Below are 143,367 nucleotides of genomic sequence, written 5' to 3' on the forward strand. Positions count from 1 at the left end.
AATATAACATCTAGGCATCATATAGCAGTTAGAGAATTCATAGAAACTTTTTTCCTCCCAATTTATTTACCATAGAAATCAAATAAAAATTGAATTAAATATATATTTATTCTTAAGCCACAGTGCTTCGTAAGGGGCCGCTTATAAAATATGTGACATACAGAGATTAAATGTCAATTCCTTATTTTCACGTGATGCCAAATTGACTTTTTTCAGAATTTACTTTTACCATAATGCTGAAGTCAACCCATATAAAAAAGAAAGCTCTCTGTAGCTTGTAGTTCACATATTATTTTTTCTTTGGACAGCCATTGTTCTTTCTGGAATGCTGGGTCTTTTGGGAATGCAAGGATATTAACAATTTGATGAAAGTGACCTTGACAAGTATACCAAGTTGCATACTTAGGTTCCTTGCCCCTTGAGTGATTTTCCTGGTACCTGGCAGTCCAATGATAGGTTTTCATTACTGTACCTTCATGGCTCCATTATCCTTTACTGTCACAGGGCAATGGCAGGAGCACATTGGAATCAGATGGTACCCTGCATGTGGCAATGTTTTGGTATTTGAAGGTGGGGCCTTTGGGAGGTGATTAGGTCATGAGGGTGGAGCCCTCATGAGTAGGATTAGTGCCCTTGTAAAAGATCCTAGAGAGCTCCCTTGCCCTTTCTGCCACATGAAGACACAGCGAGAAGACGGCTGCCTATGAACCAGGAAGTGGGCCCTCACCAGACACTGAATCTTCCTGGCACCTTGATCTTCAACTTCCCAGCCTCCAGAATTATGTGAAATAAATTTCTACTGTTTATAAGCCACCTGGTCTATGGTATTTTTGTTATAGCAGTGTGAATGGACTAAGGCAGTGGTCTTGGGCTGATCAGGCTAGGACCATTTGGAGATTCTACTGAGGCTTGACCTAGACCCTCATTGCAGTGAATTAAGACCTTCAGTCTGGTAATAATGTACATATCTGAGGCCTCTTGAGGCCCCTGTGTTCCTGATTACATGGATTTTGCAGTAAATTTGCATTCTGACGATCTCTTTGACCCCAATGTCATGCTTGTGATTGTCGCCTGGGGTTTGGGGAATCTGATCAGACTTTGGTGTCCTCTGGTGAATTTGGTGTAAACCCCACCTTTTGTCTTTGCCTGCTTGCTCACCATCTTATATCGTCTGTGAAAAATTTCCTCAGTCTTTGTGTATGAGAAATTGGCTTTGGGAGAGACCCTGTGTCCACCCATGTTGTGGTCTAACCACATGTTTCTCAGGTTAGTAGTCAGGCAGTTTAACATTAGGGTTAAAGCCTGAGACAGACATAGCAGTGTTTTACATGTGATAGAACATCAGGCATTTTTCATGGGGTTCTCAGCTAACAGACTTGTACTGCCTCCTGGCGTACCTTTAGCAGGGAATTGTAGTGACCACTTTGGGGAACTTTGAAATGAACAAGACTTTCACTTGAGAGGCACGTTAGAAGAACAACACCCAAGACAAACAACACACAAAACCTGGAGAGGAGAGCCTCTATGTTATTTGTCTAAAAGAGACCACTTTGCTTAGGTAGAAGTCCACCCACCTTTCATTTCATACTTCAGGGCTCTTTCACTGTATGGCTAATATTTAAACTTTGTCCTCTCTCCTTGAAGAGAGAAGGCAATTAGGCTTTTACAGGGATACTTTGAAATTTGTATTATTAAATTAATTAAACAAGGAGTTCCCTTAGACTGAGGGGGCTTTAATGCCTTAGTAGCCTCTGTAAGGAAACGAAAACCTAAGCCTGCAAGGCCTTGGGGTTAAGAAATTGAAACCTAAAGATGCTCAATCACAAACAGCTGACTAGGCTTTCCCGAAGGAGGTAACCACTTAAGCTACAGCCAACCAAATAACTTCCTTGCTTCGCTTCTGCCTCTTCTCCACAAAAGTCTTTCCGCCGACTCCCGTTGGTGGAGTGCTCCTAACCACCTCCCGTTTGGTGCTGCCAGATTTTAATCGATTTTTGTTCAAACTCAAAATTTTTAATATGTCTCAATTTATCTTTTAATGGTATAAAGCTGGCTCTAGCTCATCTTTTTTCCTGTTCCTCTCCTTTTCCTCTCACTTGAAAATTTTTAAAGATGAATTCAGAAAAGAATAATTTTGTCATATGTGCAATCTAGGAATAGCTAGTCCAAATAGTGCAAAATGGCTAAGAGAAAAAAGTCAGTAAACTATTTGTGCTGCTTTTGCATAAAATATGGACAAGTGAATTTAAATAATGGCCGTTGCTATTATAGTTATAAGAAGAAAAGTTTTAAGATAGAAGAGGAGATTTTAAATACGATTTAATGACTATAAAGGTTTGATATGACTATAAGATTTATAAAGTACTTTTTTAAAAGGTTCATGAAATATTTCTGATAAGTGGATGAATTTGGCCAAACTATAATGAATGAATATTTGAATAAAATATGTCTTCTTACAGGTTTTATTATTTAAAATTAATGCTAATAAAATATTCTAGTTATTTTTGTGTGTGTGTGTGAGGAAGATAAGCCCTGAGCTAACATCCATCCCAATCCTCCTCTTTGCTGAGGAAGACTGGCCCTGGGCTAACATCTGTGCCTATCTTCCTCTACTTTATATGGGATGCTGCCACAGCATGGCCTGACAAGCGGTGCATTGGTGTGCGCCCGGGATCTGAACCCCGGCCGCCAGCAGCAGAGCGTGCACACTTAACCGATACGCCACGGGGCTGGCCCCAAAATATTCTGGTTTATATAAAACTAAGGTTGAACTTCTCATGATTTAAACTTTCTAAATTTCCTGTATGATCTTATGGGTCAAATAAGTTATCACTGACTCACCAGTTATGTAAGGTTACAAAATACAAAATGGTGTTTATCTAAATGAAATTGTAATACAGATGTCTTTTAAAGGGGTTTTGATCTTACAAAATTATAATTCTATTAATTATAAGGACCAAATGTGTTAGCTAAAATTGTAATTTTTCAGATCCTCAGTTAACTTTTCAAGACCTTAGAAAATGTTAAATTAGTCCTTGGATACTTGCACAATTTCTAAGAAAAAAATGGTACAAAGCTTTGGTCACTAAAGATAGTTTCAATTTATCTTTATTCTTATACACTATAAAATGACTAGGAATTGACAGAATATGCAAATGCTTTGGATGATATATCTGTGTATTTTGCCGTTTTAAAAATTAAAAGAGGTACACTGAAATGTGTACACACAAAAATTTAGCTGGACAGTTCTTGGTTTTCTGTCTTTTAGTTTTCTCTGTAGGGAAAACAAAATTTGATTACTTTGGTTAAAAGTGGTGATTAATAAAAATAATTAAGAATATACCTGGTATAATAATTACAGAAAAATATGACTACACACACAGAAGATGAGTATGAATTTTTACTTAAGGAAACTTAGTTTGTTAAAGTGGTAATTTCAGTGTAATACACTGTTTTATTTAACAATTATATCTTAAAATTAAAGTAAAAACCTTAATTTTATTATTCATTTACATAACGACAGGGTTCAGGGCAGGCCACCCCAAGATGCACCACTTTGGTATGTGGATTATTTCGAGCTGAAGACAGTGAAGGCTCAGAAGACTCAGGAAGGACCTTCCCCCAAACTGCCTAAAAGAATTGAACAGGGGGCTGGCCCGGTGGTGCAAGCGATTAAGTGCACGTGCTCTGCTGCGGCAGCCCCGGGTTCGCCGGTTCAGATCCCAGGCGTGCACTGACACACTCCTTGGCAAGCCATGCTGTGGCAGCATTCCATACAAAGTGGAGGAAGATGGGCACGGATGTTAGCCCAGGGCCAGTCTTCCTCAGGAAAAAAAGAGGAGGATTGGCAGATGTTAGCACAGGGCTGATCTCCTCACAAAAAAAGAATTGAACATAGAAAGCCTGTTCCAGGAAGGAGCTAATACCATAAGATAGCTAAAGTGTCATGTAAAATAGGTGTGATAGAAAGGCACCAACAAGCCCATTTTTAGCCCTGCAAAACTTGTTTAACAAACATTTGCTTTTCGATCTCAGGTAAATTGTCTTCCTCCCTTCTGAAGCCACAAACCACTACCCGCTACATCCTCCTTTGCCTTTAGCTGAAGATGATATTTAAGGTAGCAGCTTTTGCCAGGTGGCCAAGTTGCTCAGTTTTCTTGGATTTCGCCCATGTACATGTGTTATTAAACTTTGTTTGATTTTCTCCTGCTAACCTGCCTTTTTAATTATTTGACCAGCCATAAGAACCTTAGGGAAAAGGGGTGGGGATTCTCCCTCTTCTCCTACAATAATTATGTATTTAATTTATATATTTTAAACAAATACATATAAAGGCTTATAACACTAAATTTTTTGAAAGTCTATAAATGAAAAAGTTTATTTAAAGGTATTGTTACTGCACAAAGGGCACGATCTGCTCCCTGGTGAGACAAAAGCCAATCGTCAAGAGGCAAGATGGTGGAAAAGAAAGGGCAGTTTACTACAGCTTGCTAGCAAGGGGGAAGATGGCTGACTAACCTCTCAAAGAACCATCTTATCGCAGCTGGGAGGTACACGCACAAGCAGGGGTCGTAAAATCTACAGAGCAGTTAGATCTCCTGGAGGGTGCAGATCCAGCTGGGTTAGTTTGTCAGTTACAATAGGGTTTCTTTTCTACAATGGCTTCCCTCATATCAACTTTGTCTTGAGCCAGTATCAGTATATTCATTAATGGATTTATTCATCAAAGCAGCTTACAAGTCCTTTTTTGCAAATTGATACATGGATGATATACAAAAAGTAAATTCCAAATTCATCACTGAGTCTCTGGTTTTTCTTGTCCGTTGTAATTTACTCTGCTTTCTATTTATCTGATCTCATTCATTCACTCAATTAACAAATATTTGTTGAGCACCTAGCACATGCAAGGGGATACAGCAATTAACAAAACCAAATCACTGTTCTTACGGAATTTACATTCTCACCGGGAAAGTCAGACAATAAACAGGTATGTAAAACGTCTGGATAAAGCTAAGAAGTGCTCTGAGGGAAAACGAAGCAGCAGAAGATAGAAAGGGAGGAGCTCGCCCCTGCAGAAGAGTTGGTCAGGGAACCGCTCATCGACCGGGGCTGTGTGAACAGAGAGAAGTAAGGGAAAGAGCCAGGCACTGTCGGGGAAAGAGCAAAGGCTCTGGTGACGTGAAGGTCAGCAAGAGGCCAGTGTGGCTGGAGCAAAACGAGCAAGGCACGTGGGCAGCCGCCGCGTGGCCGCTCAAGCAGGGCCTGGCAGGCGGAACTCGGGGGGAGCGGAAGCCGTTTCAGATTTTTTAAAAAAATTTAGTTATTATGAAAAATTTCAAACCTACACAAATATAGAGATAACAGCAACAACGAATTCACTAGATGGAGTGTTTTCGGCAGAGAAATGACGTGCCTGGCTTCCAAGGCCCCGCCAGTCACTGATTGAGAGCCGACTGACCCGCAGCAGGGCCGCGGCGGGCGCTGGCCGGGAGGGGGCGGGTTCCGGATCCAGTTTTGAAGGTAGTGCTTGTAGCATATGCTGACAGATTAGATGAGGGGTGTCAAAGCGACTAACATTTTTGGTATTGACGACTCAAAGAACAGAATTTCCATTTATGAGATGAAGAAGACTGCAGAAGAAGATTTTGGGAGGAAGATCAGAAGCTCCGTTTCGGACATACTAAGTTCGAGACGCCTCTAAGAGATCTAAGTGGAATCGTCGAGGATGCTGTCTTCCATATGGGCCGGACTTAAAAGACTTAACATCGAACAATGACGGAACGTTTTCAAATGAGAAAAAGCACTTGTAATTGACAGTTCATTCATTATTTTTCCACCTTCTTTTCAGGTCGTGTTCTATAGATAATTATTTTTTCATATTTGTAATAGTAGCATAGATAACAATTTTTGCACTTTTTTCACTTAAATTCTGTTATAAACATTTCTCCACGTTGCTATAATTGGCAAAACTTCCACATGTAAAGGCTGCATCTTTCTGGGAACATGCAAAAGCTTGATTAGCTCGGCAAAGCGACTGCACTTTCTCTTCCTAGTCGGCAGAGGGCGCTACAGCAGCGGAGGACGCTGCTCTGCCCTGAGATCCGGAAGCTCCTCCCCCTCTGCCTTCCTCTCACCTCCCTCGTGTCCTTCGCCCCGGAAGTGCTCTTCGGGCGCTGCTCGCCGGCGTGACTTCGAACGCTTCTCGCTGTGGCGCCGGTGGCTGTGCAGTGCTGCAGCTGGGTCCCCTTCGCGCCTGTTCTGCGCCGGCCATGAGGCTGCTGGGAGCCGTCGCGGCCGCGGCTCTGGGGCGCGGGCTCCCGCGGGGCCCTGCCGTCCTGGGCCGGCAGGGGAGGCAGGTATAGTGCCCAGCGAGGCGGGACCGTGCGGTCCCTCGGGACCGGGGGCCGGGGACATACCTCCCTCCCGGGACCTCCCGACCGGCAGCTCCGAGGACGCGCCGCCGGGCCTCTGCTGAGAAGCCCCTGGCAGCCGCCCGTCCGCGCGTCGGTGCCGAGCTCCTGCACCGCTGAGTGTCGTTGGCCGGCCCTGCGGGCTGCGATGTGGCGCTCGAACCTCGGGACTTTCTTTGGTCCCGTCTCTGCCCTTTGCGGGGAGTGCGGAGTCGAGTGGGAGTAGGTCGGAGTCGAGCCCCTCCTGTCCTGCAGGCCTCGCTTGCTTTGCTCGCTGGCATCCCTGGGATTTACTCAACTAAGCGCCTGTCACCCAGATGCCGGTTAACGTTTTACTCACCCTTTCCAAGTTCTGCTTCCCTCTTCCCAGAGTGTCTGCAGTGCATTTGGGATGTGCAGTCGTGTAGGGCGTGGTTTAAGTTGTGTCTTGATTCCATAAAATGCAGGAATCCCCCCCGCCCTCCCTCAGAGTAAAATAAAGTTAAAAAAAATTTCAGTTGTTTTTGTGTAGAAGGAATTGGTAAACTTTTGTGGGCTATCCTGGAACTATTGGTATCACTGCATAGAGCATGTAAGTCCTCAAACAACCTTGCTAGCTGTGAGCTATAGTAAGGGGGAAGGGAAAAAAAAATCAAAGTAGAATTTAAAAACTCTATTTCCTATTAAAGTAGTTGTTGGGAGCTCTTTCTGATTTTGTCATCCCCGTGTATATTTTCAAACCTATAACATTTGATAAAAGTATCTGTCCCCTTTTAATTAATTAGTTAGAGTATGCTTTCTTGATTTATTTATCTATTTTTCAGGATATGTCTTTTCTGTTCTCTCTTGTAGCCCTCCCTTTGGTTACAGGAGTTGCAGGTTGAGACATTCCCTCTTTTGCCTTTCCAAGCTGTCTTGTATGATGTTTTGTGTCCATTGCAATTCCTTGAGGAAAGATGTCCACTAAACCCATGCTCTCTCTTAGAAAGTGTGTTAAATTGAGCTCTCTTATTTTTTCAGGTTAATTGGAAGGTCTGCCGATGGTGTTCAGCAGGGGTGATTCCTAATGAAAAAATACGAAATATTGGAATCTCAGCTCACATTGATTCTGGGAAAACCACATTAACAGAACGAGTGCTTTACTACACAGGCAGGATTGCAAAGATGCATGAGGTGTGTGGTTCATGGTTGACTCCAGATTGGTTAGAGCTTGGTTTTAATTGTTTTGTAGTTAAGGTTTAAGAAACTTCACAAAACTTGAAAGATGAAAAGAATGGTAACAGTGGATCTTTAATCAAAGTCATATCACACAGAGGATTGCTCAAATTGGCTTGAAATGTTGCTCTGAGGAATCTGTCTAGACCATCACTGTGGGTATCCTGAGTAGATTGTCTTTTTTTTTTTTTTTTTTTTGGTGAGGAACATCAGCCCTGAGCTAACATCTTTGCTAATCCTCCTCTCTTTGCTGAGGAAGACCGGCCCTGAGCTAACAACTATTGCCAGTCTTCCTCCTTTTTCTCCCCAAAGCCACAGTAGATAGTTGTATGTCATAGTTGCACATCCTTCTAGTTGCTGTATGTGGGACGCGGCCCCAGCATGGCTGTAGAAGCGGTGCATTGGTGCGCGCCCGGGATCCGAACCAGGGCCGCGAGTAGTGGAGCGCGTGCACTTAACCACTAAGCCATAGGGCTGGCCCCTGAGTACAGTGTCTTTTAAGAATGCTAAGTCAGCATGATGTACCCTTAAGCAGCCATTAGAATAGTATATACGTAATTTTTAATGTTATCGAGAGATGTTTATAATGTTAAGTGGAAAAAAAGGTTTAAAATGATATATAGGGGCCGGCCCCGTGGCTTAGCTGTTAAGTGCGCGCGCTCCGCTACTGGCAGCCCAGGTTTGGATCCCCGGCGCGCACAGACACACCACTTCTCCGGCCATCCTGAGGCCGCGTCCCACATACGGCAACTAGAAGGATGTGCAACTGTGACATACAGCTATCTACTGGGGCTTTAGGGGGAAAGAAAAAAAAGGAGGATTGGCAATAGATGTTAGCTCAGAGCCGGTCTTCCTCAGCAAAAAGAGGAGGATTAGCACAGATGTTAGCTCAGGGCTGATCTTCCTCACACAAAAAAAATAAAGTGATATATAGTGTGAGCTTAAGAGTTAAAAAATACATATAGTAGAAAAATATTTTAAAAACCTTCAAACTCTCCTGAAGAAATTATATCATTGAGTAACTTAACTTTCCATTTAAAAATATTTCTTCAGATGAAGGTCGTCTTGTTAAATCATGTACTTTAAAAGCTGAATCCTTCCCACCTAGGCCTCAGACTCCACATGCAGCAGAGCAGGGGAAAATCTGTTCTCTGAACATCTGCTCCTGGACTAACATGAGGGTGGTGGGCAGGAACAGTGCAGAGAGATAAAGGATGGCTCTAAGACCAGGTGATTACTCTATGGTAGCAGTTGCTGTGAACAGCAGTGAAAAAAGTGTTAGGCAGTTCGTAGAGGGTAAAACCTGTTATCAGTTTTCTATTTCATGAGATGATATAGTTTGATGATTAGGCTTCTTTGAAAATTGCATCAGTTAACTATCTGTGTTCTAATTCCATCTCAGTAAAGATTTCTTTCCTTCTTGGAATACAGGGACAGGGAAATCTGAATTGCTGTGCTTGTGTTTAGGTGAAAGGTAAAGATGGAGTTGGTGCTGTCATGGATTCCATGGAGCTAGAGAGACAAAGAGGAATCACTATTCAGTCAGCGGCCACCTATACCATGTGGAAAGACGTCAATATTAACATTATAGATACTCCTGGTAAGTTGAGTTCTTGGTTTTATTGCAGCTTTTTTTGGCAAAAGCACATTTAGTTCTTTTCTCTACTATGACCCAGCTCATTGTTGAGTATCAAATAATACTCAAAAGTGTGACTGTGACTTCCTGTTAGGGAAATCTGACTTGGAACCTAGAGCACTTCATCCTTATGCAGTCTCCTTGAAAAATAGTGCAAATAAATTGTGAGTAGGAAGGTTTTTGCCTTTTATGTGTTGCAGCTGATCCCAAAGGTGCCCATGTCCTGGTAGCTTTCTGAAGTGATCTTGTGGGGTTCCTGGACCTTATGCTGGGTGAATGGTATGGGTGGTTTAAGAAATCCACATTCTGATTAGAAGACTTATGTCATGAACAGAGATACAAAAACTTTTATTTGTGCATGTTATAAAAAATCAGACTGCTCTTGAAGATTCTGCCACAATTCTTTGTCTCATTTAGGGCATGTGGACTTCACAATAGAAGTTGAAAGGGCCCTGAGAGTGTTGGATGGTGCCATCCTTGTTCTCTGTGCTGTCGGAGGGGTGCAGTGCCAGACCATGACTGTTAATCGTCAAATGAAGCGCTACAACGTTCCATTTCTAACTTTCATTAACAAACTGGACCGCACGGGCTCCAACCCAGCCAGGGCCCTACAGCAAATGAGGTACTGAGCCTCAGAAAGGACAGAGGGGGTGTGGCAATCTGGATAACAAACCTTACATCTGAAAGGGCAGTTGATTCAGTGTCATTGAGCTTTATCCTTAAATTTTTTTTCCTTTTAAAAATTTATTTATGTGAGTGACTTATCTTAGTAAATGGAACACCAAGGTCAGTAGTTTGGTTTATGGTGTCATCTCATCAGCTACCTTCTCTGCAAAATGGTGAAAATATGACTTAAATAGTAGAGTTGTTGAAGGTGAATTCAGAAGACTGTCTGGCAATTACTGTTTTGCTATAATTAGAGAAGTTATAATCTAGAGTAGATTTTAAAAGTTTGTTAGTGCTGTCGACTTGATTCCGACTCCTAGGGACCCTGAGTATGGCAGACCAGTGTCTTTTTGCGCCATCCTCTCACCTTCCAGCGCTACATGAGACAGTGCTCCGCTGCTATTCATAGGGTTTTCATGTCCAGTTTTCGCGGAGGTGGGTGGCCAGGTCCTTTTTCCTAGTCTTATTCTGGAACCTCCAGTGAAACCTGTCCACCGTGGGTGACCCTGCTGGTATTTGAAATACTTGTGGCAGAGCTTTCCGCATCACAGCAACACACAGCTGCCACAGTATGACACCCGACAGATGTGTGGTGTGGTTTCCTGACCAGAAATGAACCTGGGCTGCACAGTGAGAGTGCTGAATCTTAACCTCTAGACCACCAGGGCTGGCTAGGTTCTAAAAGTAATTGCATTTATTTAAACAAACCTAAAAGATCATCTTCAGTTTTAACCTTTATTTGAGTAATTTTAATTAATGCCCTTAAATAGTATGCTCTGTTCCCTTGCTTTCATGTGGTAACATATTTGCTAAGATAGCAGTAGCACTTCCTTTCTGTACCAGGTATAACCCAGTGGTGGTTGTAGCATCTTACATTTTGCACAATACTGTATGTTTCACGTAGCCTTGAAAACAGTCGAAGTTGCACTCTTCACCTTTTATAGATGTGCAAGTGGAGCTGTAGAGTTCCCACTCAAGTTTCACGTGGCGGAGCTGGTGGATATAGGCAGTCAGGTTTGTGGTAGTGGAGAGACTATGAGTGATGTGTCCAGTGACAGATGATACGGTGTTGTTTTACTTCTTTGGTTCTTTGCTTCACTCTCTTTTATCTGTTTTCTCATTTTGTAACTCACAGTAAACTGATTTTGAAACTCCTGAATGTGGCCTCCACGTCTTAACTTTTCTACCATACTTTCTGTCTCATTTTGCGCTGGGTTACGAGAGAATTCTTGAGGTCAGTCTTCCACCTCACTACTTTGATGTTCATCTGCATCCCTTCTGTTATTCTTCCTGTTTTTTATCTTTTTAATTTCAGCAATTGTATAGTTAATTTCCATAAACTTTCTCTTTTACTGCAACATCTTTATTATTATTTATTATTTCTCAGATCTTTACACTTTATTTTCTTCTAGTAGCTCTCTCCTTGGAGGTTAGTTCTATTTCTTGAGCTCACACTTCTCTTTCAAGCTATTGGTTTCCTTGGAATATTGGTGATTCTTAGTTATCTATCCATAGTTACAAATGGGGGCCTAGAGTCTAGACTGAACATTGGTAGCTGGAGCACTTCTTTTCAAAGGAGACTCTCTGCTGGTGAGTATGATTTCCACCATCCTTAAATTTCCTGGCCAACCACCCATTGACCTGTTCTTCCCCCTTCTAGTTCAGATCCAGGCTATGCTGGGGATATGATGGGAAAACGCTTTTTTTAAAGTTCTTTTTGTTGCCTAAATAGTGTTGTAGCTTCCTGAGCACAATGAGTTTGGTTGTCAGTCTGTTCCTGACTGCTTTATGTCTTCTGTTCTGACCTGCTGGTGACCCTTCCCAGTTCTACCTCATCTGCCATTGATTTCTTCTTATATTTATTTTGTCATTTCAAAGAGATTTAGGGAGAAAAAAGAGGTAAACATATGTTATTTTATTTTATTTTTCAGGTCTAAACTAAGTCATAATGCAGCATTTGTGCAGATACCCATTGGTTTGGAGGGTGATTTTAAAGGTATTATAGATCTTATTGAGGAACGAGCCATCTATTTTGATGGAGACTTTGGGTAAGTGTTAAAAATATAGTATTAAAATCTTACATTTTAAAAAATCTCAAAGAGAAAGAAAAGAATGAGTTCTTTAAACATAGAGTAAACATCTTTTTGAAATGTGGCTGGAAGAATATCCTCTAAGATGATTCTGTTCTAATGCCTTTACTCCTAATTTCTTCCTGTTTTGCTTAGTATTCATCCCAAGGGAGAGTATGTTACTTTTTCGGTAATACTTTTATATCACATTATGACATGCCTGGTGTGGTGGAAGGACGCCTTCAGCTTGAGCTAGTAACGTAATATTTCTTTTTGCACTTATTCATTCATTCATTCATTCATTTCATTTCATTCACTCTGCAGACTTTTATGGAGCAGCTGCTATGTCCTGGGTCTTGTGATAAAAACCGTGAAGAAAATAGGGATCATAAATATTTTCTCTACCTACTTCATGAGATTACAAAGATAAAAAGATTAATATGTAAAAGCAGTTAAAAATTGTACAGATGTGGTTTGGGCAGTCAAGAAGCAAATTGGTAACTTGGACATGACATTTGTTCTATCGGTCAACTTTTGAGTGACCTTTGCATACGAAGCACTGTAATTGCCTGGTGGTTGTCAAACCACAGCATTCAGAAAAATCACCTGGAGAGCTTGTTAAAACACATATTCCTGGATCCACCTTCGGAGAGTCTGATTCAGTAGATCTAGGGTGGGGCTTGGAATTTGCATTTCTGGAAAGCTTCCTGGTGATGCTGATGTTGCAAGTCTGCAGACCACACTTTGAGTGGCAGTAATCTAGACAGTGTGGGGAGTCATAAATGACCATTTGTTCTGAAGAGTGGCCCCAACAGCCTGGGCAGGGTCTCCAAAGGTACTTCTTGAGGGATTTCCTTTCTCTGCTGTGGAGCTGGATAGCTGGTCTGGCAGATGGGTGGAGGGCCTTGTGATCAGCTAACTGTAGAGTTTATCTCATCAGCCGTCCAGTGGGCAGGGAAAAGATGGAGGCTGTCCAGTACATGAGGCATTCCTCTTACTTTTTGTGTGACAACAACAAAGTTTGTGTCATTCCTTAGAACGTTAAGGCTCAAGAGGACAGGGATGTTTGTCTGATTTATTCTCTGCATGTCCCTAGCCCTAGAACAGTCTGGGACATAATAGGGACTCAAAAAATATTTGTAAGTAAACGAATAAATCCACTTCCCCAGAATTACCGAGGCACACATTTCTGTCTTCTAAAGTAAAGGCTTGTAAACTTTGTTGTACATCAGACCCACAGATGGAACTTCTTAATATGCCTGCCCCTTTTCCTAGCCCTAGACCACTGGGTATGTATATTTTGAAAGGACTCCACAGATGATTCTCACGTGAAAGCCTAAGAACAGGGAGCTTGAAGGAAGGAAGAAATTGAGCCTGGAAGGCTGTGAAGAGCATTCTTTAGGATAATAAGAATTATTTTCTGATCATTTGCAATTGGCTTTTACTTTTTTTATTTAGAAATGTGTTTTCTGAAAAGGTTATTATTTCACATTAGTTTCCATTTTTAAAGAAATACTTTGAAAGCTTTCAGTCTGATGTTTCTAAATGTCAAGTATATCCATTTGTCGGTTGTATATATTTTATTTGTGACTGTTACATATTCTGCCCCTGGAGGAATGAAGAACTAGGATCAAGGTTGAAGAGTCTGCATATTTAGTAACCTTTTTTGTTTTTTTACTAAAAAATGGGTTATTCGGAGTTAAAAATTATGTGATTGGGTTTGTTATTAATGGGAAGGAATAGAGTCAGGTCTCTAATTCTGCTTGTTAGAGACTGTGATGTTCTGACTCATTTGGTTAATAAAATCTTCATGTGCCCATATGGGCCTTGGGGTCAGACTGGCTTGGATCTTGGCTCTTCCGTTTACTAGTAGTACAACCTTGAGCAATTTGCTTTGCCTGTTTGAAGTATTTTGCCCACTATTCTGTCTGAATTTTAAAGATATACATTAGTCTTATTTGCTGGTTTATTGCAAATATGTCAGAGCTCTTTCTCTTCTGAAAAACATTTTAGCCGTTGATTTGTCTTTTTCATTGGTGCTTTATATGTTTAATTGAGTATCCTTAAAGTACCAAAGTAAAGCGTTTCTTTTCTCAGTCAAGTTGTTCGGTATGGAGACATCCCAGCAGAGTTCCGCACAGCAGCCGCTGACCACCGGCGGGAGCTGATCGAATGTGTTGCTAATTCAGATGAGCAGCTTGGTGAGATGTTCCTGGAAGAAAAAATCCCCTCAATTTCTGATATAAAGGCAAGTGCTCTCAAAATAAGTCTTATATTAACAAAAAAAAGATGGTTGTTTTTTGTTTTTTTGCAGGAACGAGACATGATGCTTTTATGCATGGGTTTTATTCATGAAATCTGAGTAAATTACTTAAAATAATTGGTTTCTTCAAAAAATACTTGACATGGCATATTACTCTTTTTTTTTTTTTTTTCGCTGAGGAAGACCAGCTCTGAGCTAACATCCATGCCCATCTTCCTCTATTTGGTGTATGGGATGCCACCACAGCATGGCTTGATGCTGCTCTTTTTTTTTTTTAAGTAGTAAGTTATGTAATATTTTAAGATGGAAAAAGAGTCATAGTTTGTTGTAGAAAAAAAGATACTTAAATAGCTAACCTCTTGAGTATATCTTTATTAAAAAGAAAGAAGATAAATATAGAAATGTTACAGTGATAAGACAGGTTAAGAAACAAGGCTGCTAAATGTTTGCTGACTAAATGTTGGTACTTACACTGTTGTACTGTTTGGAAGGCTGTATAGTTTCCTTTACTTGATCAACTCTTTAAAAATAAAGAGACGATGCCTCCTAAGACCGGTATTCAGTTTTTGAATAGACATTTCTCCATAGAAGATAACAAATGGCCAATAAGCACATGAAAAGATGCTCAACGTTGCTAACCATTAGGGAAAGCAAATCAAAACCACGATGAGATACTACTTCATCCATTAGGATGGCTATTATTTAAAAAAAAAAAGCAGATAGTAAGTGTTGGCAAGGATGTGGAGAAATTGGAACCCTTGTGCATTGCTGGTGGGAATGTAAAATGATTATATAACTGCTATGGAAAACAGTATGGCGGTTCCTCAAAAAATTAAACAGAACTATATGATCCAGCAATTCCACTTCTGTACACCCAAAAGAATTGAAAACAGGGCCTCAAACAAATACTTGTACACCAGTGTTGATAGCAGCGCTATTCACAATAGCCAAGAGGTGGAAACAACCCGAATGTCCAGCAGTGGATGAATGGGTAAACAAAATTGGTATATACATACAATGGAATATTATTGAGCCTTAAAGGAAGGAGATTTTGATGCATGCTACAATGTGAATGAACCTTGAAGACATGCTAAGTGAAAGAAGCTAGACAAAAGGACAAATATTGTTTGATCCCATGTATATGAGGTACACAGAATAATCAAATTCCTAGAGACAGAAAGTAGAATAGTGGTTATCAGGGGCTGGGGAGGGGCAGAATGGGGAGTTTAGTGGGTATCGAGTTCCAATTTGGGATGATGAAGAAGTTCTGGAGATGGATAGTGGTAATAATAGCATAGCAGTGTGAATGTACTTAATGCCACTGGATTGTAAACTTAAAAATGGTTAAAATGGTAAATTTTATGTACATTTTATCATTATAAAAAAAGATTGATATTCATTTTGTCTAACCACTTCATGCGCGTGGGAGAGATCAGATATGTGATTATTGTGTGTAAAGCATTGCACTTGTGGAGTTTATAGATAGATGCACAAGGAGAGAACCCTGTTGAAGCTGAGGATGTTTCCTAGTGTATCTCGTCAGTTTAGTCCTTGACCACTCACAGAGGCCTTGCCACTGCCGTTCTCTGATGAGTAAGGGACACCATATAGGAAGGTATAAGTCTGGCCTTAAATAAAGTCAAGTGTTGTGTCCTGGGAACCACAATAGAGAGTTAGGTTTTTATCCATTAAACAGAATGTTTAAAGAGGTCCCCATGACCACCCCCAGGTTCAGTGATTGACCAGGAGGACTCACAGAACTCAGGAAATAGTCACCCTTAGGGCTGTGATTTATTACAGAGAAAGGACACAGCAGAATCAGCAGAGGGTGAAGCCACATGAGGTGAAGTCCAGAAGAAACCACGTGTAAGCGTCCAAGAGTTCTCTCCCAGTGGAGTCATGTAGGCATGCCTGATTCCTCCAGTGGCAGGTTGTGACGCAGTCGTCTACCTGATGAGGGAAGCTCATCAGAAACTCAGTGCCCAAGGTTTTATTGTGGGCTGGTCACATGACACCCTCTGCCTGGCATGCTCCAAATTCCGGACTCCCAGAAAGAAAGCAGGTGTTTAGCATACACCACACTGTATAAATAGTATAGGCACAGTGAGCCAGTCTTACCAGTTTTGGGAATGCTGGGAGGGTTCCCAGACACCAGCCAGGGGCCAGCCTTGAAGCAGGCCTTTCTAAGGATAGCACTTTCAGTCCTGCTGTGTTTACTGTTTTCTGCACAGGATACATGGGTGTACTTTAGTGTCTGTTTGTTGGATATATTATTATTAGGGACAGTGGAAAGGCAGCAACTTTCAAGTGTGAAAGTGATTCTTATGAAAACAAGGGAAAATTTTGGGAAAATGATAGCTTTTTTTAGGCTGGTATAGGAATAGTTTTTCTATTTGTCTGTCACTCTCATGTGTTTCTCTATCCAATGGATATAAAGTAAGTGTGGTAACATTCTTATATGCCCCTACTTGCTTATAAGGGAGGGTTGGAAGGTCAAAGATGTGACTGTGTGGCTTGGGTAGCCTCAGTAGTTACTGACCTAGCCATTTCTGGTTCCTAGCAATAGCAAGAGCTAATTTTTAGGATAGTTTCAAATAGTAATTGCTTTCTTGCCATGCATATTTTTCCCCATTATACCCTCTTTTATCATGCTAGCTGTATCCTACTTTTCATCGTGGTGACGTTTAGAAATTTTGGTTATAAATGTTTTGCTTTAAGCTTTTTGGGGGTAACGTTTTTTTGGTTTTTTTTTTGTGAGGAGATCAACCCTATGTTAACATCTGCCAATCCTCCTGTTTTTTTGCAGAGGAAGACTGGCCCTGGGCTAACCTCCATGCCCATCTTCCTCCACTTTATGTGGGACGCCGCCACAGCATGGCTTGCCAAGCAGTGCATCGGCGTGCGCCTGGCATCTGAACCAGCGAACCCCGGGCTGCCGCAGTGGAGCGCTTAACTGCTTGCGCCACCGGGCTGGCCCCAAGGGGGTAACTAGTTTTTTATTTTTTCATGAGGACTGAGAAATAATTGTATGCTGGCTCCATATTTTTGCAGTGGCAGGTTGTAGCCACAGTGCTGCCCTTGGCCTCTTTCAGCTGCGAGAGTTAAAGCTCCACTGCTTACTCTCAGAGGCCTGCTGACCAGTTGGGCACCTGAGGATGCAGCTGGGGCTCACTGGTAGGATTGCACTAAAGCTTGGAGGTCATGATTGTAGAGCCTGTTATTCTCATTGCCGTTTATGATGAGTGGTCTGTACTGTTGGACTTCCTGTATGTATGTTTTTTAAAAAAAAATATTAAATAATAGTGTTTTGTTTCCCACCCCCCCCCCCAAAGCCCCAGTAGATAGTTGTATGTTATAGCTGCACATCCTTCTAGTTGCTGTATGTGGGACGCGGCCTCATCACGGCCAGAGAAGCAGTGCGTTGGTGCGCACCCGGGATCCGAACCCGGGCCGCCAGGAGCGGAGCGCGCGCACTTAACTGCTAAGCCACGGGGCCGGCCCAAATAATAGTGTTTTTTTAATAGAGAGTACTTTTATATGGTTTAAAATTTAAAAAGTATGCAAGATACACAGTAAAAAAAAATCTCCCACCTGTCTCCCATCTGCCCAGTTCTCTGCCCCCTCCCTGAAACAGGTTACTAGTTAGTGGTTTCTGTTGTGTCTTTCCAGAGATTTTTTATTTGCGTATATATTACTTTTCCCTCTATTTTGCACAGTTGTTAGCATACTGTTCACACTGTTCTGTGTATGTATCTATTTTCTATATGTGTATATATATATATATATATATATATATATTTTGCCAAATTTAAAATTAGTGACATTCCAAGAATGTTGAAAGCAGTTGTACAGTAAATAGCTTCCTAGCCCTGAAAAAGGAATTGATTTTTTGTTTGTTTGTTTGTTTATATTTTGACCTTAAGTTATAGAAAACCTGATTCTAATCTCCACTAGAGCCACTACTCCAAAGAATATCAATTGACTTCATTCCTTTGTTGGTTTATATGCTCTGAAACAAAAAATGTGATTTTTAAGATTAATCATTAAATTTTTTTCTTTTGTAGCTTGCAATCCGAAGAGCTACTCTAAATAGGTCATTTACTCCTGTCTTTTTGGGAAGTGCTTTGAAGAACAAAGGCGTCCAGCCTCTTTTAGATGCTGTTTTAGACTATCTACCAAATCCATCTGAAGTCCAGAATTATGCTATTCTCAATCAGGAGGAGTAAGTCTTGCCAATTGATTCTTAGTTTATACAGAAATACTTTAACACTTATGCAATATGAAAGAAATCGTTCCTTTAAGAAACAAACTTTATTAAGCACTCGTTGATTATTTTTCTTTCCTTTCTCTACCAGATAATTTCTGTGTTTTTTAGTCTACTCTGGTCCTGTCACAGTGTAGTAACTAAGCCCAAAGAAGTTATTCTTATTGATCTCTTTCAATGAAATTTCACCTATGTGTGAGGTCAGAAATGTTTAGCAGGTGTGCTTTTTCTCAGATAATACTCTTTGATGAAACAAATTGATGTAAAAGAAATATCAAATATTGCTTCTCATAGGTTTATATTTCTTTTCTTTTAAGTGACTCAGAAGAAAAAACCAAAATCTTAATGAACTCCAAAAGAGACAATTCCCACCCATTTGTAGGCCTGGCTTTTAAACTGGAGGTAGGTTGCTTTCTAATGTATTTAATTGCTGTACGTAGAGATTTTCTTTTCTTTTAGGCTTTTATTCCTATTACAAAATGACCCTTACAAAAGATTTGGTTACAGGTTTCTCTGCTGTAAAGTTACTCTTTTTTCCCCCCTTTTCATACTGACTCTTGAGAAGGAAGTTACTATGCACAGCCCACAGTTAAGGGGTGGGGAATTATGCTCCACCTTCTTGAAGGAGCAGCATCTACATAAGTTATTTGGGATTCTTCTCTATGGGAGAGTTGTCTTTTCTCCTCCATTTATTTATTTATTCAGTCATTTATTTGTATCAGTATGGACTCATGGATATTTATTTGTGCTTTGAGTTATAATCCAGTAGTATGTTACTTATTTTGTTGCCCAGATTGGCCAGGTTTGGCCAGTGGAGTTCTTTCACTTGGCTCCTGTGTCTCTTTGACATTCCCCAATGTTTTGCTTTTTTGAATATTTCCTTACTTTGTGGCACTACAGGATGCCCCAGGCTTATCTTCTATATTCCCTACTCCAGCCCTAGAATCAGCCATGTCTCTAGGAGCCCTGGTTCCTTTTAATCGAGCATAGTATTAAAACCAAGATTTGGGCACTGGGTGCGCTTTTTGTTGGTGTTGTTGCTTCTGTTCATAATATTTTAAGTGGGGAAAAAAGGTGGGTAAGTTGAAAGTGTGAAGAGTGGTTATTTCTGGGATGGAATTTTATTTTGGGGGATTTTTCCTTGTTTTTATTTTTTAATTTTTACAATATACTTCTCATTACTTCTAAAATGAGAAAAAAGTAATTTTAAACTAAAAAGTAGAAATAACTTTTAAAAATATGTATTTAGGAATATTTTCTTTGGATCCGCAGAATAGTGATTATTCAGTTAAAGGTATAGAATATTTTAATATTTAATGGTTTATATTGCCAGATTGCTTTCATACTCTCAGAATTAATGTATTAGATTATTTCAATGAGTCTTATTCAAATTGAGTATTATTTCTTAAAAATCATTACTGATTTCATAAATGAAAAATGGCAAGATAAAATATTACATCTTGCCTTAATTCCTAATGATAGAGAACATTTTTTCATATACTTATTATGCAGTTGTACTTCCTTTTTTGTAGTTGTCTCTTTATTTCTTTTGTCTTTCCTTTTTTAAAATTAGAGTCAAAGTGTTTTACTTATTTGTATGAGCTTTCTCTAATAAAGTTATTTTTTAAAACAATTAGCAGTTTGAGATTTATGTAGTTAAACATATCAGTCTTTATGTGGAGTCATTCTCTCATTTTTAACCTTAGAAACCCTCCTCTTTGAATATAGTTCGTAAATATTTCTTTTGTTTCTTCTACTTTTTTGTGGTGGGTTTTTTTATTCATTGTTAATCCAACTGGAATTTGTTTTGCTGTGTGCTGTGAGGTAGCATTTAAGTGTATCTCCTCTGCCTTCAAATAGAAGACCAATTGTCCGGTTACTAGTTTTTGAACAATGTTAGACATTTCCATTGATTGCCACATCTTTTTTATCATCTGTTGACAAATGAATTAAACGTTTTAGATATTTAACTATACTCTATGGGCTGTTCAGTCTAATTTGTGCTAGTTCTATACTTTTTAAGTTTTGGAATATTTAATATGTTTTTATATTAGGGTTAGTTTCTTCTCATTGCCATAGTTCAAAAATTTCTATCTTTAACCATTCTTCTAAGTGGATTTTTAAATCACTAATCAAATGTTTAAATATTGCTCTTGGGATTTTTATGGCTATTGTGCTAAACCTATAAATTAATGTGGGAAGAATTGGCAACTTTTAAATGTATATCTAATTGGTTAGTGTTACCATTCAGAAGGAATTGATCCTTGAATACTCATTTTATATTCAGTCACTTTACAGAACTCTTATTTAGATAGCTTTCCAGGTCATTATCAAAGGTTTTTTTAGATGTATAGTACAGTCTTACCATTTCTAATGATATTTTTGTTGTCTTTCCAATAATTATACCTTATTTTTATGTCTTATTGTATTAAACTGAACTTATGAAATAATATTAGAAGGCAAAAGGATACTTCCTAATTATATAAATAATTAAAATTTTCTTCTAATAACTTTTATTTCAGAAGAAGCAGAAGTAGTATCTTGGATTGTGATACCAAAAAGAACAACTATTTAACTTATCTATATTCAAAGCTAGTATTAAAGGTGTTTATGACAATAAACCAAAGCATGTATATAAGGTGTACTACTAAAATTGATAGGAAATATTTGGAGGTAACTGTGAAGTTCTCCTAGTTTTGATTCTTTTTTTAATTATTATTTATTTTCTTGAGATCACTTCAGTTTATAACTTGTAAATTTCAGGTGTATGTCATTATATTTTGACTTCTGTACAGACTGCATTGTGTTCACTGCCAAAAGTCTAGTTTCCATCTGTCACCATACACATGTGCCCTTTACCCCTTTTGCCCCCCACCCCTACCTCCTGCCCCTCTGGTAACCACCAGTCTATTCTCCCTATATATGTGTGTGTGTGTTTGCTTATCTTCCACATAGGAATTCATATGGTAATTGTCTTTCTCTGTCTGACTTATTTCACTTAGCATAATACCCTCAAGCTCCATCAGTGTTGTTGCAAATGGCACTATTTCGTCCTTTTTTATGGCTGAGCAGTATTCTGTTGTGTCTATATATACCACATCTTTATCCATTCATCCATTGATGGGCACTTAGGTTGCTTCCAAATCTTCGCTGTTGTGAATAATGCTATAGTGAACGTAGGGGTGCATATATCTTTTCAAATTAGTGTTTTTCTGTTCTTTGGATAAATAGCCAGAAGTAGAATACCTGGATCATATGGTATTTTATATTTTTAATTTTCGGGGGAATCTCCATACTGTTTTGCATAGTGGCTGCACCAATTTACATTCCCACCAGCCGTGTATGAGCATTCCTTTTCTTATACATCCTCCTCAACACTTATTTCTTTTCTTTTTAATAACAGCCATTCTGACAGGTGTAAGGTGGTATCTCATTGTGGTTTTGATTTGTATTTCCCTAATAATTAGTGATGTTGAACATCTTTTCATGTGCCTGTTGGCCATCTGTATATCTTCTTTGGAAAAATGTCTGTTCATATCCTCTGCCTATTTTTTGATCCAGTTGTTCATTTTTTTGTTGTTGAGTTATATGAGTTTTTTAATATATTTTGGATATTCACCCCTTATCAGATAATATGATTTGCAAATATTTTCTTCCAGTTGGTGGGTTGTCTTTTCATTTTCTTCATGGTTTCCTTACCATTCAGAAGCTTTTTAGTTTTATGTAGTCCCATTTGTTTATTTTTTTCATTTGTTTCCCTTGACTGAGGAGACATGATATTCAAAAAGATACTGCTAAGACCAACGTCACAGAGTGTCCTGTCTATATTTTCTTCTAGGAGTGTATGGTTTCAGGTCTTACATTCAAGTCTTTAATCCATTTTGAGTTAATTTTTATGTATGTATAAGATAATGGTCTACTTTCATTCTTTTGCATGTGGCTGTCCAGTTTTCCCACCACCATTTATTGAAGAGACTTTCCTTTTCCATTTTATGTTCCTGACTCCTTTGTTGAAAATTAGTTCTCCGTAGGTGTGTGGGTTTGTTTCTGGGCTCTGAATTCTGTTTCATTGATCTGTTTGTCTATTTTTCTGCCAATACCATGCTGTTTTGATTACTCTAGCTTTGTAGTATATTTTGAAATCAGGGAATGTGATACCTCCAGCTTTGTTCTTTTTTTTCAGGATTGCTTTGGCTGTTCAGGGTCTTTTGTTCTTCCATATAAATTTTAGGATTCCTTGTTCTATTTCAGTGAAAAATGTGCTTGGGATTTTGATTGGGATTGCATTGAATCTGTAGATTGCTTTAGGTAATATGGACATTTTAACTCTATTTATTCTTCCAATCCATGAACACAGAATATCTTTCCATTTCTGTATATCTTCTTCAGTTTCTTTCAGTAATGTCTTATATTTTCAGTGTGTAGGTCTTTTGCCTCCTTGGTTAAATTTATTCCTAGGTATTTTGTTCTTTTTGTTGCAGTTGTAAATGGGATTGTATTCTTGACTTCTCTCTCTGCTAGTTCACTGTTAGTGTATAGAAGTGCCACTGATTTTTGTATGTTGAATTTGTACCCTGCAACTTTGCTGTACTTGTTATTTATTTCTAATAGTTTTCTGGTAGATTCTTTAGGGTTTTCTGTATATAGAATCATGTCATCTGCAAATAGTGACAGTTTTACTTCTTCCTTTCCAGTGTTTCCAATATTTCTTTTTCTTGCCTAATTGCTCTGGCTGCGTCTTATAATACTGTGTTGAATAAGAGTGGTGAGAGTGGGCACCCATGTCTTCTTCCTGTTCTTAGAGGAATAGCTTTCAGTTTTTCACCATTGAATATGATGTTGGCTGTGTGTTATATATGGGCTTTATTATGTTGAAGTACTTTCCTTCTGTACGCATTTTATTGAGAGCTTTTATCATAAAGGGATGTTGAATCTTGTCAGAGGTTTTCTGTTTCGAGATGATCATGTGATTTTTATTCTTCATTTTGTTAATGTGGTGAATCACCTTGATTGACTTGTAGATGGTGAGCCATCCTTGGGCCTGGAATAAATCCCACTTGATTGTGGTGTATGAGCCTTTTAATGTATTGTTGTAATTGATTTGCTAATATTTTGTTGAGGATTTTTGCATCTAAGTGCATCAGCGATATGGGCCTGTAGTTTTCCTTTTTTGTGTTGTCCTTGTCTGGTTTTGGTATCAGGGTAATATTGGCGTAAAATGAATTAGGAATCGTCCCGTCCTCTTCAATTTTTTGGAAGACTTTGAGAGGATAGGTATTAAATCGTCTTTGAATCTTTGGTAGAATTCACCAGAGGGCCAGCCCCGTCCGTGGCTTAGCAGTTAAGTGCACGTGCTCCGCTACTGGCAGCCCGGGTTCGGATCCTGGGCGTGCACCAACGCACCGCTTCTCCGGCCATGCTGAGGCTGCGTCCCACATACAGCAACTAGAAGGATGTGCAATTGTGACATACAACTATCTACTGGGGCTTTGGGGGGGGGGGAAAGGAGGAGGATTGGCAATAGATGTTAGCTCAGAGCTGGTCTTCCTCAGCAAAAAGAGGAGAATTAGCATGGATGTTAGCTCAGGGCTGATCTTCCTCACACACACACACAAAATAAATAAATAAATAAAACTGTTAAAAAAAAAAAAAAAAGAATTCATCAGAGAAGCTATCGGGTCCTGGACTTTTGTTTTTTGGGAGGTTTATGATTACTGTTTCAATCTCTTTACTTGTGATTGGTCTATTCAGATTCTCTATTTCTTCTTGATTCAGTTTTGGGAGGTTGTATGAGTCTAAGAATTTATCCATTTCTTCTGGTTTATCCAGTTTTTTGGTGCATAGCTTTTCATGGTATTCTCTTATAATCCTTTTTATTTCTGTGGTATATGCTGTAATTTCTCCTCTTTCATTTCTGATTTTATTTATTTGAGCCTTCTCTCCTTTTTTCTTAGTGAGTCTGTCTAAGGGTTTGTCAATTTTGTTTATCTTTTCAAATAACCAGCTCTTAGTTTCATTGATTTTTTTTTTCCTATTGTCTTTTTATTCTCTATTTCATTTATTTCCGCTCTGAATTTTATTATTTCCTTCCTTCTACTGACTTTGGCCTTTGTTTGTTCTTCTTTTTCTAGTTCTTTTAGGATTAGTGTTAGATTGTTTATTTGACATTTTTCTTGTTGCTTGAGGTAGGCCTGTATTGCTATTTAGTTCCCTCCTAGTACCACTTTTGCTGCATCCCTTAAGCCTTGGTTTGTTGTATTTTCACTTTCATTTGTCTCCAGGTGTTTGATTTCTCCTTTTATTTCTTCATTGATCCAATAGTTGTTCAGTACATGTGGTTTAGTCTCCACATATTTGTGGCTTTTCCAGCTTTCTTCTTGTAGTTGATTTCTAGTTTCATAGCAATTGTGGGCAGAAAAAAATGCTTGATATGATTTCAATCTTAAATTTATTGAGGCTTGTTTTGTTTCCCAACATATGGTCTGTCTTTGAGAATGTTCCATGTGCACTTGAGAAGAATGTGTATTCTGCTGCTTTGGGGTGGAATGTTCTATATATATCTATTAAAGTCCATCTGGTCTAGTGTTTCTTTGAAGGCCACTGTTTCCTTGTTGACTTTCTGTCTGGGTGATTTATCCATTGGTGTAAGTGGGGTGTTCATGTCCTCTACTATTATTGTGTTGCTGTCAGTTTCTCCCTTTAGGTCTGTTAATAGTTGCTTATATACTTTGGTGCTCCTATGTTAGGTGCATATATATTAATAAATGTTATGTCTTCTTGGTGGAATGTCCCTTTTATCATTATATAATGTCCATCTTTGTCTCTTGATATCTTTTTTGGCTCGAAGTCTATTTTGTCTGATATAAATATGGCTACACTTTTCTTTTGCTTGCCATTTGTTTGGAGTATCATTTTCCATCCCTTCTCTTTGAATCTCTGTTTGTCTTTAGAGCTGAGATGTGTCTCTTGGAGGCAGCATATTGTTAAGTCTGGTTTTTTAATCCATCCAACTACTCTGTGTTTTTTGATTGGTGAGTTCAATTCATTTACATTTACATTGATTATTGATATATGAGGACTTAATACTTCCATTTTATGTTTTGTTTTATGGTTGTTCTATATTCCCATTGTTTCATTTTCCTTTTATTTCTGAGTGCCGTTTCAGTTTGATGGTTTTCTGTGATGTATTTCCCAGTTTCCTCTTTTTTTTATGATTTGTGACTCTGCTCTGATTTTTTGTTTAATGGTTACCATGAGGTTTGTATAAAAGATCTCATAGATGAGATAGTCCTTTTTCTACTGATGGCATCTTATCTCGATTAGCCTAAGCAGGTTCCATCCTTTTCCTTCTATTATTTTGTTGTCACAAATTATCTTTTTTTGTGTTGTGAGTTTGTTACCAAATTGAAGTGGTTGTAGTTATATTTGATGCTTTCTTTCCCTTTTACCTTTATGTTATAATTAAGTTTACTAACCTCTTCTGTTAGAGAGGTGCAATTTTCTGATTCTCTCTGTTTATCTCCTTGCTCAAAGCTTTGTAAACCTTTGTTTTTTTGTTTCAGGTAGGTGGGCTCCTGTCAACGTTTCTTATAAGGCAGGTCTGGTGGCAATGAATTCCCTCTGCTTTTGTTTGTCTGGGAAAGCCTTTATTTCTCCTTCACATCTGAAGGATAATTTTGCTGGATAGAGTATTCTTGGCTGACAGTTTTTGTCTTTCAATGTTTTGAATATATCATTCCACTCTCTCCTAGCCTGTGGAGTTTCTGATGAGATACCTGCTCATAGCCTGATGGGGGTTTCTTTCTAAGTTATTTTCTCTGGCTGCGCTTAATATTCTGTCTTTGTCATTGACTAGGCAGTGTTAATAAAAAGTGCCTTGAAGAAGGTCTTTTTGTGTTGAGATAATTGAGTTCTTTTAGCTTTATGGACTTGTATATCCAGTTCCTCCCCCAGGTTTGAGAAGTTCTCAGCTATTATTTCTTTGAATAAGCTATCTGCTCCTTTCTCCTGCTCTTCTCCTTCTGAGATACCCATTATCCTTATGTTTCTTTTCCTACTTGAGTAGGATATTTCTCCATTTTTTTTTCTTTTTTTAAAAATCTTAGTTCTCTCTCCTCTACCACCTGAATCATTTTTAGATTTGTGTCTTTGAGCTTGCTAATTCTCTCTTCCATATGGTCTGCTCTATTTCCAATGCTTTCTACTTTATTTTTCATCTCATTAATTGTGTTCTTGATCTCCAGAATTTGTTTTTGTTTTTAGAGTTTCAATCTCTGGTGAAGCACTCCCTTCTGTTCATTAATTTTATTCCCGAGGTCATTGAACTGTCTCGCTGAGTTTTCTTGTAACTCACTGAGTTTCTTCATGTCAGCTATTTTGAATTCTCTGTCAGTTAGATCGCAATCTTCTGTGGCTTCAAGTTTGGTCTTGGGAGAGTGGTCATTTTTTTTGTGTTCTACCATGTTACTATAGTTCTTCGTGGTGTTTGATGAGTTGATCCTCTGCTGGTGCATTTGTGGTAGTAATCCCCTTTCTTATTTGGGTAAGGCTTTGTTTACTTTGATTCTGAGCTGCTTCTGGTAGTATTTGAGAGCCTGCACTTTCCACCCTCCACGGCCTCTGCCAGAGGCATCTCAGTGCCCTCTTGTGCTGCTTGTGCCTCCAAGGTTGCTGCTGCCTTGCTGCTTACGATGTCACTGCAGTCGTAGGTGTTGCCACCAGGGTCACCACATTGGGAGCACTTCTGCTGCTTCCGGGGTTGCCTCGGTCTCATGTTCTCCCACTGCTCTCTGTGGGCTCAGGTGCTGCTGCCACCTGCACCACCTTCACTGCTGCTCCCGGGTTATCTGAGGGGTGCTGGCAGTACTGCTGCCAGGGGTTCTGGGTTTATGGGTGTTGCTGCCACTGACAGGGTCCCAGGGTCTTCTATGCAGCTCCCACTGCTGGTAGGGCCGGTGTTGGGAGTGCCACCACTGGAGGCCGGGTTACAGGTACTGCTGTGGCTCCTGAAGCCTCAGGTCACAGGTGCCACCTACCACTGCTGGGGGAGGGGTGGGGGTTAAGCCACGAGTGTGGCTGCTCCTGCAGCGTCTGGTCTCCGGTACCAGTGTGCTTTTTGAAACCTCAGGTCAGGGTACCACCGCCAGGGGTATCTGCGTTTTGGATGCAGCCCTTGCTGCTGGGGAGGGCCGGTATTGGAGTCGCCACCACTGGGGGAGGGGACGGGGACTGCTCCCCTAGTTCCACTGCCTCCCAGAGGTTCAGTTCATCACCTTCAGATGTATAGATGTATGGATCTCTCAGGCATTCTGGTGTGCTGTGCAGAGAGTCCTTTGTTTGTCCTTCGATGTCCTACGGGTTGTAACTTAGAGGGGAGAGATAGAAGTCATTCTGCCATGATGCTGACATCACTCCTAATTTTGATTTTTATGTTTCTTTTTGATTTTTTCTCCCCTTACCCAATCTTGATTTCTAGGCAGGTCGATTTGGACAGTTAACTTACGTTCGCAATTATCAAGGAGAGTTGAAGAAGGGTGACACCATCTATAACACCAGGACAAGGAAGAAAGTGCGAGTGCAGCGGCTCGTTCGCATGCATGCTGACATGATGGAGGCAAGTATGGTCATTGCTGTGAGGTCAGAAATTTCTCTAATCCATGTGAAATAGATCTACCTTCTTGGTGTCCTGAACCCCATGAGAAAATCACTTCTAGTTGAACATGTTTTCCTGGCTTCCTCCTTTTTAATTAGCTGTGCTACAATTATGATAGAGCACTTTGGTATAGGCTAAATCAGCAGATGTTAAGAACACATTCTAAAACACTATTTATGAGTTAGCTGTATTTCTTCAATAACCAAGGTTAAGGAGAAGGGACAATTAGTTCCCTGAGACTCAGAACACAAAATTCAGCCCTTTTCTCAAGAGCTATTATTACAAAGAGTATAATAGGTTTTTAGGACAGTGGAACTGTGGTTCTCAAAGGTAAGTGAGAGTAATAAATTCACACATAATTTCCCACATTATTTAGTGGATTTACATTCTGAAATATGGCAGATGTGAAAGCTCTTTTGTACCCTAGGGCTTTGTATTCATAAGACCAGCCCCTAGAAGGGCCCTATTGATGTTGGAATCTATCTGAAGATTGAAAACCTCTCAAGGTCTGGTCTGGAAAATAATCTTTGGCTTATGGCTTGAATTGGCTCTGAATCTGTCCTGGCGTTCTGTGGTCCTTAGGGTTAGGCCTTGTCAAGAATACCGAGTAGGTGAGGTTGTCTTATACTCTCAGCTTTTCCCAGTTCAGCTCTATATTCCTGGAGCAATTTAGTAGTCTAAGCAAAATCTTGACATTCAGAAATTTAGGGTGGCAGCATTGCTATTTTCTGAGATAGGCAACAGGGCGCAGGCTTGAGTGATTAGTGATGTCACAGCTGTTTCATGGCCCAGAAGCTGGGAGAGCTGTACAGTTGTGTAACCATTAAAGAAAGACACACACACTTGCTCATTCATAGCCACAGCTGTTATGAATGAACTGTTAATATAAAAGGACAAAAAGTAGGAAGCTTAGGGGCACCAATGCTTTGTTCTTAGAGTTCCTGTGTTTTCTTAACTGCTTACATCTGTGCGAAATTAAGATTAAGTACAATGGGCTCTGTTCACCTTGTTTTCAAAACTTCCTTTGCAGATTTTCCTTCTATGCCTTTGTTATTCACATCTCATTGTTGGACTGTGGCAGCGCATACAGTACATGCTTTTTTAATTCCATAGAAATAACTTTAGAACTGTGAAGCTCTGTGTTCTGTCAATATTGCAGATCCTCCAAGTAATGAGGCCGGATCTCTGAGTTTCCATTTAAAGTAAAATCTTGTCGATTGAGATGTGGTTTAGATAAGGGCCCTGTTAAAGGTATGCCTTGCCATGGTTGATTGTTGGTGTTGCATTGGTTCTGGCTAATTCATTCTTTGTAGAATTCATGGTGAGACTCTGCCCTGTTTATTTATGGACAATGTTTATTGTGCAGTTATTTTCTAGTTACTGTGTCCTGATTTGTATTGCTTGCAAGTGTCACTTTGTGTTATTTCTTTATTTAGGATGTTGAGGAAGTGTTTGCTGGAGACATCTGTGCATTATTTGGCATTGACTGTGCTAGTGGAGACACATTCACAAACAAAGACAATAGTGCTCTTTCTATGGTAAGTCATTTAATTTCAAAGCTATTTATCACTTGAGTTGCAGAAGTCTGTTTTTATGTAGTACATTTAAGACTTCAGAAAAACAACCACTGAAGTTTTCATCGAGTGCCACAGGCATCAAGTATAGATGGGCTGTGGCTCTTTAAATGTCAATTAGACAAGTGTTCTGTATAAACAAACTTATCTGGTTTTCCTTAGTAAAATCATTGCACGATCCTCCAAGGTTTAGCTTGGAGGGAAACTCTCCAGTAGATACACCTGGGCTGTGTAGCTCTGACTCCTCTGCCCTGAGATCTGCCTCCCCGTTTTGGGTGCCTCTCTAATAGCTGTCTCCATCATCAGGCTAGTCCCAACGGAGTGCTCTTTCCTTGTTAACTCAGCAGCCAGAGAGCAGACCCTCAATACCCTAGAGAACTGCTAGACCAGACTCTAACGTTTAGGCTAGACTTGGGGATAACAGAACAGAACGGAACCATGCTCTGAAGGCAAGATGCAGCTAGACATGCAGCCTGCCCTGTGGAACTCGCAGGTCCCTTTTCATCAGTCACCGACCTTGAAGGGAAGAGCATGCTCGGGCAGTTGCTACGTCGAATCCTCTTCATTCACTTCCCTTTTTTGCCCCTATAGGAGAGCAGGCTCTCCTACAGTGTAACCATTTGTTCATGAGGGTGGTCCCTCCCCTGAATTCAGTAAAGAAAGCATATGAGTACTTAGGGGATAGGTAATTTGCAGTGAAGGAATTTACAATGGGTCGTTTGTGTAAGAACTGGTCCAACCCTACCAGATGAACACTATAATAGCTCCTGTATCCGATGATGAACTCACAATTTTGTAATTTAGTTTTTGTGTATAAGATATTCTCTAATGTCTGTGGTTTAAGAAATGATTTAAGACACTATAAAAATAAATAAATCTATACAAGTTTTTGGGGATCTAGAAAAAGGGAAAGTTTTATAAGTATTATTGATAAGCCCTTCTCTAAATACCCATCACTGGCAATATGAAGGGACTGGAGGTGTGAAGCACTCAGGCTTTGAAGCAAATCGACCTTGGTTAGAGTCTCTCCTCTGCCCTATACTCCCTACTGGCCCTTGGCCAAATTATTTTATCTTCTTTCCAAGCCTTTAATGATTTTATTTGCAAAATGGGAAAAATAATATCTGCCTCTCAGAGTTGTGATTGATTAAGTGAGGTATCCTATGTATAAAAAACTCTAATGGCTTTTCTCTGTTTCTCTTATCAGTGATTATAGTATATTTTGATTAAATAAAGTAACTTATCAGAAGATAGCAACAGCAAATGTAGCCACCAACCCATAAGAATTCCACATCTCATCATTTGGATTCATTATAATGGTTATGTTGAACAAAGGGTCAGTAAAATTTAAGGGTCTTCAACAGTTAAGTTAATAAACAGAGTCTTTATTTTTGTTATTTTGAGAGGGAAGAGATCATATAAGTGGACACTGTTATTTATTTATTAATTAATATATTTATTTAGTGCAAAACAGACTCAAGATATATGTTGTCTGGCCTAAAGATGTTGCCCAGCGTTTGTCCTTTGTTCTGTTGTAAAGTAGAACATTAAAATTAATTCATCCCTGACCCATACGTTGCTATATTTGAATTCTTCTCTGTTTTTTTAAACAATATTTTAGGAGTCAATTCATGTTCCTGATCCTGTCATTTCAATAGCAATGAAGCCTTCTAACAAGGTAGGAGTTTGATTTAATGCTCATTATATTACAATAAAAACTTGAGCTCTTTTTTATCTGTCTACATAATGCACAGTATCTTGTGATAACCAGCAGTCTTATGGTCTCTATTTCCTCTTTTGGTATTGAGATCACCTTTCAAAATTTCCCAGTCTGTCGGTAGTAATTACTCCTCAGTACATTTGAAGAAATTGATAGTATTAAAAGTATTCATGAGACTGTGCTTTATAACTTTTTACTGTGTCATTGGCCCCAGAGTGGTAAGTGTGACTTGCTAGCTTCAGACTGTACAGGGATGGAAAAGGGGAAGCAGGGGCATTTGTCCCAAGTTGTAGGAAAACCTCACTGTGAAGTACTCTAGAATATCGCACAGATTAATTGCCTCATGAATTAGAATACACCTTCAGATTCAGGTAGTTATTAAGTAAATGTCTGATTATAACATAGAAAGCCTACAAGCTGTTTTTCTCACTTTCAAATATAACAGTTTTATGATTGGATTTGATGTCATTTAGCTTTGTACAAAGCCAAAATTGCTTGAAGAGGTTCTGTGTTCATATTGCTTGCCACTGGAAATAGTCCTCATCTTGAACCATAATTTGTTTATTTCTTAAGTTGCCTGGACATTCATAACAATCATATTCATATGGTATATTGAAATGAACTCATTCATGCATTGAGTGAACGTTCTCTGACCTCTTGTCGTCTGGGAACTGTCAGTTAAGAACATATTCTGATTTATTGTCTTGTGGATACATTAACAGCTACTACTTCATCTATTTTGAGGAATTTGAGATTTTCCAGACATTTCTCATTATAGAAAAGAGAATGTTGAGGTGACAAGAAACGTTGAATGACTCCATCTCAGAAATTTGAGGAAAGATGAACCTTACACCTTACCACACAGATGCCACAGTTTGTTCCAAGTGCTTTGCTAAATTGTTTGCTTGTCCCTTCAGAATATGCAGGGCTAGAAGTTAAAGATAGTGTTTCTTCATTCCTAAATGCAAAGTTTAAGTAAGACATTTAACTGTGGATAGTTCACAATAATGGAGGGAAATCAAATGCAATATCCAGAAGATTTTTTGATGTCTCAGGATTGTCTGCTTGCTGGAGTAAATGAATTTAAATCAAATAATGAAGTCATTGCATAAAGCTGTGAATCTCAGTAGTGGAGGGAGGGAGTTCCTGGCTAGCCAGGGAAAAGGGAAAAGACTTTGGAGAGAGACTAACCCAGGATTCAATCCCAACTTTGCCACACACTAGCAGTGTGGCCTTGAGCAAGTCATTTGACTTCTCTGTACCTAGTTTCCTTACCTGCAAATTTGGATAATTCTATCTTGCAGTATTATTGTTAGAGTCTGAGATAACGTGTACAAAACACATAGCACAGCTCCAGCCACAGGTGATAGCTGTTAATACTGATGATTCAGGGTGTGTTAGTTTCCTATTGCTACTATAAGAAATTACCACAAACTAAGTGGTTTCAAACAGCACAAATGTATTATTTTACAATTGTGTAGGTCAGAAATCGGACACAGTTCTTAATGGGCTAAGATCAAGATACTGGCAGAGCTATGTTCCTTTCTGGAGGCTCTAGAGGACTATTTCCTTACTTAGATTGTTGGCAGAGTTCAGCTCCTTGTGGTTGTAGGACTGGGGTCCCCTTTTCCTTGCTGATTGTCACCTGAGGGCCATTCCCAGCTTCTAGAGGCTGCTCACCTTCCCAAGCTTGTCGCCCCCTTCCTCTTTAATGCCAGCAACAGCAAAATGAGTCCCTCTCATGCTTCAGATGTCTCCTGCCTCTTCTTCCCTCTTTGCATCTCTCCGACCTACCCTTCTGCATTCTTCTTCCAATTTTTAAAAATGGCCCATGTGATTACATTAGGCCCACCCAGATTATTCATGACAATCTCCCCATCTTAAAGTCTGTAACCTCGATCAAATCTGCAGAGTCCCTTTGCCATGTAAGGTAATATTCAGAGGTTTAGGGGGATATGGGCATATTCTTAGAGGGCCATTATTCTGCTTACCCTGTAGGGAATTACATGTGAGGAGAATACAGGTGCATCACACCACATCCAAGCAGATTGCTTTGAAAAGGAGAAGTCTCGGGGGGGGCATTTGCCTTACAGTTGGTCTTACCTGTCCTCTTGAATCTACAATAGCATCTGGGTAAACATGCTGATTCCTTCAATTATATATAGGATTTCTGAAATATAACACAGTAACACAGATGCTACTTTCTGCTTTATGGGCAATTTTCCACAGATGGACAGTTTTTGTCAATATAATAGGAAAGGGCATAGAGTTAAGTCTTGGACTCTTGGTTTGTATCTTGATATGGAAAGACAATTCTATCAGCTATTCCCTGCTCTCTTGGCTGTGTGGTATCCACGCTCACATATTAAAAATGTGTGGCCTAGGAACTAGATGGTGGATCATTTTTAATTCTTAACTGCTTATGTATTTGATTTCATTCAGTAAAGTTTGTTCAGCAGTCTCATTGCTTATCAATGCTTATTAAAATGTGTAATGACTTTCTTTTTTTAAAGAATGATCTGGAAAAATTTTCAAAAGGTATTGGCAGGTTTACAAGAGAAGATCCCACATTTAAAGTCCACTTTGACACGGAAAGCAAAGAGACAATTGTATCTGGAATGGGAGAATTACACCTGGAAATCTATGCTCAGGTAATGAATAACAAGGAAGTTAATTTACACTCTGTTTATGTCTGTGTTTTGTTAAGAGTAAGTCAGTAATTCTCAGTCTAATGACCATAAACTAATATTGGTTCTCCAACCTTCACTCTGGTTTGTATTCAGATACAGTATACTGCTTCCTCTTCTATGTGTTACAAATTATTTTTGATCTCTAAATCTTTTTATTTGTAAAACATTGCAGGCTTCTAGAATCAAGGCTCAGGGGATTTGCAGGAATACCATCCATCCATCCCCAGGTCATGGTTAGCTGGGTCACTTATATCCTGGCCCCAGCCTCAGGGAGACAACCTGCTGAGAAAGTCAGCCCACCAGTACCCACTCTCCAGGCCACTTCTTGCCTGTTTTCTTCTCAAGTCAGTACTTGAAGATCATTATTATTATAGATAAAAGAGTGGCTAGATGGGGCCTGTACTTCCCTAGGAAAGGTCTTGTGTTTATATGAATGAAAACAAAAGATTTTTGTTTTCAACCAAAATAAAAATTCTGGTTGTGATTGTATCTTTGAAGTTGAGATAATAGAAAATTCTGACAACAGATTCATATGCTATTCCAGTGAATATGTAGTAAGATGGAATAAAAGTGAAGTTTCAGTGGATAGATTAATTGGAGGTAAGTGTAAATTAATCAGAATAAATTAAAATTCATTTATATAAAATCCATAAAAACAGTTTGTATTGTTTAATATCATGTATCTAATCCTTGTAAGATACTTACATGATTTAAGACATCAATTGCTTACCTGTTGTATTTAAATGAATGCTTCTAAAGTAGTTAAGATTCTTAGGATTTTTCTTCTTTCAGTTTATTTTTTTAATTTAAATATACCAAAACATTATCTTCCCTGCTCTTTTTAGAGGATGGAAAGAGAATATGGGTGTCCTTGTATCACAGGAAAACCAAAAGTTGCTTTCAGGGAGACCATTACTGCTCCTGTACCGTAAGTATGCAACACGAACACCCTGTGAGGCTGGAATTGAAGCTTTTTATTATGGGATATACATAGCACTGTTACTGTTAAAAGACACTTGTACATTGTGACACTTTATTATGGAAGCTGTATAGTACTGTAATCGAGACACTTACACTAAGTGATACATTGGGATTTGTTTGGCTCCTTAAGCTAGATATCAATGAAGACTGGAATACACATCATGAATAAGCTTGTTTACACTTCATCCAGAGTTAGGGTCTTCATTTATTCCAGTTGTGCTTCCTTTGGCAGACGGCTGTTATGTTTTACTTTAGTACCATATTGTGGGTGCCAGAGAACTTGCATTTGCCAGGGAATAATCTCCTGCAAGCAAGGAAACTAATACTATGATAAAATCCAGAAAACATTTAAGAAAACAGAGTTGGATTTATATTTTATTAGAGACAAAACAGTCCTAATAAAGAATAGCACAAAACACGTTAAACTGCTACCAGTATAATATACTCAACCTGGTGCCTATTTGCATTTACATGAATTCTGATTTAAAGTCAAAATTAATAAGGCATACTGTGAGTACAAAACAAGTCTCAATTTTCAAATAAAGATACATGATACTTCACCTGAGATGTAATGTCATGAAGTAGAATGGTATAGTCTAACTCAATGAAGTCATCATTTCTTTGCTATAATAAAAAATAAAAACCTGGTGTTTAAAACTTAATATCATTGGCAAAAATGATACTTTAATTTTAAAAATCAGTTTCATTAGTAGATGATTATAATACTTCCACTTCAGTAGAAATAAAAATTGAATGTCATAATTTATTTAGCCTGACAGAAAAGCTGTTCTCTTAGAAATAAGTTTTTTTTCAAACTACATTTTAAAATCATGATTTTTCATTTGTTACTCCAAAAGTCATTTACCCTTTCTGTTTTGGTTTCTCGGTTGTGGTAGCTACTTAAGAGCATTACAATCTATATTTTGTCATTTAAGATTCCTTAGTGTTTCCATTGTTCAGAAAAGCATCACCTAAGGGATAAACTAGTGAAATGAGTGTTTACATTAAAGGAAACCAATTTTATAATAGAAATTCTTTTAAAAAAAATGAAAATAGTAAAATGTAATGAATGTAGTTATCTGATTTTGTAATTAAAGCTTCGATCTCTGCTGCTTATTGCTTTGGGCATATAAAGTATTTATGCTACATCAGCTCCACAGAAATACTGCATCCATGTAGTTTAAAACCACGCTCATCAGAGGTTTGCTGTACTTACACAAGGCTCTTTAAGGCTTAGAATTGGTGTATTGAAACAAGCCCTAGACTCCCAGGGGTGGCACAAGCTCCTATGGCTTCTTAGGTTAACTGTGATTATAAATGTGGCCCCAGGGCCAAATAAAAGTATCCTATTCTCTCCTTATAGTATCTTGAAGTAATCCTTTCTTTGAATACATCAACAAAGAATGTCCTTTAAAGATAAGGTAAAAATCAGTAAGGTTCCTTACATGTTGGATCTTAATAGGTAAAGATATATAATATATATAGCCTGAAGCAGTGGTTAAACCTTTTTGTTGAGATTTTCAGTAATGCTTTAAAACTACAATTTGGTGAAGGGTTACAGGAGTTTTTCTTTCATGAAACTACTGGCACTGTCCTCTGCATATTTTACTATAAAAACATGGTTTGAAAATCATAATTATGATTATATAGGCTCTGTAACCTGGACCAGTTACTCAATTATTTGAGGCCTCAGTACCCCTATAGGAATCTTGTAACCAAGGTTGATGCCTACAAAAATGCATTAGAAAAAGGCTCTGTTTCTTAAAATGTTGTTTGTAATATTTATGCTGGGTATTTGGCCTCACACTCTGAGTATTGTAATTGGGCATCCTGCCCTCCAGTGCCCATAGGCATCTAGTAAGTGGGTGCAGAAGCCTGTGGAGTAAAGGTGCTCCAGCTGCCTGGCAATTTGTTACCAACAAGCTGAAACCAGTCGGCTGGAAAGTCCTTTTCTCTTAACAGAGCTGACTAGAACTGTTTGTTGTGGTTTGTTTACATTCTCTTTTTCTTGTTTTCCATTAGATACTAGTTGACGTATTATTTTCTTTTTAACCTCTTAATAAAGCTAAAATCAAAGATTTGATTTTTATCTCTTTAACGTCCAGAAAGAGGCAGTTCAGAATAGTCATATCAGACTTAAGAAAACCAAGGCTAGCAACAAGTAACATATGAGGTTGTAAATTATGACTAAATGGATTATAAAAGAAAATCATATACAGCAAGCTTCACAAATCCTGAGATGCCAATAGTTTTGTTCCCTGGGGCTGATCCCTGGGGAAAAATTGCCAGCCATGTCTCAGACTACTTCTGGCACCACCTTTTCAGTAGAGGAAACAAGCAGAGGCAAGTGTCACTCTTGTATGGCTATAGCAATTTGAAGAAATTTAGGTTGCCAAGGGGAATAATCTATATTAAGCTGAGCACAAAAACTGAATGCAGAATTATTTATAACTCACAACTTCACTTTCTTGAACCTGCAGCTTCACCTTCTCCAGCCTTTGCTATCACTGACTCCTTCACATTACTGGGCTCACTATTTTAAATACAAAATGACTAAAGGGGCATTATTTATCCAATCATGAATTATAACACTTTCAGTAAATATTAACCCTGTCAGTAGTATATTTTATAGAAATTACTTACCACTTGCTTGACAGTTTGAATTTTTACCATTTTATACCATGTGTTTTCAGTAGAATTCTGCCATATTATATAACCACCGGCAACCCAGGCTAAATGTCGAACCGGCTTCATTTCTGGAGATACGTTTCCAAAACTGTCTAGTGAGGGAAACATTTATATAATAAATGGAATTATTTTATATATAAAGTATTAACCTTTTAAAAAATCTAAATTCTAAGTCTTGTCTTAGTTTCCTTCATACATGTGCAGAAAATAATTAAGCCATGGATCTATAAAGTTTCCAAGGCCTTTTTTTGTTGAATTAGATTGGTAATGAATGTTTTTGCAAAAGCCAGTATATTTCCAACATAGTGTTAACATAAATTTTGAGCATAGATAATTGATACTGATCTTAAAATTGAAAAGATATATTTTTCCATGCCATATTTATATACCTGGAATATTTTGTGCTTCTAGTGGTTCCTTCATGGACTTGAGTCTTTGATAAAATGTGTTATCCTCTTCATCTGGGTTCTTTCCAATTTCTCCTTCAAATGTGAAGTTGACTTCTGGTGCAGTATGTTGTCCCATTGGAGGGTAAAGTACTTCTGCTGTGCAGTTCACTGTAACTTGCTGTTTGAAACATTTGGCAAATGATCTTTACATGTAGATGGCCATTGATTACTAATTATTGTGCTCTGAGATATAACATTTAAGGCGTTGGCCCCCTAATGGTGTTCTTTCAGACCTGACTTCAGAGTAATATTCCAGCGGTATCCAATGGGGATGGCCTAGTAATTTTCTTAGAGGTATCTAAAATAGATAACTTATTTTATAACTTATAAGGTCTCATAATCCTATAAATTCATCTTAAAACTTTGAATATATTTCAGTATTAATGGGGTGTCCATTTGCAAGGCCAGATTTTAGTCTGACTTTATATACCAACTCCAGACTCTGATTACTTTTTAAGTCTTTCTGTTACTCTTCTCTGCTCCTGAAATAACAGAAATTTTCTCAAGCTCAAATATAGCAAACTGTACCCAGATGTAAAATGAGAAGACTGTAGCATTGGTTCTGCTTGGTAAAGATGGCTGTCTGGCAGCTCAAATGCCTTTTAATGAATCTCCTTATGTTAGCCTGTATCTCTTCTGAATTATGCCCAACAAAAGGGCAAGCCATTTTTAATTTCAAGATGGTTATGGTACAAATTGCAGTTCCTTTTAAGTTTGTCTCGTTAATAATTTGATAGGTGTGTCATTTTAAAAAATTTCCCTGCCCCATTACTGCTCTGAACACGGTGCTATCAGTTGGCCATTCTATTGCTCATAAATATCTAAAAGCATTTGCTTTCTTTAAATAAAAGAAAATCAAAAACAGAATGAGAAAGGCCGACATAAAAATGTGATGATGATTGGAGAGTAAATTATTTCACTTGTTCATATTAGGCATGAGTTCAGACTGCCCTAGGAGTATATAACATTTTTAAAGGGAATTTATTTGAACTGAAGTATATGAAGTCTGTTTTCTAAATAGCTCAATAGAAATACTTCATGTATCTCAGAATATACAAAAAGAGTAAAACTGACCCTTGTATGGTCATCATTTTTTTCAAGGCAGGGATTTCACAACAGCTTTAAAAGAAAAAAATTAATCCTATGATTTGATTAGCAAAGGTGCTCGGGAATATTTAGAATCAAATTTTATTTAATAATAAAGGATGTTTCACTTACTTTTTGGATAATTTCTTCCACAGAAAATTTAAGGTGATACTTATGTCCTCTTCCTGGAATATCCTAAAATTAAGAAAATGTGGTGAGTTATTATAACAATAACTCAATTCTTTGCATTGTTAGAAGAACCCATTCTCATTTGGTTGGGGGGCTTACTGGGAGGGGTAAATGATTAGAGTCTTAGGCTTTGAGAAATGCATGTCACCATGTCTGTAACATCTAATTTAGTAGGTTGTCTATCAGGTTTATTTTGGATGAGAACAAAAGGGTGGGATAAAAGCATATATAAGTAAAGTGAGTTACAATTAATTTTCACTCGTCAAAGGACTTCAACCTCTGGGTCTGTGATCCTGAATCTCTACATAAGAAAGCTTGAAACAACTTTGAATTCTAAAGATGACAAATAGGATACACCGTTGAAAAGATTTTTCATAAAGCCCTATGAAGCTGAATTCCATTTTGAGGCAGATTAGTACAAAGTGGTTAGAGATGTTTTTACTTGTATATTAGTGGACCTGCAAAATGATACTTTAACAAATTTTATAACAGTAAGACAAACATTTAGGTATTTCACTTTTCAATCAAGATACAATTGAGAGTTTATGCCTAATTGTTATCTGGTGCAGTTTTGAAATAACATCTGCTTCCTGTCAGCTCTTAAAGACTGTTAGCAGTTAAAGTTATGTCAGAAAAATAAGGGGCAATGTCAAATCCATTAGATTTTAGGAAAATGGAAACAAACTTAGTGATTGCTGAGGCCTTAAGCATTTAATTCAATCCTTTAGCCAGAGGGAGCACATCATTTATGGCAGTCAGTGGCAGGAGTGTTTTGGTGGGTAAAGCGAAGCTTCAGTCCACAATGCTTTTATTCTCGGACTTTGGTTGTCAGTCTCTCACTGTTTCCCCCTCCATTTTGGTCAAAGGATTGTTCTTAAAATTTAGGCAACGAAGAATGGTTTGTAAGACAGGAGTTTTTGTTGGTCCAGATTGGAGTAGTCAGTAGGAAACGTAGTAGCTAGCAGATCCTACAGGTTTCACTCGGGGAAAGGGGAGAACGCCGCCCCCAGTGAGAACATTCTCCCCTTTCCTCGTACTAGTGCCCGTGAAAACTGTCGATGCGTCTGCCTTCCCGTGAGACCACCGTGGCCGCGCTGTCCCCAGAGAGCGGCCCCCGCCCGCCGCCGACTCACCTCCATGCTGGCCTGTTGGACGGTCTGCACTAGAAACACCTTGTGCGGGGTCCCCTGCTGGTAGTTGATGCAGCTCTCCGCCACCGAGGCCGCCCTGGAGGCGGGGTAGTGGGTCGGCGGGATTTCCATTCTCGGTGAGCGGCGGGGCAGCGGGAGCCTAACGGGACGGTGCGCCGCCCGTGCAGCCGCTCCGGTGCCAGGGCGGGAAGGTCGGCGGTCAGCAGCGTGGCGCCGGCGGGGCGGGGCGGGGCTGGGCGGGCGGGCGGGGCCGGCCTTCCTCCTCCCCTCCCTCTTTAGGGTTCAGGACGCTGCGCCGGCGCCGGCTGCTCGACGGGCTGTCCTGGGGCCCCGCCCTGTCCCGCCCTCATTTACTGCCAGGTTTCTGCGAGCGGAGCCGTTCCTTTCAGGCGCGAGGGGTGCCGTGTGGGCAGGGGCTTCATCCTTCCTTTTAGTAACCTTCCTGGAAGTGCGGGGAGGGGCTTTCTGGCCTTGGCATTTATGGAGCGTTTCCTCTGGGGCCTCCGGTTTCCTCTCCCTGGAAGGAGTCTGGTTGCTTCACTTGCGGAGCGGAGCACGGCTTCCTTATACACCACCCCCGGTGTCAGGCACGGGGCAAAGTGCAGGGGAGCGCCAGGTCCTGCGGGATTCCCGTCCCTTCCTTTCCCTTCCCATCGTGAGAGTCCGGGAACAGGCTTGTTCATCCCCAAGTTTTGGTAGGGTTGGACAAGTTCTGCCCGAGTCTATGAGACTGCAAACTAGCATTAATTTGGAGGATTATGTAATTTGGATCAGGAGAGATTAAAAAAATGCATCTACACCCCTCTCGCTTTACTCATCTTAGAAAGATGAAGTTTTGGTATAACACCATGCTTCCACTTTTCTGAATCACTTAGAAATTTTTACTTCAAGGATTAATACATACTTAAAAACTTATACATGGGCCGGCCCCGTGGCTTAGCGGTTAAGTGCGCGCGCGCTCCGCTGCTGGCGGCCCGGGTTCAGATCCCGGGTGCCCACAGAGCACCGCTTCTCCGGCCATGCTGAGGCCGCGTCCCACATACAGCAACTAGAAGGATGTGCAGCTATGACATGCAACTATCTACTGGGACTTTGGGAGAAAAAATAAATAAATAAAATTATTAAAAAAAAAAAACTTATACAAAGTCCTACGTTGAGATAGCTTCTAACAAATCAGGAGTTTTTAAAGGTGCTTAAGCAGGCGCAGAGGTTTAGCAGGCAGTGCATTTCCACTCTCTAGATTTCTTAATTACTTTCTTGTGTCACCTTTAAAGGAACTATTTGCTCTAGATCAGGAAGATAAGGTTTCTTTTCATTAGATGTATGACCAAACTGCCCCTTTATTTAGCTTGTTGGCTTGGAAATAAAGATTCTTTGTTCTTTTTCTCAAAATGGATTTTTGAAGGTTCTCCGAGTAGACATATATGTTGTGGTGGTGCTTTTTTAAAAAAAAGTTAACAAAAATGTATTTGTAATGTGTTGTTCTCCTCAAATACCCTTTTCAATTTATTTGTAAATAAAGTTTTTCTGTGAAGTAAGTAGCTTTTTAAAAATAGTAAGCAGTAAGGCATTTCCCATCCTTTCTAGTTATATTAGCCAACAACTGAAGTAACTGGAGGATGAAAGGGTTAGTTTCTCTTCTGAAGGCTTTTTCTAAAACATTGAAGGTTTTTTCTGCAGGGGGAGGGGTGAGTCCTTCATCCATCAGCCAGCCTTTTGGGTTGTCATTGTATGTGTGTGCATGAATTGTTTGAATTATGTACTCCTTTGATAGTGTCCAGGAAAGAGTGGGTGAGTACCTTCTGGTGACGCAGAAAGAGCTTTTTGCTGATAATGAAATTTTAAAGTTTCCCAATTAGCTAGTTAACATCTCCTGTGTTATTACCAGTTAGAGTTGTGAGAAGTACAATATGAGCTTCCTGGATGAAGTCACCATTTTGAAGCTTTAGGAATACAATTACCATCTCTGTAGGTCAAGGCTAGAAACAAAGGTTGTGACCTATCAGGCATTTACTAAAAGGATACATACTAGTTTAGGTTCTTTTTAAAATATAATTATTACATTAAAAAAATGTAACTGCCTATTTAGATGTTAAATAAACAACATTTAGAGACTCTCATTCCTATATTTGAGTGCTTGAAATCTTAGGAAAGCTTCGAAAGCTTCACAAACGCTTACTCAAGAGATCATTATCCTTAAACTTGAATAACGTGTGGGTTACCCTGAAAGTAACAAAATTATTATGGGTCTCTGGCATCGGGTAAATTAAATTATTATAATTTTATGTAACTATATGAACATAGAACTAAGTAAAAATGCCGCTGGCTTGCAACTTCGGCACGACTATAAAGTCAAAATAAATCTACAAAATAGAGATAAACAATAAAACCATCACAGTTCTAATTAACATTAATTTTAATGTGAGTGATGATGTTTTGCCAAAACTAAATTGCCTTTCACAGCATGCGAGTGGTCTGACACAGGGGCACTGGTTCTTTTACTTTTCCGCTTGGCTATTAGCTGCCTACCACGTGGTATCCTCGTTCTCCCACCTCTTCTCTCTTGAAGCTACTGTAAAATCTATCTGCGTGCAATGCCCCCTAACGGCTTTTGAAGTGAACGCGTTATATGCAGGTTAAGTTAGTTTATATTCTTTTTATTAGCTTTCTAGAAAAATGTTTGATGAAGAGCATTGGTTTTGGTGCAGATCCTGGCTTTGCCACTTAATAGCTGTATCACATTTGGCAAGTCACTTAGCTTCTCTGACACTCAGGTTTCTCATCTGTAAAATGGTGATAAAAATAGTACCTACTTCTTGGGTTTGTGGTAAAGAACAAGTAAGACAATCCATAAAAAGTGTTTAGCACAAGCCTGGCACATAAGTGTTCTGTAATTTGGCATCCACTTGACTATAGATTCAGACATGCTCCCTGAAACTGAGTGGATGACTTGTTTGTGAGTTGGTCCTCCAGAGCAGTGCTGTCCAGTAGAACTTTGTGCAGTGTCCCTTACAGTAGCTACTCTCCACATTTGGCTGTTGACCACTTGAAATATCACTAGTGCAACTAAGGAACTGAATTTTTAAGTTTTGTTTAATTTAAATATCCATGGTTAGTGATTACCATATAGACAGCATTTCTCGAGTATGCTGTATAGATGTTATATTATTGTCAAATTGAAAACAAAACTTAAAATGTCTCAGAGAACTTGTGTGTCCCTGAGGATATGTCCCGTGGACCACAATTTTGGAATTCTGTCAGTATCCTGTGGGGATTTGGCAGTTGTTTCTCTTCTGCTTTCCTTCTCTCAGTTCTGATAGCTGTTTTTTCCCTCCTGGGAAAATTAACCCTCCAGCACTTGTTTTCCCAGCCCATCCTGAGGCTCTTGACCACTGGAAGATGATTGAAAGACAGTTCATCCGGCATATTCACACTTAGGCTCTTTCAAGTGCTCTTCAAATCTGCTTATTTCAAGCTGGCATCTCCTACCAAAATTGATATTTACTTTTTAAAAACCATTCACAGATTTGTATGCAGGATCACACACTCATTAATGTCTATTTACCTGCAGTTATCTGCAGACAGTTTGAAAGCAGCTGGCCTGTTCCATCTTACAGTCTTGAGGAAGGTTTCAGTTTCAAGGAAGAAATGCTTTGCAAACAGTAGATACTCGTGAAATGTTTTATCAATGAAATAGTAGCCTGTGTTTAAATATGTTTAATATGTATGTAAAATGCTTATTCTATCCTATTTATGTTGCCATTAGTGGTTTGATGTAAACACCTGTGCCTATGTAGCTGTCTGAATGACTGACTTAGTCATTCCATTTTGCCATTAATCATTTTCAGGTGCTCGTTATTCCACTTGAAGCTCCCTTGTCTTGAATTGCCTCAGTCTATAATGTCCAAGTAGTAAAATCAAATAGGCACTATCGGAATAAATGACCTGCAGAGCTCCTGTTTTCAGCTGACTCTCCTTGGTTGTAGAGATTTAAGGAGAGAACACTGTTGCAGGCAAGGGAGGCATTCCAGAAGAAATGGGCAAGCTCTTTAGAATGTAGGTCACCAGAACAGGAACCGTAGGCTGTTTATTTTAATTACTTAGCTTTCATTTTTCTACTTGTGAGATTCAGAATTGGCAGAATTAAAACCATGGATTACTTTGGTGGTGTACCACATCCTCACCTCCAAGTAAGAACAGAAAGGAGAGGATTCCTTTTTAAATAAATTGTACAGTAAGTTTGATAGCAGGGCTATCTTCAAAGGAAAAAGTAAAAATGATGAAATGTGGATTTTCATTTAAATTAGTAGGAGTTATTTCATTATGGTAACTGCATATTACTTTGTTGATTTTTTTTCTTCCTAAATCACTTTCAGGTTTGAGTTTACACATAAAAAACAGTCAGGTGGTGCGGGCCAGTTTGGAAGAGTGATGGGTGTTCTGGAGCCCCTGGACCCAGAGAACTACACTAAGTTGGAGTTTTCAGATGAAACATTCGGGGCAAATATTCCAAAGCAATTTGTGCCTGCTGTAGAAAAGGTAAAAAACAAAAAAACTTTCTTACATTTTTTTAAATCAAAAACAGTTTATAAGATGTCAAATCATATTTCTATCACATTGTCTTCCATGATTCATTTTAATTATGATCAGGCTTCTTTATCTGATTGTCAAGCTTTCCATCTGATTTAGACTCTTTAATTCATTCAGTTCAAGAGCTATAAATATATCCTATGACAGTGAGGGGAAATGATTCTGTTTCTTAACCAGAGTTGTTATATTTCTCTTGATAAATTGAAGCTACTTCATTGATTGTAATCAGCAATTAAAATTTGTAGTAGTTGTGAGGGGTTTATGAAAGTTTTAGGTGTACTATTGTTAATGGAGTGGTCATTTGTTAAGATTCCTGACTCTTGGGTGCTGCAATCCTCCCTGCTCCTGATTAATGTGCTCTTTGGTAAGTCATGGTGCTCAAAGCCAGTGTCTTCATTTGTAAACCAAGAATGAAATACTTAAACCTGAACCCATCACAAAATTGAGGATCAGGTAAGGTTCTGTGACATTTCTTTGGGAATTGTGAAGTGCTTTGTACATTTAAGGGGCTACCGTTTTGTTTGCTTTCTAGGTCACTGGTTTTAAGAATGTTGTAAATCTTTAGCAACTGTCTATTTTTTTTTTTTTCCCCCTGAGGAAGATCAGCCCTGAGCTAACATCCATGCTAATCCTCCTCTTTTTGCTGAGGAAGACCGGCTCTGAGCTAACATATATTGCCAGTCCTCCTCCTTTTTTTACCCCAAAGCCCCAGTAGATAGTTGTATGTCATAGTTGCACATCCTTCTAGTTGCTGTATGTGGGACGCGGCCTCAGCATGGGCGGAGAAGCGGTGCGTCTGTGCATGCCCGGGATCCGAACCCAGGCCGCCAGTAGCAGAGCGTGCGCACTTAACCACTAAGCCACGGGGCTGGCCCCTGTCTATTCTTATAGATTGAAGTTTTTAATGTTTTTCTTTAAGCTTTTAACTTAGAAATCTTTATTAACATTGTAATTTTGGTTTCAGTTGTGGTAGCATTTTTTGTGATTAGCATATTTCATTCATTATATTTTATTTGAAGACAGTATTTTGTCATTTACACACTTTTAAATTATCTTCTGCTCTCCAAAATTAGTGTAGGTAAAGGAGAGCTTGGCTGTTCAGCATGCAGAGTTTACAGTTTTGAAATCTCAGAAATATATTGTACTGTATGTGTAGCCATATGATTCTTTTTTTTTTGGTGAGGAAGATTCACCGTCAGCTAACATCCATTGCCAGTCTTCCTCTTTTTTGGCTTGAGGAAGACTAGCCTTGAGCTAACATCCATACCAGTCACCCTTGGTTTTTTGTATGTGGGATGCCTCCACAGCATGGCTGATGAGTGGAGTTGGTCCGAGCCTGGGATCCAAATCCGCGAACCTGGGCCCCCAAAGCAGAGTGCACGGAACTTCAACCACTCAGCCACGGGGCGGCCCCCATGTGATTGTCTTGCCAAGAAAGACTAACTTGAATTGTAGGAGCTCTACAAATATTTAAGTGACTGAATGAAAAAGAATTGCAAACTGATCAAATTATACTCTTTAAATATGTATAGTTTATTGTATATCAGTTATACTTCAATGAAGCTATTTTTTTAAAAAAAGAATTGCATTTGGACAAATGAAATTACCTTTTAATTCTAGTTCTTACTGACACTTGTGTAACACTAAAGCTGTAATGTAGTAATCTGCCAATGAGGCAGAGCAGTGATAGGTGTATAGCGGGAGCTTAAGACACAGCTGTTGAATAAACACCAATTTCGATGGAAGTTTTCTTGTAGGGAGTTCCTTAGACCTGCCTTTCCTCTGTTTCCTCCTTGTAAAATTAAGATCATGCTGTCTCTAGAAAGGTTATGAGAGTTAAGTCAGTCCTGAAGATGAGGTTATGAGAAAGTGATCGTTAGCATTCCCAGCATCACTTTCAGACCAGCTCACACTTTTAAGTAATATGCTTTTCCAAGGGATTGCTCATCTTGATGCCACATAGTAAAGCTGTTCAACTTTTTTAAACTTTTTTTTCGAGGAGTGAAGTATAGCATTCATAAAAATGTTAAACTTCTGAACACTAAAATGTGTGTGAGTTCTTGGTAATTCACCTGCAAGTGAAATCCACTCACTCCAGAAGTTGTGTTCATTCACTGACAGGGGTTTTTGGATGCCTGCGAGAAGGGCCCTCTTTCTGGTCACAAGCTCTCTGGGCTCCGGTTTGTCCTGCAAGATGGAGCGCATCACATGGTTGATTCCAATGAAATCTCTTTCATCCGCGCAGGGGAAGGTGCTCTTAAACAAGGTACTGTCTGTCCTGGTCCCTGCTGCATCACTCTGTATGTTTTCCCTGGTAGACCATCAGAGCCTCAGAAGGCGGCACTGTGTTTTAGTCCTCTTCCCGCAGAGCACTAGGGAGCACACCAGGGAACATAGAAGGTTCTGGGCAAATATTTATAGAATCACAGTGAGGATAGATTACTGTGTTCTCTCTCTTAAAAAATTAAAAACCTACCTTGTTCTCCTAAATTATGTGGTATTTTTCATATGTTTAAATTAATAGATTATCTGTAAGTTCGGTTTTTAATAGAGAAGATAGAAATGCTCAGAATTCTAAGAAATAGTTTAAAGAGACATTTACTACAGTCGTGCTATTTTTGGTGACTTATTCAGACGTCAGGAAATCAATAAATTTGTAATTTTTTCATGTATGACATTATAGGCTTTTAAGCATTTTGAGAATGTCAGAGTATTTTGAAAGAATTCAGTAAGCCTTGTTCACAGTGCAGGCTTCTTGCTAAACTGCTAAAATTGTCAACCTTTTTCACACAGAATAATACGTGTATTAAAACTCTGATGAACCAGAACCCTGAGCAATTGCAAATACGTCTGATTCATTGCTTTTAAGAGAGAAAAGCAAATGACAACACAGTAGTTTGACATGAGGCTTATCAACAAAGGAACTTCAAAGTTGTGTCCTGAAGCCAGAAAGTTCATTCTCTTTATCATCTCTTCCGTCTCTGTCATATGGTAATTCATTAGTAATGCCCAGAAGCCTCTCTACACAGGAGAATGATAAGATGATTCACAAACATTTCAGAAATACTTTCGTCAAAGCGGGTCAAAATGGACAGTGGAAAGTTAGGTAAATCATAATAATTTCCTAAGCATTCTGTAAATCAGGATTTTATTGATTCTTTGTGGGTTTTGGAGTTTCTGTTGTTTCTGGTCTGTTTGTGTCTGTGATGAGATGTGGGACAGTGGTTGGAGGGGGTTTCTCATTCCTTGACCAGGTTGCTAATTCCTTATTTTACTTATTTACCTTATTTAAACTAATGGGAGCCATTAGTAATTTGTATTTTAGTTTCTCGATTGTAAAAAGGAGAGAGACTACTCCATTTTCTTTATGTCAGCTGTCTATTAAAAAAGCATTTGAGGGGCTGGCCTGATGGCGTAGCGGTTAAGTTCGGGCACTCTACTTTGGGGGCCAGGGGTTCACGGGATTTCAAAGCATTTGAAATCTGTGCTCTAAAAATCTTGTCACAATCTGAAGATTGTGTTAATAGGAAAAAGGGAAATAAAAAATAAGACTTTATTAGGCATCATTCGGATTGAAACACCTGCCTCTTGCCCTCTAAGTATTTACCACTTTAATAAATCTAAACTGACAAGTTAGTTGTAATCACTTCATATTCTTTTTTTCAGCTTTATTGAGGTACAATTGAAAAATAAAATTGTAAGATATTTAAAGCATACAACATGATGATTTGATAAATGTATACATTGTGATACTTTTTTTAAAACTACAGTTATAACAAATTAGTAATCACCAATTGTTTTAGGCTGGTTCTTGACTGGAAATTGGTAGCTTTCCTGGAGATAAAGTTTATATAAACCGAGATAATTGGTATGGTTATCAATTAACAAAGAGTCTCGTTCTTTTTAATTGCTCTTATATGAAATATAAATAAATATAGATGTATATGCCCATAATATACACACACATATCCATGAAAAAAGTCTGTGTATCTGTGAATATTAACTAAACAGATGAATATGTACCATTTAGTTTTTAGTTATTTAAGCATACAAATATTGAGTAGGATTAGTTGCCTGGCAGGTGTGCAGAGGAAAAGCACTAGCTGATGACTGAATTGAGAAGTGTTGAGGTTTTTTTTGCCAGATGAACAGGTGCAAATAAGCAGGGTGGTAGCATGAAAAATGGATTACTTTGCTGTTTCTTCATCTGATTCTTATTTCTCCGTGGTTGAATGACAAAAGTATAAAGGAGTGAAAGGAAATTTTTGCCAAGCTCACTAAGAAAATGAACTTTCTGTGCATATACCTCCCTTGAATACCATATGAGAGTTTTAGGATGAAAATGTTGGTGAATGAGCTTAGTATCAGAATAGCTTATACTTATGAGCTATTTTCTGTTATCAAAATTGGAAGGAAAATAGTTCAAATTCTCATGTATTTTTTGTTAAAAAAATGAAAACTGAAACTATGTTCAGTCACAATTTAAACTTTGTCCCTGAGATTAATCAGTGATGTAACTAAAACTGAATTGTGAAATTTAATGTTCTTTCTGGGCATGTTTCACCTTATGGATGTGACTGTTGCCATCATTTTTTATGGCCAGTTTTTAGAAAGAGCACTATGCTTGGTCTCCTCCGAAACGTCGAACTTGTAGCCACTCTACTAAAGGCCTGCCCAGAGTCATGGTTAGCTCATTTAACTTGACAGCGTCGCGTTTGCGATCTTCTGCCCCATTGCATGATGGGTTTTGAGTTCAGTTGGCTCTGCTCCGTGCTGACTCTGTAGAAATGGGCAAGTCACTGGAACTTTCTCCAGGCTGCTGGGGAAAGTTGGACATAATGGATGCTAATCCCTCTTCCCTTCATATTACCTTTGACCTAAGACTGTGCCATGCCACACATTCCCTGGCTTTATGTGTCAGAGTGGTCGTAATAACATTTATTGATCACTTATGTGCTATGTATTATGCTGAGTACATGAAATATATCTTCACAGTGACCTTATAGTTGAGAAAAGTTGCGACTCAGAGCAGTTAATTGAATGGCCCGTGGATATGGCTAATTAGTGTTGGAGCTGAGAGTTAAGCCCATAGGAGAGCCCTAGCCGTTGACCACCTCGTCACACAGCCTCTTCAGCACCTGGCCTGGTGTGATCCACGTTATTCCTACTGGGCTTAAACAGAAACATTACCACGTCTACCCAGCACTTTAGGCTTAAAAGGTCCTATGATGATGTTGGTACTTGTACTTTTTGTCTTGAGAAGCTACAGACTACATGGATCTGCTTGAGGAAAAATTGCTTTTAGGACTTGGCTGAGTGTGACTGTTGAAAAACAGCAGGGGGAATTAGCTCTGGAGTTTTGTCATGGAATGGGGTTAGAGGAAGGCGTGAATAAGGGCAGAGTTCTTTGGAAGTGAGTCCGGAGGTGGATTTAAGAAGGAAGAGAGCAAGGTGAGGGAATATGAAACTGAGAACTGAACAGGCTGTCCCCAACAACTGAGTGACAGGCACTGTACACTTGGCCCCTTCCTTCCCTTTAAAATATGACCCTTTCACAATCTAGCTCTTATATTACTGACCTATTGAGCACACTAAATAATGTGTAACTAAATCTTAATATGTCTGCTCACATCTCTTTCTGGGTGCCTTTGTCCATATTAATTGCATTTGTTTAGAGCCAAGGAAGTTCTGCAGTTGTGATAACCCAAGAAGTTACAAGAAAGAAAGCTGTTTCTAGAGCGTAGAATTGTTAGTCTACTGCTTTAGATGTCTGTGTAGGGTTCTACAGGGCTTAGCTAGTGAAGCTTAGGAGTCTGAAAAGTTCAGTTATTCCTCTTTTGGGAACAAAATTCACTAATTAGGACTAATTAGTCACAGGTAGGTCTGAGCTAGGATATGATTTGAATTAGAAAATATTTCAGAGAAATGCAAATATATTAAATTGCTGTTCTTATAATTATTATGCTTAAGCTAATAGTGTCTTTAGAAGAAGTACTTTAAGAATATACAACAATAGTTGCTAATTAGTTTATTATAAACAATGTCTTTATTTTGTAGGTGAGGAAACTTGAGATGTGGACAGATGGTGTTTTTCCAAAAACATGTAACTTGTTAGAGGCAGAGCAGAAACTAGAAACTTTTAATTCTCTATCAGGTGTTGAAATCGTTCAACCTAGAAAAGGAAAGACTGGTCTCGGGCATGACCTGATTATCGTCTCCAACTACATGATTGTGCCCTCAACACCCCTCCTTCCCGTGGTAAAAAGTTGTTCTCTTACAGTTAAAAATAACTGTCTGCCAGGAACCAACAAGAAAGAATGAGTTTACCCTGGTCAAAGGCTTAACTGTTTGTGTCTTTTCTCCTAAAGGTTTTCAGAAGAGATAAGTAACCCTCAACTGGATAATTTAGATGGTAAAGGACTTGATCGAATGTTGTTTTAAGACTCCTTTCGTATTATTCTCTGCAGCTTAATGATTTTAAGGATAAAAATATGGTAATGGAAGTACTCGTACTAGAATTAAGTGTTGTCTTATTGAGATTTCCATTTAGAAGAGTAACTGTTACTGCTGCTAGAAAAATGAGCCAGATCGAACATTTTAACCTCATCATTTGTGTGTGTACCTTTGGGAGAGCATCATCCATCTCCCTTTTGGATATCTGGATAAAAAAGAGTTGCAGTTTGTTTAAAGATTAATAAATGAATTTATTATTATTTTTTAAACCCAGCTTTGGCAAATGCAACATTATATATTCTTGAACCTATTATGTCTGTGGAAGTTGTAGCCCCACATGAATTTCAGGGACCAGTGATTGCGGGCATTAACCGGCGCCATGGGGTAATCACAGGACAAGATGGAATTGAGGACTATTTTACATTGTATGCAGACGTAAGTACCGTTGTCACTGACAATCTTGCTTTTATTAACCACAGGAGAAAATCAGAGTTACCTTTTGTTTTTGGAGATTGTAGAGCAAGTTGACACATTTCCCTGCCTATTTGAGTGTTGAATTTGTGGCTCATATATGTGTGGCAGTTTCTATAATTTGCTGTTAGAACAACTCTGAAGTGCAAAAGGTAAAAATAAGATTCATTTCATGTAGGCCTTTTGTAAGTGTGTCATTTTCTTGTGTTTATAGTTACCTTTCTTTCTCATTATAGCTTTATTTGCATAACTGCTTTATTATGTTATCTCTAATTTATTGGAAATATTTAATCCCTTTGCCTGTACGTTGCTTGACTTAAATCTTGGGAGAAGAGGTTTATCACGTTACAGAAGGCCTACTAGAAGATACGACTATCAGCATATCATTGAGGTGTCCAAAGGAAAGTCATATTAACATTTTCACAGAAGAAACACTTCTGAATGCCTGAGCTGCAGCCAGAGTGGAGTGGGGTGAGGAGGGAAGGCTGTCCGTGCTGTCCACTCTGTGAAACTGAAAGATGACTGTCAAATGAAATTATTTTCAAATAGGGTTTCAACTTTCAGTAAAATAAAAATATTTCTCTTTGGCTTTTAATTCTTTTAAGCCAACTGTAGTTAATAGAAACCTGAGTCTAAAGGAACTGAGTGGCTAGAGCTTTTCTGTATTTTTCTCAAATATTTTTCCATGAGCAATGCTAAGATGTCGCTGTGCCTGTTTTCAGGTCCCTCTTAATGATATGTTTGGTTACTCCACTGAGCTTCGGTCATGCACAGAGGTGAGCAAGTGTTTCAGCTTTGCTTCAGTGCTCCTCAAGAGATCACCCAACAAAATGGTCAGATTTGTGAAATCTTTGCATGACTTTACTTGATAGTTGTAAAAAAAAAAAAAATCTCTTCTGTTTTTTTAATCTCCTAGGGAAAGGGAGAATACACGATGGAGTACTGCAGATATCAGCCGTGTTCACCGTCCACACAGGAAGACCTCATTAATAAGTATTTGCAAGCTACAGGTCAACTTCCTGTAAAAAAAGGAAAAGCCAAGAACTAACCTCACTTTAAGTTGACTAACTGAATCTGCAAGGTTTAAATACTTTAATCAATTCAAGCTGAAATAAGAAATTTTAGAAGCCCTTCCTGTTTTGTTCAGGAGCTTCTATTATATTCAAAGATAATTCTATGTATATCTCAACTCTGTTGATTGGTTTTATAGTTCATTGAAAAACCTCAAATAAGATATGATTATTACTGAAATATATTTAATATTTATCTAAGGGGGAAGAGACTAATTTCACTTATACTTCTGAGCTTAGAATGTGTGTAAACTTCCTTTCCATAATTTTTATCATAAGAATTTTCAGCGTATTTCAGCATATTTCAGAAGAGCTGAAAAAACAGTGTAAAGAACAGCCATGTGTCTTCCATCTAGACTCAACAATGAACAATCTTGTTAACAATTTGTCGGATAATAATTTGTTTTGTCATATTTGCTTTACCTGTTTGTTGTCCACCTATCTCTCATACCTCTCTATTTAAAAATTTTTTTAAATTATTGTTTTGCTGAACACTTGAAAGTGAATTACATAAATTCATGTATTTATGTAATCATGACATTTTACATTGTCATGACATTTCTTGGAGTGTCATCTTTTAATAAGCAGGCTTTTTTGTTTGAGTGGATTCCATATGTTCCTAATAGAGGATGTTCTTGAGATTCTTCATTGGGGTATTTAAATGCCTGCTAAATTTCTAGCTGTTTTATGTATAACTGATTGCTTCAGTTTGAGGCTTCTGCAAATTTATAACTGCCTGTTTTTAGGAGTATAAATGTTCCTTTCTTGTGGACCTGTGAAATGAAAAACAGACCCTTGCATATGGTGTTCTTGTCTATGTTCTTCCTAATGTTTCTGCAGCTCTAAAAAATAAGATATAATTTACAGAGTTGCTGACTAGTCAGTTTCATTCACCTAGTAAATGCTAGTTGAATTTGAGTCTGTTGGAATTTATCATATATTGTAGTCATTGAGATTGTGGAAAAAACAAATGTTAAGCTTTTCTTTCTAGAATAAGGTGGACTTTCCCAAGCGGTTTTTATTATATTGTTCAGAATTGCTTCATCCAAAAATCATCTGATGTGGTATAGACACATGCTAGTCCTTTCTCTTGTGGATAATAGAAATAAAATAACTTTTAAATTCCTTTGTTTTTCTTGATTTATAGATTTGGCTTTATAACTTAAGGTTTCTAGAAAAAAAAGATTTTTAAAAAGTATTGAGCACATGTTTTCAAGTCATTTGCTAAATACAGTTGTCTCTCATATCCATGGGGGATCGGTTCCAGGACCCCCTCTGATACCAAAATCTGAGGATGCTCAAGTCCCTTATAGAAAATGATGTACTATGTGCATATAACCTATGCACATCCACCCTATACTTTAAATCATCTCTAGATTACTGATAACATCTAATACAATGTAAACGCTACATAAATAGTTGTTATACTGTATTGTTCAGGGAATAATGACGAGGAAAAAAAAGTCTGTACAGGTTCAGTACAGACACAACCATGTAGGCCTTTCCATCCGTGGTTGGCTAGTCCACAGATGTGGAACCCACGGATGTGGAGGGCCGACTATACTTTAAATGTGTTATCTAATTTAATGTTCACAACCCTATGAAAGTAGGTAGTATATGTCCCTTTTGTAATAGAGTAGGCAAAAGCACAGAAAAGGTAAATAACTTGTCCAAGACCACACAGCTCATTAAGTTTTGAAATTGATAATTTATTCATCAAACCAAGTGCATTTTTTCCATGAATGTCTTGCTACAATAGCATCAAGCCCGAAAAATGTTGTTGCTTTGGCATTTCATCAGCATCTCATGCTATTTACAATGACTCTGAATATTGTTCCTGATGAGGAAATACCTTCATAGAATTTAGCACAGTTCCTCTGGCTATTCCAACAGTCAGAAATATTGGAACTAAGAGGGATAAATTTGGATGTGTCTTTAACTTGTTAAACATTCTAGCCATCCAGATATGGTGTCAGAAAAGAGGCTAGCTAGCTAATCCAACGCCAGCATCTCACAGGTGACAACACAGGCCCAGCTGGTGCGAGTAAGTAGAACAGGATCACAGAGGGACAGCTCCAGGAGCAGAGCCCAGTCTCCTGCTAACGCAGGAGTCTGCTTATAGTTGGTGAAGACCACGTACTAGCCAAAGTTTGGAGCAAGAAAAAAATTAATGAGAGTATTCATAAGTGAGGATTTTTTTAATACTACTGTTGTGAGGAATAATTGTTGGCTAATTTAAAGAAAGATGGTATTACTTGTGTTGGAGAACAGTACCAGCAGTAGGCAGTGTTGCCCTGATTCCCAACCCTGGCCATGTGTTAAAAATCAGCTAGGGCACTTTCTAAACAGAAACACCCAGGCCAGCCCCTAGATACTCTGATTTTTTAGATGGAGATCAAAAGTCGTCCATGTGATTCTACTATACAGGTGTGGGTAAAGACCACTGCAGCATTGCCTGCACCTCCAAGACAGGAAATGGAAGATTTTTTATATTATTGAAATAAATTATTGTTCTTATTAATTTTAATTATTACTTATTAATTATATTAATAATTATAAATTATTATTCATTTTTTATTCTTTTGTGTGATGTTAGAGTTTGGGCTGTTCTTAGTTTGATAGATTTACCTTTACAGAAATACAATCAATTTTCTGTTATTCCTTTCCTCCTTGCTCACTCTTAATTGCTTAGTCGTAAAATCACTAAAATTTAATTGTAAAGTTTTAGGATTTTTCATATTTTAATGTTTTTGAAATCTGCGTTAGTCTTAAAATTGATGCCAAGGAATCTAGGCAGCCACCAGGTAGGAGTAAATTGTGACATGTAAGAATGTATCCTCTTGCAGAAGGCCGCTGTTTGCATTACTAAAACTATAAACGGTTGAATTAGAACCTTAATTGCTGCTGCAGGTCTGCAGATAACGCTGGAACGCGTCATTGAAATAGTTTCGTGTTTCACAGACAATTTATTGTGAGCATTCATTCATTTATCCATTCAAATAAGTGCCAGGCAGCGTGTTAGGTGATTGTAGCACTGTGAAAGCTAGGAAGGGTCATAGAACAGGTCACAGAAGTTCTAAGCTGAGAGAAATTGGTATAATAAACTCGTGTGTTGTGAAGGACTGTCATTGAAGGGCAAATACAGAAACTTCCAACTGACTTTCAAAAGAACTTGTTTAACTTCTAACAACTCATAATTCAGGCAGGAAAAATGAAACTATGAGTAGAATCAAATGGAATGCAGACAAAATCCGGGTATTATTTTGTATGTTCTTAAAATTACAGAAGTTCTAAAGAGATTAGGAAAATGAATGTGATGGTGTATATAACTGTCATTGGCTTAGAGTGATTCAGAAGAATTTAAACTCAATGAAAACAGGGCTTAGGGAATTGAGAGTTGTTCATTTTATGTCAAGGCAGATGATGTAATTTTTCTTTGCTATTACCTAGCAAAATCAGTAAAATCAAGTCAGCAATTTTAGAGTTTGTGCTAGAAAAGATGTTCTAATGGTGTTATTGTTGAGAAATTTTTTCTATTTTTTAATTTTTTTTTTTTTTTTTTGTGAGGAGATCAGCCCTGTGCTAACATCCGCCAATCCTCTTCTTTTTTTGCTGAGGAAGACGGCCCTGGGCTAACATCTGTGCCCTTCTTCCTCCACTTTATATGGGACGCCGCCACAGCATGGGTTGCCAAGCAGTGCGTCGGTGCGCGCCCGGGATCCGAACCAGCAAACCCCGGGCCGCCGCAGCGGAGCGCGCGCACTTAACCGCTTGCGCCACCGGGCCGGCCCCTATTTTTTAATTTTTTTATGAAGAAGATTAGCCCTGAGCTAACATCTGTTGCCAATCCTCCTCTTTTTTGCTGAGGAAGATTGGCCCTGGGCTAACAACTGTGCCCATCTTCCTCTACTTTAGGTGGAACGCTGCCACAGCATGGCTTGACAAGCGGTGCATCGGTGCGCGCCCTGGATCCGAACCTGTGAACCCTGGGCTGCCACAGCACAGTGCATGCACTTAACCATTAGGCCATCAGGCCGGCCCCAAGAAATTTTTAATTGGTTTAAGTTTTGTGGGTTTTGTAAATATCAATTAGGTAATTGTGTGTTGTCTGTATGTGTAGAATTCCTGTTAATAAATCTATTATTCTGAAATAAATCTGTCAAAGGATTACCTTAGAGGCCTCACCTGACTGAACAGTGGTCCCCTTTGCGAGCCTCGTCTCACTAATGAAGCCCGCCTTTCTGAGGATGAGGACTTAGGAAAGTGAGACTCCAGAAAGCTGAAACCTCTTTCTGACCCTTAATGTGACACTAAGAAACTAACAGTCACAGGACATTGAATACGCTATTATAAGGCTCTTGGCAGTTTTTTTGTTTTTTTTCTATGTTTTAATAGTTTTTAACATTGTGAAATTTTGGGTTGTACGTTTCTGTTTGTCCATCACCATATATATGTCTCCCTTCACCCCTTGTGCCCACCCCCCACCCCCATTGCCCCTGGTAACCACAATACAGTTTTCTCTGTCCATGTGTTGGTTTATATTCCACATATGGGTGAGATCATATGGTGTGTGTCTTTCTCTTTCTGGCCTACTTCACTTAACTTAATACCCTCCAGGCCCATCCATGTTGTTGCAAATGAGACGATTTTGTCTTTTTTTGTGGCTGAGTAATATTCCATTGTATATATACACCACATTTTCTTGATCCAGTCGTCAGTCGAGGGACACTTAGGTTGCTTCCACTTCTTGGCTATAGTGAATAATGCTGCGATGAACATAGGGGTGCATAAGCCTCTTTGGAGTGTTGATTTCAGGTTCGTTTGATAGATTCCCAGTAGTGGGATAGCTGGATCATAGGGTATTTCTATTTTTAATTCTGTGAGGAATCTCCATACCATTTTCCATAGAGTCTGCACCAGTTGGCATTCCCACCAGCTGTGTATGAGGGTTCCTGTTTCTCCACATCCTCTCCAGCATTTGTTGTTTTTTGTCTTGGTGATTATAGTCATTGTATCAGGCGTGAGGTGATATCTTAGTGTTGTTTTGATTTGCATTTCCCTGATGATTAGTGATGTTGAACATCTTTTCATATACCTATTGGCCATCTCTATATCTTCTTTGGAGAAGTGTCTGTTCATTTCCTGTGTGCATTTTTTGATCGGGTTGTTTGTTTTTTTGTTGTTCAGTTGTGTGAGTTCTTTATCTATTAGGGAGATCAACCACTTGTCAGATATATGTTTTGCAAATATTCTCTCCCAGCTGGTGGGTTGTCTGTTCATCTTAATTCTGGTTTCGTTTGTCTTGTAGAAGCTCTTTAATCTGATCAAGTCCCACTTCTTTATTTTTTCTTTAGTTTCTCTAGTCTGGGTAGGCATGTCATCCGAAAAGATTCCTTTATGACCAGTGTCAAATAGTGTGTTGCCTATATTTTCTTCTATGAGTTTTATAGTTTCAGGTCTCACCTTCAGGTCTTTGATCCATTTTGGGTTAATTTTTGTGAATGGCGACAGCAGATGGTCCACTTTCATTCTTTTGCATGTGGCTGTCCAGTTTTCCCAACACCATTTATTGAAGAGACTTTCCTTTCTCCATTGTATGTTCTTAGCTCCTTTGTTGAAAATTAGCTGTCCGTATATGTGTGGTTTTATTTCTGGGCTTTCAATTCTGTTCCATTGATCTGTGTGTCTGTTTTTGTACCAGTACCATGCTGTTTTGAGTACTATTGCTTTGTAGTATGTTTTGAAGTCAGGGATTGTGATGCCTCCAGCTTTGTTCTTTTTTCTTAGGATTGCTTTAGCTATTTGGGGTCTTTTGTTGCCCCATATGAATTTTAGTATTCTTTTTTCTATTTCTGTGAAGAATGTTGTTGGGATTCTGATTGGGATTGCATTGAATCTGTAGATTGCTTTAGGTAGTATAGACATTTTAACTATGTTTATTCTTCCAATCCACGTGCATGGGATATCTTTCCGTTTCTTTATATCATCATCGATTTCTGTCAATAATGTCTTGTAGTTCTCATTGTATAGGTCTTTCACCTCCTTGGTAAGATTTATTCCTAGGTGTTTTATTCTTTTTGATGCAATTGTAAATGGTATTATCTTTTTGAACTCTCCTTCTGTTAGTTCGTTATTAGCATACAGAAATGCAACTGATTTTTGTGGATTGATTTTGTACCCTGCAACTTTGCTGTAGTTGTTGATTATTTCTAATAGTTTTCCAACGGATTCTTTAGGGTTTTCTATATATAAAATCATGTTATCTGCAAATAGTGAGAATTTCACTTCTTCGTTACCTATTTGGATTCCTTTTATTCCTTTTTCTTGCCTAATTGCTCTGGCCAAAACCTCCAGTACTATGTTAAACAGGAGTGGTGAGAGTGGGCAGCCCTGCCTCGTTCCTGTTTTCAGAGGAATGGCTTTCAGTCTTTCCCCGTTGAGTATGATGTTGGCTGTGGGTTTGTCATAAATAGCCTTTATTATGTTGAGGTACTTTCCTTCTATTCCCATTTTGTTGAGAGTTTTTATCATAAATGAATGTTGTATCTTGTCAGAGGCCTTCTCTGTGTCTATTGAGATGACCATGTGGTTTTTATTCTTTGTTTTGTTGATGTGACGTATCACGTTGATTGATTTGTGGATGTTGAACCATCCCTGCGTCCCTGGTATAAATCCCACTTGATCATGGTGTATGATCTTTTTAATGTATTGCTGTATTCGGTTTGCCAATATTTTGTTGAGGGTTTTTGCATCTATGTTCATTAGTGATATTGGCCTGTGATTTTCTTTCATTGTATTGTCTTTGTCTGGCTTTGGGTATCAGGATGATGTTGGCCTCGTAGAATGATTTAGCAAGTGTTCCATCTTCCTCTATTTTTTGGAATAGTTTGAGAAGGATGGGTATTACATCTTCTTTGAATGTTTGGTAAAATTCACCGGAGAAGCCATCTGGTCCTGGACTTTTATTTTTTGGGAGGTTTTTGATTACTATTTCAATCTCTTTACTTGTGATTGGTCTATTCAGATTCTCCATTTCTTCTTGGTTCAGTTTTGGGAGGTTGTATGAGTCTAAGAATTTATCCATTTCTTCTAGATTGTCCAATTTGTTGGCATATAATTTCTCATAGTATTCTCTTATAATCCTCTGTATTTCCGTGGTATCTGTTGTAATTTCTCCTCTTTCATTTCTAATTTTATTTACTTGAGCCTTTTCTCTTTTTTTCTTAGTAAGCCTGGCTAAGGGTTTGTCGATTTTGTTTATCTTCTCGAAGAACCAACTCTTTGTTTCATTAATCCTTTCTACTGTTCTTTTGGTCTCAATTTCATTTATTTCTGCTCTGATTTTTATTATTTCTCTCCTTCTGCTGGCTTTGGGCTTTGTTTGTTCTTCTTTTTCTAGTTCTGTTAGGTGTAGTTTAAGGTTGCCTATTAGGGCTTTTTCTTGTTTGTTAAGGTGGGCTTGTATCGCTATGAGTTTCCCTCTCAGGACTGCTTTTGCTGCATCCCATATGGTTTGATATGGCATATTATCATTTTCGTTTGTTTCCAGATAGTTTTTGGTTTCTCCTTTAATTTCATCAATGATCCATTGGTTGTTCAGTAGCATGTTGTTTAATCTCCACATTTTTGTCACTTTGCCAGTTTTTTTTTCATGGTTCATTTCCAGTTTCATATCATTATGGTCTGAAAAGATGCTTGTTATGATTTCAATCTTCCTAAATTTATAGAGGCTTGTCTTGTTTCGCAACATATGGTCTATCCTTGAGAATGTTCCTTGCACGCTTGAGAAGAATGTGTAGTCAGCTGTTTTTGGATGGAGTGCTCTGTATATGTCTACTAGGTCCATCTCATCCAGTTTTTCATTTAAGTCTACTATTATTGTGTTGATGTTAATGTCTCCTTTTAGGTTTGTTAATAGTTGCTTTATCTACTTTGGTGCTCCTATGTTGGGTGCATATATATTTATAAGTGATATGTCTTCTTGGTGGAGTGTCCCTTTTATCATTATATATTTCCCTTCTTTGTCTTTCTTAACCTGTTTTATCTTGAAGTCTACTTTGTCTGATATGAGTATGGCAACACCTGCTTTCTTTTGTTTGCCATTAGCTTGGAGTATTGTCTTCCATCCTTTCACTCTGAGCCTGTGCTTGTCTTTAGAGCTGAGATGTGTTTCCTGGAGGCAGCATATTGTTGGGTCTTGCTTTTTAATCCATCCTGCCACTCTGTATCTTTTGATTGGAGAGTTCAATCCATTTACATTTAGGGTAATTATTGATATATGAGGGCTTAATGTTGCTGTTTTGTCACTTATTTTCTGGTTCTTTTGCATTTCCTTTGTTTCTTGTCTCATTTCTTTCTGACTACCAATTCAATTCGGTTGTTCTGTCTTATGACTCTTGTAGTTTTCTCTTTGTTTATCATATGTGATTTTGTTTTGATTATTTGTTTAGTGGTTACCTTGAGGTTTGTGTAAAAAATCTTGTGTATGAGATAGTCCATTATCTGATGGCCTCTTATTTCCTTATACTAAGTCAATTCAATCACTTCCCTCTTCCCCTTCTAAGTCATTCTTGTTATACCTTATTCTATCTTGTGTTGTGGCTGTGTGTTTACAGTGATGAGGTTAAATTTATTTTTGGTGAGTTCCTCCCTTTGATCTTTGATTTTGGTATTTTAGTGGTTGCTAACCTATTCCGGTAAAGATCTACTATTTTTCTGATTTTGTCCACCTATTTTTCTCCTTGCTCCAAGCTTTGTATTTCCTTTCTTTTCTTTTTTTCAGGCCTGAGGGCTTTCTTGAGTATTTCTTGTAGTGGGGGGGTCTCTTGGCCATGAACTCCCTTAGCTTTTGTTTATCTGGGAAAGTTACTATTTCTCCATCATATTTGAAGGATATTTTTGCTGGATAGAATATTCTTGGCTGAAAGTTTTTGTCTTTCAGTATTTTGAATATATCATTCCAGTCTCTCCTAGCCTGTAAAGTTTCTGTTGAGAAATCCGCTGAGAGCCTGATGGGAGTTCCTTTGTATATTATTTTTTGTTTTTGTCTAGTTGCCCTTAATATTGTTTCTTTGTCATTGACTTTGGCCAGCCTTACCACTAGATGTCATGGAGTGGGCCTTTGCCTGTTGACGTATTTAGGTGATCTGTTGGCTTTGCTTACTGGTATTTCCTGCTCCTTCCTCAGTTTTGGGAAGTTCTCAGCTATTATTTCCTTGAACAGGCTCTCTGTTCCTCTTTCCCTCTCTTCTCCCTCAGGAATACCTATAATTCTTATGTTACATTTCCTAATAGAGTCAGATATTTCTCAGAGACTTTCTTCATTTCTTTTTAGTTTTAGTTCTCTCTCCTCTTCCATCTGGAGCACATCTGTATTCCTATCCTCTATAATGCTATTTCTTTCCTCCATATTGTCAGCTCTGTTCTTTAAAGATTCCATATTCTCCTTTATCTCCTCCATTGTGTTCTTCATCTCCATCAGCACTGATTGGTTTTTCTTTATGATTTCAATCTCTTTTGTGAAGAAACTCCTAATCTCATTGAATTGTTTGTGTTGTCTTGTATTTTGTTGAGTGTTTTTATGATAGCTATTTTGAAATCTTTGTTGTTTAGATTATGGATTTCTGTGTCTTCAGGGTTGGTTTCTAGGTGTCTGTCATTTTTCTTCTGGTCTGGTGATTTCATGTACCTTTGCATTGTGGTTCCTGTATTGGCTTTATTTTTCCTCATCCTGGAAATCTCTGGTTGCAATTTCCACCCACCACCACTGTGTGGGGGCAAAGGGCTGTGTAATCTGAGCCCCCACACTCTGCCACGGCTGTTCGCTGCAATCCACTGGTCGCTTGATCTGGTCTGGTTGACTGAGTTGCAGGGTCTGGTTTGTGGGGGGGTGGAGGAGGGCTCTGTCTTTCGCCTGCAGTGTCCCTGGCGTGGGGGGCTTCTTATTTGCCCCTCATTATCTGCTCTCTCGGGTGCTCAGATGTTGATGGTACCCCGTAGCAGTTCTGTGCGGGAGTTTCCCACTGGCTTAGAGAGCTCGAAGTGCTATGGTTTCTTGGCAGAGGGCCGCCTCTCCCCTCTCTCTGGGAGCCTGGCAGACGAGGATCACTGATCTGATGGGGAGGGAGAGGAGTTCTCCTTACCTCTCCCCACTTCCTCCGGGGGCCCAGCGCGTTCCACTCTCAGATGTGCCGCAGTGTGAGTCTTTCCGATCTTGCTTTTCACTGTCTAGGATTCCATTGTTAGTCTGTGACTGTTCCTTTTGTTGTAGCTTATCGGCGGAAGAGTTTACGGGAAAGCTCACTCTGCCATGACGCTGATGTCACTTTCTTGGCAGTTTTTTTGAAGATTATGTAGGGAACTTCGGTTAGAGGAGTTTATCACTTGGTTTTTGGCATGATTTAATCATTGTAGATTGTTCGATATTTTAGAAAAAGCATTTTCTCTGCCTTACCACATAGGTGGGAGAGCCGATGCTTCCTTTATTTTTTTTTTAACTTTTATTTTTTGCTGAGGAAGATTCGCCCTGAGCTAACATCTGTGCCAGTCTTCCTCTACTTTATATGTGGGTCACCGCCACAGCATGGCTGACAAGTGGTGTAGGTCCACGCCCGGGATCCGAACCTGCGAACCTGGGCCGCTGAAGCAGAGCACGCCGAACTTAACCACTACGCCATGGGGCTGGCCCCTGATGTTTCCTTTAAATGATAGTTTCCAGTGCTTCAGAATACTTACAGCTCTTTAAATCAAGTGGATGTTGAGAAGATGATTGCAAAAGGCTGGGGTTTTAAATAGAAAAATACGTAAACTAGATACGCTAAAAAGTAACTATCATCCATGTTATTCCATGTTATTTTTATTTTGTAAGAGTCTGTGTCTTTCAAATTTTTCTCAAGTAGTGTAGACATAAAAGTAATATTTTGGTATATTTTAAGGCTGATGCTTCCTAACCAATTACTGGCCAAGGAATCTGGCTAAAGGTTTTTAGACACTGATACAACCATTCCATTAAATGATAGGAATTTGAGAGGACAATGATGGCCGTGTTTCCTGGATCAGTTCTTTCTGCCTTGGGGGTACTCCACCGAATTTTATTATGCTACGTACTGTGTTTGCTTTTATGGATTACTTAGGCCAACACTAGTTTACTAACTAACTTGGCAGCAATTACTTAGGCCAAGTTTTCCTTATAAGTGAAAATTGTAAATATTTGATATGCTTTCAGTTACATCACTGTTGCATTTAATACGTGTTTGCAGACACTTGGCTTTATCTGGGAGACACGAGAGTTTTATTTTTAAAATTTGAATTAAGCAATATTAAGAGTTCATTTAATTCCAGCTTAGCACAGATTTTGCCTATGTATACAAATCTACAAACACATTTAAAATATTTTATTTAGAAACATAAACATTTATTTAAAAGTAAATATCAAGTTGAAAAGAAACACTTGTGTGAAATCATAAAAAATAGTACAGTTCTTTTTAAACAGGTAATATTTTCCCTACAATTTGCTTTCTTTGAAATATATCATCTTTTTTACATACTAGGTAGAAGCAATTTAGCAACATAAAATAGTTGGCTACAATATGTTCAAAATAATGAGAAATGCAGATTTAGAGGTAAGACCATCAACTTTTGTTAAATCCTTCCTGATCCAGTTGCATCCTATACTAACTTGACTGGGTTTTACATTTTAGGACTGAAACTCTGAGGAACGCGGGGGTTACTGTTTAACACCGAACAGAATTCAGTGTGCATGTGCTCCCAGAGCTAAAAACAAAACCAAACCAATGGAAAAAGAAAAATTCCAACATCTTTTAATTTTTGAATATCTACTTGTAATCACAGTGTTTCCCAAATTATTAGAATGCCTTATACCTTAGCTATTTTACTAGAATAATAATTTAGGCTATTTAGTACAGTCATTTTGTTTAGACTTTGGATAAACAGATCTTTTTTTCTTTTCAGAAATTACTAAGCTCTGTTGGTGCCACAGCTGATCCTCCTTCAGTTCCAGAGGCTTCCTCTGGTGCCTGCAGCTCTTGACAGTGATACTTCACTTTAAGTGGTTTGCCAGGGGACCAGACCAAGTGAATACGACAGGGGATGATTTCCTAGAAAATAGGAGTTCAAAAATATTATAATCTGCAAAAGCTTCTGGTAAAAACAATTCTGTGTACAATTTTGTGTTTTACCTGTGTTGAGAATTCATGGAGTAGAACAGTATAATCAAAATCAATTGCACCATCATTTGTTTTCTAGAGGAAATAAAAAAGAGTTAGTGTAATAAGTAGGGTAGGTTTACATTAGCTCAGAATTTGGAAGGCTTATCTCATTTAAATTCTTATTTTGGATGGGTGCCTTGAATCTCCTGCTGCCCCTTGGCTACTGTTCTCATTTCCTTTGGTAGTATCCTGCTTCAAGATACGGAAGTCATGGATTCTTAGTGTTGTTTTGTCACCGAATTCTATGAAAATGTAGTTTAATGTCTTTCTCTCACTTTTTCTCTTTAGTATTTACATGGTGTTTTTTGGTTTTTTTTTTGAGGAAGATTAGTCCTGAGCTAACATCCGTTGCCAATCCTCCTCTTTTTGCTAAGGAAGAACAGCCGTGAGCTAACATCTGTGCCCATCTTCCTCTACTATGTATGGGACGCTGCCACAGAATGGCTTGATAAGTGGTGCACAGGCCCGCGCCTGGGATCCGAACCTGCGAACCCCGGGCTGCCAAAGTGGAGCGCATGAACTTAACCACTTCGCCATGGGGCTGGCCCCATATTTATGGTTTTTGATGGATGCTAATGTCTGTGGGGATAAGGAGAAGCTTTTTTTTGGCTGAGGAGGATTCACCCTGAGCTAACATCTGTGCCGACCTTCCTATACTTTATATGTGGGTCGCCACCATAGCATGGCTGATAAGTGGTGTAGGTCCACACCTGGGATCCGAACTCGAGAACCCAACCTGGCTTGCCAAAGTGGAGCGCACTGAACTTAACCACTAGCCCATGGGGCTAGCCCCAGGGAGAATCTTTTGACAGGCTTAGGAGTCTAGATGCTTATATGCCTCTCAAGCTGATCTGTTAGCTGTGATACATCAGCCCTTAGATAAGGGGCAGAGCAACCAGTACTTCTGGAATGCCTACCGTGGGCCAGGTTCTGTGCTAGGCTTCACACGTGTTCTCACATAATTAATTCTTCTGCCTGTCTTACAAGAGTGTGTTCTGGAGCCTGGTTTTACAGGGGAAGTAACTGGGGGTTACAGCTGGTAAGAGACCAGCGACAAATGGGGATTCAGACTCAGATCAGCTGACCCCACCATGCATGTTCTTCATGCTTTGCCACACTGCTCTAACCCAGTGCCCTGGATGCTGACAGGCAGGCAGTCCTCTTCCCCTTTACTCACTTGATCTCCCTGCATTTTACTAGTGACTAAACCAATTTCCTATTTTCTTTTCAACACTTCCTGGTTTGTTTGTTTTTTGGTGGTGGGGCGGGCAAGAGTGCTTATCCCTTTACTAGTAAAAATGGAAGAGAAGACATTAAAAAAACCCTCAATTTGTATTATAATCTTAATATAGTAGGTTTATATTGAGACTATTAAAGCATATGAAAAAGCAAAAACAAAAAGGACTTGATATTAAGTTTTATCTCCCTTTTGCTTACACTGATGGAGATTTTTACAAGCCCTGGCATTTCCAGTGGGGAGGGAGGTTGCTGGTGAAGAGAGAGGGCCTGGGTCATTCAGACGTCGTCTGCTTGTCTGTAGTGTCTTCTCTGCATCATTGGGTAGCTTCCCCCACCCTCGCCCCCGCCTGGCAGTGCTCCATGGACGTTTAAAGCAAGTACCTGAGGCACAAGCTGCCAAGGCCGAGGATTTATGAGAGAAAAATCAGTGTCTGTTCTCTAAAGGAGCAGTTTCTGGAGGCCCAGTCACCAGGCTGGCATCGCTGGTTCTGGGTGTAGTTAGCCTAGTTTGAGCCTCATTTGGTGGCTCTCGACCTCGGAAGGAAATGGTTGTCCCAAGACGCTCCACGCCAGCTGGCTGCTGTGTCATATGATTTTTGTCTCAGACTTGTGCTGCCTGCACTATTTCTCAAGGCCTGTCTACCATGTGTTTCCATAATTTAAAAACTAGTTTTACTTATAAATTTAAAATGTTTTTTCAGGACAATGCTTTCTTATTCTGCTTTTAAAAATAGCATTTCTGAAGGAAATTCATAGCAGTCTTCAGATTTTAGGCAAAAGACTCAGGGCTTGAAACAAATGATGGGATTCCGACTCCACTGGACAGACTATTCTGCTAAATACACAGAGTGTTGCCCATTTTTTAATACAAAAATTTGGATCATTATAATGCTTGGAAACCCTGTACCACTTAATTAAGACCTTCCTCAGTAAAGTTATCAAAACAGACCCTTGCATTTCTGTTTTTATAGGTTCTTCCTCCTCAGGAGGAAGCAGCCTTGAACCAAACCAGAAAGCACAGCTTAGAAAAGAACTGCAGAGGGGACACTGCAGTGTTCCAGGGTGGGATGCCGCACCAAGGCAAGCTTTGCCAGGAAGGTGTTAATTATATTTTTTTTTTGGTGAGGAAGCTTAGCCCTGAGCTAACATCTGTTGCCAATCCTCCTGTTTTTGCTGAGGAAGATTGGCCCAGGGCTAACATCCGTGCCCTCTTCCTCTAGTTCACGTGTGGGACGCCTGCCACAGCGTGGCTTGATAAGCAGTGCATGGGTCTGCGCCCAGGATCCGAACCTGTGAACCCTGGGCCATTAAAGTGGAGCACAAGAACTTAACCACTACGCCACCAGGCTGGCCCCAGGCAGGTGTTATTTTTAATAGTATTCAGAAGTAATCTCCCTGGCTTCTATTCAAATCATCACAAATGCCATATTCTTATAGTCCAAATCGATGATGATCGACTGCTGTGTTTTCTGGTAACTCAGCACGGGAATCCTACAGACAGGCTGGAAGTGTGTGTTCATTCCCTTTCTCCACCCTCCACCCCACCCTTGCCCCCCCCAAAAGAGAACCATCCCTAGCAGAACCAGTGTGGTTTTAGTAGAGAGCGAGTAGGCTTAGGTTATTAATATACACTATCAAAAGTAGATTTCTTAGCCAAGTGAATAAGGTAGATCAGATGGTTTCTATAAAGTGTCTTGGCCACAGTGGGGGCCTCTAGTTCGGGTGAGGACGTGAGCAGATTACTAGTGTTGTGCTGCAGGGAGAGAGCACAGGATTCTGGTCCTGACTGATGAGAGTTGGAACAATGCTCACTTGTACTTTTCTCAATTCATATTAAAGGCTAAGGGTGTAGGGAAAGGCCTGATCCATTTACTGTTTTTTTTATAGCCAGGAGATATCTCCCCTGCCCTTGGCATAGTCCTCATGGTATAGGGAATGACATCTCTTCTTCAGTTCTAAAGCAGTAATTGTGCCAGTGAGATGGGTCTTAGTTTATATTTGTATGTCCATCCTTCCTTCCTTAGCCCACTTCCCTTGCAGGCCTTGCTCATTTGGGGCTGCGGGTTTATCAGCCTGCACTTCTTACACAATTGCATTGAAAGGTGAGTTTAACCCCGAGTGTAAAGATAGTAATTCCTACCCAGAAAGCTTTTGGAAAAACTATAATCCCTTTACCTTCCTGAGTTACCCTGGGCCACAGAGCACCTGCTCCTGTGCTGTCTGCTTCATCAGCCCTACCAACCATCCTGCTTCTCGTCTCCTAGGACAGTACCTGGACCTTCTGACCTGAGTGACTTTTTAAAAACTGTTGCTGCTTTTGCTGAAAGATTTCGGGAATCCTTAGTGGCCACTGAATAGCAGATTTGAAAATCTACGTGGCTATGTGCATACTTTTCTAAGAGAGTTCTAAGCTGAAATGCATATCAACCTTGAAACCAAATTTCCCAATTGCTCCGGCAATTTAGATTTATGTGAGTTAAAGGGCTTCGATAAATTTGCCAATCTTCGTTTAATAGGCCCTAAGAGATGAAGTGATTTGCCTTAGGTGACCCAGCAAGTCAGCTGCATATTCAATTATTATTTATTTAAAACCCAAACCCCACAGGGTAAAAAAAAATCTAAAACTCCTACTCAGTGGCCATTCTCTCTCTGCATTCTTGTTTTCTTGACGCTACAATTACACTTGTCCCGACTTTCTCCTTTGCGGGAGGAAAGAAAGGAATACAGACATTAAAAGACCCTCATTTGTTCCCTGTGTTGTCTCTGCATTGCTCTGTTCCTTGAGTTCTCCTCTCACATTCAGTACAATTGGTTCTAAGTTATCTTGACACCATTTTCTACTCTGTAAACAAAAAATCTTCCCCTAACTTCTCAGGGAAGGTACAAGCCCCTGTTGAGGATATGATCATCTTGGTAGATGAGAAAGAGAGAAACTTTTATCCAGCAAAAGAACTGGTGCTGTGTCCTGACTTGTAATACAGCAACAATCAACTAAACAGTAATTTCTTTTTTTTTTTTAAAGATTTTATTTATTTTATTTTTCCCAAAGCCCCAGTGGATAGTTGTATGTCATAGCTGCACATCCTTCCAGTTGCTGTATGTGGGACTCGGCCCCAGGATGAACGGAGAAGTGGTGCCTCGATGCGCACCCGGGATCCGAACCCGGGCCACCAGCATCGCAGCGCGCGCACTTAACCACCAAGCCACAGGGCCGGCCCATAAACAGTAATTTCTATTAAAAAGTACTCTATGAGGGGAAAGAAATGTGTTCATTTTGATAAGTAAAGAAAAAAACTACGTTTCTAGTTGTCTGTTTTACAAGTGGCCTTTGGAAGGCACACTGAACTATTACTGGCATTAATAATGCTGACCTGATGCTGGGCAAATCCTTGGACTCAGAAGATATTCACCGATGATCCATCCATGGGTGAACCCACTGCGTCACCCATCCATGAAGAGAACAATTTTTGAAGTTTGTTCTTATGGTTGGCTCAGCTTGCCTGTCTCAGAGTAGTTGACTCGTTTACTCTGGAAATGGCCCCCTCTCTCCATCACTCTTGCCTGACAAAAACTACAACTGGCTAAATCCAACCCTCCGTCTACTCCGTGTCCACACGCACACAGCTGAGCGCCTGGTCCTCCTCTACATTCGTGACCACAGGCCTTCAAGGGCCTGCAGTGCTGCAAGATGCTCAAGTCCGTGCATTCCTCCCACACTCCCAACACCTCCTCTCATCCACTCTCAGCTGATGACTTTGCCTCGTTTTTCACGAAGAAGACAGAAGCAGTTAGAATAAAACTTCCACAGGCTACTGCCATGATATCTACCCTCCTACCAGCATCTGTGCCACTCTCCCCTGCCTTCCCTCCAGGTGAACACTCCATGCTCCTGAGATCATCTCCTGGATCCATCTGATAACAACTCCAATTCTTCCTTCTCTTCCCTACAAGTCCTACTCGGCCCTTCTCTGCTGGATTTTTCTTTCTCATCAACATATATGCTGTTAAATCTCCCAACCTAAAAATACAACTGAAAACAAACCCTCTTTGAACCCTGTGCTTGCCCATCCTCCAGCTATAGCCCCTCCCTTTCTTTTACTCCTTTTATGGCTAAAGTCCTTGAAAGAGATGGTGTGTCCACTCCCTTCCTCCCATCCTCTCCTGAACCTACTCCAATCAGGCTTTCGCCCTCACTGTGCCAGTGAGATAGCGCTTGATAAGCTCTCCACTGACTTCCAACTGCAAAATCAGATGGTCAATTCTGAATCCTCATCTTGACTTTCCAGCAGCATCTGATACAGTCAGTCGATCTCATCCTTGAAACACTCTTTTCTTATATCTCCAACCTCTAAGGTTGGAATTGTTCCAGGACTCAATCCTTACATAACTTCTTTTCTTTTATATCTAACACTCATTCTCTGTGATCTCATCCAGTCTCGTGGCTTTAAATACCACCTCTATGATGATGACTCCAGCACAGACCTCTCCCCTGCACTTGAGACCCTTATGTCCAGATGACTATATAAATTCTTTGCTTGGTTACAGAATTTAGTATGCCCCAAATCAAGCTAATTTCCCCCCAAATCTGTTTTTCCTGTAGTCTTCCCCAATCAGTAAATGAAAACTTTCCAGTTACTCAGGCCAAAATCCTAAGAATCATCCTTGACTTTTCTGATTCTCATATCCACATCCAACCTATCAGCAAATACCATCGGTCGACCTTCACAATATATCCTGAATCCAACTCTTCTCACTGCCTCCACTGCTGCCACCCTGGTCCCAGTTACCACCACGCCTTGCCTAGATTATTGCAATACTTGACTGGTCTTCCTGCTTCCACCCTTGTCTCTGCGGTCTGTTCTCAACAAAGCAGCCAAAATGATCCTATTGTAAGTCAGATCATGTCACCCCTCCGCTACAAACCCTCTAATGAGTGAAAGTTTAGGTCCTTCTAATGGCCTCTAGGGCCTTATGTGAACTGATCCCTCCATTTGCCCTCCACTTGGTCTCACCTGCTGGCACACTCTCCTTGCTCTCTCTGTTCCGGCCCACTGGCCTCAGTGCCCTGTCTCCGATCATCAGCCACATTGCTGCCTCGGTTCCCTCTGCAGGAAGTTCTCTTCCCTGAGGGAGGCGGGGCTCACTCTCACTTCCCTTGGGCCTCTGCTCCAAGGTCACCTCTGCTCCAATCAGAGGGGCCTTCCTTTAGACTACGTTAAGTAGTAATTCTATCCCTTGCACTTCATCATCCTCCACAGCATGTACATATGGACTTGTTGACTAGCTCCCTGTCTTCTCTTCTCTCACTGGAAGACATTACTCAGCGAGGGCAGCAACATGGTGTTTTTGTCCCCTGCGGTACCCTCAGTCCCTAAAAGAACACCTGGCCCATTGCTGGCATTCAAATATTTATTGAATGAATGAAATGCAATTAAAACTCTTGCTGTGAAATTAGAAATTCAAATTAGGTCAGCCTTAGAACACTGCATTGGTGGCACCTCTTGGGGCACAGGTTAATTTTCAGTTTTTCTTACCCACTGCTTCACACTGCTGAGCTGTGCCATGTAGTAGTGTAAAAACTGCGTTGTCTTCTCCCACATCACGTAAGAGCTGCCAAGAAAAGCTAACTCCCAGATGGGCCGCAGAGAGGGACCAACATGTCCATGACTATCTGTGAGCACAAAAAAAGTACATTTGTATTAAGGCATTTTGGGGACAAAATTTCAGAAGTTTCCGTAATAAGGGCTTACGCTGGGTCACATCAGTCATCTCTCAGCAAGACCTTGAGCTGGACACGTGATTTGTTTGCATCTGTTTCCACGTTATATGAAGACTGACATGCTTCAACTTGCTCTGCTAAGTAAAGCTACTATAAAACAATATAATGGCTATTTGCTGTACTGTATAAATGCAAAGTACGAGCCATGCTGACACTCAAAGTTAACCTAAAATCTTGTTAGTTGAGACGTATTTTTTAATTAGATTAAACGTCTATCTGTTATCTTCTCCACATTACCTTCTGGTTTGGGTCTGCAGTCAATGTGATGGGCTTTGCCAATCTGCCAAGCGTCTTTGTCCTTCTCTGATCATTGGCTGTAAAGCTAATCAATGTATTGGCAGCATCTCTCTCACTTTTTTTGAACACACGAAGAAATCAATGCCGCAGGGTTTTTCCTGTGGCATTGTTTTTGGACCTGCAATCTTTTTAATTCAGCAAACATTTATAAAAAACCCACTTAACATCAGATACTGCTAGAGGTAGGGATACAATGATTAATAAATTACCTTTTGTGACTTTTAGGAACTCAAACTTTAGCAAGTAATTAATTTATGAGACAACTTCACGGACCATCATTTTACACAATTTGGCAGAGATGTTCTTAGTCTATATCAAAGGCAAATAATAGCATATGTGAGGAAAACTAACAAGCTTATTAGGAAACTAATGGTTCTTGGTAAAATAATCTTTAGCATAAATTCTGCTCTGTATTGGTAAAGCTTGCCTTGGCTGGTTTATAGTGGCAGTCAACTGAAAAAGCACAGATTGACTCCCAGGGTGCTATGAGGGATACAAAGATGGGTCCCCACCCTCCACTGGTTGGCTGTATAGAAACACAGCTGGGACCTTCCTTAAGAGAGGGTGAGAGAGAGCTGAGGGAGACAGGGAAGTGAGAGGATTCTTTGGGCTGGGGAAGTTTGGGGAAAGCTTCACAGAGTTGAGATTTGAGTTGTGCCTTGAACTCCTGTCATGGGTGTGGGGTGGGAGAAAGAGAGTGAAAACTTCCTCCATTCAACTACTCGTCACGTACTTCATCTTACTGCGCCACTGTGAGCTTAACTTTCGTGAGCTCGAACCCACCACCGCAGAAGATGAATCAGTCAGGCTGAAGACCGTGGGTCAGGAGGACATCTGACGGGAGAAAGGCAGCAGCTGTGCTGCAGAGTCCCTTGGGTGGCAGGGCCTGCTGAGTGTCCCCAGGCCTCAGTCTTTCCTTGGTATGTGGTATACTTGGGCTCATGAGGAAGTTCATGAAGTCCTTAGAAAATGTGAAATTTTTACTCATAATAAAAACCAGAAAACTACTTTTTAGGGGAAAAACAGTGTGGAGCAAGGATATCCTGAAGTGGATTAGATCTTCTCACTTATCAACAGTAGAGAAAGCCACACTCGGACCGTCCAGTGCCGTGGATTGATTCCATACTGACTGGAGTCCGCTGAGATCGGAACTGGCTACTCCAAGGATCTCGCCAGTTTTGATTCATTTTATCTAAAAACCAAACATTTTCAGTGTTAAGTAGATAATTTTATATACACAGACAGGCTATAAATAGCACCATTAAAAGTGTCTGCTGAATTTAAAGTGACAAGAGAAGTGTTGATGAAAAGGTGCCCTCTATTAAAAAAATTTTTTTTGAAGCTTCACAGTAGCCACATTGTTAGATTGTTATAGAATGATCCTTGCAGGCGTATAGGACTTATTAACTGAACATGGTCCAGTTAACCCGCACTACTAAAAAGTGTCCAAAATCTAGTGATGCTGTGGCAAATATTCAAAGAATGGTCCTATACAATTTCTAAAATCTGTGTTTTAAGGAGAATGTAAAACTGTATTTCCCCAACTCATGCTAAGGGGAAGAAAAATCCCTAAATAACTGTAGATTTTAAGTATTAGTTATTTGCCCATTTATTTCAGGCAGTACTAAATATGAACAAATTCGACTACAATGTAAGATTTTGAATCGCTCTTCATAATTCTTTGCAACAGGATGTAATCTGATTTGTCAGAGAACTGTAATGAGCATCATCCAAGCTTCTGAATTTTAGAAACGCAAGGAGCAGTGTCCCACCTTCAGGGTTTCAGAACAGTCAGGTGAGGTGGCACAGGTGCACAGCAATGGCAACACGGTCCTTGCATTCTGACATGGCCCATCACGGTCTCTGGGCCCGAGAGTGACTGAGAGAGTGTTGGATGAGGACGCGGCAGCGGTCGGGTGTCAACCTTAACATCCAAGCGTGGTGCAGAGATGACTGCACTGGGGTTTTGGCAATTGGATTTGCCGGTAAGTGCCGTGTCTCGGTGGCTGCCCACACACTCTGTTGAGTGCTGGACAGATGAGCTCTGCTTCATGTCAGCTGAGTCACTCGGAGGGCAGGGCTCATTTCTTATTAGAGGCGGCACCACTGCCCATTAGCTCTTGACCTAAAATGAGATAAACTTGGCTCTACTGCAGCCTGCCAGCAAAGGCCCGAGATAGCCAGCTGGCCCAGCCCGGGGGGCGGAAGGCTGTGATGGGCACAGTGGAGGCTCTGGAGGGTGTCTCGTCACCTAAAGTTTCCAAAGCCGCCACCAGAAATCTCTGGAAACGTCACCTCAGGTCCTGGACACAACGCTGAAAACTGCACTCCTACACGTGTGTCCGGTTGCAAAGACCCTACTCTTCTTGGAGGGTCAGCCCTTGCCCTGCCCTCCATCTGGGAGGGGAGGTGGGGGATCAAAAGGGCACAGATGGTTTTTGGTGGAGTTACTATATTGTACTGGAGACGAAAAAGAGGGAAATGATGATACTTCTGAGTTTTGTTTAAACAATGAGGTGTACTATATTCCATAGTTGAAATAAAGTGCCACTTTGGGGATAAAAATTGAAATTATTCTTTTTAAGATTTAGTAATTACATACATTCCCGAATACAGAAATTCCGGATACTAGTTCATACCAGGTATGTTGACTACATCCAAGGGGTTTCTAAGTTGCTCCATCTGCTTGTAAAGCAGGTAATCCTCTTGCTGTCTCTTGTTCTTCTCAGTGAGCCGTGTACAAGTTATATTAATGACCGGTCTGGGTTTCTGATTCCTGAAAAGCACTCGAGCAGAACATTTCCCCAAATGTTCCTCACCTTCCTGAAATAAAGATTTTGGAATTAAAACGAATGGTTCCTTATCACTACCCCCCCGCACCCCCACCAAACACGCACAGATTAAGAAGTTCTTTGTACATGGCGGGTACGCAGGGCATCAATAGTGCTTTGTACAGAGTGATTTTTGTGTCATAGCTGAACACATCATCCTTCACGCTTTGCTGTCATTTAAACTCCTGCTTTCCTATGGTGCCCTTATAAAATAACCCCGGGCCTATTCCAAAGACACACCATTGCTGTCCACTGAGGTCTGCTTCGCTCAAACCCTTAGCATAGTGGGTACTGGTGCTTTCCTCTCTACTGTGGACTAGCATGATGCCCAGTTGGACCTCAAGCTGGCTAGCTTGAGCCAAAAGAGAAAACTGGCTCCCATTGACAAAAATGACAGCATCTTCGTACTGCCTTATGAATTCAGTCCTCTTACCGGAGTTTTACAGATTAAGGTACTGAAGTTTAAAGAGGAACCTCCTCCATGTCTAAGAGCCCGTAAGTGGTAAGCCAGAATTTGAGCTCTCGTCTGAGGCCAAAGCCCAGGCACTGTACTAACTCCCTCTCTCTACTTCGAGATCTAATCTGGAAGGAGTGGAGGTGCAGATCACCAAAGGGGACTAATTCCACTTCCTGAGTGACCGAGGGATGTTTACTGGCATTCATATGTAAGTGTAGATGGACTGAGTATGCTGGGATCACCCTCACTTATTTTCCAGTCCAGAGACATCTGGACATCAAATGTGTGACTCACTTCTAGGGTGGTGCTTCTCCACTCTTTTAGGTCACAGACTCCTTAACCCAACAATAAAAGCCAGGAAACCTATTCCCGGGAAAATGCACATAAGCTCGCGCAATCGGCACTGGGCCCAGAGTCTGAGGAGGTTCTCAGGCACAGTCACGGCCCCAGCCAGCCCCATCCAGCACCCCTGGTCGAGAACGCCTCTCACCATGAGGTTGGTTGAGCAGTTGAGGCAACAACCTTCTTCTCACATTTGCAGTTGCTTAAACTGGGTGGAGTTCCAGTTAAAACAACAACCAAAAATAAACGTTAAAAAAAAGCCCACAAGGAAACAAATTGTAATCAAAATTGGATCTGCTTAATAAGCCCATTTCTAGGACTAACTCAAAAACTGAAATAGACTTTCTAACGGGCAGCTTTTCCTCCTGTGAGTACTCGTTTTGAATGAGAGAGAATTTCAATGGTGCCTTAAAATCCTAATTATTGGTGCAACATAGGAAAAAGGAGAAGGGAGCATTCAGGAAGAGGCTCGTCAGAGGCAGAGGACAGGGCCGGTCCGTGGCCTCCTCTCATGCCAGTGCCATTCCAGGGAAGAGACAAGGAACCAGGTATCGCCCCCTTTTGTTTTCCTTTCCCTTTCTCCCCAAAACAGCTCCACAGAATCAAAGCAGTTTTCTGAGGGTGAAGGAACTGTCCCCACCCCAGACAAGGAACAGGTCACGTAGCTAGCTGTGCTCTTCAGAGAAACATACTGTCTGTCAAAATCATCTAGTGATTGTTTCCCTTTAGGCGTAATCTAACACTTTCAGCCTGCAACACCAGAAATCAAAGGCATCTTGCTCAGGCTTCAAGAAAATTATAATTCTTAGGTTAGTTAGTGAAGTCAGAGTATACCGTTGCCTTCTTAGAACTTGTTTCTGAATCCTGGCAGCATTCTTCTGGAAGCCTCGGCCTGGGGGTCCGGCCTTCCCCTCCGAAGCTCAGCCCCCCTGAGACACTGGACTGCCGGACGCTGCCTGGGCCTGGCCGTCTGCTCTGTCTCAGCACCACACGGAGAACGCGGGCTGGTCCCCTCCACCCGTTCTCGTTGCTGGCCCAGCACACGGAAGTTCATCTGGCTCTAACTTCTATGAGTTTCTGTTGACTCTCTTCTTGAGACTGGGAGAAGGACACTTGGCAACCATGGCATCCTCGGCCAGGCTCGCGGGGGCTAACAGCCAGTAGCCTGCACTGGCTCTGCTCCATGTTACAGAGGGCCTCCCTGTACGGAAGCTCCTGGGACTGGCCTCATGCTATGCCAGCCTGTTAACGAGAAATGTCACCAGCTGACAGGAAGAGGAACAGGTTGGCATTTGACAGTGACTCATCTAAGGAGTCTGAGGTGCTAGGGAGGGGTACCCAAGGGAGCTGTGAACAGACGGGATGATGGCTGTGTGGCCTGTTTAAATACAACCCTGCAAAATGCCACCAAGTCGAAGGAGTTAATTCTTGAGTTCTTGCCTAGCCCTGCTCTTCAATTCTTGAGAACAAACAGAAAACAAAGCAGGAAAAGGCAAAATACAAGCAAACTTCCAGTGATTCCAAAAATCACTGTATGTTAAGATTCTCATTTTTCTTAAAAAATAAATCCACAGGAGTTGCTAATAGGACACTCCACTAATCGCGGCCGCTTACCTCTGGGTTGTGGCGCTCTGTGGTGAACACCAGGTCAACTGTACATTCCTTCTCTGCATTAATCTGAAATATAGAAACCGAACCTTAGCCTGGTGGAAGCTCTGCTAACATCTTCATGTCCAAGAATCACTCTCCTGGGATGACATGGCACACAAATGGTAGCTGGAGCATTTACACCTGAATATAATCACTGATTTTTTGGAAAGAGAAAGGATCTCAAATTTTGGCCTGATTATGCCACTCTGCTTGCTAGTTTGACACCTGCTCACAACGAGGGAGGTTGAGAGAGGGAAATAGTTGTACTGAGGCTGGATGTTGACTTCATGAGAGCAGCTGGGTGAGAAACAGACATGTGAGTGCAGGGCTGTGGAGTGAGTTCCTTCCCTCTCCAGCCATCAGTGTCCCTTGCCCTGTCCTGGGCGCCGGGCTGCATCAGTGAGGCAGGCAGGCGAGGGTGCCACTCACAGTTCCACAGTGGTGACAGAGGTGCACCCAGCAATAGGCAGTAATTAATTACCCAGTAAAGAAATAGCAGGTTTTCAGATGGTGGTAAGTGAAGACAGAGAGTGGTGGGCTTCGGGTCGACCTGTACTAAGGTGGTCAGGCAGGGCGCCAGACGGTGAGCTCAGCTGAAGGAGGGTAGGAAAGCAGCCTACCCTGGGGATGGGGGGGTGGTGGTGGTGAGGGGCCTACAAGGGAGGCTGGAGGTGGGGACTGGGGACAAATGACTGAAGAAGTCCTCAGATGTTATGGTCTCTCCTTCCTGTGCAGCTCCACAAGCATGTAGGCTTCCAAACTTTGGCGATGCATGTTTAGCCTTTTTAAACGTTTGAATTGATTCCAATGCATATTTTTAGGGTATACATACCAAATCATTGAAGCAATTTAAACTGTTTAGAACTTTATATTATCTGCCATCATCTTTTTATTTTTTGTTTTTGAGAGCAAAATGATCATTCAGTGAAAGGAATATTTTCTAGAGAAGAAAGGAAACTTTCTGCTGCATGGAGCTGAAGTTATTTGATATAGTCTTGATTAAGTTAGACTCTGGAACCATCAATTTCCTTTGAATCTTAGCTTAGGAACACAATAACCAAACAGGATTATCTTATTTTAAATAGAGCAGATATCATCCATTCCTATTATGGTTTCTTGAAAATTCTGTGAAATTGAAGAATGGAGGCATAGGATTCTGCGGCAATCATTTATGTAAAGAATATTTAAACACGTGAATGTACAGATGTCGCTCTGCCTGTGGTGGGGGGTGCTGCACACGAGCAGTTTGCTTAGGGCTCATTTTCAATCTTGAAACAAGTTCTGATGTAGTTGAAACATTGATTTCAATTTACAAAACTCACACAAGTCTGTCCCCTCACTCATTCACTGTTTGCCACCCACTATGCAAGGCACTGGAGAGACACAAAGAAATACAGCCTCCAGCCCAGCCTTACCGAGCCCTCCTGCCGGTGTGGGGACAGGGTGCCGCCCACGTGCAGGGCGCCAGGTGAGGGCGCTCTGGAGGGCAGGTGGGGCCTGGCCCACCTCTGTGAGCAGCAGGGGCCGGCAGGCAAGGGTGCGGGGATGGAGGGTGGGGGCCGGCCTCCGGGGGCGGCGGGGAAGCCGGCAGAAAGGCCGTGGGGGGAGGGGGTGGGGGGAGCGCAGGGTCAGGAAGCCTCGTCTTTACCGGGAGCCCTCGGAACCCCACGCCGAGCCGGCGGCGCCCCGCGCGGTCCCCCGACGGCAGGCGGCAGGCGGGCGCCGGGCGGAGGGGCGCGGCGTCAGGGGCCCCCGTGCGTCCGCCGCGCCCATCGGCGTTAAGAGCCGCGGACCGCAGGAGAAGGAAGCCAGCCGGGGTCCCCGCGGCGCCGAGCAGACGGCCGGGAGGAGCGCTGCCGCGCCCTCCTCGAGGGGGCGCTCCCCGCGAGCGGCCCAAGGGTGCGCGCCAGGACAGGGAAGAGGCTGGACGCGGCTCCCTGGCGTCCGTCGCCGAGCCTCCTGGGGGCTGGGGTCCCCCCGCCCCGCCCAGGTCGGAGGAGCACACAGAACTGCGGGCGGCTGCCGGACCCTCGGGCACACGCGCCAGCAGGAGACGGCCCCCTTGCTGCCGCGGGCTCGAGGCCTTGGACGGCCTGCGCCCAGCCCCGGGCCCCGCGCCTGCGGCCTGCAGGACCCAGGAGTCCGCTTAGGGCCCCTGATCCTACAGAGCAGTCAGGGACCCCGCAGGCTGCTAGTCGGGGATGAGCGCGGTGAGAAGAGGACGAGGCGGCAGGCTTGGCAGGTCAGTCTTTGGTGCTGGGGGACCTGGGGGCCGTCCAGGAGGCAGCTGAGTGTGCTGGAAGCAGATCCAGGAGAGGCAGTGGTTGAAGCCGTGGAACTTCCCCAGGGAAGACCTGTTCGCTGGAAGAATCCTGAGGACCACGGCCTCCACATGGACAAGAAGTGGGGCATGCTTGTCTGCTGTAGAGTACGCAGCCATCCTCCTTATTCTCCATAGAATTGTGCCTGTTTTAAATAAAGTACTTAAGACGCTGTTTGACTCAGTTTTTGGAAACCCCTCGGAGGCGAAGTGAGGCGCCAGCGCACATTCTTTGTAGGGAAAGAAACAGAACTGGATTAAGGAGGGCTGTGAGCCGAGTCAGAACAGAGCCCGTCCTTCTGAGGAGTTATTTTCCTGGCTGATTAGGTTTCCCCATTGTTTTAATTAGGCACTCTTAAAAGCGTCTACACTTTGTCCAAAACGAGATTTTTATTTTTTTGGTTGTACTTGATCATGTCTCAAGACGCAGCCCTTTATCTCCCTTCTCGCTTGTCTGAGTCACGAGCTCCTCTGAGGCCTCCGATAAGCAGCCAGGGCCCCGCGCAGAGGGGCAGCAGCCAGGGCCGTCTTCCTCCGGGACAGGGCCGCTGCCGCTGCGCGGGCCGAGCACCGTGTTTCACGTGGGCTGTCTTGCGTTAAAACTACCCTGCAAGGGCTTTGTTCAACTTCCGCTCCCGGGCTCGCCGCACGCTGAGCGCCGTGCTGGCCGCGTCACAGGGAGGGGAGGCGCCGCGGCCTCGGCAGTCAGGCGCGGGAGAAGGACTTGAAATAGACGATTGTAGAATTGATTATTTGATCACGGATGACTTAAGAGCTCTGAAAGGCTGTCTGGAGAATGCATCCAGTCTAGCGATCTGGGAAGCGACATTTGAGCTGAACTCGGAAGATTAGGAAGGAATTCACTCGGGGAGCCTGAGGAGGCTGGCAAATCATTCTGCACGGAAGGAAGGAACGCGAGGCTGCAGGCCCTGAGGAGAGGGCAGAAAGACAGAGCCAGGGTCAGGAGGAGGCCCGCTCGGTGGCAGAAAGACAGAGCCAGGGTCAGGAGGAGGCCCGCTCGGTAGGCAAAGGCTACCTTGAGGGTTTATCCCCAGAGAAATGGGAAGCCGTGGGCAGGAGAGAGCGTGGAGAGCTGGTGCTGGAGTGAGGAGGCAGCCGGAGTGAGAGAGGGACTCAGGAGCTAGTTGAGGGGCAGGTGATAGCAGAAACGGAGAGAAGTTTATGGTGGACAGACATGAGTCCTACTCTAGAAGACAAACAATGAACAGTGACGTACTTCAAGATCAGAAACAATCACTGGAACACCAGTTTTATATTAGGACACCATTATTAGATCAACGATTATTTAAATGATACTTGTATTCACAGAACAGCAGACACCCTGTTGGGCCTGTGCCAGGCACTGTTGTAAGCACTGCCCACGTCTTAACCAGGCTAAGGCAGCTCTGAAGGCCGCTCAAACTCAGAGTGGTTGGAGAAACGCAAGTTAAAGCCCTGAGCGATCACTGTACAACTATTAGACCGGCGGTAAACCGGAAAGGGGACAGGGCCAACTGTTGGCCAGGTGTGGGGCTAAGTGGGAGGGTCACCTGGTGCAGCCTGATGGGTGGGGGTGGGGGGGGCGGGGGGGCAGGCAGTCTGGCCAACTTGGTCAAATCAAGCTTCTGTACCTCTGCCCGACGCTGACACCTCAGGTCTGGGTGTGTGCCCCAGAGAAATGTGCTGCAGAGTCCAGGGGACTCATAGGAGGCTGTTCCCGAGGCTCTCTGTGTGTGGTGAGGAGCTGGAGGAAACCTGGTGTCTGGCCATCAGCAGGGACAGGGGACAAAGTAGCCATATGTAGAATGACACTGACAGATCCTAACGTTGTGAGTGAAAACAGAAACGACAGAATGTACGGCATACTACTACTGACGAGAAGTTCTTAAATAAAAACATGCACACAAACCAACAGTATCTTTTATAAGAGCATTTACAGACAAAGAACCCGCGTCGGACCCCTCTGCGGGGTGGCAGCCGTGGGAGGGCGGGCTGACTGGGAAGAGGGACGACAGAGAGCAGACAGACCCCAGAGAGGGCCTCCGGGGAGCACCAGCCATAATGGAGCCCAGCCCAGGAGCTGCTCCCTCAGCCCTGTCCCAGGGCCAAGGAGCACACCAACAGCCAGGAAGTCGTGGAAGCACGTCCCTGGGGTCGGAGGAACCCGGCATGGGTGCCCGCACTCCGTACCTGAAACTCCTGTCTCTGTCGTCCACGTTGTCAGCGTGACTGGCTCTGAGGAGTGCGGGGAACTGCTCACACATGTGGTGTCGAGTCTAGAAGGCCTGCTCCCCGACAGACAGACAGACGGCCAACGGACAGTCGGCCACTCTCCAGGCACGTGCTTCTCCCTCTGCGGCTTCGCTGGGCTGCTACGGCCACCTGGTGCAAAGCTGATCCATTCACTCAAAGCCAATGAAAGAGCAGACCCGACACGGGCGAGGGTGACGGGCGGTTCTGGCTCCCTAGTGGGGAGTGTTCCTGTGACAGCAGGTCACAGCGCTTTACTCCTGTCATCCCCACGCCGACACTGTCTGTCTGCGACACAGACTAGGAAGTTTCATGCCCTTTCTTAAAACAGAGGCTCAGCACGTCGTTCCAATATTTTCAAGAATAAGGTTCTTTTTTTTTTTTTTTTTGCAGTAACATTGGTTTATAACATTGTAAAAATTTCAGGTGTACATCATTGTACTTCTATTTCTGCATAGATTACATCATGTTCACCACCAAAATACTAATTACAACCCATCACCACACACGTACCGAATTATCCCTTTCACCCTCCTCCCTCCCCCCTTCCCCTCTGGTAACCACCAATCCAATCTCTGTCCCTATGTGTTTGTTTATTGTTGTTATTATCTACTACTTAATGAAGGAAATCATACGGTATTTGACCTTCTCCCTCTGACTTATTTCACTTTGCATTATACCCTCAATGTCCATCCATGTTGTCACAAATGGCTGGATTTCATCGTTTCTTATGGCTGAGTAGTATTCCATTGTGTATATATACCACATCTTCTTTATCCATTCGTCCCTTGATGGGCACTTAGGTTGCTTCCAAGTCTTGGCTATTGTGAATAACGCTGCAATGAACACAGGGGTGCATGTACCTTTACAAATTGGTGTTTTCAATTTCTTTGGATAAATACCCAGCAGTGGAATAGCTGGATCATATGGTAGTTCTATCCTTGATTTTTTAGAATAAGGTTCTTTTATATAAAGAAGTTCGCAAAGAAAGCACACGGCCTGTGACTGTATAACTGAAGGGATGGATCAGCAGCTCTGTGCTGCGGTTTCGTCTTGATTCTGAACAACAGAAGACGTGAGCACCACAGCCTGGGACAAAGGCTTTACGATCACCGCCGCTAATGACACGGTTTATGTTCCAATCTGGCTTTTTGCATGTTTTATCTATTTACTAGGTTTCCTGGTTTGGGCCCCACTGGCCATGAGGAAGGAGGCCCCCACCCTCCTGGGGTCCACCTTCCGGAGCCACCCTCATAACGGGCTCTTGAGGGGACCGACGGGCACTGCAATTTCGGGCTTCCCTTGCGGCCGGGAGGGAAACGGGCCACTTTTAGAGTCCTGTTTGAGAAAGCGTACAATGAGATGGCTTCAAAGGACTGAACTGGTCGCATTGGATTTTTTTGTTGGTAAGAGAAATGCTCCTCAAATCCTTATCAAATCAATATCAAGCATTTATTCCGTGCTTGGGTGTGAAGCGTGCTGCCAGCTGCGGGGAAATCACCAGAAAGGCTATCGTGCATGCACCGAGCTCTCACTGCAGCTACAGCCCCATGTGACTCACCGCATCACATAACATGATGAGAATAACATCATGTTATTATCCTCATTTTTTTTTTTTAAGATTTATTGATTTATTTATCCCCCGCCCCCCCCCCCGCCAAAGCCCCAGCAAATAGTTGCATGTCATAGCTGCACATCCTTCCAGCTGCTGTATGTGGGACGTGGCCCCAGCATGGCCGGAGAAGCGGCACGTCGGTGTGTGCCCGGGATCCAAACCCGGGCCGCCAGCAGCGGAGCGCGCGCACCCAACTGCCAAGCCACGGGGCCGGCCCCTGTTATCCTCATTTTAAGGATGAAGAAACGAGGCACTTGCCCAAAGTTAAGGAATTGCCCAAAGTCACAGAGCTGGTAAGTAACGAGGCCTGGCCCTGGGGCCACGCTCCCCCTCTTAGACTGCACCGGGGTCACACAGGCAGGGTCAGCAACCTCTCTAAGAGAAGGTTGAAAGAAAGCTGCCCGAGGGGCGTGTGTGTGTGCGTGTGTGTGTGTGTGAGTGACAGAGAGAGAGAGAGAGGACCGTGCTCATAACCACGGTTCCTGTGGACGAGAACACCCAAACCTTCTTCTGGAGGGAGACAGCCAGGTAGGCATGTGTATCAGTTTCCTAGGGTGGCCACAACACAGTATCACGAACTGGGTGCCTTAACACAACAGAAACTGATTCTTTCATAGTTCTGAAGGCTAGAAGTCCAAAATCAACATTGTCAGGGCCGAGCTCCCTCAGAGACCCTGGGTAGAATCCTTCCTCGCCTAACTTCCTGGCTTCCAGTGTGGGCGCCAATCCTCGGCACTCCTTGGCTTTTGGCTGCATCCCTCCAATCTCTGCCTCTGTCTCTAAATGGCATTCTTCTCTCTCTGTCTCCACGAGGCTTTCTTACAAGGCCATCATTAGATTTAGGGCCCATGCTGATCCAGTGTGGCCTCATCTTAGCCTGATTACATCTGCAAAGACTATTTCTGGTAAGCTCATAATCACAGACACGGGGGTTAGAACTTCAACATATCTTTTTTGAGGACACGACTCCACCTCCAGCAGCATGGACGTAAAGATGATCTGAGAGGAGCCCCTGGATGTACTCTTTCAGGTATAAATGGGAGCTTAGCCAGGGCAGGTGCGGAATCTCCAGGGAGGCATAGGCCTGAGAGAAAGGGAGAGGGTGTTCAGGTCAAGGAGGAGAGTCTGAGCCAGCAGGGAGCTGAGCATGTGGATGGAGGGGTCCCCATGGAGTCAAGGTTCTAACAGTGGATGGAGCCAGATGAGAGAAGGGCTCCTACAGGGGCTTTGTTCTAGAGCAGTGGGTCTCAGACTCGAGCTCAGACAGAAGCTCCCAGGGTCTTGCCAAAGCAGCATGCTGGACCCCAGCCGAGTTCTGATCCAGTAAATCTGGGGGAGCCTGGGAACGAGCATTTTACTGAGTCCAGGTGATGCTGAGGCTGCTGTGCCCAAGACCACACTTTGAGAACTTCTCTCTAGAGCTGAGGGAAACCACTGAAGGTCTGGGGGGGGGGGGAGGAAGTGACAGGTAGCTCCAGTGACAGTCACTAGAATACAACTGAATAGGAGATTAGGGACATGACAATTAATTCTCTCCAAAGGCTCGAGGGCATCAAGAAGACTACAGGAAATGGAGGACTGTTGTCTCAAAGTCTGGTCCCCCTGGAGTCCCTGGCAGATCGGGTCACGACGCCTCAGAAAGTTACGGTGGCAGGTCCACTCTCTGCTTTGGGACGTGCGGCGGACAAAGTCCATGAGGACGCAGGGACATGGGGAGGAGGCAACTGAAACAGGGTTGAAGAAAACTCACCCCTCGCTTGCTGTCACCTGGAGAGCTACTGTGCAGGTAATGACATTTTTATCAAGAAGTTAAAACTGCACATTCTAATAGCCACTCTACAAAGTCATGTCTTATTTTCAGTAAAAAGCTGATTACTGTCAAACACAAAGCTTTGTCTTCATGTCACTGGATCAGAGAGTTTTCCCCCAGTGTGTGTCTGGACAACCTTTATATCAGATACACAGAGTGTTGTTTAAGTTGGTGAAATACTGGGTGTGAGTACTGGAAATAAACCTGGGGAACTTGGTGAGGGGTGGAGAATAGGTTTTTATTTATTCCAAAAGCCCCGTGGCTTAGCGGTTAAGTGCGCGCGCTCCGCTACTGGCGGCCCGGGTTCGGATCCCGGGCGCTCACAGAGGCACTGCTTCTCCAGCCATGCTGAGGCCACGTCCCACATACAGCAACTAGAAGGATGTGCAACTGTGACATACAACTATCTACTGGGGCTTTGGGGGGGGGGGACAAAAAAAAAAAGGAGGAGGATTGGCAATAGATGTTAGCTCAGAGCCAGTCTTCCTCAGCAAAAAGAGGAGGATTAGCACGGATGTTAGCTCACACACACACAAAAAAAACCTAACACTCCCTTTAAACTCACTCAAAAACACGACAAAAACTTGGAGCAAATGAAAGAGCAGGGATGGTGCCCCAGAGAAAGCGAGCTGTGGGCTGCTGCACAGAGACCATGAACACTGACCCTGGGGGCTCCTACCCGATCCTGCCGAGAGCCAATCCACAGACGGGGCCCTGATGCTCTGGGAGAAATGCTGTCCTGTGTCTCCTCTCTCTGCAGTTGGTGGCTAAGTATGGCTCCTCCATCTTGCCTTGGAGCACTGGTGACAACTTTAAACTTTACGGTTTCAAGTGGAGGGGTGGGCGGTGGGGACAGCTCCTGTCATCAGAGCTCTCAGGGATTCTAACCTCCCCTCTGTGCAGCGGGGCCTCCCTAGCCTAACAGACTTGGCTGTAAATGTCCCTTCCAGCCTTCACATTTGGTAGGAAAACATAAATGTCATGCCATTCTAGGAAAAGCAAATGGCTTCACTTTATAAGGTTAGTTTTATGAGTCAGGTTCAGTTGGAGACAAGTAAACAACTCATTTGTGGATAAAAATTGCTGAGCCATTCTTCTGTTCTGGACAGAGAGAGCATCGTGTATTGCATTATACCCTGGAATTATCTTACTGCATTTTCCTTCTCTCGGGCAATGCCAGATAAAGCGAATACATTTTTTTCAGCGACGCTCGGATCAGGCCCCATCCCGAGAGGTCCAAGGAGATCTTTGCACATGGACGCTTTCCTCAATCAGAGTTGGCAGGAGTGGAGAGACAGAGACAGAATACTGTGTGTCATTCTCTGCTCAGCCAGCTGTGGGTAGGAGTTCCTGGCCCTGCCTGAGGACCCGGAGTGGCAGTGGCCAGAGGCAGTGTCCCCTCTGCTTGCCTGTAGCTCAGGGTGGGGCTCATTAGAGAAAGCTGGCCTTAAGAGGGGCTTGGGTTGTTGGGTCTCCCTCCCTCCTCCGGAAGGGCTGGGAATGAGTCAGGGCCTGGCCCAGCCCCCTGTTCCCGAGGCCCAGTGGTCCCAGCACCCTTCCAATGACCTTTATTTTCACTTAACAACTATTTAGTCTTTGTCTCTTGCAAGGCCCTAGCCAGTGCAGTGGAAGAGATAAAGAGAGACTGACGCCTTCTGCCCCATAGAAGCAGACACACGTGTAGAGTGGGACTAAAGCTGGCTGTTGGGGTCGACCACAAAGCAGCCTACAGGCAAGCACCCAGATGGGCTGCAGAGGACAGGCGTGTTGGGAGGCGAGGGCATGACCGAGCAGTGCCACTCTTTGGGTACAGTCACATGTCCGGCGTGTGTAAGTACTTGCATCAGGTCACAGCCACCCCAGAAGCTGGTGTGGTAGGGTGAGTAATGGCCCCCAAAGATGTCCATGTCCTAACCCCTGGAACCTGTGAATTTTTACTTCACGTGGCAAAGGAGACTTGGCCAACGTGGTTAAGATAAGGATCTTGAGATGGATTATCCTGGATTATCTAGGTGGGCCTGATGTACTCACAAGGCTCCTTACAAGAAGGAGACAGGAGTGTTATATTCCGGAGATGCTTCGCTGCTGGCTTTGAAGATGGAGGATGGAGCACGAGCCAAGGAATGCAAGCAGCCTTTGGAAGCTGGAAAAGGCAAGGAAATGGATTCTCCCCTAGAGCCTCCAGAAGGAACGCAGCTCTGTCAATGCCTTGATCTTAGCCCAGTGAGACTCATTTCAGACTTCTGACCTCCAGAATTGTAAGAGAATAAATTTGTGGAGTTTTTTTACCTACAAAGTTTGTGGTGATTTGTTATAGCAGTGAATTACTGTGATCCTTCATGTCATGTTCCGTGTGGGCTGTCCGCTGGGGACTGTCGTGGATCTACATGCATCTCATACACAGCTGTGGCACAAGACCCCTTTCATAACTGGACTTGACTGGCTAGAGGCATCCTGCACAACCCTAAGAAGTAACCCAGAGAGGAGACTTGCTACAGCTGCTATCCCCAACCACCATGGGACCAGCTCTGTGAAAACCTCTTCAACTGGGGCAGCAGTGCAAAGGCACATAAATGCCAAGGCTGCGTGGGTGTGGATAAGTCTCTAGGGTGATCCACTGCCAATACACAGAGATCACAGGTCAGGCTGGATTTGGGCGATATTGCATGTGTGCGTGTGTGTGTGTATTTAACACTCTGTGGCTGATTAATATCAGTCATTTTAGGGCTCAGTATTTACATTTGATCTCCAGCAGAACAACCGAGGTCCTTTAAGGAAGAGTGTGCAGCCGAGGCAGGCTGCTGGTTAAATTCACAACCCACGACCAGTGGTCTTTACTTGGGGCCACTACTAACACTCTGGGATCACACGCATCCTTGGCTATGACACCAAGACAAGTGGAAAATGTTGTGGGCTGGTAAAAATTGTCTGCGGTTCAAAAACAATTTATCACAAGCTGGTTAAAAACATTCCTACTTCGTAGCTCATCCGGGTGCAGCTGGCTTGGGTGACTGGGGCAAAGTGCCCAGGGCCAGGTGGCCTTTCTCACCCATGCCAGACCCAGACTCTGCAGTCAGCGCCTGCAGACAGGCGGGTGCTGTGGTGGGGGCGGGGCGGAGACCTCGGGCACCTGCGCTGCTGCAGCAGAGCTGTGCCGGGAAGGGAGGAGGCTGTGCCTCTCTGTTGATCTCAGGGGTGCTGGGTTCCCTCCCAGGGCAGTGTGAGGCCACCTAAGAGCACCGCGCAGATCCCACCCCTATTCTCTCACAACGGCTGTAAAAGCACTTAAGTGCCTTCCCTGCATGGAAGTAAAGATTATTTCATGGTAGTATTTTGTTACTTATCTTTCCCCTCCAAACTCATGCAGCCTTTTTCATTCTTCAGTTTTTGTTTCTAGGGCCTGTTTTCCCTTCTTGCAAACAATCACCTCTGAATTATTGACATTAATGGAAACAAGACTTCAAGAAGAGCAGTAATTAGGTGAATTATGTTGTATTAAAGTGCTTTAGAGATTGAGGAGTGATAAAGGAAAGAAGCTGTTCTCAGTAGAGCAGGTGCTCTCTCCCGCCCGTGGCTGAGTGGACGGGCTGTTCTGCTGCCCGACGCTCAGCGGCAGCGCCCACAGCAGCCCAGCCGCCTGCACCCGGCCGGATGCTCACCCAAAGGCACTTGTTTTGCTCCCAAACTTGCTCATGCCAAGTGTACTTACTACCTAATTGCATAATTAAATGCTACGTAAACTGGTGAAGAGTGGGCACAAAAAAGACGTCACCTCCACAAAATCCACGTTAAATCTGTAGAAAGAATTGATAAAATCAAGTCTCTAAAACTCTTGCTCTTGAACTGGGTGTGGGCGAGTCAAGATGGCACAAGAAAGAGGAAAAACAGGTCAAAGTAGGAGATTATGCACTGTATTCATTGCAAGTGCTCCCTCCACTGGAAATAAAGCAAGAAGGAAGTCTGAGCTGACCCCTGACGGGCGTGCCTTCTTGCTAGACAGACTCGAGGCAGCCAGTGCCGGCCTTGCCCTATGCCAACAGGTAGGTGCCAAATTTACACTTATCGACTTCAGTCTAAATGGAAGCAATTAAGGGATGGACGTAACTTTCACCCACACTTGTGTCAGTTGTTTCAGTTATGTTTCTAACTACTGGTGCCGGCCTGGTCAGAGGCGGTCACCTTAAGTGACCAATCCCCAAACAATGGCCAATTCCTGAATGGCTTGCCTTTCTCATGAAGGATGTGCATACAGGATCTCAGCCAACCGGCCCTCCACGTGTCAGGGAAGGGCTGGTCTCTCACTTGCTGCTCGGGCAGGGGCCAGTGGTCCCAGGACTTGCTGAGTGGCCAGAGGAGATTCATCAGTGTAAGGGGCAGCCTCCAGAAGTCAGGAACGGGGTTGATCCAGGACACCCTGGGTAGCACAGGGACTCTCAACACCACCCCAAATCTCCCACCACTCCACACTGTGGGTCCTGGGGCTGTGCCACGTGGTATCAGAAAAGTAGGAGCCTCCTCGGTCGTGGAAGGGTAGTGTGTGGCCAGGAAAGAGATGGCATCAGGTGGGGTAGGGAGGGAACACAAGCCATGTCTGTGATCTCTCCCTACAATTAGTAAACAAAACAAAACGGATGTACACTGGCTCTTGACCATCTAGTACCGACTTCTCATACATCCCTGCATTTACTACCATGCTATTACTACATTTCACCACTAGAGAGCAACAGTGTTTCTAAAATGAGGGATTCTTGCAGAACCAAGAAATCACTTAGAAGCAAGAAATTTCAGAGCTGGAAGAGGTCTTAAAAATCATTTGGTTTCACTGGCTTCCAAAATTTTTATAGCTGAAACCCACAGCAAGAATCGCATCCTTCAAAATGACTTAGTTCATACATATATGTTTAAAATATTCTGAGGTACTACTTACTTACTCTTTCTTCTGCAATACACTCAATAGTTTGTATCCCAAACTATTTTATTAAAAACAAAACAAACAACAAAACAACTGTAAACTACTAAATTGATTTCATAACCCACGAGCAGACCATTATTTTGACAAACGCTGACTTGGTCCCAGCCTCTCATCTTACAAGGGGGTGCGCTGACCGGAGGATGGAGAGGGAGCCCTACCAGCTACACTCCCTCACCTGCTCAGCCACCTGCTCACCCCGGTCAGCCTGGGTGAATGGCGACATTGCGCAGCAACTGAGCGCTCACTCTGAAAGGCAGTGACTGGATAAAGATGCATACCCGGGTTTGGGGATCCCCCACGCTTCACTTCTTGTCAGTGCTAGGCTGCTCCTGTAATTGAGGCAGAAATTCCTGAAATCACACGCTGCAAGCTCCACGCAGGTGGTGTCTGCGCTCCTCATTCAGGCAGCTGAGTGACTGCTTCAAAAGACCCCACCCTGACCTGAATTAGGGCCACTCTATCTAGCCCAGTGCCTGGCAGAGAGCAAGTGCTGGGTGAGACGACTGCCCCTCAGACAGGACAACGGTCACTCATATCTCCAGACTTTACAGTCAGTACTTATGTCATCTCATATGACTCTTAAAAATGCCTGGCATGGTTGGCAGAGCGTGCATTATTCCCATTCCAGATGAGGAAATAACCAGAGACTTACATGACCTTCTCTAGGTTGTGTGGCCCGCTGGATGTAAAGCAGGGGCTGGTACCCGAGTCCTCTAGGACACCCCACCAGCTGGTCCCCCATATTCCGGAAAGGCACCCATGGCAGTTTCCCAGCAGGCATCAGCACTGGCTCTCAGATCCCCCCTCCTCGGCGTCTGCCACCCCCAAGGGTCCTGGCGTGCCGCGGCCACCAGTTTAAGGCACACCCCACCCCGGGCTGCCTTGGTCACCCTGGGAGGGGGCCCTCGACAGTGGTGATGTTTGGAGGAGGCAGGGGAACGGAGGAAAACGATTTTAACTGAATTCCTGGGAGAAACTGAAACCTCTTTAGTCCCTAGAGATTCTTGGCCCTGAAAGTGACTGAGTTCTCTTCCTTGGCTCCTTAATTTTAAGACATTTATAGCCATTTTTGGAGGAAATGTAAAGGCAGACCAGATGACATAGGAAGTTATTCTTTCTTAGGGTCAATGCCCTGGACTCATCTACTATTAACACCGCCTCCTTCTCACGCATGCTCGCCTGTAATTGATTCACCAGCCCCTCCCCCCTTTTTTTGGCTAAAACGTAGGGTATCTTTAAAACTCAGGAACATTATACTGTTAGAGATGAAAAACAGTAACTGAGCTCTTTTTGGATGACAAAGGGAATTTTTACTTAACTCAGGTTTTGAGAGCTAGTTTGATTATTTTGTGAAAGATGCCAAGTATTTAACTTTTTTTCAAAGGAAATGCGTGAAAATGTAAAGCATTTTATTATTTTTTTATGGTCTTGGAAGGAAGAAAAAAATTCCCAGAATTTGAAAAGTGGTGTACTTTAGAAATCTGAGCTTGGTTTCCTGTAGGGGGTGCTCCCTGCTGGTAATCGGGAGCAAACCGTCCAGACCCGCCCTCTCTGGGCGCCGAGGTGGCGACTCTCCCCCTGTGGGAGGAAGCTCTCAAGCTCTGCTCCCCCGTCTCCTCTGCTGGACTAGTAATGCTGAACTTTTTCTCCCTGAGACTGCAAGGATTGTTAAAACAGGCGACGAGAGGTTGCCTTTTTCTAGGCACAATTGGATTTCATCCTTCATAAATCTAGCCAGCCTGGGTGCGGGGTTAAGCCTTTGAGGAACCAAGGCTGAGCTTCGAAACGGCTTCCCCGCCCCTGTCTAACGCCAGGTCTAGAACAATCTAAGAAAAATCCTACTGCCGCTCTTTAAAACTACCTATTTACACTCCATACTCAATTCCAGATTCTTTGAGGCTGCGTCTGCAAGCTGTGTGGAATATTTGGGGATTACTGGAAAGAGCGGCCTTACTTTTGGGACAGACTCAGTGTAGTTCTGTAACTTTTGTAATCTTCTATTTGAAGAAGACAGCAACGTTGCTCCCGAGACACGAAACGATACCCACAACTAGCGCCTGGAAACCGGCGAGCACACGTGGAGCGAGTCCTCACTCCGCTCCCAGAGAGCAGCCCCGGGCCGCTGCCCCGGCAGGTGGGGGCGCGGCCGCGGCAATTCCCGCCGCGCGCCCCGATTAACCAGACGGGCCGCCCGCCGGCCGGCGCGGAACGCGCTTCGGTTCTGGAATCCGCCCAGGTCGCGCCCGCCGAGAGCACCCCCACAGCAGCCAACTCCGGTCCCCCAGACGAGCTCCAGCCCTGCCGCTCGGGCCTGTCCCTCAGCGTCCCCAGGCGCCTCTTCCCCAGGTGCGGGAGCGGCCCTGTGAACAGCCCGGGCGCGCGGACGCCGGCGAGAACGAGCGCCCTCCCGCGGCCGCGCCCCCGGACCCCCCGCCCGGACTCGCGGGGCCGGGCGCACTCACCCGGGCGCGGCCCTCCTGCACGGCGGCCAGCGCTCGCAGGGCGCTCGGCGAGCCCGCGCGGAAGTTGAGGAAGTGCAGCGCCGCGCGCGCCGCCTGCGGCAGGAGGCCCCCGGGCCCCGCGGCCGCCGCCCCCTGCAGGGCGAGGGCGAGGGCGAGGGCGAGCGCCGGCAGCGGCGGCGGGGCGGCGGCGGGGCGGAGGGGCGGCATGGACGCGGCGGCTGGCGCGGCCTCGAGGACCCGGCTCGGGGCGGGCGGCGCGGGCGCGCGAGGAAATAAGCCGGCGGGCCCTCCGCCCCGCCCCTCCGCCCGGCCCCCGCCGCCCCGGCTCGGGGCCCGCACGCGGCGGCGCCTCCGCGGCGCGGGGCGGGGGTCTGGCCCGGGCGCGCAGGCAGGCGCACGGGGGGCAGCGCGGCCCGCCCGGCGCCACTCCGCGCCGCGCCCCAGCCCGGCTCGGGACCCCGGCGTCTCTCCCCTGCGGTCGCTGCGATTGCGCAACCCTTCGGGTTTCAGAGTTCAGTTCTCCAAGGCTTGGAGCTGTCATTTCCCAGAAGATAGAAGAGGGGGCGGGTGGAGACGGGGCGGGACGCAGCCGGAACTGAAGGGGGTCACAGTGGCACAATGACCTTGGATGTGGGAGGCGTCCCGGGGGAGCTGGGGCTGGACAGGAGGCTGAAGTGGTCAGCAGGGCAGAGTCGGATAAGGACCGACAGGCGCCACCGGACGCAGAAGCGAGTAGATCATGGTAACCCCGGTGAGAGGCGCCTTGAAGGCTGGCGGGGTGAGGCGTGGGTGGGGCTTTGGGGCCGCGGAGGCAGCGAGTGCTGACAACTCTTTTCAGACACGTGGCAGTGAAGGGATGAGATGGCCACTGTTTTTAAGGCACAGACAAGAGAGAAGGCCCAGGAGAACCAGGGCTTAGAGGGCAGGCCTGGGACAGCGAGCACTCGCAGCATCCTGTTCTCCATCTCTCCGTTTTGTTCGGGGCACCACCCCTCCCCATCGTCCGCAGACCCCAGCCCAGCTGTGGAGCTAAAAGATGAGCCATCTCTGAAAACAGCCTGGCTCCCGCACTTCTGCCTCCGGATGCTGTCCATCTCTCGTCTGTCTGTCTTTCCTTCTGCAGATGCTTTGGGGCCCCCTACTCTGCTAGGGGAACTGAGGGGGAATCAGGTCAGCATCTCTGCCCTCCTGGAACACACCTTCCAGGCCAGTGGGGCCCAGACAATCACAAAGGCCAGAGGATGTGCCCTATGTTGGACGCAGTTACCTGCTGTGGAGAAAAATTAAGCCCCGAAGGGGATGGGAGTTAGGAGGTGGTTCTAATTTTAGATAGTGTGGTCAGGGCGGGCTTCACGGGGAAAGTGACAACTGAATAAGGAGCTGAAGGAGAGAGGGAGCCAAGTGGACCTGTATGGGAAGAGCACCGTAGGCAGACGCCGCCGGCATGTGGCATGTTTGAAGACCAAGTGCAGCTGGGAGAGAAGACAAGGGGGAGGGTATCAGGATGAGAAGGCAGACGGGGAGTGGGGGATGGGGCAGACCACGCAAGACTGTGCGCTTGTCTGTCTGGATGTGCCACCTGGAAGTGCACCCTAACTTGCGGGCAGCCTGAGAATGAAGCCCATTTGAGAATGGCTGAGCAGAGAGAGAGCGAGAGGCGAGGAGCCTGGGTTCCTAAGGACGGTGCTGAGCACATGCATCGACTGGTCCTGGAGCTCCTTCCTTGTTAAGTTTATTGAAGCTGGAGTTTATGCTTCCTGCCTTCAGAGGCAGCCTGACACGGATCATTATCTCTCTAGAACCTTCAAGAGGTTGTAGTAGTAGGCTTCTGGAGAATTTATCACCTTTGGGTCTTATAAAGATTAAATTTTCCTTACTTTATTTCAGTGCTTTGTCCCCAATGAGTGTTAGACTGCTTTCAGCTGTAAGTAACAGAAAAACTAATTAACACTGTGGACTATTCAGTGGTCTGGAGTGGGAGGTCTCAGGGGTGGTTTGGTGATCCAGTGATTTTTGGAAGGGTTCAGGTCCTCTCCATCCTTCTGCACAGCTGTCCTCAGCTGGTTGGCTTTTTGTTCATAGACTTGTAGCTTCTTGATTATAGAATGGCTGCTACAGCTCCAGACATCACATCTTCACATGCTGCAACCAAAGGCAGGTAGCAGGGAGTAGGTTGCCAGGGTGACAAGAGAGCTATATATCCTGCACCTGTTTTTTTTTTTTTCCCCATCAGGGAAGAAAAATCTTTTCCAGAACATTTTCCTCCCTCCCTTCTCCCCACCAGACCTTCTCTTATATCTCATTGGCCAGAACTGGATCACATTGGCAAACCCTAGCTGCAAGGGAGGCTGGAAAAAGCAAGCATCTGTGTTTTTTCAGTATCTATTGTGGTGGTCTGGTCTATAAATTAGGATTAAGTTTGGCTGCATAGAACAAAAAACCCAGTGACACTGGCTTAAACAAGAGGGGAACTTAATTCTCACATAAAAGAAGCTGGGGTGGGGTGGGGCTGGTAGGCAATCTGTGGTTGGTGTTGGCAAGTCCATGAAGTTGTTAGGGGTCCAGGCTTTCTCCAGATCTTCACTCCCACATCCCGAGGGTGTGCCCATCCTCAGAGTCCAGGATGAGCTCTAGCCCTCAGCGTAATTCCTTTTATGGACTTCCTAGAAGCCCCTCTGGGCACTGCCACTTATCTCTTATTGGCAAGAACTTAGTTGCAAAGGAGGCTGGGAAATGTAGTCTTTACTCAGGGAAGCAGTGTGCCAGGAAAAAAGTCAGATTTTGTTACTAAGGAAGAAGATTGTGTCTTATGTTGGGTGCCCCAGAAGCAGGCCCTGAGACAAGGATTGTGTGCAAGTGATTCATGAAGGAAACACTCCCAGGAGAAACCAGTAAGGACCTAGATGGAGGGCAGCAAGCAAGGCTCTCAAAGTTCCATGAAGGGTCACTTTACCTGATCTGCAGGGGAGCTCTGGAGGTAAATTGCACCTCAGTTGTCCCCACCCAGGCAGGGGATCTGGGCTGCCACACTTCTATGCCTGTCGGTCATCGGCCAGGGCCCCCCTGGTGACATAACCCAGGCACTTCAGGTTCTCTTTATGTGGGCACAAAGGGGCAGTAGCCCAGGGACAGGCCTCCTGAGAAGAGTCACAGGTCCCCAGATTGGAAGCAAAAGCACCCCATGTGGTAGGGGCAGGGTCTGGAGGGGATCCCAGGGACCTGGGCAGAGCCCCAGGGGTCCCTGCAGGGAAAGTGGGTGCCAGGCAGGTGGCATCTCTGTCTCTTAGGTCAGGAGGGAGGGGTGGGAATGGCCGGTGGCCCCATGAGTGCTTCTGAGACGGTCAGAGCCACGGAAGTCATAAACGGGGGAGACAGACACACGGAAAAGACCAGGGGCCTTGTCCAGGGTCATTTTGTTAGTAGTGATGATAACTACAATTGGGGAAGATTGATGTTGATCAGGAACCCACAGTTAAGCGATTTTAATTACAGCATTCATTGTTTGAACAGATTTTCTGGAACACAGGAGAATATTTCCTTTGCTGAGAACTGTGTGTTCACGTCCTTTGTCCATCTATCTGTGGGATTGTTGGATTTCCAGCTGATTTGTAGAAGCTCTTTAAACACTGAGGGAGTCAGGCCTGGTCGTCGTGGGTATCACTCATGTTTTGTCTCAGTTCACATACAGTGTTGGTGTGTGGATTGTGCTATTGCGCCAAACACCGTGTGCATGGGTGATATGGTTAACTGCACACCCCATCTCCAAGGGGCCCGTCCTCTTGGGTCACATGTACCCCCTCCTGCCCCGGTATTTCCTCTCGGGTCGTCAGAAGACTGCCCCCTGCAGCAGGGAGGAACGTTGCAGTGAGCAGGTTCCGGCCCCCAGCCTCCATGCAGGGTAGATGCATCCCCGCCAAGACGGTGCCACATGTCAGTTTCCTAGTTCCTTAGTCACTGCTCAGTGTGTCGTGAGCATTTTCTTAAAGAGAACTTGGTTTGTGTTTAAGAAACGTAATGGTATATAAAACTATAATGACTTTTAATCATATGAAAAGATATTCAGCACAGAGAGTAAGAGAGTAAATTGATACAACCTTTTTGTAGGGCTGTTTGCAGTATCTATCAAAATTAGCAATGCACATAACGTTTCACCCAGCAATTCCACCTCTAGGGTTTACAATAATGATAAATTCACACATGTACACAGAGAAGTGTGTATGGCAGTGTTCATCTGCAGATGTGGATTGTAAACTCTGATATCTCATTTTCTGCTGTCTCTCCCTACAACAGTGCCTGGCACGCCACAAGCACCGATACATATTTTATTGAAAGAATGAAGAGTAAAAGGCTGGAAAAAAAAAATCTAAGTTCCATGGTCGAATAATTATGGTAGCTCTATCTGGTGGAACATTGTGCAGGCATCAAGAAGAAGTGAGAGCCAGCTGTGTGGCGCTGAACCATCTCTAAGGTACAATGATGTTCAGGGGCAGCAAGGTGTAGAATAGGGCAAATCATATGCTACTGTTTGTTTAAAAAGAAACAAACGGCATACACACGTGGATGCATACATAAATGTGGAAATATGCAAAGACTGCCTCTGAAAAGCTTCATAAGAAATTGGCCACTGTGGGAGATCAAAATTGCCACCCTGAAATATATCTATTTACTTTATTTTCTCTGACAGACATTTGACCTCCCCCACTAACTGCCTACAGGAATTTAACTCTGGGTATGGACAGACTGGCAGGGTCCTTGCTAAGCCCATTCTTTTCAAAGATCTGTTTACCAAATATTTACATTTGTAAAAGTATCTCCCTCTGTGTACTGGGAACGGGGGGGACGACCTTATCTGTGAAAACTCTTATCAGGACAGAAGAAGAAGACTTAAATGTACATACCCTTGATTACTATAATTCCTGTCTCTCCGGCCACATTCTCTACAGGTGGCACTGCAAAGCATTGTCTGACAAACATTTACATTTCCCTCTTCATGTAAATTGTCTTCTTCCCCTCTGAAATCCCAAAACACCACCCACCTCCAACATCCTCCTTTGTCTTTAGCTGAAGATGGTATTTAAAATGAGAATCTCTGGATTGTGTTGAGAAACTCAGTATCCCTGGTTTCTCCCATGTATACATGTTACTTGGTATTATTTTCTTCTGCTAACCTATCTTGTTTATTATTTGGCCAGCCATAAGAACCTTAAGGGAAAGGGCAGAGGGGGAGTCTCCCTTTTCCCCCACACCACTATAGGGTGGGGGTCAGGAGTGGGAGAGAAGTTTTTCACCATTATACCCTTTACAATGATTGTCGTTTTTTTCTTTATGTAATGTGTGTTACCTATTGGAGATCAGTAAATAAATGAAATGCTGTGCATGACTGCCCTTTATATCGGTTTCTTCTGTAGTAGGAGGCCCACTATTTCTACAGAGGCTTCATAATTCTAGCATTCAGTGCAGCCAGAGCAAGCCTGCCCCAGGGCGTGTTTGTTATATGGTTCGGGCTTGTCTTCCTCCCTCTGAGCCTCACCTCTCCACACCCTTCTTTTGCGTCAGGCCGCGTCGTGTTTCCCCACATTAGAACTTCCAGGAAAGGAGCAGATGAGCTAATCCATACTGTGGTGTGGATGACTGCCGTGGTCACTGCATTGCTCCTCTCAGAAGCATTATCACTTTATTAAGGACAAAGCCTTGAGCCAAGAGGTCTGAGTTCTGATTGAGCAGCTTGAAGGCATCTGCAGCTGTTCAGAGCGCTGAGGAGAGGCCTCCAGCAGCCCCTGAAGGTCCGCACCTGCCCCTTCCTACCCCTTTGAGTAGTAAGAGGCTGGAGAGCAGAGTGGCAGGGCTTTGAGAGGCGGTAACTGTTCATGCCCCTCCATCCGCAGAGCCGGATGTGTCTTCCCAGGAGACGGCTAAACACAGACGCTTGCTGAAGTACCCCTGCCAGCGGCCTGAGAGGACTGGGCGTGAGGGCCCCTGGCCGTGCTGTGCAGAGAAACAAGGGCATGGTGACACTGCCCTCCCCGCTATCCCCAGCTCCCCTGGCCCGTGGGGAGTGCGGGCGAGGACGCAGGAGCCAGTCCCAGGAGTCGCAGGCCCCTGCCCCTCAGCCGAGCCCGGGGTCTAGTCCCAGAACTGCTCGGGGCCAGTGGGTGTGTGGCCCCAGGCCCTGTTGTCTGAGGTGACAGGAACTGGAAGAGCCGAAAAGCTGATCTCTGCACAGGCCCTTCACAGAGCACCGTCTGGGTCTTCACCCGGGGGCTCCTTCGGGAAGTTGGTGGTTTTCGTAAATTACTTTTTTATAACTTTTATTTTTGTTGAGGAAGATTGTCCCTGAGCTAACATCTGGGCCAGTTTTCCTCTATTTTGCATGTGGGCTGCCGCCACAGCATGGTTTGGTAAGTAGTGAGCAGCTCCCTGCCTGGGATCTGAACCGGTGAACTCTGGGCCGCTGCAGCAGAGCACTAGAACTTAACCACTATGCCACCGGGCCGGCCCCTGTAAATTACTTTTTGATGACATTTTCAGTTTCAGATTTTTGACCAGCAACCTCTTACCTGTATATTTGTAAAGAATATCATGTTTCTGTGAAAATGTATTATCAAATAAAATGGGAAGAAAACATGTTTTCTAGCTAAAAAAAACCCCCCAAAACAAAAACATCCCCAGGGCTTCCCAGCAGCTGTCCCATCATCCTCCAGGCACTGTTGCCCACCCCTCTCCCTGCTGCCCAACACCCCTCCCTCCAGGCCCCGCTCTTACCCTGTCGCTGCGGGGTCCGGGGATAGGCTCAGGACCTACTCAAGGGAGTGAGTCCCGAGGAGCTGTCAGGGGGTCTTGGAGAGAAGCTCTCTAGCTCTTCTGAGAAAGCGTCCTTTCCCCTCCCCTTGCCTTGTCTTTGAGAGGAAGCCTATGGCCCAGAGGCTGCTGGTGCCATCCTGCCGCCCTCAGCAGAGCGGCCTCGGGAAGAAGGCAGAGATGAGGCTTGGAAGGAAAACTGTCCTTGGGGGTGTTACTGACCTGCTGGCTCACGACAACCTGAAGCCTGTCCTATCTAGACTTCTCAGTTATAAAAATCTATAAACCAACTATTTTTAAGCCAGCCTGAGCATGATTTTGTTACACCAGATGACAAATTCCTAATGGATTGCTTAGGCAAGTACTACTGTGTGCAGGAACCAAAGAGATACCAGGCTGCCCCAGAGGGTCTGCTCGAGCCAGGACTGGGGGACCAGTCTGGGACCACCTCTGCTGCCTCCTGCCTTGAGAAGATCAAATTGGCAGATTCCACCAACTTTGGGCTGAACCAGCCGGGGAAGGGACACCCCACTTCCATCGACTCCAAGCCACAGGGGCCAGGCCAGGCTGTGAGCCCAGATGAGAAGTGACTGCTCCCAGGCCAGACAACCGTCCATTCCCACCTGAGCACCATCCTTCAGCCCCACTTTCCCAGGCTTTTCTCTGAGAAGAGCAGGGGCAGGGGGAGCCGAAGGGAAAAGAGACCTTGTGGGAGGAGAAGGAATCCCTAAGATAGAGACTGGAACCTGGGCCCAGAGGAGACGGCAGCATCTCTGGGGTGGATGGGACACCTTGTGAAGCCTGAGCGCCCTTGACTGACAGCTTTAAGTTTCGCACGCAACTTTGCCCCTGGCCTCACCAGTGCAGGCGCCCCCATGGAGACCACACGGGGTGAAGCCACAGCTCCTGCCTTCTAGGTACGGAGTGTGCACAGCACGTCTCTGGAAGGACAGTCAGAAACCTGACAGTGGTTGCCTCTGGAGAGGGAGCTGGGTTAGGAGGCCTGACTCGAACTGCAGGGCTCTGGTTCTTTCTGTTATCGCAGGTAGCACAGCAGCTCAGAGCGACCTGGGGCCAGGCTGCCGGGTTTGAGGCGCAGCTCCACCGGCGGGGCCGTGCTGAGCTTTGGGGGCCTCCTCCCTCACGGAGTTGTTGGTGAGGTGCGCTTGCGCTAAAGTCTACACATGTGTAACGCCCTTCGGACAGTGCCTGGCTGTGTACGTGACTGCAATTATTACGATTGCTGTTAAAAAAACTAGGTATAATCTTGGAAGAATGCAGTCTGCTGTGGATTTCTTTTCACAAATGATGAGAAGGGATGGCAGGGACTGAAAGCTGCTGGGCCGTGAAATAAATCTGAGCTATTACTTTGAGCCTTAGCAAGTCAGAGAAGGTGACTCTGTGTTCCTTTTTTAGTCTTCTCCTTGGCAGGGAGAAGTGAGGTCGGATTAGGAGAAGAATATGGATAATCAACCCTTGACTATTGAAAGCTGGTTGGCCACGGCTCTGGGGTGACCGGGATGGTCTTTGTCTCTGAGCCATGGAGCTGGGAATGCTTAGGAGGAAATGCAGCTGCATTGGGCCTTGGGTCTGCATCGGGCCTTGGGTCTGCGTTTTGCGTGCTCCAAGGTGATCTTGGCTTTGGTTTAGGTTGAGCCCTGTAAACCTACACATTTTCCACGCTGTGTCCCTTTGTCCCGCGTCATGTCTGTCCTGAAACCTCTGGAGGAAGGTGCTTTGCTGGTCTCGGAAAAAACAGTGGCCTTGCTGGATGGAGCAAGCTGTTTTTCTAGAACGTGTGGCTTCCTGATCTCTCGAGGGTGCTTGGGCACATGGGGGAATTCCCAGTGTCCTAAACTCCAGGCCCATAAGCTGCCTGAGGCTCATGCTGGCTGCAAGTCCCAAGAGAGGGTGTTTTGCTTCGGGAACAGACCCAGGGCTTGGCGTCTTCAGCATCAGGCCTACACTCCCAGCCTCTCAATGGCAAAGCCCAGGCTGCAGAGCCCAGGGCCCTGGAATGCAGGTCTGGACCACGCTGGGGCCGCTAACGGTCATTTTCTGAATCAGTGAGGGTAAGGATGCAGCCTTTCTAGCTTGAATCCAGTGAGACTGAATTCTTTGAGATGCAAAACTGGAGACAGAGTTCTTTCTAACAGAGATATGAGACGGGAAACCGAGGGGTTGCATGTATTCCTGTCACCAAGGAAAGACTTCTCACGACATAGTTTAGGGAGAGACTGACATAGATGTGCTCAGAAGCCAGGAAATCTGAGCAGATGAGGTAACCAGCACTACCTAGTAGAACCTTCTGATGAAAATATCCTGTATCTGCACAGTCCAATATGGTGGCCACCAGGTGCTTGGAATGCGGTTAGTGCAGTTGAAAAACTGAATTTTTATTTTTACTTAATTTTAATTGATTTAAGTATACCTAGCCACTTGTGGCTAGTGATTACCATATTAGACAGCACAGTTATAGCCAATCAACTTTTCACTACAGCAGTGATTTGGGGAAAGTAACATTCTGGGAACTGTGTTTCAGACACGATGCTAGATGCTTCCTGTAATAGAATTATCTCATTTAATCTCCACAATTTGGAGAAGTAAACTGAGGGCCAGAGAGAGGTTAAGTGACTTGCCCAAGGTCGCATCACTAGTGAGCGTCCGGGGGATCCACACTCAGGACTGACCCAGCCTTCCTCCATGCACTGTCTTGATCATTCCACAACCAGAGACTCCAAAGGGACTGGAGGGGTTTAGATTACAGCAACAAAACTAACTGAGGGCCGGGTGACGCGACTTTGTGGTCAGCGGAGTTGGGATTCTTTTATTTCAAGAGAAGAATGCTGAAGGAGTCACTCAGTCTTTGGTACTCAATTGAAAGATGGTTTTTTAGAGGAGAGGTGTCTCTGTCACCACTCCAGCTTCATTTTATACTGGTCGACATGGGGGACATGGAAGAATATGAGAAAGCCTTGGTTCTGACGTGGGGGCATTTCTCTCCACATCCCAAGGGGCCTGGTTGGACTTCGGGTCCCCGTGAGGCTGACTCTGGTCCAGGATGAACTGGACAGCTGGGCCTTAGGACACTGTGTGAGTAGCGTTTAGGCTAACCAGGAACCGGTGGCTCCTCAAGAAAGAGCCTATATTTGAATTATTTGGTGATCTCAACACCAATTGTTAGCAAAAGTACAGTGTGGACAGCCGGTTTGCCCGACTTCTCTGATGCAGGCGCTGCTCAGCTGGAGGGAGGAATAGAACTAGTGTGCGTTCCCTGCTCCACTCACCTGTGGGTATGAAACAAGTATTTTTTTAAATCCACCTTGTGTTCTCATTTAAAACTAAAAGTAATTTAGATTGTGTGGCTTTGAGAAAAATTTCTTCTCTTGCAAAGATATGACGAGCCCATTTTGACACATAATTGCCAACAGATGGTTTTTTAAATGTAATGAAATGGATACAGTACTGCATGTATTAGATTTTGCAATTTTCCAAAGTAAGCCCTCATTTTTGGCACGTCATGCAAGTTAAGAACTCAACATCTTTATAGATCAATTATACATTTTTTGGTGAATTCAGCATGGCATTTTGTTTTTCCATCAATCACTTAAGACAGGATATTTGCCATTCCAAGAATGAATTGACATTCTACTTGGAGATCTGTACACTGAGATGTAAAACAAATTACAAATTGAGACTGTTTTAATTTTCCAAGCAAAGGATATTTAAGTAAAGCTTGAAATTGTAAAGTTTATTCTTTCCTGTTTGTGAAGATGGTATATTCATTACAGAGTGAAATAAAGGATTTTAAAGTTTTTTCCTGACTGTAATACTTAGAATTTTATGTTCTTCAAAGAAAAATCCCTAATAGTTGTTAATGTTTGTATACCATGAATCCCTGGAGTGATGAACTTATGAAATTCTGTTTGTGACACTAGTGTTCACCAATCAAACTTGTGATGCATATGCTGGCAAGGCAGCCAAAACCAGTTCTGCGCACCACAGGGGAAGGCATCTGTGCACATGCAGCAACCTCGAGAACAGGACAACGGGTGAGAAAACCCATGTTCTATTTTCCCTCCTCATCATTCTTTTCACAGGGCACATGACGTGGTATCATCTAATAGTGAGACGAAGTACTGACGAGATCACCTGACTGGTAAATAGATGACACAATCACCTAGACAGCTTACACACAGGCAGAGGGTGGCTGAGTTCCTTGGACTGTAATAATGGATGGATCTTCACGCCCAGAAGCTACTCAAGAAGAGCTGGATTTATGGTGGGTTTAGAAGAGTCAGCACCTTGTGAGCACATCAAGGGGCAGACTGTTCCAGGCAGAAGGGCTAGCCTAACTGAGTTGCAGGGAGGGACAGCAGTGAGGCTGGCTGGAATGGCGCCCGTGGCTGCCTGAGGTAAAGGAGACAGGTGGAGGGCCTTGAAGCCCAGACGTGGGCAGTGTCCTTAGAGCTTCCTCGGAAGTTCCTGCCCACCGAGGCTGAACAGAGCTCATAGTGCACAGGGTGGGCTGGATCATATGAACATTATTTTTTGGAAACAAATGCTAGTGCAAAAATGGTTTTCATGGGTAAATAACAGAATTCTGACCAGGCTTTAGGACAAGGAGGTACTATTGGTGGCTAAAATGAAATTCTATCTTCGGATTCTTAAAGGACTAACAAGTATGGTACAGTGCAAAGGCTCTGGTCTGAGAGTCAGGAGGAATGAGGTCTAGTCCCAGCCCAACCACCCAGACCGGCCCCAGACTCCTCTGTGTATCATGCCGTGTGTGGGATGGACCAGATGGTAATCAGAGGGGACTGCCAGTTGGAACTCTGGGGTCACAGTCTCCCTTAGCCGTGTCTCCCCAGGGCACAGAGACTGGCTGAGTTGTTTCTTTGGACCTCAGTGACACCTTGCCACCTTCTACAGGAGGCCTTGTGGCCTCTTCCCAGCATCCAGGTATCATACATGGCCTTGTTACCATGTATGATATTTTTGGTTTTAAAAAATCCAAACCAAAAAAAGATCAATAGTTTAATTGATATGCCTATTATCTGAATTAAATGAAACAATCAAATGTTTGAAATTTGATAAACGAGATGACTCCTATTTCAAATGGTGAGTAAACTGATGTAGCAGTCAGTGTGGGCTAGGATATGCTGCAATCACGAACACTGCCTAGATCTCGGGGCTGATCTGTTGCTCTCACTACAAGTCCACTATGGGTTGGCTGGGGGCTCTGCCCGTATCACATGCTCCAGGGAGCAGGTCGATGGAACAGCCTCTTCAGGAGCATTGCTCTTTGCTGTGGCTGAGGGGAAAAGAGAGCAGGGGAACTGTGCTCAGGCTCTTGAAGTTCCTGCCAGAAGTGACATGTCACTTCTGCTCACCTTTTATGGGCAGAGCACATCAGGTGGCCATGCCTAACTTCTTCAGGGGGTAGGAAGGTATAGTATCACTATGTTCCCCAGAAGGTGGACAGCTGGAAATACTTGGAACAGCACAGATGCCTACCACATCAGGAATTGCCAGCCGAGGCCCAATCGCATCATGAGTCTTTTGTATATTGTACTAGTCTGCTGGGGCTGCCGTAACAAAGTACTACGGACTGGTGGATTAAACAGCAGAAATTTATTTTCTCACAGTTCTGGAAGCTAGAAGTCTGAGACCAAGGTATCGGCAGGGTTGGTTTCATCTGAGGCCTCTTTCCTTGGCTTGTAGACGGCTGTCTTCTCCATATCTTCACATGGTCTTCTCTCTGTGCATGTCTGTGTTCTCATCACCTCTTATTGTAAGGACGTATGGGGTTGGGGCCCACCCTAATGACTTCCTTTTACCTTACTCACCTCTTTAATGGCCCCCATCTCCAAATACTGTCAGAAGTACTAGGGGTTAGGACTTCAGAACATGAATTTTGGGGGCAACAATTCAGCCCACAACGATACCTTGTTAAAATTTGGGCCTGTCTCACTAACTGGGGCCATCACGACAGTAGGGAGATGCAGAACTTTTTGATACATCTTATCTCTATACTTGGTGCCAAAAGTCTAACGAGATCAATTTCTGGCTATAACCTGCAAGATGGATATAAAGAGATGCTGTGATTAGAATAATAAAAAAGCATTAAGAAACTTAAATTTAATTGCAGGCCTGCAGAGGGTTTTCCTAACTCATTTCATACCCTAAACTCTCTCCTAACACATTAAATACTACAGAGTCCAGAAGACTGATTTAACTTTTTACCGGTTTTAATAATTCTCTTGTGATATGTGTTAGAAAACCCATAGACTGGGTTACTCTTATTGAATATTTCCCTGCTATTAGACATTAATCTAGACTGGTGGTTCTCAAACTTGGGCGTGCATCAGAATCCTGGCAGGTCTGGGATGGTCGTGCATTTCTGACAAGTCCCCAGGTGCTGCTGATGCCGCTGGTCCCAGACCTGGACCAGGCTTCCAGCACCACTGGCTGAGGAGGTTGCAGTTGGGGGCATGGAAAACCATCTGTGTTTGCGTCGCCTGTCTGGGTGCCTGTCTGGGGTACCGGACACAGCCAGGTTAATGTAGGCACACCCTTCAGCACCTTCCAGGTACCAGCAGTGCGCAAGAGTCAGAACTGTGAGTTGTCCAGCCAGGGCTAGCTCTTTTGTATTGCCTAATCACCACACAAACCATGTGATGTTATGTGCTCTGCGCAAGGCCTGCTTCCTCTTGGCCCACTCTTCAGTCATTTTGTTTTTGTTTTTAGAGTAGAGGATCCTGGTAGAACATTCTTTTTAACAGTTATGCCAATTCCACCAAAGTCTCAAGGAAAAAAGACTTACCCAATCCCTTTTCCATTTCCAACTGTGCTGTTTTTCATAAACAAAATTTCCTGGGCCAAGGTGTTAACTGTGACCACTTCTGCTTTGGGAGTCACGGAGCTCCTGCCAAGACCCTGTACTCTGGCCTGCTCTCATTCTCTTCTTGATATCCTTGCCCTCCTGTTTGGGGCTGCACACTCAGGCTGTACCCTCAGGAGTAGTGACAGCTGGGGAGACGACAAGTGTGTATGCCCAGAGGACGCAGCTGAGGCAAACACTGCGCTCTGCCTACCCAACATCCGTTCTCTTTTCTTCCTTACTGCCTAGGCCCGGTGTCATCCAGCGGGGTGCTATGTCTGCTAAACACTGTGCCAGCACTCTTGCAGCTAGGGGTGGCTGTGTGACCTGATGCCAGCCAATGACATGCAAGGTGTTTCTGCATGGGGCTTCCTGGAATGGCTTTTTTTTTTTTTGTGAGGAAGATCGGCCCTGAGCTAACATCTGCCAATCCTCCTCTTTTTGCTGAGGAAAACTGGCCCTGGGCTAACATCCACGCCCATCTTCCTCCATTTTATATGGGACGCCTCCACAGCATGGCCTGACAAGCGGTGCGTTGGTGCGTGCCGGGGATCCGAACCGGCAAACTCCAGGCCGCCGCAGCACAGTGTGCGCACTTAACCGCTTACACCACTTGCCGGCCCCTGGAATGGCTTTTAAAAGGGGTCTGGCTCCAATGGTGGTCTTATAACCCTTTGCCCTTCACCCTTCTATTTCCGTCCTGGAATGCAGATGCTGGGCTTGGAGGTGCAGCAGCCACTTTGCTATCACAAAAGCTCTGCACTGAGGAGGTTGGAGCAGGAAGAAAGGAGACTGCCTCTCTAACGACCTTCCCCAGCAGTTGCCGGACTCCAGACCTCCTCTTATGTGAGAAAACAAGGCCCTGACTCGACAAGGCCTCTGTTTGCCAGGTCATCAGTACTTCCAGGGCTCTGCCTGCCTTAGGCAGTGTGGCCTCTGGGAAAGATGAGGAGTGATGGGGAGGACAGGAGAGTGCTCCCCGCCACTGACAGTGACAATGGGAATAAGCATCGTAGCAGCAGCATTGACCAGGATCTCCTAAGCACTGCCTCTAGGTCAGGCAGGATGCCAAGCCCTGGACTGGTCAGTTCACAGATGAGGAATCTATAGTTCTGAGGGTTTTAGTCAGCCGGAAAGTGGTGGAGCTGGGATTCTAGCCAGGTCTGTCTGACCTCCACCCCTCATCATCACTCTTCACCCCTCCCACTCTGGTCCTGAGGCCTCTGCCTTCAGTGTGTGGAGTTGGGTCTCCAGGTTCATGGCCCTGGCTTCCATGGCTTGCATCTTTCTGTTATGGATGGAATGTTTGTGTCCTCCCAAAATTCGTACGTTGAAGCCCTAACCCCCAATATGATGGTATTTGGAGATGGAGCCATTGAGAGATAATTAGGTTTAGATGAGGTCATGAGAGTGGGCCCTCATGATGGAATAGTGTCCTTCTAAGATGAGGAAGAGAGACCAGAGCTCTCTCTCCACCACGTGAGGACACAGTAAGAAGGTGGCTGTCTGCAGGCTAGGAAGAGAGTTCTCACCAGGAACTAACCCTGCCGGCACCTTGATCTCAGCCTTCCTGCCTCCAAGACTGGGAGAATTAAACGTCTGTTGTTGAAGCCCCCCAGTCTGTGGTAGTTTGCTATAGCGGCCTGAACTGATTAAGATACCCTCCAGCCTGAGGCAGGCTCCTCTCCCCACCAGCCTCTCCTACTCCTTCTTTAGATGGAGCTACTCCTCCAGGGTGGTCCCCACTGTGTGCCCCTCCTCCCCACTGTCCCCCTCGTCCCCTCTCTGGGCTCCTGCGGTACAGCGGCTACCCTTGCAGAGGATGGCGCTCATGGGTCCTCTTCCCTGGATCTCATCGGATGGAGAGCTGGCACCGGCCTCTCCCTAGAGTCTGATTGATCAGAGCTGCAGACATGTCTGTTCCTCACATTGTATCCTCCTCATTTTGTTTGGTATCAGTTTCTAGAACACTTGAGATGCTGTTATGTAAACACAAGTACCAGAGGGAAACAATATCAGGTTACACATAAATTATAAGGAAAATATGTACAATATTTATAAATTATAGAACCTTGGAGTTGGGAGGAGTTTCGGGCACCATCCAGCCCCACCCCTTCGCCTGAGGACGGCAAACCCAGGAAGTGGGCGGGGTGGGGAGGGGGTTGGAGGACTTTAGAGGGAACTGGGAGCTGAACATTCTCTTTAAAAAGGGTAAATTGTTTGTCTCCCATGTACCTGTGCAACCATTTTCCAAATGTATCAACACACTGTTGTGATTAATATCATATGGATTCCTTCAAAAGCATGACTGAACTTGGAGGTTTTGACCATGAAGAATTTTCTGGGGGGTGCATGAGTGTGTGTAGAGGGTCTTCATAACCCAGGAGTCGTGAGCTCCTCCTGGGGCAGAGCTGCTGTGTGCTGCTCGTTCTGCTGAGGAAGCTCCTGGGGAGCCTCGGGGCCTTCCTTGTCTTCAGTCCAGCTCTGCCTCTGGGTGACTTCTGCCGTGGCCCCGTCCACTTCAGTGCAGCTGAGGATAAGCCCCTCCAGCATCTAGAAATCAGCAGTCATAGGTCCTGGTACTTCTTACCCCGTTGTGACTTTGGGTGGCAGCTCGTCCTGGTTTGCCTGGGACTATCCGGGTTTTAAAATGGAAAGTTCTGTGTCTGGAAACCCGCTCAGTCCCGGGCAAACCACGGTGGTTGGTCACCTAACCTGCACCTCTCTACTCATTTTCAGGCTAAGCAATGTGTTTCCTAAAATGTTTGTCTTAGAACGAGGTGTCTACATCTCCTACCATCCTGGTCCCCTCACGGGCACACGCTCTAGTTTGTCAACGTCACTCTTACCTTGCAGCCCCTGGAATAGAGGAGACTATTGGTGTTGAGTGGCCCGTCTGTCAATGCATCCAGTTTTTAACTGCCTGGAGCAAGCCATTGGCTCACAACTGCACGTGTGATCAATGAAAACCGCGGGCTTTTTCTGTCAAGTCAGGCTCCTCCGCTCACACCCTGGATTTGGCCTTTTCAACTGCGTGGCAGCTTCTTTCTTAATTTGTCCTAGTTTAACTTTTCAGTTTGGGCCCAGTCGTTGCTCCTGTTCAGGCGATGTGAATCATGAGCCTGTGGCCCATCTTGTTGCTGGTCTCACGCCTGACTGTGGCTTCTGAACATTTGGTAAACACGTCTTCCCTGTTCTCATCCAAATTGTTGATTAAAATGGTTGAGAAGGAGCCCTGGGGCACACCACCTGAGACTCCCATTTAGATTAATATCAATCTGTCAATTAAAAAGCTATAGTTTTCTTGTTCAACCACCTGGGAATAGATCTAACTGTTTTGGCCCTTAGGGTAACCCCAGAGGCTTTGAGCACATGCTCAGGAAAAATCGAGATCCCTTAAGGGCTGAAGCCTTTTCCAGAATGTCTAGGGTGTCCTTGGGTCAACCCCACTCTGAACGAGCACAGAGAGTTGAGGCATTGACCCTGTTATCAAGGGGATGGTTTCCTCCCAGCAAAAGCCTAGTCTTCCACTGACTCCCCTCTCCACGCACAGGTCTCTGAGTCACCTCCTCTCACCAGCAATTATTCTGCAAACTCCTGGGGAGTTCAGATTGATTTACTTAGTATTTCAAGATTTTATTCTATCACATAAAGAAATTGGTACAGTGGGATAAACCTTCAAGGGTAACCTTTTAGAACTTGTGTTTTAACCGTTTTGTTCCTCTACATGATCTTGTAGCCTCAATTGAAATTGAGTTAATACCTATGGAGAAATGCCCAGAGCCTGCGTGTGCAGCTCCATTTTGTAGGGCTCGTGTAACCAGCTCCCCAGTCAAGATAGAGATCACATTCATCACCCTGGAAAGGGCCTGCCCTCACCCTTCACATGGTCCCAGGCTCTAACACTTGGACAGGTCATAGACACTATGCAAATATAATTGGGATAGAATAAATAGCCTATAAAAATAAAATAAGATGGATACACATGATTTGAAAATACCTACAGTTTAAAATTTTCCATCCGTCTCCAGGGGGCAGGTAACCAAGTGTTTACTACATTGTTTTCCCACAATTCCCATTGCATAATTTTCTTTAAACAGTTCAGTATGTCATACCAATTAAAACATTTATTCTGTGTTGTAACTTGTAGTATTTTAAAAACATGTATGTAAAATTGAACTGAGTTGGAGACAATCTGCCTGGTCATGAGTGTCCTTAGGTATGTAAGGACCAACATCATGGTCGTTGGCTAGCAGAATTGACCCACAAGGTCTGCAGCCAGCAGAGGTGCACCCCGGTGCAGCAGTGGGCGCCAGCCAGCTACTGGTTATGGAGACCTGCATTTGCCAGTGTGTTGCTGATGGCCGTGGCCGACACGCCTGCAGGTGTGTGTGGAATGTGAGTGAGTGGTGTGGCCTGGCCTTGCAAATAATGAAGACTTCTCTTGTTGCAGGAGATGAACTGGGCTGGCCCATTCATCATAGGAGGACAGAAGACAACCCTATATAACTCCACTAGGTAAAAGTGCTCGATGTTTATTCATATGAGGGTGACCTTAAGAAAACTCTGGGAAGTTCTTTAAGTCTGATAGCAAATTACACTTTGGCTATCCTGTCTTGGGTTCAGCTTTGGTGTTTTTGCCCATCTATGGTTAGGTGATACTCAGATCACTGTGTAGCAATGAAGAAGTACTAGTAACAACAATAATCACCACCACCATCATGATGATAATGGCAGCAATTGACTGACTGCTCACCCATGCTGGATGCTGTGCTAAGGAGCTTATGTAGACCATCTTAACTAATTCCCATGGCAGCACCATTTCTAGATGAAGTAATTGGAGTCAGACAGGTTAAGTAACTTGCCTCGTAGGGTTATACCACATTAAAAGCAGAATTTGTACCAGGCGTACCAGTCAGTGTCCCAGGAGAGAAGAGATGGCAAACTTAATTTGGGCAGTTGGAGGCAAGTGTAGCACAGGTGTGGGCAGGGACTAGGGAAACTGCAAGGGCTCCTAACAATGGGGGCGTGTGCTTCTAGGCCCGTGGGGCAGAGGAGGAACTCAGGGACAGTGAACGATGTGGAGAGGGTCTCTTTCAGGAGCTGTGGTCTCTGGTTGAGAGGCACTGCCGAGTGGAGATGGTGCCCCGGGAGAATCGATGCCCTGACCTCGTAACACTTGCCTGCTTCCTCCCCACTGGGCTCTCCACTGACAGCCCAGGGGAAGCAAGAGGCGGAGCCCTGCGGATGCGGTGGGTCATAAGGGTTGGAAATGTCGTCTCTCAGTCTATGGCTTGTTCTTTTCATTTCATGTATGCTGACTTTGTCCTACATATGTTACATTTTAATGTGATCAATTTATCTTTTCTTTCATGGTTTGTGCTGTTACATCTTATTTAGGAAATTTCTTTCCTACTCCAATGTCATAAAAATAGACTCTTATTTTCTTCTAAAGGTGTTAAGATGTTGTTTTTCACATTGGGTCTTTATCATCCATAATTTTGCATATGTGTGTGAAAAAGTTATTTTTCCCCCAAATCAATAGCCAGTTGTCCAGCATCATTTATTGGTCTGAATTGTAACGCCCCCTCTGTCATAAATGGGTTTTCATGTGTGTGAGGACCTGCACCTAGATGTGCTCCTTGGTCTGTTTGTCTATCTGGGCTTGTTATTTTATAAGCACCTGGCACTCATTATTTTCTTGTTTCTCACCTTCAGAAGTCACATAATCTGGAAGAGTCAAGAGTGATCCCTTCTTCTCCTCCTCCAATTCTTTTCTTTCTTTTTTTCTTTTTTTGTGAGGAATACCAGCCCTGACCTAACATCCGATGCCAATCCTCCTCTTTTTTGCTGAGGAAGACTGGACCTGGGCTAACATCTCTGCCCATCTTCCTCCACTTTATATGGGACACAGCCACAGCGTGGCTCGACAAGTGGTGCGTCGGTGCGTGCCTGGTATCCGAACCTGCGAACCCCCGGCTGCCACAGCGGAGCGTGCGCTTAACCGCTTGTGCCACCGGGCAGGCCCCTCCAATTTTTTTCTTAACTGTACTTTTCCTTTTGTTCCTTGCTATTAATTTGAGGATGAATTGACAAATTCCATGAAAAAAAAATCTGAAGGGGTTTTGATTGGAATTGCATTGCATTTATTGGTTAATGTGGAGAGAAATTACTTAAGATGTTAAATTTTACCGTTTGTGGTAAATGTGTCTACTTGTCCCCTCATGTCCTTCATTATAGTTTGATAATTTTCCCTAGATCTTGCACAGCTTTTGTTAGATTTTTTTTCCTATGTAAGTACCTGGTGGTTCTCTGTGTTGTATTAAGATTGGAATCCTCTTTTCCATTACATTTTTATGAGTTGATTCTGGCCTAAATACATTTGTTTTTTGTCTGTTGATCTTGTATTTAGCAACCTGTTAAACTGTCACATTAGTTATATGAGTTTTTAAGAATCTCTTGGATTTTCTATGTTGTGGTAGGATTCTAAGAAGAAAATTTTCCAAGAAAATTCTAAGATAGTCCCCAAGATATTCACCTTCTGGTATACATACCCCGTATAATCCCCTCCTCTGGGATTCACAGGGCAGGACCTGTGAATATGGTGGGACAAATAGTCACTCCCTTGATTAGGTTATTTTATATGGCAAAGGTGATGAGATAGTCACTCCACTATTATATCGTATAAGACTCAGTCTTAGCCCACAGAAGGGAGAGATTCTCCTGGTGGCTTTGAATAAGTATTCTGTCACAGTGTGGGCCATGTGGCAAGAGACTGCAGGCATCTTCTGGGTGCTGAGAGAAGCCCCCAGGTGACAGCCATAAGGGAAGTGGAAACTTCAGTCCTACAACCACAGGAACTGAATTCTGCCAACAACCATGTGAGGTTGGAAGAGGACGCTGAGCTCTGGCTGAGAACAGAAGCAGGGCCCCATCTTGATTTCCACATTGTGAGACCCTGAGCAGAAAACAAAATTCCAACCTATAGAACTGTGAGATAATAAATGTGTGCTGTTTGAAGCTGCTATATGAGTGGTGATTTGTTACCCAGCGACAGAAAACAAATGCAGACATAAACAATTATATTGTCTTCAACTAATGGCAAGATTGTTTCTTCCTTTCTAACACTTACACATTTTATATTCACCTCTGGTCATGTGCTGGCTAAAACCTTGGGTTAAATAGAAGAGATGGTACTGAAAATCCTTGAATTTTTCTTGATTGTGAGGAAACACTTCTAATGTTTCATCATTAAGTATAATATTTGCTGTAATTTTTTGGAGGACATTTTTTATGACCTCTTGAGTTTTCCCTTCTATTCCTACTTTGCTAAGAGTTTATTTTCTAAATATGAATGGGCTTTAAAATCGTTAAATGAATTTTATGGACCTATTGAAGTAATTATATGTTTTTTCTTTTTTAACATGTTAACCTGGCTCCTACATTGATAGACTTTCTGAAGTTAAACCATCATTCATTCTGGCAATAAACCTTACCTGTTTATTATTTTTTGTTTTAAGTTTCAGTACATTGCTGGATTTAGTTTGCTAATGTTTTATTTAAGATTTTTGTTAATTTTATTCAAATATTTGGTAAAACAATTGTAAAATCATCAAGGATTGTTACTTTTTTTCCCTTTTAAATAGACTTTTTTAAATTTTTTATTTATTTATTTTTTTAAAGAGCAGTTTTATGTTCACAGCTAAAGGGAGCAGAAAGTACAGAAGTCTCATATACTCCCAGTCTCTCCCCACCTGCCCAGGCTCCTCCATTATCAACAGCCCCCATAGAATGGTACATTTGTTACAACTGATGAACCTACACTGACGCATCATCATCACCAGAAGTTCATAGTTTACATTAGCTTTCACACATGGTGGTGTACATTCTATGGGCTTTGACAAATGTATAATGACATTATAGCATCATACTGCTCTAAAAATCCTCTGTGATCTGCCAATTCATCCCTCCCTCCCTCCAACCCCTGGCACTCTGATCTTTTCCGTTTTACTTTTTCCAGAATGTTATATAGTTGGAATCATACAGTATGTAGCTTTTCAGATTGGTTTCTTTCACTGAGTAATATGTATTTAAGTTTCCTCTGTGTCTTTTAATGGCTTGATAGCTCCTTTCTTTTTAACACTGAATAATACTCCATTGTCTGGATGTACCACAATTTATTTATCCATTCACCTGCTGAAAGGCATCTTGGTTGCTTTCAGGTTGTGGTAATTATGACTAAAGCTGCTGTAAACATCTGTGTGCAGGTTTTTGTGGACATAAGTTTTCAACTCTTTTGGGTAAATACCTAGGAGCTTAATTGCCAGACTGTATGGTAAAAATATGTTTATTTTTGGGAGAAACTGCCAAACTGTCTCCCAAAGTTACTGTACCATTTTGAAGGATGTTGCTTTTTTTAGTGGTTGAATTTGTTTTTATTATTATTACTGATTCAATTTGTTTTCAAATGCTTATAGATCTTTTCAGGTGTTTTTCTTCTTCTTGAGTCAAGTTTGGTTTTCTATATTTTTGTAGAAAATTGTCTACTGCATCTAATTATTTATTGTCCTATTGTTTATAGTATTCTTTCATGAAATGAAAAAAAATTTCCTGTACTAGTATTTATATTTAATTTTCAAATTTAGTGTTGTTGATCTGTGCCTGTTCTCTTTTATTATTGACCAGTTTGGGGAGATTTTTGTCGATTTTACAAATCTTTAAAGAGTCAGCTTTTGATTTTATTAAACCTAGTTTGCTATTTTTTTTATTTCATTCATTTCGGTTCTTATGTTTATCAGTTCCTTCCTTCTACTTTATTTTATTACTATTTTTATAACTTCTTGAACTGAATGCTTAGATCATTAGTTTTTAATTTCTCTTCTTTTCTACTATGTTTATTTTTCTCCAAGTTCTGCATTAGTTGCATTCCACATATAGGATTTTCTTTGGCATCCATTTCTAAGTATTTTGTAACTTTTAAAATGGCATTCAACTCATGAAATATTTAGAAAACTGTTTCTTATTGTCCAGATACATTGATTCATTTTTAAAATTTGTTTTTTATTTTTTATTGTATTTTGGGGGGTTGGAGAACTTCATCTCTGTGGTACTGAGTTTTTGTAGTCACTGAGATTCCTTCTGTTGTTGGTCAACTTTTGTAAATGTTCTACTTTTATAAATGTTTCAAGTGTGACAGAAAAAAATATACCCCTAATGTGGGGACGTGGTTTGATTATCTCAAATTTTTGAAACTATAATTCCTTTTTGGTATCCTTACAGGGTGGTTTGTCTTTTCTTAGATCACAAGGCTTTTTGGTTCCCAGACTAGCTCTTAGTTTTATTTTTTGGATCAGGATTCCTGTGCTCCGTGGATAACGTAAATGTGATACACCATCCCTACAGATGGAAGGCCATTGAAGAATTTAGGAGACCCCAATTTGGGAATATAATCACTCTGAATGGAGAAACTAAAGTATGTAAAGTGTGATGTATTGGAGGAAGTAGGACTGGGTGAAGTAAACTCTTTTATGTGCTAAAAACAAGATTGCCCTTTGACTTCTTGATGAAGGCAAGTCATCTTAAATGCTTAAACCATTTGACTTAATATTTAATAAGGATGCACCTTTAATTGATCTTAATCCACCATAGTTCTCAGCTCAATTACCTTTTGACTCGTTTATTTTCTCAGGTCATGAAAGAAGATAGGTGGAAGCTCTCCACTGAAGCAGGCCAAGTGCACTCCGTTGCTCTGAGCTGGCTCACCCCCATCCTCTCCCAGCCCATCTTCTTCCTCCAACTCAAAACAGTACCTTGTGACTTTTATAAAGATTTCTATCAAAAAAAATTAATCTTTGAAATTATTATCTTTATTATTGACAGGTAGGATTTTTTTGTTTATACTAATCCCCAGCTTGACTCATAATATTGTACATATCGTTAGGTGCTCCACAAACCAACTGGTTCAGAAAGAAGTAACACTACTAATGATCGCTAACGTTTTTTGAGCATTTGCTCTATGCCAGGCGCTGGGATGAGAGCTTTAAATGGGGTCTTATCTGATCATCAGGCCAATTCTGTGAGATGAGAGCAGATTGTTTATTCTAAAATTTAGAGCTTGGCAAGATTTGAATCTTCATTAACTGTTGCTCTGCTGGCTCACTCTGTGCAGATTATTTCTTTTGTTGTTCCCTTATGCTCTGCTCTTTATCCTGACCTTGACCTTGAAATGTAAGGTAGTTTGATTGACTTGAGAGAACAGTTCTTGCAGGTATAAACATAATTTTAAAAAGAACTCTTTCTCATTTTGATGCCATCACAGGAACCTTCTTCTTCTTCATCATTGGTAGGATGTCCAGAATGGGTAGGGCATACTTAGATCACCTTAAAGCCACATGACAGAGGATGGAGAAGGAAAGAAGACAAGTCCTAAGCTATAAGGATTCATGGAATAAATGAACAAATGATCAGAACTGTAGCTTCTATTTCACAGTGCTGTGTAACGGAGAGAATATGAGCTTTGGGATTAAAACAGATTTGAAATGGCATCTGCAGCTCACTGGTGATGTTGTCTTGGACACATTACATAAGCTCTCTCAGTTGCCTTGAGGGAAAAAAGAGTAGAAAAGAAAAAAGTTTTGGTGCGAATGAAATCTCATACTATAAGAAAAATACGTTATAACAACGTGCTGTGGTAAGTCAGAGCGTTATTGTGAACTGAAGTCCTTAAAGGCGCTTTGCTCTAGCCCTGCTAATGATGGAGAACAGTAGGGGGGCAGTTTTCCCAGTACTCACTCTCTTGTGCACCCCCTCCACCCAAAATTGGTCTCTATAAGGAAACAGAACTCCCGGGAGGGTAGCTGACTCCATGTCTTGGGTGGAGAAAACCTTGGGATTGATCTGGAGTAAAACAAAAATGATTTCCAGGACTCCAGAGCCGTGCTGAAAAGAGAGAGTTGACCTAGAGAGGTTCCCGCCTGCCTTTGGAAGTACGAATATCACAAAGAAAACGGTAATTATAGTCAATTGGAAGAGTTGAATTTGTAAAAAGTTAATAATATTTAAACAAGAAAAATTAATATAAAATGAACTAAAAGGAAGTTATTGTAGAAGAATGGCTGCGATGATGCGTGTTTAATTTTGTGTTGATTGTGCTGAGTAGGAGAGCAGTAATACGTGTGGGCTTTTCATTTCTTCCCTTGGGCCACGTTTATTTACAAACACTGGGTATGGATGTGCGCTTGTTTCTGTCTGAGTGAGGAGGGAAGCTGAAGGGCACTGCTGGGTTTGGCTCTGGCACTGGCGGGGTGGGCTCTGTGTGTCTGTGGGAGAGTGGGCTTTGGGCTTCCTGCAAGGCAGCGATGGCAGCGGGGTGCTCAGAGGCCTTGGACTCACAGTGGTTGTGCCTTCTGGTGACACCACCTTCCCCTTTGCTCTCCTGGCCAGAGGGTGGTGGTGTCTTCCTGCAGCTGCCAATCTCCAGTAAACTCACCTCCCCCTTTTTGTTCCTCCAGCGTCTTAGTGACCAAGTCTCTGTGTTAATTGCCTGTGTCTAAAACACCCCAAGTGGGTTTGGATTTCCTGACTGGACACTGAGTGATACTGCCTGCCTTTTCTTTTGGCCTGGGATGTTTGTATTATACTTGGAAGGTACTGAAATAAGTAGTACTGCATTCCCTATAGCTTAGAGAAGGCATAAGAAGTATATAAAAAATTAGGAAACCAATTGGGTTGATATTTTAGAGTAGCTTTAAGGGTTTTGTAGTCAACGTGTTTGTGTTTGAAGTGTTCAAATATTAGTTATGCTAAATTTTTAATTGTAGCTTAAATAACTTAAGGTAATTTAAGTATATGATCATTGCTTAAATGTATAAGAAAATGTGATTTTCAAAGTTTTGTTTATTACCGTTGTAGGTTTAGTAAATTGAACATTAAACAAAATACAAATAACGAGTGTTCATTATATGGAGAATTTCTTAAATAAAAAGATGGTAATCTCCTTTTTTTGTGCATGTGTTGGAGATATTTGTGAGTATTAAATGAATTATGGTCTGAAAAGCAGGATACAAACTTTCTCCTTAAACAAACACTCAACTTTTTTTTTGTTGTTGAGGAAGATTAGTCCTGAGCTAATATCTGTTGCCAATCCTCCTCTTTTTGCTGAGGAAGACTGGCCCTGGGCTAACATCCGTGCCCATCTTCCTGTACTTTATATGGGACACCGCCACAGCATGGCTTGACAAGCGGTGCGTCAGTGAGCGCCTGGGATCCGAACCTATGAACTCCGGGCCGCAGAAGTGTAGCGCGTGCACTTAACCGCTACGTCACCAAGCAGGCCTCTCAACTTTTATTGCCTTTTACTTTCTGGATGGTAAAGAGCTTTTTGGTCCATTCTGGGTGTGAGGGCAACTTTCTCCAGGGCTGAGAATCTCTCTTCTCTCCTTGGAGTGAAGATGAGACCTTTGGCTTTGATGGACAATGAGCACTCCCGCCTTGAGGGCTGACAGGGTGATGTCAGTTGCTAACAATTGGAGCCCAGCACTGAAGGCCCATTGAGAGCCTTCCCGGTAGGCCAGCCACAGATATCTGAGGGAAGAGAAGAAGCCAAGGCTTTGGCTTGGAGGCTAAAAGGGGTAGCGGTCAGAAGATGAGAGAGGCCAGGAAAGCCAGGACAAACCAGGCACCCTCGAGCTGAGAGAGTGAGCCTTGAAGGGTGGCTTTGGCCTAGAGGCAGCCTCAAGAGGGTCAAGTGGAGAACTCCTCCCAGAGGCCGCAGCGGGTCACAGCCCTGGCCAGGCACCGTCCGGGATTTGCATTGTGGGGATTTCACATTCTTCCTGCAGGTGCTCTGGAGCCCCAGGACCGTGGCTACTGAAGTGGGCGTGCTGGCGCTAGAGGATCAGCTATCACAGCCTGAAAATGTATTTAATATTTGGCAGAGCAAGTTTATTCTTACTATTCTTTTCAAACAAACTTGTCCTTTCCCTGACAGCTCCACAGAAGTTGAGAGGAATAACCACCTTCAATAAAGGAATTAAGCCAGAAATGGGGTGGTTTGTTTCAGAGAGCAGGGGCATAGTGAGCCACAGCTACGCAGAGAGCTCTGTGAGCGTGAGGGAGGCAGCGTGGCTACGCCTGCTGACCTTCATTTCCCCGGCGATCTGTCAGAGAAACAGGGCGTGCAACGCAGGGAGTGGAATTTAAGTGGAATTTGACGAGAGTTCTGGGGCAAGGAGAGGACCTCTAACAGCAGAAGCGTTGAGGGAGCTCAGTCGTCTTGACTGGACAGCTGAGCATTCACCCGATATTTCAACTGTGCTGTAGAGATGACAGCAGGTCTCCTTCAGCATCATGAGTCTATAATGGTTTTCTCTCTTTCTTTCTGAAGGATGGAGATACATGAAGTAATCAAAGTACTGTTAAATTCTAGAGGATGAGAATAAACCTTTACTGTATTTGGGATAGAAATTGGCATGCTGATTATACCCTGTGCTGGACTGGTGGGGAGTGACCTCCTACATTTATAAAGGCTGGGACAGCACGCCGCCATTTATTCACGCATCAAGCATTCCTCGAGAGCATAGGATGTACCTGTGCCAGGCGTTAGGAAATAATACGGCGAGTAAAACAGACATGGGCCTCTCCCTTACGGACATCACAGCTTAAGTGGGGGAGGAAGACATTGATCAATAATCACGCACATAAGTGCATAATTGCATATTGTGATAAATTCCTGAGGAAAAGATACTTGGTGCTGGGAGAGGTAAACTAGTCTGGGGCAGGAAGTTTTGAGGAACAGACCTTGAAGCTGAGCGTGAGACAAGGCAAAGGGGCGGGGAGAGGAGAGAGTTCCAGGCAGATGGAGCAGCCTGTCCGGAGCTCTATGGTGGGATAGTGCCCTCCTGGAATACTTGAGGAGCTTATAGGAGGCGGGTGTGGCCGGGGCAGGAAGGGAAAGACAGTGATGGAGAAGTGGGCAGGAGCCTACACCAAGTCCTGAAGGCCCATTAGGATTTGGTCTCTGTTCTAAGATTCAGGTGAGGCCAATCAAATGTGTAAGCAGAGGCGTGACATGACCGGACTGTGTCCAGAAAGGGTCATGCTTGCTGCCCTGCTGTAAGCCCAGTGAGGAAGGAGGGTGTTCCTGGAACACTTGGTGCTCGGGATTAGTTTCTGACTGCCCCAGGCTGTCCACAGCACCAAGCATATCGGGTTACTTGATCTTTGTAGCAATGACCTTTCTCAGCAACTCGGTGCCTTGGGCCCAGGGTAGGGCTTTGAGGGGCTTCTAAAGTTTCAAAAGCACCCCAGGAGTGCTCAATGTTGTTATTATTACTGACTCAAGGGTCTTGAGGCCTCCTGAATCATAACTGCCACGTCCTGCTGCTCCCCAGTCCCATTGGAGCTCTCTCCCACCCTAACTCCACCTTGTCTGAGCACATGATCTTACAAAGCTCGAGGGGGTATGGCTTTGGGCCATACCTTGAGCCATCTTAATCCTTCATGAAATTCATTTCTACTTTCCTCTTTACTGGCCTGAAGAACTTTTACTCACATCATTTGGGGATTAATTATGAATTTTGAGGCAATGTCCATGTAAACTGGTATGCTTTCAAACCTTAATAGTGAGATGTGAAGTCATTTTTCTCTGGTGGAATTATTAGTGAAACTATTACTTTTTTGTAGTGTTAATTTTTCATTACAAAATAATGAACAGTACCAAAAAAATAATATGGTACCAATCTTCTGGAAATTAAAGCTAGTTTTAAGGAATCTGAGTAAGATTTAGGGCTTCATGTATCACTACATCTTAGATTCAGCAATCAGAACAATTTATTTTGGGATAAATTGTATAAAAAAAGTACTATATTCTTCTCTAACTGGAGAGAGATTCTTACGCCATCAAAAGAGATCAAATTCACTCTTTCCACCACCTTGGAGCCTGCGGAAGCTGCTGGGAACAGAACTTCCAGAGCAGTAACTGTGTTGGGAGGCTGTGGTCAGGGCCATTTTTGCTGGCTGTAAGCCAGGTCTCTGGAACCAGAGGAAGTGAAACCGGCAGTTAGCCATTGATGATTAAGCAGCTAGTAACTACGGGGCATTGGAACTGGCCACCTCAAAATATGTTTCTGCCTGAAAGACACTTTGGCCCCCACCCCCACTAACTGACCAAAAGAGTTTGGGATGGGAGGCCTGCCCCTAGGACAGGCCATCACCATAGACATCTCTGGGTATCTGGGAGGGTTCTTGCTAAGCCGATTCTTAGTTCTGGTTACCCCTTGTAAGAGACATTTACATTTGTAAAGGAAATCTCCATTTGTAAGGGTGTCTGTCTTCCCTGTCCCAGGAAGAAGGGGGGGGGGGGAATGGCTGTACCTGGAAATTTATCAGAATGGAAGGTGAGGACTTAAATCTGAATGATAAACTTACCCATTGCTAACTGCGCTGTTTAGGCAATATGCTATCTGACTCCCACTAGGTTCCTATAGATCACGTCTCCCTGGATCCTGGGTCACCATGGTAACGGGTGTTCGAGCTATTTTTTTTCAGGAATTGGAACCCGTTGTCCACTTCAGGCTGGTTGAGACCACCAACCCGTCAACTGGGCCCATACAGACAGATGTCTGATAAGCGACCTTTTGACGTCAGGAGGTTAGAACTCCACCCTCAGAGTATGCTAATACCGCCGTGCTGTGAACATGCCTCCTAGGAAGGGGCATGAAGCCTGACTACACTTGCTTGCACAGATCATCAATTACCTCGTCCCTCCTCACCTCCAATGATTTCACAGCACCTTGCCCCCTACCCCGTAAATATCCCTGAGTCTCCATTCTCGGGGAAGGGGATTTGAGATTCATTCTCCCGTTTCCTCACTTGGCTGCTTTGTGATTAATAAACCCTCTCTCTCTGCTGCAATCTCGTCATCTCGGTTATTGGCTTTCTGGGCAATGAGCAAAAACGGACCTGGTGTGGTAACAGTAGTGCACAGCTTTTCTTAAAATTGAAGGTGTTTATGATACCGGCTCAAGACAAGGTTGACATAAGGGAAGCCACATTGTAGAAAACAAACCCTATTGTAAATTTGAATGACCTCTGACTAACTAGCTCAGCTGGATCTGCACCCTCTAGGAGATCTAACTGCTCTGTAGATTTTACAACCCCTGCTTGTGCATGTACCTCCCAGCTGCGATAAGATGATAACTTTTTCCTTTTGAGTTCCTTAGGAATGTGATGACCTCCAAACAGAGAATCTATGCTGATAGCCATCATCAATGAAAACTGAAAGATCTGGTGTGGCACTCCCAGTCTGTAACACCAGAAGGTCAACATTCGTAACCCTCTCCTCTATAACCCACCGGCCTGTATAACTGCTGTAAGATTTTGTGCCCCCTTAAGATGGTTCTTTGAGACATTAGTTGGCCATCTTCCCCCTTGCTAGCAAGCTGTAATAAAATGCCCTTTCTCTGCCACCATCTTGCCTCTTGACGATTCGCTTTTGTCTCGTGGCGAGCATATCATGCCCTTTGTGTGGTAACATTTATGCCCGACTTGAAACTGAATTCTGTTTGGGCAAGAGATGAGCTTATGAGCATAAAGCACAACACAGTGACTCCCAGTGGCAAACCAAACAAAACCAGAGGAATCTGGGGAAAGGTAACTTGTGCTCATGGAAACAATGGCATGGTTCCTACTGAACTCTGAAGCAGCTTTCCTGCTAAGGCCATTACACATAGAATCCATGTGGTGCTGCACCCTTCATGGATTTAAACTTACTGAAAAGTAAATAAATAAAATTGCGGGTTTGTTCTCTTGAAAACACAAAAGATATCAAATTCTGATGTCTTGGAAGGGCCAAACAAGGGGATGTGGAGCTTTGAAGTGAGGGCAACACGTTAGGGCCCTTCCTCCTGACCTGCCCTTCACGTCACGTAGGCAGCCTGTCCGGAAGGCCCTTCCACTTGCCCCTCACTCCACTTCCCCCGTGGATTACTGATGGCCTGCTCTGCTCTCCGCAATGGGCCTTTTGTGGGGGCCCCTGGGTGTCTTTTCTAAGGTGATGATCCTGGCAGAGGTAAGAGCCATTCTTGCATAGAAAACTAATCAGGTGAAAATGTTAAGCAGCTTGAGATCAGCACAAGGAGAGTAGGTCATGAATTTTATGAGGAATCATTAAGAGAACTGCCCTCTGAGAGCTGGAGACCCAGGAGGGCTGGTAGTGTAGCTCCAGTCCCAGTGCAGGGAAGACTGAGGCCCAGCTGGAACATGGTCAGGCGGTGGAGACAGTGCTCCCATACCTCACCGTCTGTCCTACACAGGCTTCAACGGGTCAGGTGCTGTCCACCCACACTGGGGAGGGCCATCCGCTCTACTCAGTCTACCGACTCAAATATTGATCTCACCCAGAAACGCCCTCACAGACACACCCAGAATAATGTTTAGTCAAATATCTGAGCCCCTGGGCCCAGTCAAATTTGGCACAAAAAATTAACCCATCACACTGTGATATATTTTTAAGGTTAGAAAAATAACTAAGTTACAGAAAGCCTATGAGGTAAGCGTCATTTGTGTAAAATATGTACATAGGGTCATATAGACACACCCCACAGGTGACAGCCCGAGCGCTGTGACTACTGTATTGGAGAGTGCTGCTCCAGGGCCCGACCAGAGCAGGGGTGTCAGCCTGGTCTTGGGTAAACTCTAGCCTTGCAAGGTTAAACTGACCTTTTTTTTTTTCCTTCCTTCCTTCCTTCCTTCCTTCCTTCCTTTCTTTTTTATTGTGGTAACACTGGTTTATAATATATAAATTTCAGGTGTACATCATTATATTTCGATTTCTGTATAGATTACACCGTGTCCACCACCACCAAAATACTAATTACAATCCTTCACCACACACATGTGCCTAGTCATCCCTTTCATCCTCCTCCCTCCCCCCTTCCTCTCTGGTAACCACGAATCCAATCTCTGTCTCTATGTGTTTGTTTATTGTTGTTATTATCTACTACTTAATGAAGGAAATCATACGGTATTTGACCTTCTCCCTCTGACTTATTTCACTTTGCATAATACCCTCAATGTCCATCCACGTTGTCACAAATGGCTGGATTTCATCATTTCTTATGGCTGAGTAGTATTCTATTGTGTATATATACCACAGCTTCTTCATCCATTCGTCCCTTCAGGGGCACGTAGGTTGCTTCCAAGTCTTGGCTATTGTGAATAACGCTGCAGTGAACACAGGGGTGCATGTATCTTTATGCATTCGTGTTTTCAATTTCTTTGGATAAATACCCAGCAGTGGAAGAGCTGCATCGTATGGTAGTTCTACTCTTAATTTTTTGAGAAATCTCCATACTGTTTTTCATTTCATGTGCTCTGATTCTTCAGAGCTGTGTCACTTTTAAACCAACTAACTAATCCAGTAACTAGTCAACTCCTCTCCATTGACTTCACAGCCTCCTCCTGGTACCACCTATGTCCTCTCTTCCCCTTCACAGACAGGGTTTTGGAAATCATTTTCTATAACCACGGAACATTTCCTCACACGCACTCACTCCTCAGTCTCTGCCATCTGGGCTCCCATCAAGCTGTTCTCAAAGCACCTCCTCATCAGAGTCACCATCATTGCTGTGTTAGTTTGCGAGGGCTACCGCCACAAAGCACCACAGCCTGAGTGGCTAACACAGCAGAAGTTTATTTCCTCACAGTTCTGGAGATTGGAAGTCTGAGATGATGGTGTCGGGAAGATTGGTTTCTTGCTAGGCCTCTCTCCTTTGCTTGTAGATGGCTGCCTTCTCCCTGTATCTTCACATGGTCTTCTCTCTGTGTGTGGCTGTGTCTTAATATCCTCTTTTATTTATTTATGTATTTTTGCTGAGGAAGATTCATCCTGAGCTAACATCTGTGCCAGTCTTCCTCTATTTTGTATGTGGGTCACTGCCACAGCTTGGCCACTGACGAGTGGTGTAGGTCCACTCCTAGGAACGGAACCCAGGCTGCCAAAGCAGAACACACTGACCTTCACCACTAGGCCACAGGGCTGGTCCCACTAATATCCTCTTTTTTTAAGGACACCAGTCACATTCAATTAAGTCCCACCCATATGGCCTCATTTTACCTTACTTACCTATTTAAAATCCTATTTCCAAATACAGTCACATTCTGAGGTACTGGGAGTTAACTCCTCAACATATGAATTTTGGGGGACATAATTCAACTCAAAGCAACTGCTTTGTTTCGAAATCCTACATATATTTTCCACCCTTATCTTCATCTCTCAACATCATTGAACAATGGTGTCCACTCACCTACAACTCTCTCCTCCCTTCCATCTGTGACTCCACACTCCTGGGTTTTCTCCCACCTTTCTGGCTGCTTCCTCTCAGTCTATGCTATAGACTCCTCTTCCTTTGTCATGCCTTGGAATATTGGTGCTACTTGGGGTTCTGTCTTTGTTTTCTCTTCTTATACACACTCTAATTCACTTGCATGTCTTTTGCTACCTGTTCTTGGCTTTCCAATGCTGCCCAGATCCCTGCCTTCAACGTAGATTTTCTGCTGAGCTCTGGACCAAAATACACGACCATCTAATGGACATGTGTCTATACCTGGATGTTCTACGTAACTTAAACTCAATAGATTCAAACTCAGTCGTCTTCCTACCTTGTCCAAACCTGCTCTTCCTCTGTGAGCTCAGGGAGCGGCACCTCCGTTCACCTACTTGCTGTCTAGAAGCCTGCAGCTCCATCTTGACTTCCTCTTCCCTCCCATCTACCATATCCACCCTCACACTCCCACAGCTATAAATCCTGTCTCCCTAAGACTCTTAAATTCTGCTGCTTCTCTTCGTCTCCACTGCCACGCTGCTGGTTCAAACCACTATCTAATCTTTCTAAAATACAAACCTGATCATGTCCCTTCCCTGCTTACAATACATCAGTGACTTCCCATTTCTCTCAGGATCAAGTTCACAGCTCCTAATGTGATTCCTCTGTGATCTATCCCCCATTTCCTCCCCTTGCATTCTCTGTTCTAGGTTTACCCAAAACGCATCACAGCCTCTCTCACCTAGGGGCCTTAACACCTGCTGTTCCCCTTCTGGAATCCTCTCCTTGCCCGCCTGCTTTGGCCTGACCATTCCTACTCATCTTTCAGTTTCAGCTCTTGGAGGTCACTCTCCATGGCTGTCTGGGCCATGTGTCCCTCTATGTGTCCCCACAGGACTCTAACTTCCAGTTCCCCCACAAGACTGCGAGTTCCTTGAAGGCAGATCGTGTCTGTCTTATTTACCACTGACACACACTGGGTGCTCCCCACAGCAGAATCCTTAAATGGAGCGTGGCTGGATACACTAAATGCACTGAAATGCATTTACTGAAGGGCTTATGGGGACCTTCTTCCCATGACTTCTAGGGTGAGATCTCCAGCTGCTCTCTGCCCACCCAGAGATTTTTCTACACCACAAGCCATGCTAGAGAGCCTGGAGCCCTGTCCTCCTGGTGCTGGCATCTCAAGGAGATTATTTGGAAAGAGCAGGGAGGGAGGCCTTTTCCCCTACACTTGAGACAGAGCCCCTAGATTAATCAGCATAAGTTAGCTTCCGGGTCAGCCTCAAATAAAGTAGGCAGAGTCTATATAAGTTCACAGGTCAGACGAGTGGATTTGAAGAGAACACAAGACAGAACTCTCCAACACTCTCTTAGATAGCGGTAGGGTATGTTTATGGCCATCAGATGCAAGGTTTTTATTTTTCATTTGTATGAAAATATTTATAGAGGGACTACTCTATGCCAGGCTCTGTTCTGGATGCACACAGTTAGAACTGAGCACCTCAACATACACACAGGCAACCAAATCCCCAGAAGTGACCACCCCACAGAGTGCAAGAGCAGTGTAAATATTATACTCCTCTTATAAGTTATCTTATTTCACAAAGTCAGGGACATTTAAATGCCAAGGGCATGTGTTTTGCTATAAGGGAATATTTACAAAACTATGAGAGTATTGCACCTCTGGATATTTTTATAAGAGTAAATCAAAGCAAAGTAGCCAGATCTAAAGAAATGCATTTAGTGAAGACTGTATACTTTGAAGTCTGATCAAGTGCAGAATGAGACCAAGAATTCTCCTCCATTAGGATATTCCTAGCACGAGGAAGGGGCTGCTCTGACACAAATTAGTGGGGCCGGCACTGGATCGGGAGGATTCTTGAGGACACAGAATTCCAGAATTAGTAAGCACCAAAAGAAGGGCCCAGACCAGGTCTCTTAGCTACTCCTGGGTAATGGTTTGATCACTGTTCCAGCGGGAAGAAATAACCAAATGAGGGAAATCAATTGACACCTGAGGTCATGGAATGAGCAGAGCAGGCACCCGGCAAGTGCTCCCCGCATTGCCATCCTGGCAGGAAGAAAAGGCTGGCCAGATTTCATCCCCAGGGGAACAGTTATTTCTCTGCCTTAGTGTGAAAGCACTAAGGTAAACAGGAGAATTCTTGTGGGAAGCCAACCAAATTTGTGTTTTGTTGACTTTTGTCAATAAGAACATCACGCTCTCTTCCCATCTTTCCATCCTTAGTGTGAACAAAATTCTTGGAAAAGGCTCTAGGGACTTTGCAGCCAGTGTTGGGAAAGTCACGCCTCCCTGCACCAGGCTCTCTTTAAGGTTATGGGTTCAAGTGCCACAGTAACTTCTTGCTGTGCACCCACACCTCGACAGTCTGTGGCCATGAGTTTAAATTTTCCTTATTCACATTGTGCCTTCCCAAACAGGCTGTAGTATCTTTGAATGTAGGAGTATCCCTTGCACATGAGAGGTGCCTGCTTCACATTTAATGAAATACGTCATAGGCATTAAATCTCTGAGTGCATCAGAAAGAAGCGCTAGAGGCAAAAAGCGTTGGTCAGCCCTAAGGTTTGTTAAGCGTTCACAGTATGTGAAAACGACTGGGTTCATTCACCGTTCATTCATTGACACCTTCATTCATTCAAACACATACTGAGTGCCTCGTATGTTGGTGACATGGGGTGACAACACTCACGGTTCTTGGTGTTGGTGAGAAACGTAGATGCAAGAGATTTGGGGAACAGCCCCTCTGCACAAACACCCCCACGTGTCCGCGGGGCTCTGGCTTCTTCCCTATTTGTCGGGACGTTACTGCTTAGAAGAAAAGGACGAAACAGAGTCAAACGAAGTTCACTGTGTGGGTTTGTGTGTTCCCTTAGAACTTACACTCAGCAGTCCTCAAGGGAGGACTTTGGCTGAACCCGGTGTGCTAGCGGGAAAGAATCACAAAAGTCTGGGGTTTTTTGACCAGAAAAATTCCCTGTGGTCTGACAGATTACCATTTCCCACACGGCCCTCCCCATCAGAGAAACGGAAGTCTCCCTTTCAACTGACTCAGCTGCTTCTTCTGGATGTTTCCCCCATGTGTCTAAGTAATATGCTTCTGTACTGATTTTTCAGATTTAGGTACAAACTCCTGACTTCCTTCTATGAAAGATGAGGATTTAGCACTCTTGTTCTCCCAATCTTCCAAAGTAATTATATCATAATTTTTGGTTAAATCTATACTCAAAGTTAACACTGTTGTGATTATTGTAACTATTTTTCTCAGATAAGGCATACAGCGCACACTGAGAATGTTTCCTTTGTTAGACACATTTTCCCCCGCTGGAGTTCAAAATTATCTTATGTTTTGATCTATACCTATTCCCAACGCTCCTCCAACTCTTTGCCAGACTGTTAATCTCCTCGTAATAGTTCAAGCAGTCAGGTTATCTGTTGACTTTTGACTTTTAACACACCCTCCCTGGAGCCCACTGGCTTCCTGTCTGACGTGTCATCCGGCTCTTCTTTGCTGGATCCCTGTTTCTTGAATCCTCTGTCTTCTTTTTTCCTGGTTTACTCCTTCATTTTGGTGAGGTACATCCTCCAGCAGCTTCCCAATAAAGCATGCTTGGATTCTATTGAATTTTTTTTCCTGTTTTTATATTTTTTAAAATTGAGAATGCGTTTTTGTTCTATGAATAGTCTGGGTTTTTCCATTGGTGCAATTATCTTCTATTACTTCTCTGAAGATATTAATTATGATTTTCCTGAAAGTTTATTCTGCTCTTTGTACTGTCTTGGTTTCCTCTGAATTTCTATGTTAGACTAGGATTCTCAGTAATCATCACCTATAAGTCTTTTCTTTGAGGACTTTGGTTTCCCTAGAGAAACTCAGGTGTTGAGGCTGGGCCACCAGGATGCTCAGATGCAGTGGTGAAAAGTTGCTGGTGGATCTCACCATTCATTCAGCAGGCCAACTTGCCCTTAATCCCTTCTCTAGTATGTTTTTTGTTGGATGAGGGAGATACCTGGCTGGTGGGATGGAGAAGAAATCTGGGGATCCACCAGCATTTGGTACAGCCTTTTAACTAACACCCCACCTCCTGAGAGGTTTCTTGGTGCTTCCAATCCTGTGCAGTTCAGGGGCTCTATGGGACCAACCTGTTAGCGTCCTGCCTCCTCTCTGCAACCCTGATCTCTAAGTCACTCATCACTGTCTGCTTTCCAGTTTCCAACGTTTTGTTCACAGCTCTCTCCATTCTTGTTGCCTTTTCTTTTAGCTTTGTCTTGGAGGATTTTGTTGCTGGTAACAAAATCTTACATTGTAAGGAAGGTTCAAGAGAGAATGGAGACAAAAGAGGGTGTTTGATCCAGCACGTTGACTTAGATGATGACTCCACCTTTCTTCAATGGAAAAAAGGAAGTCCTTAAAATAGATTCTGTGGAAATTCCACCCAGTTTGAGAAGGTTGCTGAATCCTCAAGTCTCTTGGCCCAGTTCACAACCCTCAATGATCTTGTATCTGCCATGTAAAAAAGGTGAGCAATTACTGCTTATTGACCATTTGAATGAATAAACGGATCGAGAGTTCACTAGCGGTGCTGTTGACTCCTCTGGAAGCTAAAGGATTCAAAACTCAGAAGAGGGGAGAGCACAGCAAGTTCAGTGAACTCAGCAGCAGTGGGTCCCATATATGGTTGCAGATTAGGATCATCTGGGAAGTTTCTCGAATTATGGATCCCTGGAGATCATTCTAGAACTAACTGAATCCTAATCTCAGGAACTGGGTCCTGGAGAATCTGCCTTTTTATGAAGCAACTGCTCACCTTTAGTCTTCTTGTAACATGAGAAAAGTAAGCCTCTAGTGTTTAAGGCACTGCTCATCATATTTTTTTGTTGCTTGCAGCTGAAGGCATTCCTGACAGATATGTGGGACTCATAAGGGTCCTGAAACCCCGAATGGGGGAGGGTGTGGATGGGGCCGGATATGCAGCCAGCTGAGGGCTTTCCAGGGGGAGGGGTGGTGATTGGGAATGCTCTCAGATGCTCCCCAGGCTTCCAATGCTGACCTGCTTCTCCCTGCTCCACCCCTCGCCCAGCCTAGCAGACCTACTCTGGTCTCTATGGGAGGCACTGGGGTGTGGTTGTCTGGCAATTTCTCTAGCCTTTCTCCTTGTTCCATGTTTCTCTATGTGCTTCATAGTGTGCCCCTAGCCTCACTTTTTGATTCTCAAAGCTGTTTTGGAGTCACAAAGCTCAACATTGACTATTTGTGGCTCTTTTCAATCCCTCTCTATCAACTTTACTTTTCCATGAGGCCACTTGGCCATTGTAGAAGGAAGTGGGGAAAGAAAAACCCACAGATTAATATCTTAAGATAATATCTTGCCATGTTTGTTAATAACAACCTGCCCATTGTTGCCCCACGTCAGGGAGGCAATGGGAGAGGCAAGAGCCTGAAAGCATTGTGTACATGGATGGGGGAGGTGAGGGGTATAGGTTGATGGTTCTAAGTAGCTCCTTTTATTGAAGAAGTCACAAAGGCCAGCCCAGTTTCAAGGGGAAGGGAGAAAGACTCCATCTCTTAATGAGGGAGCAGCAATGTTCTGGATGAGCACGTGGAATCAGAAATACTTCGCAGCCATTTTTGGAAAATACGATCTACAACAGCAAGTGTCTTCCTTTAAAAGGCTACTGCCTTGGGACCAGTAGGACAACCAGACTTTCACATGGCAGTGAGTTAGTTTCAATTCTAATGGATAGCTAAGGGGAACGGGTGATTTCTGCTTAGGGATAGAAGACGCTGAATTGGGAGCACTTTGGGGGTAGGGAAGGTATGGTGGAGACACCCCCGTTTAAGGCTTAGGGTCTGGGGTAGGAAGGATTAATGAGGAAGAGATGGTTGTAGTGCCCGGATATGAAGACTGCTCATCTCTTGTGATCAGCATTTCCCACCCAACGCTGTTGGTTTCTGGACAGCGAGTCTCACACCCTCTTATAAAATCTCTCTTCTTTGAGACTCATGCTTCTCTCTGCATGTTCATTTCTGTCATCTACAGCTCCTCATTCATTCTCACCCCTCTACCTCTGAAAAGGTGCTGCCTTCTGGGGTCTCACAACATCTTTATGCACCTCTCTCATTGTGTTTATCATTCTGTACAATAATATTTTGGTTCCTGGACCATCTCTAGTACTGGACTTTGGGCTTCTTGAAAGTGGGATCTGTCAATTTGATTTCTGTATCCCAAATGTCTAAGAAAGTCAGAGGCCTCAATAATGTTTGTTGAATGAATGAATGAATGAATGAATGGCTCTGGGCCATGTCTAGCAGTCTCCCCCACCAAAGGCCAGCAGTGACCATACTGATCCCACCATCCCCCAGCTTCCCAGGGAAGAAACTCTTGATGTTTCTGAGGCTGAAGACACTCTCCTCTACTCTCCTCCAGCACCCAACTCCCTTGGCCTCAGCATGAACCATGTCAACACCTGCAATTACTCCACTTGCGATATATGTAACTTGAATAGTTAGCTCTCTTATTATAACCTCCCAGCTCTCCTCTGCCTTTTCTTCCACTATATGCTTGCTCTTCAGCCTCAGGTTGACAAAGTCCCTCAGCTAGAAAGTGGTAAGGCCAAGATTTAGACCCAGATCCCAAAGCCCTGAGTCCCTGCTCGTTTATCAACAATTCTACCCAGAGGCAGACTCTTCCCAGCCTATGATCTACACACGTATCCCCACCCACATCAGTTCTTTCCATTCCTAGAATTTTCACCTGTTCTCTCTCTATTGGCTCCTTCTCCTGAGAATATAATTAAATGCAAATAGCTCCCATTTTAACTCACTTCCATCCATTAACCAAAATTTCCTTTCTAAACACTGCTTTCTATTTTCCTTTCACACCAAAGTTTCTTAAAAAGCATCCCCAGGGGCCGACCCGGTGGTGCAGGTGGTTAAGTGCGCGCACTCCGCTGCGGCGGCCCGGGGTTCGCCGGTTCGCATCCCGGGCCTGCACCGACACACTGCTTGTCAGGCCATGCTGTGGCAGCGTCCCATATAAAGTGGAGGAAGATGGGCACGGGTGTTAGCCCAGGGCCAGTCTTCCTCAGCACAAAAAGAGGAGGATTGGCATCGGATGTTAGCACAGGGCTGATCTCCTCACCAAAAAAAAGAAAAAGAAGCATCCCCAGTTTCTTTCCCTTGGACACTGTCACCAGTTGTCTCCCTTCTCCTTTTCTATGTTTCTGTAGCTGGCCAGCTACTTCTCTGGGTGACACATTCTTTCTAAAAATTTTAATGCATTCAATCAGATTCCAGTCACGTTTTCTTGGCTTGAGAGCCATTGGTCTTTTCAGGGTGATTTTTCAGGATTCTGTTCTGATCTGGTAGGTGTTATTTTTATGGATTGGGGGTGGAGGAGATGATTTTATTCACATAGATGCAGATTTTCAGCCTCGAATACTCATGTGCTCTGATCTCATATACCACCTAAACTGAGTTGACTCATACAAAGTGAGAGTGTAAAGCTGAGTTACCCAGGAGCTCGAGAACGGGGCATTTGGAATGAATGCTTGGTTTCTACTTTGCCAATAATACCTTTTCTCCTTCCCACTTTCCTAAGCAGCAATACCGTGGGCTTGAACACTGCATCGTACTCTTTGTATCAACGTTTGGTGAAGTCAACTTACATTCCTGTAAGCAATAGAATTATGGGAAGGTACCATCATTTCTTTCCAGCTAGTAAGGGAGTGTCTAAAGGCCAGCTTGACTAGAAACGATGCTTTGTTACTCAGGGTAATATTTGCAAGCATTAGGGAATGCTATTTGCACCTTTGTTTGTATTCTATTCTCCGTTGATTACTACCAAGCTGTTCCTTAGAAGAAGGTGGGGCATCTGCTTGCTGGATTCAGGTAGAGCATGGTTTATAACACACACATTCTTGCTCTTAAACCAAAGAGGCTTGTGAGTCATAGCAAACAGCATGAAAAATTTGAAATGAGCTGCCAACTCAGACACTTTGAAGTGAATACTCGTATTCATAAAATGTTGTTTCCTGTATTTAACAGATTACTTATTTTCACTTCACAGGAAAATTTTTCCCTTTTTTCAGTTAAAGAAAATTCCATGGTATTTGTTACCCAGTTATTTGTTCTGGTTAAAAGTCCTCCTAATTACCTGTGAAGCAATAATGTGATGCCCTTTTCCGTTTTTCTGGTGTATTTGCTCTTCCTTTTCATTTTCTAGTTCACACACGAAATCTTTAAGTTAAATGAACAAATTATTTTTTAAAAAATGCTCAAAATCCTTTCATTTTTATTGTCAGAGTTGAGACATCACTCATATGCCAAGGGATATTCTTGTTATAATAAAATCTCCTGTAATCATCAAGGGATAAACCAGATTTCAAGTCCCAATAGCAATGTGTTCACTTCTCACAGAGGATCCACGTTCGTGAACAGATCACAGTGTCGCCCTTCCCAGTGCATCTCTCACGTGGCTCCGGCATTGTGTGAAGAGGAATGCTCAGGGTCCCTCGAGCACGGAGCTGGTCGTTGTGAGTGAAGTCAGCTCAGTAGCACAACAGCGTGACGAGAACCAGATGACACACTTTTCCAGGAGGAAGTCTTTACTTCCTGATGTACTTACTGGAAGATAAAGGTACTATTTAAAATCAAAATACTGATTTGTCTTCCAGGAGATGAGCATAATTTGTCTGGGAGTATATAATGTAGCTCTTTTTCCTTTTAAGTTTTGGGAGTGTCTTGAGAGGCCTAAATGGGCTTTTTTGTTGTTGTAGTTTTTTTTGGAGAAAGGTTAAGATGAGTGGGAGCGTAAAAGACAGATTGCTCCATACAACGAAATGAGATGAATCTGGAATTTCAGGTAGCTCTGGAAAGGGTAAGAGCCTGAGAAAAGAGAAGAAGTGAGACATGAGGAAAGAGATGGGGGAGAACCCAGCGATGTGGTGGAGGATGGGCCTGAGGAGTCACAACTGCCAGCGGGAGGTCCCTGTGGGAAGGATGGCCAAGGGACTTTTAAGAACAATGAGCACTGGCTTTCAGTTTCAGACTATTCTCTACTTGGGGGTTTTGCTCCCTACTCCTACTCTCTACTCCTTCTCTGTTGCCCCAAAGCCTTCATGGAGTGTCTACTATATCTGGCAGATTTGTAGAGGTGGATTTGGGCCTGAAGGAAGAAGGGACCGTGTCCAACATTTAGAAAAGTGATGTGAGGAGAAGAGGCAGAGAGGCACAACTGGGGCCAGAGAGTATGCAACTGCCCCCCACCCCACCCCAGGACCCTCCTGGTGGTATTAGGAAGAGCCTTGGGGATCCCCCACACAACCTGGAGGTGGGCCTATGTCAGTGTCAGAGAGAAGCAGTGCAGGAGGAACCCAGGAAACTGAAGGAGGCCAGATAGGCTGAGGAAGAGGGTCTTGCAGGAGAGTGGGGAGCTGCAGGGAGGCTTGGGAGGCTGGAGAAGAACTATGACCATCAGAAGGGAGTTGTGGGCTGTCTAACAACCCCAGGGCTCCCCTGAAATATCTGGGGAGGGGTACCAGGTAAAAGACTAAATCCTTCCGACCAACCAAGTTGGGGCATTATGGCCAAGATGCTGTGATACAGAGTGGAAGTGGAGCCTGATTTGGGGGTCAAGAGCCTCTTGAAGCCAGGTACCTGAGGGTCACTGTAGATATTCAATAAGAACATGATTGCCTTTTGACCTTGTTCCCAACACAGACATAGATGAATCTTGTCAATTTGCTGTTGTCTTGTTTAACTTGAGGGGTGACTCGGGTCTCGAGGATTTGTGAGCTTGTTTTGCAGAAGAAAGAAGGTGCCTTTGGGGAGGTTGCGAACACCAGATGGCTGGCCCCCAGCTGCCATTGCAGATTGCCCAAGGGCTTCTCTGGAGTGCTCTGAGACTCCTCCTGCCAAGCCCCTTAGCTCTATAAAACCTCCTGCTTTCTGCTCTCGTTAAGGTGGATTTTTGTGAACTCATGCTCCCACCTTCTCATCTTGGCCAACTCGAACAAAACTTTTCTCCATCTCCAAGCACGAATGTCTCAGTGCTTGGCTTACGCACATCGGGTACACGAACTTGAAATTAAGAGGTTCGGTATCATTCTGCAGTCTAGGATAGTTAGGTTTACGTGCTACTCTGTCCATCTAAGGCTTCAATTTACGAGAGAAAGGAGCTGGATTAAATGACAGCTAAATTTCTTAATTTCTGACATTCAAGAACTTTAGTATATAACATTTCAAGTTCCACTGTCCCTCTCAATTTTCCTAACACTGTTAGATAAACCACCAACTATTTGATTAGTTTAATTTTACTTTTAGACTCTCGTTTGAAGGTATGTGGCCCATCAAATGAGAAATTGGTTGACACTTTTTCTTTTTTCTTTTTTTTTTTTGTGAGGAGATCAGCCCTGTGCTAACATCCGCCAATCCTCCTCTTTTTTTGCTGAGGAAGACGGCCCTGGGCTAACATCTGTGCCCATCTTCCTCCACTTTATATGGGACGCCGCCACAGCATGGCTTGCCAAGCAGTGCGTCGGTGCGAGCCCGGGATCCGAACCAGCGAACCCCGGGCCGCCGCAGCGGAGCGCGCGCACTTAACCGCTTGCGCCACCGGGCCGGCCCCTCTTTTTTCTTTTTAAAGATTTTATTTATTTATTTTTCCCCCAAAGCCCCAGTACATAGTTGTCTGTCATAGCTGCACATCCTTCTAGTTGCTGTATGTGGGACGCGGCCTCAGCATGGCTGGAGGAGCGGTGCCTCGGTGCGCACCCGGGATCCGAACCCGGGCCGCCGGCAGCGGAGTGCACGCACTTAACCGCTAAGCCACGGGGCCGGCCCTCTTTTTTCTTTTTAATAAGAAAGTTTTAAGAAAGAAAAACAAAATATATATTTCACAACTAACCTGAAGTCCCATAACATGCCAGAATCCCTCAATCTCCCAAAGCAGTTAGTAGGAAATTGCAGACTAACCAAACTTGCCTTTGTGTATTTTATTCCTCTGCAATTTTGGCTACAAAGGTTGCAATGCAAGAAGAAAAGAGAACCACTGCATATTGCTAGGCTGTGACTTCTGAAGCAAACTTGAGACTGAAGGTTAAAGTTGGTTGAATGTAGCAGAATAATTTCTTGTTCCTAGAGAAAGGGATTCTAATGCAGAGATTATGACCTATGACCTGAGATTTTTCCAAGAGTGGGCAGTGTGTTATGGTGGCAGGTGCATGGTGACTTGGCAGACAGGATAGAGAAAGTTAAATGATCTTCATGAGACAATAGCTCTTGGGACAGAAATTAGTGATGACATGGGAGAACCGAGTGATGTGCTCCTTACTAGGGAGGAAATCAGCATTTTAAAATCCTCTACACATTTAAAATTCTTTGGCCTATAATCCTGGAGCACTTCACTGTTCTAAGTGTCTGACAAGGACTCCTGAGGGACCAGGTACCAAGATGCAGCTACAGATTATGTTTATCCTTTGACCACAAGACCAGGAGCTGGAGGATCCCAAGGTCAAGACAGGGCCCTGGGTAATCTGCTGACGTCGATTAGAATTCATTTAGAAAAATGCAGATGGAATGCAACAGTCTCACATATGGACATAATATACACATAGTATTTTAGCTGAAGTGCCTGGAGATGTTTTCTAGAGGTCTCACTGAACAAGAGGTCTGGGAGATGGATGCAGCTCACAGTTCAACTGCTGCTCCTTCCAGGCTGCTCCTGAGGCCATTTCAAGGCCAACTAGAGGTTAGGCAAGTCAGGTGCTTCAGAATTAGTAGTAACTCACTCTTCAGATCAGCTTTGAACTTGATCAATGACTTCTCTCAGTGGATTTCAGATCTGTCAATTTTTACGTTTAGTATTTTGAAGCTAAGTTATTGGGTGTGTAAGGATTTGCGATTGTGCTATTTTTCTGTTGGATTGACTCCCTGATCATTATAAAGTGTCCTTCTTTCTGTTTGGTGATGTTTCTTGCCTCACAATTTGCTTTCTCTGACATTGGGCTAGCCGTACCAGCTCCTTGTGGTGAACGTTTGCATGGTGACTCTTTTTCCATCCTCTCACTTTCAATCTTTCTGTGTTCTTATATTTAAAATGTATCTATTTTTTTAATCCAGTATTACAGTTTTAGCTTTTTACTTGGATTATTTAGTCAATTTATATTAATTATTGATATAGTTGGGTTTATAATAACTATCTTACTCTTTGTTTTCTAATTAACCCATCCACTCTACGTTCTACTTTTAATTTTTACTTTCTTTCTTTTGGATTAATAATTGTTTTTATTATTCCATTTTATCCAAAATATCCATTTTATTCATTAACTTGTCATAGCCTTCTTTACTGACTATTTTCATTTCTTCAGTGCCCATCTCTGGCTGCATACTAAGGTATTACCTTCAGTTCCAGGTTCCATTCTAGGTTGAAAAGAGGAGAAGTAGCAGAATTTCTGAGTGCTAAGAGGTGAGCAATAGATGGTTTAAGCTTAGAAATTAATGGCTGGATGGATAAATAAAGATGGAGGGCTTAATCAGTTAATTCTTTGAAGGGATCCATGATATTCGTGGTTTTATAATGAAAGGGACTGCATCCGCAACGACAGAAAACAATGATGTTTACCATAATTAACTCCTTTTAATTTGTCTTCTGGTCTTGATCGATATAACCAATTGCTTTTGGAAATTTCCACCAGATTACCCACAAGTATCTCAAATTCAATGTATCCTCCCTTCCTCACTGCCCTGGGCCCCTTTCTCTGTACTCTGTCACAACTCTGTACACAGTTGCCAAGCCAAGAACCTGGGTGCCATGTTTGACTTCTCCCTCTTTCTCATCCCCTTTCAGCACGAAGTCTGATTGCCTCTATATCCTAAAGATTCCTCACGTCCATCCACATCCCTCTATCCTCGCATTCTCCCTGCCTCCACCCTGTTTTGTCCATTGTTGAACCTCAGAACAGTGTTTACAGTGGAGCAGTAACTCAGTTTGCTGAATGAGTGAGTGTCCACTTCTCACGGAAACTAACATTTTAAGATAAAGAATGACTATCCTCTTGCCATATCAATTTACCTCTTTTCAAATGCTAAAGGGGGCCACAAGAGGTATGGGGGACAGATGCAGTAGGATGGATTAGTAGCAGAAGAGCATCATAAAGGATATAATGTTTTAACTCTCTTTGAGTCCTACACTAGCTGGGCTTCTCTCCTCACATTCGGAAACAAAGGATGCTGTCCCTGGAGGTCATAATAACCAAAGTGAGTAAAAGTCTGAAAGCCAATTTTCAATTCCCAAGTGTTTGGCCATCCGGGATTTTTTACTTGATGAATCAGAGTAATGCAAAAAAGTGGGACCTCCAGCCCCCGGGGTTTTATGGCACCTATAAAACGTGTTTTACAGTTTCTGCTCAATTTTATGCTGTTAAGCTAAACATTTGATATCATATGGCACTTTAACCACATTGATTTATGGTTAAGTCAGCAATTGCATCTGTAATAAAAAGTCCAAAGTATGGGTTTTAAAAGTAATCTACTGTATTTATTATTGACATAAACAGTTACCTGCAGTCCATTTGAACATCATCGTAGATTTAACTCATGTATTAAAGATATTATGTTTCCCACTCAGCAAGGTCATCACCAAGGTGAAAACTGTATATGGTTGGAAATGAAAAAGATCAAATGTGTAATGATAAATATTTTTCAAATAAATGATATATAGGATTTCATCTTTCTATGTTCCCGATTAATAATAATATTCTGTTTATTTTATTTTTTATGCCACCTCCTTCCCCCAGTCCCCAATTCCAGCAACCACTAATCTATTCTTCATCTCTATAATTTTGTCATTTCAAGAACGTTGTATAAATGGAATCACAGTCTGTAACCTTTTGAGATTGGCTTTTTTCATTCAACATAATTCCCTTGAGGTCTGCTTTGTTTTGCGTGGATTGTCTCATGCTTATTTTGTCAGCGTGGCTACAACTAGGGTGGCATAATTCAATTAATTTAAGAACTACTTCAATACAAACCAAAGTAAGAGAGTCTAAATTCAAAGTAATTTCATAACAGGGGAAAATTACTTAAAATAAGTCCATGTTAATGAGTGAGAAATGTTTGTTTTTAGACAGTGTTAGAGCAAGTTTGGACAAAAATGCATCTAGTTCATCTAAGAGGTGGTTGGCAGCACAATTAAAAAAACACCCGATTTCCCTAATGCTAATTTAAGAGATGTTTTAGTTAAACATTTGGAAAATATTATGAAAAATTTGAAAAGGTTACATTTTCATTTTGCATTTGCAGAATGTATATTTTTTAGTATTTAAGCATTTATTGAGTTCATCCTGTGTGTACACAGTAAGCCCCAAAGTCATAAAAAAACAAAATGTGCATGGGCCGAAGGCACAGATTTGTATTGCTTTCCATTGACTAGCTAGTGTGTTCCTTGCTATTGTTCTTAAGATGTATGTGGGTTTATTTTTGTTTTCATCAATAAATTGAAAGTTTGACAAAGGCTCTTTCTTGTCAAATACCTCAACAAAGGGATGTCTGCAGTGAGGTGAGTTTGTTTCAGGGATGTTAGCAGGCCATGTCATTAGGTCCCCAAGACCACCCCCGGGTTCAGTGGTTCTCCAGCAGGACTCACAGCACTCAGCACAAGTCGTACTCAAGGCTGTAATTTATTACAGAGAAAGGACACACAGCAAAATCGACAAAAGGGAAGGGTGCACAGGGTGAAGTCTGCAGGAAACCAGGTACAAGTTTCCAAGAGTCCTCTCCCGGTGAAGTCACACAGGCCACTCTGAAGTCCCCCAGCACTGAGTTGTGATAATACATGTGAAATGTTGCCAACCAGGGAAGGAAGTCCTTCAGAGATTAATGCCCAGAGTTTTCCTTGGAGGCTGATCACATAGCACTTTTTAATCTAGCACATACACAAATTCCAGGCCCCCAGAGGGAAAGCAGATATTCAGCATAAACCACATTATTTGTACAAACAGTTTGGCACAGTGAGCCACATTTATCAGTTAATGGGTGGGAACCCTCCTGAAATCTAAGTTCCCAGACGTCAGCCAAGGGCCAGCCTTGAAAGCAGGCATTTTTCAAGGATAGCAGCTTTGGCCTGCTCTGTTAACTCTTCTCTGCACATAGACCCATTTAGTGTAATGTTCGTAAATACGATCTCCACCTCTCTAACCACTGTGTCGTAGAGCACAGGTGGGTAAGAGAAGAGTGTTATTTGTTGACTCTCAGCTAAATAATATGGCAGGCAAGCCTCTTTCTCCTAGCATGAGAAAAAGATAAACAACAGCAAACCCAACAGCAAAAACCAACACACAAAACTTTAAGATTAAGAATACTGCCTGAAAAATGGATTCACATTCACTATCCTTATTGACAAAGTCTATATTGTGGCTTGAGATATTGTTAATGATATATGGAGCATCCCAATTAATGAGACGTTTAAAATATTGTTTTTTTCATTCTAAAATCTCATCCTTTAAACTTTGTGTGTGTATATGTTCCTTACTATAAGGTACTAGTACTGTGGTACATGTGTATATTTTGAAACTAAATAAATATGCATATATTGGGGTTGTAAGCTCAAACTGTTTTACTAATAGGAGTTTAGCAACTACTGCCTTTGGGTCATAAAATTTTAAAACTAGAAGGAATCATACAGACCTAGTTAAATTTCCTCATTTTATATTGCAGCATTATTCACAGTAGCCAAGATATGGATACAACCTAAGTGTCTGTTGACAGAAGAATGAATAAGAAAATGTGGTATGTATATATATATATACATACCACATACACACACACAATGGAATGTTATTCAGCCTTAAAAAAGAAGGAAATCCTGCCATTTGCAACAACATGGATGAGCCTAGAGGACATTATGCTAAGTGAAATAAGCCAGACACAGAAAGACAAATGATCTCACTTATATGTGCAATTAAAAAAAAAAAAGTGAAACTCGTAGTAACAGAGAGCAGAAAGGTGGTTACCAGAGGCTGAGGTGGGGGTGGGAGAAAATAGGAGATATTAACCAAAGGTACAAACTTTCAGTCATAAGATGATTAAGTTCTGAAGACCTTATGTAAAGCATGGTAACTATAGTTAATATACTGTACTGTATACTTGAAATTTGCCAAGAGAGTAGATCTCAAATGTTTTCACCACACATACACAAAATGGTAACTATGTGAGGTGATGGATATATTAATTAGCTTGATTGTAGTAATAATTTCACAATGTGTATATATATCAAAACACACACTGTACGGGCTGGCCTGGTGGCATAGTGGTTACTTTCCCACGCTCCACTTTAGCAGCCCAGGGTTCACAGGTTTTGCACTTCAGCAGCTCGGGCGTGGACCTATGCACCACTTATCAAGCTGTGCTGTGGCAGTATCCCACATATAAAGTAGAGGAAGATGGGCACGGATGTCAGCCCAAGGCCAATCTTCCTCAGCAAAAAAAAAGAGGAGGATTGGCAACAGATGTTAACTCAGGGCTAATCTTCCTCAACAAAAGAAGAACACTGGAGAGCTTAAAAATATAAATTTCTATTTGTCAATCATACCACATTTAAGCTGGGGGGAAAAAATAAGGAAATTGAAGCTCAGGGAGGTGAAGTTGATTTGTCCAAGGTGACATAGAAGTTAGTGGTGGGGCGAGGCTAGAAGCTGGATCATCCTTGAGCCAGGCAAGAGCGTCTGATAAGATCTGGGAGGCTTGGGAGCCACAGCTCTTTTGGGAGGAGGAATGAATGCGTTACATTTCTCCTTGTCTCCGTTTCCCCTGTGTCATCTTGCCCCG

The 143,367-nt window shown here is 43.1% G+C and overlaps 3 protein-coding genes and 1 long non-coding RNA gene across 6 annotated transcripts; 2 read left to right on the top strand and 2 right to left on the bottom strand.

Moving 5' to 3' along the window:
* The first annotated feature begins 6,180 nt into the window (after positions 1-6,180).
* On the top strand, positions 6,181-54,391 carry GFM1 (G elongation factor mitochondrial 1). Of its 3 annotated transcripts, XM_014796235.2 has the most exons (18): positions 6,181-6,356; positions 7,410-7,562; positions 9,072-9,204; positions 9,658-9,862; positions 11,838-11,954; positions 14,073-14,223; positions 18,303-18,460; positions 18,820-18,904; positions 27,978-28,115; positions 29,591-29,692; positions 31,350-31,406; positions 33,962-34,099; positions 34,984-35,066; positions 45,059-45,221; positions 47,394-47,538; positions 52,000-52,160; positions 52,919-52,972; positions 53,113-54,391. In XM_014796235.2, exons 1-18 carry the CDS (start codon positions 6,270-6,272, stop codon positions 53,242-53,244), a joined length of 2,262 nt encoding a protein of 753 aa, XP_014651721.1. In that variant the 5' UTR covers positions 6,181-6,269; the 3' UTR covers positions 53,245-54,391. The 3 variants fall into 3 exon arrangements, with proteins under 3 accessions (XP_014651721.1, XP_087296239.1, XP_087296240.1); XM_087440113.1 differs by lacking the exon at positions 52,919-52,972; XM_087440114.1 differs by lacking the exons at positions 52,000-52,160; positions 52,919-52,972; positions 53,113-54,391 and adding an exon at positions 48,066-51,990.
* Positions 35,098-40,879, bottom strand: LXN (latexin). Its single transcript, XM_004441684.3, has 6 exons — positions 40,665-40,879; positions 39,475-39,537; positions 38,197-38,374; positions 37,763-37,899; positions 35,681-35,743; positions 35,098-35,423 (listed from the first exon to the last, which is right to left on the bottom strand). Exons 1-6 carry the CDS (start codon positions 40,791-40,793, stop codon positions 35,325-35,327), a joined length of 669 nt encoding a protein of 222 aa, XP_004441741.1. The 5' UTR covers positions 40,794-40,879; the 3' UTR covers positions 35,098-35,324.
* Positions 54,392-64,638: 10,247 nt separating the features above from the next.
* Positions 64,639-93,737, bottom strand: RARRES1 (retinoic acid receptor responder 1). Its single transcript, XM_087440115.1, has 6 exons — positions 93,518-93,737; positions 78,053-78,115; positions 75,448-75,631; positions 72,267-72,403; positions 65,464-65,526; positions 64,639-65,382 (listed from the first exon to the last, which is right to left on the bottom strand). Exons 1-6 carry the CDS (start codon positions 93,722-93,724, stop codon positions 65,233-65,235), a joined length of 804 nt encoding a protein of 267 aa, XP_087296241.1. The 5' UTR covers positions 93,725-93,737; the 3' UTR covers positions 64,639-65,232.
* Positions 93,738-97,953: 4,216 nt separating this feature from the next.
* Positions 97,954-111,735, top strand: LOC147915228 (uncharacterized). Its single transcript, XR_015554404.1, has 3 exons — positions 97,954-97,985; positions 104,254-104,367; positions 111,652-111,735. It is a non-coding gene; the product is annotated as an uncharacterized LOC147915228 (long non-coding RNA).
* Positions 111,736-143,367: the final 31,632 nt, after the last annotated feature.

The sequence above is a fragment of the Ceratotherium simum genome, chromosome 15, assembly GCF_057802395.1.
Source record: "Ceratotherium simum simum isolate JZ-2026a chromosome 15, ASM5780239v1, whole genome shotgun sequence".
NCBI lineage: Eukaryota > Metazoa > Chordata > Mammalia > Perissodactyla > Rhinocerotidae > Ceratotherium > Ceratotherium simum.

Coding starts and splice junctions, on each gene's coding strand:
- RARRES1 (XM_087440115.1), bottom strand. CDS start 93,724: ATGCCGCCCCTCCGCCCCGCCGCCGCCCCGCCGCCGCTGCCGGCGCTC. Junction 72,404..75,447: donor GGATGTAGTCAACATACCTG/GTATGAACTAGT, acceptor TTGTGCTCACAG/ATAGTCATGGACATGTTGGT. Junction 65,383..65,463: donor TCCATGAATTCTCAACACAG/GTAAAACACAAA, acceptor CCTATTTTCTAG/GAAATCATCCCCTGTCGTAT.
- GFM1 (XM_014796235.2), top strand. CDS start 6,270: ATGAGGCTGCTGGGAGCCGTCGCGGCCGCGGCTCTGGGGCGCGGGCTC. Junction 9,863..11,837: donor AGGGCCCTACAGCAAATGAG/GTACTGAGCCTC, acceptor TTTATTTTTCAG/GTCTAAACTAAGTCATAATG. Junction 11,955..14,072: donor TATTTTGATGGAGACTTTGG/GTAAGTGTTAAA, acceptor TTCTTTTCTCAG/TCAAGTTGTTCGGTATGGAG.
- LXN (XM_004441684.3), bottom strand. CDS start 40,793: ATGGAAATCCCGCCGACCCACTACCCCGCCTCCAGGGCGGCCTCGGTG. Junction 35,744..37,762: donor TTCAAACTGTCAAGCAAGTG/GTAAGTAATTTC, acceptor TTTTTATTATAG/CAAAGAAATGATGACTTCAT. Junction 35,424..35,680: donor TTCATGACATTACATCTCAG/GTGAAGTATCAT, acceptor CCTTGCTTGCAG/GAGATTATTCCCTGGCAAAT.